This window comes from Platalea leucorodia, assembly GCF_965183815.1.
Source record: "Platalea leucorodia genome assembly, chromosome: 3".
Classification (NCBI taxonomy): domain Eukaryota; kingdom Metazoa; phylum Chordata; class Aves; order Pelecaniformes; family Threskiornithidae; genus Platalea; species Platalea leucorodia.
The window spans coordinates 39,442,548-39,586,726 of NC_138825.1; the positions used below are offsets into that span (position 1 = coordinate 39,442,548).

The 144,179-nt window shown below is 41.2% G+C and overlaps 6 protein-coding genes across 22 annotated transcripts in view; 2 read left to right on the forward strand and 4 right to left on the reverse strand.

The window, feature by feature from the left end:
• Positions 1-31,373: 31,373 nt before the first annotated feature.
• SULT6B1 (sulfotransferase family 6B member 1) lies at positions 31,374-39,402 on the reverse strand (the record flags this gene model as incomplete). The annotated part of the gene is made up of 7 exons (XM_082305600.1): positions 31,374-31,504; positions 32,986-33,142; positions 33,432-33,526; positions 34,158-34,284; positions 35,281-35,370; positions 35,622-35,734; positions 39,201-39,402. The coding sequence occupies 7 exons, from the start codon at positions 39,400-39,402 to the stop codon at positions 31,374-31,376; spliced, it is 915 nt and encodes a 304-aa protein (XP_082161726.1).
• A 2,752-nt stretch (positions 39,403-42,154) lies between these two features.
• On the reverse strand, positions 42,155-59,659 carry CEBPZ (CCAAT enhancer binding protein zeta). Its single transcript, XM_082307077.1, has 16 exons — positions 59,499-59,659; positions 57,791-59,313; positions 56,524-56,755; positions 55,786-55,960; positions 55,062-55,150; positions 54,485-54,538; positions 53,665-53,767; positions 52,441-52,509; positions 49,858-49,924; positions 48,374-48,474; positions 46,836-46,896; positions 45,512-45,720; positions 44,395-44,478; positions 43,849-43,910; positions 43,681-43,762; positions 42,155-42,872 (listed from the first exon to the last, which is right to left on the reverse strand). The coding sequence occupies exons 1-16, from the start codon at positions 59,643-59,645 to the stop codon at positions 42,733-42,735; spliced, it is 3,198 nt and encodes a 1,065-aa protein (XP_082163203.1). The 5' UTR covers positions 59,646-59,659; the 3' UTR covers positions 42,155-42,732.
• An 80-nt stretch (positions 59,660-59,739) lies between these two features.
• Positions 59,740-65,914, forward strand: NDUFAF7 (NADH:ubiquinone oxidoreductase complex assembly factor 7). Its single transcript, XM_082305431.1, has 9 exons — positions 59,740-60,177; positions 60,332-60,412; positions 61,065-61,175; positions 62,208-62,418; positions 62,914-62,972; positions 63,706-63,819; positions 64,645-64,788; positions 65,134-65,307; positions 65,688-65,914. The coding sequence occupies exons 1-9, from the start codon at positions 59,920-59,922 to the stop codon at positions 65,898-65,900; spliced, it is 1,365 nt and encodes a 454-aa protein (XP_082161557.1). The 5' UTR covers positions 59,740-59,919; the 3' UTR covers positions 65,901-65,914.
• A 222-nt stretch (positions 65,915-66,136) lies between these two features.
• PRKD3 (protein kinase D3) lies at positions 66,137-114,737 on the reverse strand. 9 transcript variants are annotated; one of them, XM_082306511.1, is made up of 20 exons: positions 114,627-114,737; positions 111,460-111,757; positions 110,732-110,986; positions 98,572-98,710; positions 96,712-96,843; positions 95,855-96,012; positions 94,000-94,189; positions 91,140-91,217; positions 88,966-89,149; positions 87,567-87,690; positions 84,156-84,233; positions 82,234-82,510; positions 79,115-79,167; positions 78,667-78,739; positions 75,044-75,150; positions 74,286-74,447; positions 73,711-73,809; positions 71,791-72,058; positions 70,799-70,884; positions 66,138-69,886 (listed from the first exon to the last, which is right to left on the reverse strand). In XM_082306511.1, exons 2-20 carry the CDS (start codon positions 111,460-111,462, stop codon positions 69,713-69,715), a joined length of 2,640 nt encoding a protein of 879 aa, XP_082162637.1. In that variant the 5' UTR covers positions 111,463-111,757; positions 114,627-114,737; the 3' UTR covers positions 66,138-69,712. The 9 variants fall into 9 exon arrangements, 7 of the variants coding, with proteins under 7 accessions (XP_082162639.1, XP_082162640.1, XP_082162638.1 ...); XR_014227625.1 differs by having other exon boundaries at positions 66,139-68,465; positions 69,501-69,886; positions 110,732-111,757; XR_014227626.1 differs by having other exon boundaries at positions 66,139-68,715; positions 69,403-69,886; positions 110,732-111,757.
• A 5,820-nt stretch (positions 114,738-120,557) lies between these two features.
• QPCT (glutaminyl-peptide cyclotransferase) lies at positions 120,558-134,933 on the forward strand (the record flags this gene model as incomplete). The annotated part of the gene is made up of 7 exons (XM_082307345.1): positions 120,558-121,061; positions 125,492-125,638; positions 128,032-128,313; positions 130,863-131,039; positions 131,911-132,010; positions 132,501-132,617; positions 134,721-134,933. 7 exons carry the CDS (start codon positions 120,558-120,560, stop codon positions 134,864-134,866), a joined length of 1,473 nt encoding a protein of 490 aa, XP_082163471.1. The 3' UTR covers positions 134,867-134,933.
• Positions 134,934-140,533: 5,600 nt separating this feature from the next.
• The window catches only part of SLC30A6 (solute carrier family 30 member 6), a 17,026-nt gene continuing 13,380 nt past the window's right edge, over positions 140,534-144,179 (reverse strand). For all 9 annotated transcript variants that reach the window (XM_082307503.1, XM_082307505.1, XM_082307506.1 and 6 more), the window contains 5 exons: positions 143,958-144,077; positions 143,566-143,668; positions 143,211-143,258; positions 142,554-142,622; positions 140,534-141,052 (listed from right to left, as the gene is read on the reverse strand). In XM_082307503.1, the coding sequence (XP_082163629.1) occupies positions 140,555-141,052; positions 142,554-142,622; positions 143,211-143,258; positions 143,566-143,668; positions 143,958-144,077 (838 nt within the window). In that variant the 3' untranslated portion in view covers positions 140,534-140,554. The remainder of the gene's footprint in view (positions 141,053-142,553; positions 142,623-143,210; positions 143,259-143,565; positions 143,669-143,957; positions 144,078-144,179) is intronic.

Consider the following 144,179-nt stretch of genomic DNA (forward strand, 5'->3'; position numbering starts at 1 on the left):
TTGAAAATGAAAATTTTCAGGTTATTGCTGATATACTAAAGCACTTTGCACAGGTTTCGGGTGCTGTACGTATTTTATAAGGCAACAAAGCAAGATAAGCAGCTAGTGATACAATGACTATCAAAAATGGAAATATCTGGAAATGCAAAAAATTTTCCTTCCATCAGGTACATCTTTTCACCTTTAAAGTATGCATACAAACTACTCGAATTAGTAGGGCTGAGAAGGAGGTAATGAGATTAAAATAGATTAGAAGAAAAATACTCAGGGTAAGGTAGCAAGACTTGGAGCTTGCCTCTAATTTTCTGCTGAAGTTAAAATACCACAGAACACAACTTTCCCTGAAAATATTTTGGCATTCAAACTGTGCTAAAAGTCCTGACGTTTGCATACATAGCAACTGGATTTTTCAGTCTACTTGCTTAGGCAATGAGAAGAGCACATCTATTTCACACACCTCCTTATACATTTCTTTTCAGCAGCAAAAATGCCTTATTTCCCTACAACCATAGTTTTGTACTTCAAGCTAAAACCTGTTGTAAACAGCTCAAACCCAGAGGCAAAAAATTGATACTAAATTTGAAATCTGGTAGCTAAGCTCTTGCCATGGGCCCATCCATCTTCCATGATCAAGAGACACTTCCTACCAGTTTCTCTGTGGGTGGCTGTGAGACAGTATAGGATAGTGAAAAGACATGCTATTCTTTTTCCTCAGGCTTATTTCTGCCATGGTTTCAAAAGCAGAAAGCAATCATCCTGTAGGACTCTTCATTAGAAGAAAGCTGACATTTATGTCACATTGCAAATGCTACAGGGCTTTCCCGTCCCCCTACAATAAAAATAAGAAGAATCCCATGAAATTCTATAAAATTAATATAGAACTTTTTTCCTCCCCATGGCAATTTTAGATTAGTAAATTGCCTTTAATGAAAAAAATGTGTGAGCTATGCACATGTTCCTTTGCAGTTTAACTCCTTCAGGCTCCCTGTATCGCATGGGAAGGCCAGGTTAAAAACTCAGGGCTGAGGATACTATTAAGTGTCTGAGAGACTAGAAGTGACGACAAGCCATTCAGTGAAGTCCCTGGGAACTTCGGCGCTGTTTGCTCCATAAGAAACATCACTTGCTACAGTGATACCACACCAGGAAAATCCCAGGACTCTGAGAAAACCCAGTTACTACCCTAAACAGTGACAAGCCCCATGGTCCTTCTCCTGCATCTCTGAGGGAGCAGCAACTAATTCCAAAACCCAAGTACCACGCTTAGACACAGCACAGGCAAATGTTTCATCAGTACCAGGCTCAATTTGGAGGGAGAGGTTCTAAAGAGACACTCTTCCCCAGCAACACCATAACACATGCCTCAGCTGACATTTAAAATATGTCTGTTAAATCCCTATCCAAACCAGACACATGCCCAAACACCTCCCCAGTGAGGCTGCTTTCTCCCTTGCAGTGCCCACTGCTGGAGGTGGGAACACAAAGTTGGAATTGCTGCTGAGCGGCGAGGTAGCCAGAACTGCTCCCTACCCCAGCGGGGTCTGGGCTTCACTTGCAGCCTTCTCACAGCCCTGTGCACACACACCCCCACACCCCCGCCCCGACTTGCTCCCTCACCACCGCACCAGGCTTGTGCTGCTCGAGACACCCACCCAGCTTTTGCTCATGTCTGTGATACTCCACAGGTGTGGAAAGTCACATTGCTTTATTCAATGGTGTTATTACAGAGCTAGAAGCCTTACCTGGCCAAACCATTCTACACGGTATCTTTAGAAGCCGAAATAACCACTTGTACACATTAACTTTGTAGCACTAAGCTGATTCCAGGCTTAGGCTCAGCATTTAAAAAACTTAAAGCTTAAAAAAATTAGCAGTCCTCTGTCACTTTATAACTCCAGAACCAGCTTAACAGATCAGAATCATTTTATATTAAAAAAAGATCATGCATTTAGCCTGACAACCTGGATATTAAGTTTCATCACTGTGGAATTTCAAATGACTGAATGTAAATCTCCCAAATCAGGCAACGTAGAAGCTGATGGGCCCCATCACAGCCCATTAGCAGCTCCAATTCCTCACTGAAGCACCAAAAGGGCACTGGGAGATGGCATGCTTATTGAACAATGCATTTTCTTACACAGCATGCAAGGTTATTTGTAACAGGTAAAAAATGAAGCAGAACGAACATGATCAGAACAGCATCTTGCCTTTTAAAATATGTGAAATTATAACAGCACTGGAAGACCAGAGTGTGGCAAATCTTTAAAGCCATTAATTGAACTTCAGTACTAGGCAGCCACCTCACCTAATGATCTGATTAATACAAACTATATTTCTTGTCAAGAACATTCTATTTTCTTTATTTGTTTAAATCACACATCAGACAAAGAGTGACTGCGGTGATGGTAGCTCAGCAGATAACGTTTTGGCCTCTTGCTCCAGCTTCTCTCCCATCTCCTGCCTTAGAATACAAAAACTCACAAGAGTAGCTTGTGTTTTAGTTAAATATCAACTGTAATTAGTCAAGACTATGTTCTGGGAGGTTGACACAAGACAACTGAAAAAGTTACCTCTTTTTTATTTATTTCCTCCTTGTGGTTCCTGGATAAGAGTCATGCATGAACAGATGGGCTGCTGACCTCCTGGATGGATTTTACCAACTTGAAAGATACAGGGTTTTAAATTATTTCCCAGTCCCAAACTTCCTTACAGCTGAGCTGGTGTTAACACATTTAGTGAGTAGGTATCTCTTATTTAGAAAAGACTACATGCAAACAAAACGTACACAGATATGCAGATACACACAAGACCATCCTACATGTTTGGGAACAAAATTCCAGAATAGTAACACCAAGGCTAAATTTGGCCCGGAGCCTCCACATAGAGTGCTGAATCTTTCCTCCACTAGTAGTTCATTCAAATGTTTCAAGGCTTTATTTTATTGCTGGTATTCAGGGTTTTAAATCAGTCCAGAATAAGTCTTGTGGGTGGGGAGAAGTGATCAACACAAGCAAAATGCTGATCTTGTCTTCAGAGCTACCTGTAGAGGGAATGGGTTGTTGCTGGCCATGCAGGTATTTCACTGAGCTGAAGAAATCCTCTGTGAGCTTCTGACTTAACAACCTTTCTCACCTTGCAGTTTCAAAGGAACTAATTTGGCACACCATAAAATGTTAATTTTCCAGGTGTTTCCTTAGAGGGAGGACATGACTCTTCTCTTAATTAAAAAAAAAAAAAATCTCAGGCTCCAAATTGTAACCTTTCTTTTTTGTTTTTAAAGCAAGCCAGGGGGGAAGGTGGTGTCACTTACAATTAGGCAGCAAAGCCAAAGTCACAGATGGGTGACCTCCACTGTACTAAAACCCTAACATTCACACCAAGCAATAAATGATAGGAGCCTTATGAACTCAGGAAACAGTAATGAAACTGAAGCACAACACCGTTTTTTCTCATAGCCTCAAGGGCGAGCGGATTCCTCACAAATCTGGTATTACACTCTCAGTTGTGCTTCCTTGTTCTCCCGCGATGGCACGACAGGCTCAAGAAAGGCACAGATGCATAGCGAGCCTTCCCTGTACAACCCTGCTCAGCAGCAAAGGACAATTTATGCCCCTGCTTCCTCCTGAGCACGTGGCAGCTGCAGGCTGGCAGGGGTGAGCTGGCCGTAGGACAGCCTGAGCCTCAGCCATCTGACCCATGTCCCTGCCCCAGCTGGAAAAATGCACACACTTTAAAAGGTCCTTCAAAATAAACACAGGCTTCAAACAAACCTCTCCCAAGTGCACTTTAGTTGCCACAATCTCCCATCCCACTAACATGCTTCACGTCAAATGCCTCCCAAGGGAGAAATGTCTGCAGAAGTAGCCTGAGTACACTCAAAAACTGGAGATGGGACTTTCAGCAGCAGGTCCTTGGCAGGTGTAAGTCAGTATGGCTCCTTTGGGTTTGTGCCATTTGCCTCAGAAAACAATAAGCTATGTCCAATTTCTAGTGTTATTCCTTCTTTTTAAAGAAATAATCCCCCCTCAAAAGGCTAGTCTTTAGATTTCAAGGCTGATGTGGCAGGAGGAAGCATGCACAAAAATTAAGTTGGAGAGAAGACAGAAAAATAGGCAGGAGGGAGGGAAAGAAGAGTGAAAGAGCATGAGAATCAGCTAGTTGATTATGCTTCTGGAGAAACTGCCCTAGTAAGCACAACAACTCAATGTTACCTATTTGTATCTTATCACATCCACGTCAGCATTGCCTAATTTATTATATACTTGAATAGCCATATTTGTATTAGTCTCTGCTCCACACTATCAACATCACTTGCAAAACACAGGCTACAGCGTTTCTCCCATGCATCAGCACCACCAATAGCCAGAAAAGAGATAACAAATTCTGGTTCTGGAGCACACGGTAGGGCTAACAATTTATACACAGCAGAACAAAGGCAGCTGGAGTTCATTTTTATTACCTTTCAAGACAAAACTGCAGACCTGGCTTTGTTATTCATCTGGACAAGATGGCAGGGACGTCGCTAAGGAAACATAACGAGAACTCTACAAGATGCTATCTTACCCCGTTGAGTTTTTCCAGGAGGAAACAAAATGAATTGTACTTGCAAAGAGCACAAGCACTTCAATTTGTGCAAAAATCTTCAGAGCCAGAGGACCGGCTCCCGTGCTCTCTGCGCAGCACAGCCGACAGGCGCTGCAGACGCCACAGCAAAGCAGAATCAGGCCTTGAAAGAAATACAAGCACTGCTGAAAGCAAGAGACTGGTAAGGGGGAAGGGAAGAGGGAAGTTAAACTCATTGCCACAACAGGCTTCCTGGTACTAAACCATGACCCAAATACTATGCTGAACATAACCACTCAGCTGGTTGCACCCCATAGAGGGGGCTGGGGGGATCCCTGCCCTCACAAGCTGACAGTCTCCCATCAAAAACTGACACCAGTGAAAAACACCACAACTGAAGTCCTTTATTTATCCTTAAAAGAGCTGGAGTAGGCTCCAGGTCATTCCTTTTCTGTTCCACTTAGTTACTAGACAGGGATCCTTGAATTACTAATACAACAGTCAATCTTAATGGTTAATTTTAAATGCTTCAATTATGGATGTGAGCCACTCCCGCAGCCTCTACACAGGAACAGTCTCTGGTTTTATACAGCACTGCCAGAATGAGGATCCAAGAGGCACTTGAATTCTAACATTGCCTTTGCGGCAGGAAAGGGTGCAAGTGCCCGGGGTTTGGAGACCTTTCCCAGCAGGGCAAGCAATTTCAGAGAGAACTAAATTTTGTAAGTGAGCAAGACTACACCAAGAAGAAACAGGGATGTAAAGTCCTTCCCCTAAATTCAATAGAAATGCACAGTAAGCTGCTCTCTCACTCAGAGAAATCCCAGGCCAGACATTTCTGTAAACTCTTGACCCAAAAATCAGTCATCTTGCTTCCTCTCAATGCCTTACAGAAGTGCCCATGCTGCCTCTAGCTCCTGGGCTTCCAAGCACTCTTCACTTCTAGATGTGCAAAGGGGGAGAGCCTTCCAACCCGCCCTGCATTTCTTAGACACACACAAGTCTCCATAGCCCTGAGGCACTAGCTCCACAACTCCTACCTGTCTTGAAGAACATAAAGGGATTGTTTTTTTTCTACTGAGCTGAAAAAACCATTTGGTATAATCCCACTCCAGAGGCTCACTTGCTGGTGGTCATTATCAGCTTTTAACATTGAGCCTCTTGATGTCCCCAGGCAACTGCAGAATCACATTAGCTTCATTTTATAGATGGATAGCAGAGGCAAAGATGCTTACCTCAACACGAGCAGGGAGTCTGACCGAAACAGCCAAGGCACAATACAAATCTCTTGACACCTACCCACACGCTGTGCTCCTTTCCATGACCACAACCTAATCCCTCTTCATTACAGAGCCATGGAGGAAACAAAATACCACAACATTTAAGCCTCTATAGAGGTAAAGGACAAAGACCCCTATGGCTTACTGTGCAATAGTAATCAGTACTACTTTCCATGGTCCACTTGCAAGAAACCACTTCTGCAACTAATTTAACATCTCAAATTTGCCTCTGCATTTAATCAATCACAGAAGCCCAGTTCATGCTGGGACAATCAGATGATGTTATCAATTTCACTGCTAATGAGCACTGCGGAACAGAACAGAGTTTTCAGTAGGTACAAATGAAAGTGTTAGGTACTGTTTGTGTTCACTTAACAGTGAAGAACAGTTGCATATCCTTCCCTCAAAGGCTGGCAGCTGTGTCCAGCAATGACAACACAGGTACCAGCAGGTCTTCTGAATGTTATGATTTCCTGGAGCCAGTTCAGCCATCCCTCCAAATCAGAAGCACCACTGTTGCCAGGGCAGGTACACTGTTGTAAAAACTACATAGGCAAGATCCAAATGTGGGTACTAGGGCTGCCCCAGAATAAAAGTTTTCTGAAGTGAGATGAGAATTAGGCTTCTAAGTGAAGTCAACTACCTTGGGGTATTTGATTCAGCAATGTGCAACAGCAAGATAAAAGTAAGACTTTAAGAACGTGTTGGTTTCCTGCTTTTGAAGTGTATTTGTGCATTCAGCTGGCAAAGGTAATGGTAGGTGATTTTAGAAGGCGGCACTTTAATTCCTACTCACGTTTCAAATGCAATTCATTCTAAAAAAATTTTTTTTTTTAAATTTTAACAGGTTCAAAAGCCTTGATCCTAGTCCCGTTGATGTCTGGGGAAATTTTGCCAATCACGTCACAAGAACAGATTAACTGGAGAGGGGAAGGCAGGAATTTAGATGTCTGTAATCCTGCCACCTTCCCATGCAACACTGCTCAAGGAAGCACATGCTCTGCAACATGTAACAGGACAGAGTGACACAGCATCCCCTTCACTAGGAGGGGGGCTGCATCCATCAGAGTCAGTGGCAGGTAGCCCCAAAGCCATCAGCGATCTGCCTTCACTAGTAGGTTCATGGCTATAATCTAAATGGAGTCACTCTCCAAATAGAAAATTCAAAAAAGATTAATGCATCCTGGGATATTCTCCTGGACAGCCCCTATGTAACCATGCCCTCTCGTGTGAGACAGTATGTAAGAGACCTTCCCACAGAAAGGGGTCACCTTCGGAACAGAAAGCAAGAACTATGGTCCTTCTTCTACCAAAAGGAAACCAAGACGCAGAGATGAAGCAATCCATCCAGTCACGCAGCAAGCCTGTGGAAGATCACAGAGCTGAAAACACGTTTCTTTTGTCCCTTCTAATACCTTAACTTAAAAGCAGCTGAGTGGCAGTTTTCAGGAAAAAAAAAAAAAGTCAGACCTGATGTCTGTGTCAATTAACGCCCATTACTTTTCTTTCTGAAGCTACCAGAAGGAATATCTAAAACGTACACTGTCTACAACCTTCCCAGTGTAAAAGGTTATGCACTTTCTTACTCAAAATATGAAAGTGTTCTCTATCCTCATACAATCCCACAGACTGAGGGGAAATGCACCACTTGATGTAAATCTTCAGAAGGAAACACAAATGATCCTTGTGGAGAGATAACCCCTTCTCCTATTTGCATCTGTCAAGTTTGACTCGTGACAGAATTATGACCCCAAAATAACATTTTAATAAGTGCTTACATGTTACCGCTCCCCAAAGACTAGGCTGATAAAATTCTTCCTCAGAACTAATTACGCTTCAAGACAAGGCTACCCTCGGCGGATGAAGCAGTGAAAAACAGGACGGGGCTAGACCCTTTTTCAGCAAGCGTGGGGCTCCTCCTCGTGGATGTCTTAGCAAAATTGCGCGCATTGCACGTATTCCCATGAAAAGACGAAAGAAACTGAAGTCATGTGTCAACATGCCTGGAATTTCCACTACCTACGTTAGTTACATTAAAAATATGTGAACATATTAGCATGTTTCCCCTGCTTCTCCCACCCTTCTCCCTAATGGAACAAGGCAGGCCAGATCAGCTGGCTGATCTTAGCGGAATTTTTCGTTACTATGGGGTTCAGGACCAGGGAGCATTGGAAAGGTAATGCCACAGCAGCCGTTTGGTATTATCGTCTTGTGCTATACAGACCATGAAGTGGACAAGACCAGACATTGCCTTTTCAAGTGTAAAGAGAAAACACATGGAGACACATACCTGAAGATCTGAGGGAGATACAACGTCTGGGCATACTACATTCCATCCTACACGTTTCAGAACAGTTTCTATCTGCCCCAGACCATAGGAGCAGCAATGAAACAGCATGAAAATGAATGGAGATTTAAAATCTTGTCCTTTTCATCTTAAGGTCCAAAAAAAAGAAGGCTTCTACTGCTGACAGAAGCTCTTCAGCTTGGCAAAGATCAGAGGAAAAATTAAGTCTACACCAGTATCAGTAGAGGTGCAGTTCAGCATTTGAAATGCCTGTATCAAGACTCAGACTACAGCTACTAGTAAATATTCCCCCAGCAATCCTGAAAACAGTGGGCGTCTCAAGCACATTTCTTTGAGCTATCCAGCATACAATCCTTCCCAAAGCAGTCTGGTTTTGACCCACAGTACAGTCCACTGTTGCATGATTATTCACTGGAGCATCAAACACTTTAGTTGTATATGTGTTTAAGGAATGAAAAGAGCTGAAGAGATCAGTTCTCCCACAGTCAACCAAGCCACATAATTCATGCAAGAAAAGCATCAGTTAGGTTTGTCTTGCCTACACCGTGCCTATCAGAAGTTCACGTAGACCTCCCTGTTCTGCTGGCAAGACATACTTAGCCAGAATGTATGCCCACTTGGTCTTTTGCTACCATGGTTCTTTAGCTTCTCCCTCCCCTTCTCCCCCTGTCATCGTCACCCCTAAACGCTCAACCTCTCAGCCTTCATTTTGCTGGTTAAACAAGAAAAGCTGTTGTCTCTTCTTGTACCTTATGGCTCAATAGACCTGGGGCTGTGCTAACACTTGTCCTAGTCTGAATTTATCTTCCTTGAACATGGAGTAACCAGAACTATCAGAGAGATATATATATCAGGATCAGAGATTAACTTCTCCAGAGCATTCATTCTTCCCTGTCTTCAGTGGGAATACCTTATCAGAAACATCCCACACTTACTTTTGATACCAGGATGTCATGGTTACACATATACTGATGTATACATGTAGTCTTTACCCAGTCTGCAATTTCCAATTTGCAAAAGAAATTCTTCTGCAATACGGTGAATCTGGAAGAAACAGCTTCATGTCTCTGGAGTCACTGTCCTCATGAAAGTTATTGAAATCACTGTTTTACAATGTTCACCTGCTACTGTATCTGCAGAAAATTGTTTCTCTTCTGCCACAGGTGAGGCTTGTTATTCTGGTTAGCCTTCAATGTTCATATGGTAATTAAAGGAATATATTTCTTTAACCCACAAATGATCAATCTCATTTTGATCGGTTATAATTAAGAAATAATATTCCCAGACTTCACTAGTGATTTTTGAAAGCTACCCCTCTAATAGTATATTTAGGCACTCCAAAGAGATTCTGTGTCCTCACCTCTGGAAACTGCCTTGGTAGGAGCTGAAGAAACCTCAGGGACAGACTTTTGGCCCCAGCAAACTTCCTTTTGGTACAACCTGTGATGTTCACCAGAACCTCTGACCAAAAGCACCCAGAACTCCATGGCAGAGAGATCTCGGTGCACACCTGGCCTCTAATCCCTCCAGCTCACACCTTCCAGGAAATCCACACTGATTGCTTTCAGGACAAGGCCTGTGCTGTAAGATAATGTTTACTCTTTCTGGCACATACAATACATCGCATTATCATGTCAGAGTTTGAGTATCAGTCTGAAGTGCATGCTGTTCATGTTTAATTTATTTACTTGTACAGAACCTAGACAGCGCTTTGCTCTAAAAAAGTAATATGAAAAATTATATGTCAACCACAGAATGAGCAAAACTGCATCAGTGCACAAGGTCACTATCTCAAACTAAGCTTAGGGTTGTCAGAGATCATTATGCCTTCAAAAGCATATTTTCATTAAGAAAAAAGCAGTAACAGTCCTTCTTTTTACGTTTTTTAAAGGATCTTTATCTAAAATGCAAGCCATTACCCTAAGGAACAGTAAGTATAGCAGCTCTTCACTGGTGCAGAATGGCCTGTCCTTTGACTACCTGAGAATGATTAACAAGAGCTCTCTAAATAGTTATTTAATTTCCAAAATGGCTGTGTAATCTGCAGTGATAACTTACTTCTTCATCCTACAGGCTCATAGAAATCTTCCACCCTGGCTAAATAACCTGAGTGAAAAAGACCGTTTCATCTGCTGATTATAAGAAATAAATAAAAAGCTTGCAATAGGAAGACAAGATCGGCCCTTTCAGCTATGTAACGTTGCCATCTAGTGATCATCTCTAGACGTTACGCACAAGAGGGCCCACCTGCTTGTGTTTCAACCTCCCGGCCTTATCCTGAATCACCAGGGAACTTCACACCTACAGCTCCGTCCTGGCTGACAAAAGTCAGTCAAACCAATTTGTAACAGTGTTGGAGAGACATCTTTTCTGTATATGCAGCATAAATATATCTTCAGAGCAAATTAGTACAGACTGAATGTTGGCTCCTAATCCATTGACCAAACCAGATTTTTACCCTGCTTAAGGCTCTAAGTTAACGGTGATCTATAAAGAGGGATAATAGAAGAAATTGTCTGCAAGTCAACAGCGAGGGTAACTACTGGAAAACAGAAAATTTTCAACAAACACTTATTCCATATTCAGATTTGAAAACTCAGCAGATAATCAATCACTATGATTAACCTTGGCTAAAGAGCAGTTTCCCACAACAGGAATAATACAGATATCCAAAACATTAAAAAGGGAAGTGGGGGAGAGAACAATGGGCAACAATCAAAAAAAAACAAATCACCAAGTAGAAAAAAACAACCAGGGAAAAGCCTTTAAGGATCAAAGCACACCAGTATCCACTCAATGTGGAGAGCTTTAACGTATCTGGCAGTGCCAGCATTGGGCAGTCTGAGAGCCAGTATTTGTGTGGTACTAGCTGTGTACCTGCATTGCAGAATATTTTGAGAGGGAGCTGATAATGATGATTTTTACCCTTCGGTCTGCCTGTCTGACTCAGATGGTGGCCAATGGAGAAGATCACTGGAGTCTGGGAGACTCCAGATAGGCCACTCAAAAAATTTACTGCTAATGTAAAATTCTGCCATGCCTGGGCAAACAGCAGGTCTAAATAGCTTCACAGGGAGAAAACAAAAGGAATCACTGACTTATGTACTGCCCCCTGCCAAACCCTGTGCTGCTGGCACACAGCACTTTCTTTCAATTAAAAAAAAAAAAATTAAAAACAGTAATTCAAAAACTGGAGTGAAACAAAGTTGGGCAGTAAGGTTTTACTTTTGACCATTAGACATGGTTTAAATATGCTGAATGGAGTCAGAACTAGAAAGGCCAAATCATCAAAAGAACAAAATTAGTGGCAAGTCTGAGGCACCAAGATGAAAAGACTCAGAGAAAAAGGCAGCAAGTGAGCACGATAGTACAATGATAAGTACAATGAAAAGTTGTTCACCTGATGTCTTGTTATTCTCGACTATTTGACAAGGCAATTACTGTCAACATTTAGCACTTTCCTATGTCTTCCAGGAGACAAGGTCTAATTTTTCATTCATTTGAGGAAGCTCATCACACCAAAATGTCAAGAATAACTAATGAGCTTTTTGTACACACTTGGCAGAAAATCCATTTATAGGGTCAGTTGTGTGTGCATACAGATACTTCTATGCAGGCTTCTAATTTGCTATCCTCCCCATAATTTAAGCACTTATCGTGAAAGCATAAGTATTCTTCAGAAATAAATAAATACAAACCAAAAGCAAAATAACCTGTGGAAGAAAAATTATCATCTGTCTGCCTTTTTAACAACGATGTACTGAAAAGAGTTATAATTATCACCTGAGAAGATGCACACTGCCCACAAAAGCTGAGTACTCTGAAGAAGACAGCAGAGCAACAGCTGCAGATATTTATGTTTCTCTCTCCCTTCATTCTAAGTATAAATTTCTCATGAAAAATTTTACCCAAACACAGATCATGAGCTGATGAAAGCGTATTGTCTATTTCCCTGACCTGGGGAAAGAAGTTAATTTAGGACAGACTTAATGAGTTATCCTCCCTTCATGCTTTTTTCTGCTCCTATGAATACTGTTCTGTTGCTAGCATTTTGAGTTCAACTTTTTGACGCATTTTAGTGCTCTAAGAGAAGGATTCAGAAAACTAGCAAGCACTGAGGGCCTAATCCAAAATATACAACAAAGATTGACTATATTGTTTCTTATGGCTTACTGTTTCTGAGCACAAAACACAGTAGAACTGTTTTTCAACTACACTTTAATCATTATATACTTCCTTTTTAATTCTTACAGCTGAGTGGGCTCTTTCTGAGCCCAATGAGTTTTCAGACAAACCAAGTCCATATTTTGGATACAGCACTGACTAAAATACAACCAGAAAATAACAACCCAGCCACATATCTTAACCACCTAACCACAAACACACACTCTTGGGACAGAACTTTAAAGCTAACATACCATGTTAGGCAGCAACATTGCCTGTGTGATTAGAAAGAAATCAGTCACGTGAAACTGTATTTTGTAGGAAGTCTCCTACCACAGACCCACTTCCATGAGCACTTGCAGAATCAAGCAGCCCACGAGCCAGACGCAGAACAATTTCACTTCTGTGCCTGCAGAGGGTTCAGACATCATTTAATACCAGAGCTCCTTCAATTGTCAAGACAAGGATGATCCCTAACGTGTACGGAGGGACAGTGCAGACACTTGGGGAACTTCAGTCAAGCAAAGATACACCTGTGTAAGTCAGAAACCTCCACAGTTTAAAGAGTAGCTATACAAAGCTCTCTGGGTGATAATTTAGGGTTCAAGGACCTGAATTTATCCTAAATCCAATCTCAAGCACATAAATTCCAACTTGCACTTGGGCTTGTCCCTACCATCTCTCCATACAATGAGCCTTGAGCTATAAGGGAGGTTCCTAAACTCTGTGGGACCATGAACACAGTAACCACAGTCAAGAGTTGCGGTAGGATCACTCAGAGGGAGATGAAACTGGAACAACCCTGCAGCAACAGGAAAACAAAACCATTCGCATGCAAAAGGTATTAATCTACAGCCAAGTCTGCAAAACTGCGTGCCTCAAAATTGCTTCTCTTGTCCTAACAAGCCTGCTATGGAGATAGATTGATGGAGAACCTCTGAGCCATCTTATTCTGTATCTGTGGTAGTGCTTTGCAGATTTCATGGCCATCGAACAATACCCCTTTTCTTTCTCTAATTGGCTCTGCTCAATACTTCACAACCATTTTTGTTCTCTGTCTCTCTGGAGAGTTAAAAGGATTTAGACTTTAACTCAGGAGAGAAATTAAACCTCTAATTAGACCAGGTGTGTCTAGGATTGCATTCCCCAGGAAGCCTAAATAATTCTACTTTCATTTTACAAATTTATAAACCATTAGAATGCAAAACCTGTAAATAGGAATTAGTCAGAAGCTTAAAACTGTACTGAAACACCAGGAATGAGTGCATGCTTCCCACGCTGAAAACATCCCACGAAGCATTAAATTCTTGATCCAAAGCTCAGTGGAATTAGTGAAAAGAGACCCATAGGGGTTTGGATCAAACCTGAAACCCTGCAGGCATACAGTGTTTAACCACATAGAGCTGCCCTAGCTTGACAGAAACAGCTCAGGAGCTGCAGATTAGCTTACCCAATGAGTTATATGAGCTTCCCAAGGCCCATGTAGAGGCTTTGCCTAAGGAATGAGAGCATGAATAAAGCTGGACCTGTGGTGCTAAGTGCCTCTGAACAAGAAACAGTCTGCCTGCAGCTCAGAGAAAATTAAAGTGCAAAAGAAGAAACAATTTGCTTAAGGTCACATAGCAGAATCAGAATTACTATACATGTCGTCTGAATCCAGTTCTTGTGGCTCATCTCCTGACCCCAAGCTCTGCCTGCTGCATTGGAACGTTTTATGCTTCATCCAGCCTCTCTGGCTAACACTACTGGTGCAGGGAAAAGCAGGTCTTCCTGAGATAAACAGACATCAAACTCACTCTTTGCAAGGAAGAAAAGGTTATCCTGACAGCTCTTCTGAGCAGATAGAACTGTGGAGAAAGGTTACCCACGTGCAAATGAAAAAGCCCTCAAAGGACAGCGCCGCTTATATCTTAAAGGGTATTTCTGTGCTATTAGTTGGATTGCTTGACTGTTCAAGACAAAACACCTGTGGAAATCAAGCAAATGGCATTTATGGTATATCCATGCTAATCTATGAGGATGAAACCTGCTCACGTTGGCCAGTTAAGCATCCACTGATTTTCCCAATCATGGAACAAATTGCTGGCATGTCAGTAATTTAAAAAAAAAAAAAAAAAAAAAAGCCTTTTAAGGCATTCATCAACCTGAACATCTGTCAGGGAATTCAGAAAAGTAATGGCCCATATTAAGGCTATTATACAAAAGGTTTAAAAGGGATGTTGTGTCTGCCTTATACTAGATCTACTATAAAGTTACACATGGAAAATAATTACATACAACATACATCTCAAAAAGACACGGTTCAGAGTGTATACAATTTTCCCTAGGACCTGTCTCTGCTCAACTTAGTCACAAATCTTCTCCATGGACAAAGCAGCCATAACAGCTAGCAGGCATCACAAAACATCAAAGCAAAGAAATACTAAAGACAGGTAACTTTGAGAATCACATGGCAGCTAAGCAAATATGACTTACATTAACCAAAGGAATACAGTTGAGTAAAATGAGACTTGGATCCTAGTATTTTAGACAGATTTTGACATACACAAGAAAGAAAATACGGTTAAAAGCCAGTTTTCAGAGTAACTTAAAGAGGAAAACAAATCTCTCATTAAAGACAGATTCCACATTTCAAGTCTGTAGTAGCCCTTAGCTCGTCTTTATGCAGTAGCTTTAGCTAATGATACTACATTTCCTAAATGTACCTAGTTTTTATTAAATGATACTCAGCACGGAGTCCAAGGTTGCAGCCATGATACAATTCTCAAATTTCTTTCTTAGCAAAGAGTAATGACTGGAAATTGATGAAGGGTTGTTCATCTGGTTCAATTTTAAAAACAACTCAAAGCAGATATTTTCATTACTATCCATCACCTTCTGTATTAGCCACCGAGATTAGTGCAGATGAAGTATAGCCTCTAGTCCACCTTTCTAGTTTATTACTCACAGGAGGGAACCTATTTATCTGAAAATAACAAATTTTTAATCTTTTCATAAGAATAGGACACTAGTCTAGTTGTATCTAATGATTTTTTTTCCTCTCCAGCTTACAATTTAAGATTCTGTAATTCAATTCTATCAAATAGGTGGGGGTTTGAGGGTGGTTCTATAACACCACATAAGCCTTTGTATGATCCTTTTACACATAAAAATCAGATTTTCCACAGAAGGGGTTCTCAGGACATTTTTATAGTGGTGGGGAAATGCTGCCAACAGGCAGGGACTAGCAGGGGAAATTATAAAAATATATCTCTTTTATATATATATATATATATAAAAAATATCTCTCTTTTATGTGTGTGTGTGTGTATATATATATATATATATGAAGCTTTTGCTTTCTAGCAAGAATCTAGTTAGAATATTCCACTGCAATTCCAGGTACACACATTTGGAAAGTTAAGATGGCTGCAACACAGGTGTATAATTTTTATTTACAAAATAAATCAATCAGGATCTCAATGCAAGCCTGAGATTGCCTTCTACTGTTTTGTCTCCAAAGTTATGTGGTGGGGGGTTATGGAACTGGCCCTGTATCTGCTGAGCTCCACCCCAGTGGCCTGCTGAAGTTCCAGTGCAGGCCAGTCTGGTGAATAAGTATCACCAAAAACTTGGTGTGATCTAAACTGAAAGTGTTTCAAATACCAGCATTACTTAAAGTTTCTAAATAAAATCATGTAGCTATGAAAAAAAAATAGATGAGGGGGAAAGGAGAGAAGGTCTGCAGTGCCTTTTCTGGTGTGGACATGTACGATGTTATTATTGAAGCTCAAACCCATTTGAAGGTTTCCATCAACATTTAAGATAGTTATCTCATTCCATGACAGGCAACATCAAAGTCACAATAAAGCTGTGGGGACACAAATACAAGAATTGACTAGGCGTAACTTACAACTGCTCGTGTAGCATACGTGCTGTTCTTGCATACCACATACAGCCTTTGAAGAGTACTGCGAACACAGCACAACAGTGAAGAACTTCATACAGAAAAATGCACAAAGGTTGCCTGGGTGCACACCTCTCCAGTGCCAACCAAGAATATTTTGTGTTAGCATGTAACACACTGCCTACTTTCTCTGCTGTGGGCTCATAAGCAGTGATCCGCTCTTGTTCGGAGAAGCCACATGGCAGAGCTGTAAGCACTGTCCATAAACCAGCAACGCAGCTGAGGACAGTCACTGGTTTTAAGACCTCTGGCAGCATGCAATATGGTGTTTTTTCCACAAAAGGCTGGCAGAGAGTGAATGTGTCCTCAAGATACGTTCAACAAAACATACAGAAAAAGTGTTACATCCTACTTGGATCAGGAACACAGCTTGACAAAGTCATGAGGCCAACAACTTAATGAGGGCCCACTGGTGGTTCTGTGGCTCTTCATGTCTGGGTACCTTTAAAAAAAACAAAACCCTCCTTTTACTTTTATAGGCCATCGCGAACTGCCTAGAAATACTGGACTTTAATATGAATCCCTAATCCTTGAATAACTCTGAGTGTTTAAGAAAAATATTCCAAATTCAACCTCCTACACCTTTGCACTGTACCACAATAGAGGTGTCACTTATTTTTTTTAAGGGTCGGACATCTCTGAGAGCTCAGTAATGTAATGCACTGATGTAGAAGACACACCACCCACTTCATCTTGCTCAGCACACCACATACAGGGAAATAATTCTGAATTTGACAGCCTTCTACTGGCAGCCCCATACTGCCCTGTCTTCAAATTACAGTCCACACTGGAGTTAAACAGAGGGGAGGAAGGCAAGGACCGACCCTGCAATCAAAATGAAGTCTGCAGCCTGGCATTAGCATTCTCAGAGAGTTCATTATGTCCCACAGAATCCATAGAAACATATATTCATACATTCCCCATTCTGTCACAGATATTTTTAAATGCATAACCAAAATACTTTCTAGTGCTTAATATTTCACATGATGCCAGAAGGCAGGAGTACTTCACAAAGCACTCTGAGGTATTTAGAAGCTTTTCGTGCAGTTCAATAAACACTGGAGTTCAGTTACACTTAATTTCAAAGGTCACCAAGGCTTTTACACTGCTCCAGCAAATGAATTGTTCTTGGGATCTTTATCTTGTCCAAAAAAACCATACATCATTCTACACATGTGATAAAACAAGGTTTTTGTAATCCTTGACCTTTAGCAGTACACACAAAGGCTATGTCAAAACTACATTTGAGCCCCAAGCAATATCTGACCCTTTAAGCCACAGGAACAGCAAATACTTTTACAAACTTACAAAGCAATTGCATAAGCAATCTGAAGAGAAGAACCACCTGTACTTGACTTAAGGAAGGACAATTAGAATTATATAAACTACAGAAACAAATGTAACTATATCTGAATTGGCTTAGTACCATGTAACCGATCTTTAGCTCAGTAAACTGTTAGGGGTTAGACTGAAGCTTTTATCAGCCTGTGAAATGGGGGGTTTTTCCCCTCCATTCACTCTCATTAATGTTCTGTGATGCTCCATATGAAAGATGCTTATATAAAAATACACACTCTTTTACCAAACGTCTCCGTGTCTATCAGGTAAGAGAAATTATCAGCCTAGCAATACCTTGCACTGGCAGAGTAGCTCTTGATGAACTGGGGCCCAAACCTGAATTCTAACTACAAACACACTTTGTTAGAATGAGCATGGTTAAAATTCTGGATCTACATTTCTCAGCTGGTGACATCTAAAACAGGACAGACCATTCCCAGATACAAATATACTCACATTTTAAGAAATTCAACATTTGGACTCTTTTCCTAATTAGGGATCCAGGGCATTATAATTCAGGTAACAAAATAAATCATGGGCAGACTATGCTTTTGAAAACTAATGGTATGACTTTGTTTTGATAGCTCAGCAATGCCTTGTATGCAGAACATACAATATTTTAACGCAATATTGCGAGGAACAAGAGGCATTCCTTGGCAACACACCTGTGGCCTTCATTCTGCTGTGGAAGGCCATCACTAGACCAGGAGCAGCAGTGACCACTTCCATCCTGAACCCACCAGAACAGCTGTAGCCCTGTGGGATGAAGGAGCCCAGAGCAAAGGTGAGAAGAAAAGGCAGTCTCAGCTTTAAAGAGGGCAGTCTCTGCAACAATCTCCTGGAGGACTTTGGGTTTAACCCACCTTAGAACCACTCGCTTATCTGGAGTGGTGGATGAAGGGTGAGTGAGACGATGACCAATGGACTTAACTCAAACAGTCTCATAATACAAACACTCTTACAATGCAGGGAGAACTCCCATGTGGTCTACAGAGGACCTTAAACCAAGCCTGTTCTTATATGTTTTTCTGAATAGGGATTGATTTAAACAAGTGCTTTGTCTTAAAGCAAGGCCTTAAGTCATAGAGAAATCAATAGAAGTATTTATCAGGAAAAGGTAAAAATCATTTACTTTTGATTCAGTATGAACACTGTGGGCAAGCTAGGTTCAGAGTCCATCTTTCTATGCAAGCAGAATTAGAATTTGTAGTGGAAAGTGTAATATAATTAGTTAATTCTTAGCACCAATCTTTCAACATCAGTATAAATCCTAAAATCCCCTTACAACTAAAATGCTGTCAAATTTCATTAGCAGTAAAACCCCAAAAAATCAGTAAACTCAGTGCTAGAGATAGACTTATTTAGCTGGTCAATAAATAGTAACTACAGCAGCTTCAGCTTTTGTTTGGGGATTAGTAGGACTGATAATGAGAAGTTTACAAGAGTAATAATCCTGCACAAATTGTTTCTTAATGTACTTTTGTGTAAAAATAGCAGTAACTACACTAGTACAGAGATATGCCTTGAATACACATGCAGTGTTGGAACAACATGTAGCTTAGGGTGAGAGGAAGTCTTCTGTGGTGTAAATAAATTGGTTATAAAGTGCTGATACCCCTGACTTTTTTTGCTACATTTTTAACTCACAGCCACCAACACACACCCACCCATTTTGTTCTCTTACCTGCTGTCTCCTTTTCCTCTTCTTCATCTTGCTGCTCCCTTTAGTTATCCCTTCTGAAGCAGCTGGCTTAAGGTGATTAACAAATCTTTGACACCTGCAGAGTGCAACATTAGCCTCACCTCTTCAGCAGGCCTTCCCTACAAGATCAGAGGCAGTGGGGCTTGTGCCATACATTCCCTGGAAACAACAGTGGGAACAAAAAGACACTTTAGAAGCCGAGAACTGTGATACTGATGTTCTCAGGGCTCTTGCATACCAAGATTTCCATGTAATGCTAGCACATCTTGAAGCTCTTTAATCTCTTCTCTCCAGAAGAGCTGCAGAGACAGCACAGGCTAGAAATGACACTGCAAACTAGAGATTACCCACTCATTCTCCTTCTAGGCACCAGTGGCAAAGTGCCATCAAAAGCAAACAAACCACCTCTTTTCCTGTCTTTTCTGTGCTGCTTTAGGTGTGTCCATGCTGACATGGAGCAGATGAGACAAGGCAGCAGTAAAGCCATACTGTGCTGTCTTACACGTGCCAGAACGGGTATCTTCAGACAAGGGTTAAGATACAGCATCGGCAAGTCACACTGGAGGCTGAAAACTACAGGAGGACAGTTCGACAAAAAGGTACAAGCAGAAGAGTGGGTTGTACAGAATTTTTTAGCAACCCTCAGCTACCTTTTCCCACCATTCATCTGTCAGAAACTTCTCTTTTTCAAACTGCTCCAGCCTCCCTTCTTTGCCCTTTATTTCCCAGCAGTCCTGTTGCTTGTCCTGAGAGACATGGAGGTGATGGAGACAGGGTATTGCTCTCATATCCAGCGAGCACAGGACAGACAGGCAGAGGAGTTTGCCCAGATGAGTGTTACTCTGAGAGCAGGAATTTCCATTTGACCTGGGGATCATATTGTTTTCATGCCCGTATGTCCACATATTTTCATTCTCCCATGTCTAAATCTGCCAGAAGCAGCAGACGGATATTCCCCAGCCTCCCTGAGGACCTCTGACCTCGCATGCCTGCCTGACGCGCACCCATAGGATTGCTCTCCGCACCAGGCACAGCAGCAGCCATTTCCATTTGAGAAATACAGCACAATGCAGAGTTCAGTGATTAATGGACTATTGCAGAATACAAGAGACTAGTAATTTCCCTCCCTTCTCAAGTTTCAGCCCCTCACCTCCCATCTCTCAACAGTGTGTACGTTGGCCCAGTCAATGTTATGCTCCCTCTGTCTTGCCCAATTTTGATTGTTTTAAGCTAAGGGCAACAGCTTCAACAGGAGAGTGGCTGAAGTCCCCTTATATCACAGGAGCCTACAACTTGGCACTTTCGTTCTGTCTTGGGAGACGCAGGTTTGATCCCTCTGGTTGCAGAAGGAATTAAACTTAGGAGTATGATCTCACCATAAGGTTGTCCCATAAAGACAAGAAGGGGACACTGGCATCATCACTCCAGTTAGAAAAGCAGAGACGGCCAGTCCCTGCTGCTTTTTTGTTTTGTGGGGTGGGGAGGAATCAATGTCTGACCTCAGGGCACTGAGACATCGAAAACCCCTGAGGATCCACCTGAAGGAACCCAAGACAATGTTTTAGGGAAAGCAGTGTAAAGAACAAATTAGAAGTCCAGTACGGTCCTCGTATCCTGTAACCACTGACAGTACCTAGATGCAGCAGATGGCTTCATTCCCAGGACTATTGCCTTGAGAGGAGAAGTGACAAAATTACATACGACTAATGAGACTTTACTGTCCCTCGGGATTTTCCCTGTAATTCGGCATCTCTCTCCTGTAATGGTGCAAAAATATATTGGGCTTTTTGTTTTTACTCTGCATAGAGAAATGGGTTCTCACAATACAAACAGTAATCTGACATTTACAGGGCAGAATCATGCCATGTTTTGCTGAAGGGCATTTTGATAGGTCTTTTCATATATTACTTTTGACTGAACCTGGTAATCAAACAGATAGATAGAATGAAACTAATACTTACTGCCTAAACCAGTGCCAACCCCTCAGCAACCCGACTGTGTTCCCATGGCACAAAACAAGAGCACACTATGAATTCCCTCCTGTTGCCCTCAATAGAAAGGGACTTGGAGCATTTTCCAGTACATATGTGAGAGCACTTAAAAGGTCAAACTCATCCCCAACAGACTGATGCCAATGCCACGACAGCAGCTGTTTCTAAGGAGAGCATTTATCCAAGAGAAGAATGTGGAACTGCTCTTCTCTTATATTTAATTTCAGATAACATCTATGGTCCAAAGAAGGAAAAAATACGGTGGGTTTTGCTGTAATAATCCCCACCATCCAGCTACACTGCTCCAAAGGTAAATATAGGTCTAAACTTTCTCCCCCTCCCCAAATTAGGTCCTAATTAGAGAATTAATTGTATGACACTCTTATGCAAAACCTTTATAGGATAAACCAGGAAAAGATGGCTACAAAACCATGTATCCCTGTAAGATGGTTCACTCATATTTAAGGGGCCAAAATAATCCAAATTCATTTTACTGAATAGATGGCCAATTATTCACAGCATCAGAATTAACTTGGTTCAAATTATAATGGATTTCTTCAAAAGGAGACTGCTGTAGTAATTACATAAGGCATTCTAAACAAGAAACAAAGCCAAGTGCAAATTTCAGGTGTTATTTTATGCAAATACTGTAGCTGTAGTGTTCTGAAGAATTCCATTGTGAGCTGAATTGTCCATTTCTGATGCTATGAATAATTGCATACTCATTTATTTCTAATAACCTATTATTCATGTGCAATTTCTTTTGTCCTTCTAAATGCTATGAAGCCATTTAGAGCAACCACCTACGTGACAACTTACCAATTATCCTTATAAAACCTTGTATTGCTTTGGATTAGTTACACACATAATTAAATGCAACTAACTATTATGTTCATATAAGTTAGCAAAAGTCTGTGAACCCCAACAATATAATATTTCATTTAATTCTACACAACCATTTCTAAAAAGAAGTGATTTATATATAATCATCCCAGAATACAATCAAATTACACTCAGTTTTACCATTAAAAAGATTAGTGAGTGCATGTATCAATATTTAAATATGCAAATAATAGCCACCATTTTCCAGACCATCCCTAAAACAAACTCATTCACTGCTTTACTCTTCCAGTGCACTGATATTGCAACCACTTACGCACGTGCCCAGCAGTACGCCCACGAGAAGCGCCATGGCACCACGCATTTACCCCCCATGTTCACCTCGGGATACACTGACATTGCATCTGGCCACTGGGCCACAATTTGGCTCAAGGCTGGCAAGCTGGATTACTCAAGCCTGTGTCATCCATGCTGCAGGCTTTGGCTTTCCTCTGGGTCACACTGCTGAGCACCGGTGTCGCTCACAGGGGCTGCGCTCGGGCTCTCGGCCAGCACACAGGTCTGGGTCCCACCACGTTCAGCAGCAGTAGGAGAATGGCCATTCCTCCCGGCACAGTCACACAGGGCAAGAGGCTGCCACTATGCAACTTATACTTACTGCCATATCCCTACTGCCTGGGCAGAGCAAGGCAGCCCACCGTTGCTAGCAGCATAGCAGAAGAGTACGATACCATCTGGTATCTCTACCACCTTTATACTATAGACACCAAGGATGCTCAGACTTCACTAACCATAGAAGGGGCACCTGGCAGCACCCATCTTCAATCCACCGCTTGCCTAAAGGCAGCTCTGGCTACACAGATAAAAAGTACTACCAGACTGGAGACCCGTTATGTCCATTAGAGTGCACAATTTCTATACCTTCAGAAAGTCAAGCCCTGTGCTTCTTGGCCAGGCACGTCCTGCCTGTCCCCAGACAGAGATGACGGCATCGTCAGGATACCAGCCTGCAACACCACATACCCCTTGCCAGACAGCATGAAGAGCCCAAATGCTTATTCTTTCACAGGCACTGAGAAATTCAGTCAATCTGGGCTTTCGGTGAAAACAGAAACAATATGGAAATACTGTGACAGCACTGAAAACTGGTAAGAAGATGGAGCTGGCATACGCCCTCCAGAGCCCAGAGAATAACGCACAAGCTTGTCAGTGCAAGCCAATACACTCTCCCTGTCCCACAACGAGTCAGTCAGGGCAGCTTCCTTGGGGAGGACCATAACTGCAGCACCCCAGAGTAAACGCACAAGAGCTACTGGCTATGGAGAGCCACTTGTCCTAACCAAAGACCTAAACAAAGCATGCACGTGCTCTGACAGCCCCCTTGAGGACAGCAACTTGAGAGCAGCCGATCTACAAACCAAGCAGCTCAGCTTGGCAAGCTGACGTTCCCCGTACAGTGAATGAGGAGAAGTAAAGCACGCAAGAAGGTTCACGGTGCCTGGCACGCTGAATGGGAGCAGCAGAGGGAGGGCAGACATCACTGCAGCTAACTGCTAGAAAAAACTGCAAACCCACCTGCATCTGAAAACCCACCTTCCCCATCCCCAGTGGCAGGCAGAGAAGGGGAACTGGAACGCAGAGCTTGCAGGCACTTCTTGGGCTTCAGCGTCTCCCTCTCCCTTTAGCCTCCAGCAATTAATACGTACTTTCCCTTCAAAACAGCCCCTTTGGTAGATGCTTTGTGGCACTATTTTAAATAAACACATCTCATTTTATGTATGCAAACCCTTTCTTAGATCCCTTTTTGTCAATGTCTACACCACCTTTTGGAGGCACAGTGCGCAAGTAGCCCAATGACTGTGTTAGCCAATAAACTTGGCCTGTGGCCCTTGCTAACGTGAGTCCTTGGGACTGCAGTAATCATGGCTACGCAGCTCCCAGGCTAGCGATGACTCCTGCCTGGCCATCATGTCTATGGGCAAACCACACAAAAAAACATTCAATGCATTTCTTTTCAAGCTCCTTTCCTCTCTTTAAGCTCACCATAAAATTGCTGTAGCATCTCCGTAGCTCCCATGCCCGGGACAACACACCTGGTGTGTCAGGGGACAGCGGGGCGGCCATGGGGTGCAGCAGGACCCGCAGGATGTGTCAGCATCCACCTCCACTTCTGTGCCGCTGAAAGGCTGCAGCATTGCTGTACCCGAGCTAATCCTGTCTCATCTCTTCCTTTTACCCTCAGGGATTTTGACTTAATTCTGGACTTTGAGCAGTTTTCCTTCTGAAGCAAACTCAGGCTACTTCTGTTATTGTTATTCTGGAGGGTCTGTTATGCCAGCAAACAGCTTTGTATTTACAGCAGTTAATAATGATACTTATTCTACTGCATTACATAGTTGTCTTTCTATATTAATGCATTTTTCATCTCTTTCAGTGCCCTTGGACTTTCAGCACACAATTCATTTGTGGACAAAGCACTTGTATGGCCCTATATCATAAACCATTCAAAACACTGGCAGTGAAAAATGCAACACAAGAGAGCCCTAGAGGGCCTGTCTTCTGCTGCACAGAAACTTTGAAATCACCCACGTATAAAACACACACTCTGTCTCTTTGTGCTTCAGATTGCTTATTTAAAATGGCAACAGTCAGGGCACAGGGGCCAGAGAGGCATAAAACGGCCTGCAAAAGCAATTAAGTGCCACAGAGACATTCACATTTGATAACAGCAGAAGATTGTTTATTGCCCTGTTTACACCTCCACCATGAATTCTGTGCTCCACGGTACGACAACAGGAGCCCTGAGCAAACCCCAACGCTCGGACACATTTGTTGCTCTGCTGAGGGTCTGCAGCGCACGCACGCTTCCCACCAGCATCACCATGCAGGTGGCTTTCCCAAGGCTTTTTGCCCCAAATTATAATATCCAGCCATATGGGGAACACACTCATCAAACACATACAGCCTTCAGAGCTGCTCTCTTTTCCATGCCTGCTTGTTTTGCGTGCTCCCATTCCTCCACATCCTCCCACACCATGTTTTTTCTCTCTGGTAAGACCACAGCCCCTTCGGCTGGGGCTGCACGGCTAGAAGGTGCGTCCCCTGGGTGGTGGATAGGGGATCCCTCTCTGGAGGGTTCACCGGATAAAATTGAAGAAGCTGCCGCGAACCAACGCAGCCTAAGGGAAGGCCACCCTGACAGAAAAACCACTGGCCCTCCAAGTCATGGGGGTTGGGCAGGAGGCCAACTACCTCCTCCCGGAAAAAAAAATAAAAAGTTGCAGAAATGACGAGCATCAACTTTCAAAAAAAACGAAATGGCGGAGATGGAGAAAATCAGTAATGAAGTGAGGAGGAGGAGATGGAACTGGATCGGTCATGTCCTGAGGAGAAAACCAACAGAAGACTGCGCTGTGGCCCTCGGGACTCCAGAGCACGCAGCCGCAGACCGATCGAAGTGGAAGAACGATGTTCGCGCCCTGTGTGCCTCCTGGCACTGAGAGAATTCAGATTCAGATCAGAAGACCACAGCCAGGCTTTACTGCTAGAAAATCCTCAGGAGGTCAGGATTTAGACAGCATGGGGGACCGTGTTTACCAGCACCTTGCAACCGCTGCTCACCCCAGGCAGGCTGGCACAAGAGGTCTGTCAGTCACCAGGAGGGGAACCGACTCCCCCACGTATCTGCCCCAGCCCGGTCTGAGAGCTGAACCATATTTTTCAGTCACAGGAGAACAACTCTCTCACCTTTAAAAGTAGACCGTGTAGCACTGGACAGCCCAAGAGAGAAAACTCCTGTGGCTGGACAGCCCCAGGCCGGTGGGCTGTGGCAGCCCTGGGAGATCCCGCTTTCCCACTGCTCCTGAGGCGAGGCAAGAGGGGTTTTCCCTCCACAGCCTCCCCTCAGCACGGCAAAGGCCCCGGGCTCACGTCTAACGTGATGCCGCCAGGCATCCCCACCCGATTTCGGAGGGACTGAGGTGCAGGGAAGCCCAGCCTCCACTGCTGCTCCTTGTCCTGCTCCACTTAACATCTCATCCTCTTGAGGCAGGGCCGCCCTGTTTAACGGGGAGATTACTTAATGGCGCCTTGACGGACACAGCTTCCACCAGGCCATGCCCCAGCTCCCCTGGGCAGGGCAGAGAGGCCCCTCAGGGCCCCCCTTGCCCGCTGTCATAAGGCCTCACCACCTTACGGCCTCGGTACATAAAGCTTCTATTTATATTTTGTCAGCACAACAACATTAAGGTAACTTTTCTATGTATAAATGGCTGACCGTGCCTCTGGTACCACAGCAGCAAGAAAGGCGGGTGTCCAGAAGCTTACACGTTGCAAGTGAGGACAAACACAGTGGCTTGCCAGGGGAAAAAAAAAAAAAAAAAAAAAAAAAAAAAACAAACAAACAAAAAGAAGACAAATGAACAGTTTCCTAAATAAATAACAGTCAGGGGAAAAAAATTCCATGCCATCAGGAAAAAACAGGGTGGATTGTGCTGGGAGAGCAGAAAAAAAACCTGAAAACTGTGGACAGCATAAATAGTCGCCCACAGAATGAAAGAAGATACTGGCCCCGTCATCTGCAGAAGTTATTCCAATCACACTCTGTGCCTGCAGAAAACAAATGAAGAAGAGGGAAGAATATAAGCGCTCCATTTTAATTTTTTTTTTTTGTTGGTCTTTTTTTATATTTTTGGGGGCATGGCTAATGCCTACGATTATCTTGTATTTAATTTTTTCCTCTGAATATAAATACATTGCCTATGGATATATCAGAAATACACAATAATGAAACTATGACTTATTTACCTGCTGGGGGAACACTAATGAGTGTTGTTGTAATGAAAACGGCTTCACTGGTTTGTAAAATGCAAAACAGCAGGGAACTCGCTGGAGACCCCACAAGCATATGTCAACAAGCTTATATTACTCACAAGTACACAAGCCTCCCAAGACACCAGTTTCCCAGCCTCCTTTCATTTCCTGACTGCTCCCAACTCCCTCACGTTTTGAGCAAAGTCAAGACTAATTTTCTCTCTTCCTCAAGCCTCTAAAGTTTTTGCAGAAGCCAAATGATCATACAAAAAACTTCCCATTCAGATACAAACAATATTTTATCAGCTAATACTTCATATTATCCAACATACAAGCATTACAAAGTGCAATAGCAATACAGGACAATTGTATACATGACCATAAACATCTGAACGTAAATAACGTTTTAGCAGAGCACTCTAGCAACGCACTCAGACACAGCACTGACACAGTATGCTCTCATTCATAATGTTGTTGTTCTGTTTCTCTCCTTTGCATCAATCCCGACAACATTAACATCTGTAACTATCACTGACCAGTCTCATTTCAACACTCCCAGTGTACATAGCCAAGCTCTGCAGTGTGTTTAGAGTAAAACAGAAGGTGCTAATCCCCATCAAAGGTGATTGTTCAGCCAAAATTCAGATCAAAGTGTTAGGACTTTAACAAAAAAAACCCATTAGCATACAAGTCCAGGCATTTGCTGTCATAACAAGATTGAGATAACTGTATTTCATGTCTCCCTTCATTATAAATCCATTTGGCATCCTTTCTAATAGCCAGCCTAACCTCAGAAAAAATTATTTGATGTTCCTGTGGATGTCATATGTGCCCTGATAGCACTTCTATTGTAATTCAACATTAATTATCTTTCCAATTAATGTACTGCATAATGCTGCAATATGAAATGTTCGCATTTTGTAAATGAGAAAATTGAGCTCAGTTGTGTCTGCTTTGATCCTATTTTACTTTTATGGTAATTCAGTACCAGAATTCTTTTCCTTTTTGGTTAGGTTATTGACACCCTGAACACACACAAGAGAGCCCTCTCTCGCATACTAAAGATATATTTATGCTTCTCTTTTCCGAGACGACCTCCAATTTCTCTTTTTCAATATCATTTTAACATATTTTCCTGCCATGTGGTTGCTACTGAACAGCTCATAAGGGAAATGGAGGTGACAAAAGCACTAATAGAGCAGCATTTACCAGTTACGATAAGCGTAGACATCATAAATACCTACAACTGCTGGAAAATGCTAAGGGTGAAGTAGGTCACAGATACAGAAAAAATAAAACCAAACTGTGGCCAGGGACTGAAAAAAACTCTTCTTTAGAAGCTGAATGATCCAACATATTCCTTAAATGCTGTGTGTCAAAAATACCATCTAAAGTTTTACTGCTGAGTACCGTAATAAAAAGAAAAGTATAAAGGGGAAAACATATAAAGTATAAAACATAGAAATGGAAAATATATACCCAAAATTGCTCCCTATATGTATGGCTGAAAGAATATATGACTGGTGATTTTCCACAAAAAGGAGTTTTAATTTTTCTGTTGCGTTTGAATCTTTTGTTTAGTTTAGCTGCTGTCGATAGCTGCAATTGTTGTGGGCTACTGGATTTGACCTTCTATGTCACCATCTCAAAGCACTTGACAGTGCTTTTCCACCCCGAGTGTGCTTAAGTGCTTGAGAAAGGTACAAATTCTCCCTTTCTCTGGTGGTGTTATGTCTAGCTTTCTTCCCTGTTACCCCACCACACTATTTTTAACAGAACCAAACCCGCAACACACAGAAAGCTGCAAAAAAATCAATTGCCCCTCACACTCACTAGTCTTTTATTTTATGTTCTTTAATGCTCATCATGAGCTAGCAATTACTAAGTATGTGACTATGTGCTGAGAAGAATGTGCAGATCAGACTGAAGGAATTAAAGAATGTCACCTACAAAATATTCCCTCGGATAGCTAAACAACCTCAGCTTAAAAAACCTTGCTGGTCGAAAGGTGTAAAAATTTAAGAGTAGCCTATTTAGCATCTTGAAATAGGATTTCCTCTTGAACTGCCCTAAAATACTTCACTGTAATCTTAAACTGAGAAACACAGTGGTTTAAGTGGACAGGCTGGCTATTACAGATCTATCAGTAATTCAGGCAACATACTTTAATAGGAAGTAGTGCTCCTGTTTCAACATTATCCTCAACTAAAGTCTTTTGAACTTCCTTTTATTAATTGCTTAGCAATGATCTTGACCTACTGCTGCAGCAGCTACAGCTGAGGCGAATACCCAAGGAACGCTGCTGCTTTTTCCTGTGCCTATGTAAAGCTTATAGGGAACCTCGGATGTGTTTGAGATAGCTAGCTTTAGTGACCTGAAATTTTCATTTGTTTGGTATTAACCGACTTCATTCTGACAGTTTGGTTTTGTGTGTTCTATTTTGCTCTTCAATCCTCACCGGTACCCCACTTTTGGTTTACCTATTTTAAATGGCCATTACTACAGCTGTTACTTTTGAAAGCAAATTCACATCTGCATTGATCCTTTCTTCCCATCACGTGAATGCCAGTCTTTGGGGCATTGGCATCTTAGCCAGTCAACCTAAAGGACCAACAGCTGGAGGTTTTTTGTGCTGTCAGTGAGCTGTTTTCATTGTTACAGCAAACACAGCTAGAACAGGAGAAGAGAATTCAAGGGGAATATGCCAGGAAAGACAAACAAACAAGATTTTGTGGAGACCTGATTACGAAATGACAAGACGTTCCTAACTATGCATTGAAGTTAACCTGTCTTAATCATTCCCCTGCCACTGGCAGACTTTTAGAAAGGGATTCTCATTAGCACTGAATGACTGGGAGTTTGTTGTGTTTAACATTGGCTAACAAAGTCTGCACCAGAAGGTCTCACAGAGTCTGTCTGTGCCAACACCTCAAGTACCCAATACTTGAGTTTTCAGCCTGGCTAAGGTACACTCTTTACCCAACATATCTGTAACCAACGCTCCTGCCAAGTCATTTACCACACTTAAGACAATTATTTCTCAGACAGAAGCTGACAAACTATGAGGAGGAAGACTTTAACCTCCCCTACTAGCTAAATTAGCAGCTCTGTGCCCATTACCCGCATATTCCTTCTCCAAGCACTTTTTCCTTTGTATTCCTTCTCTTCAAAGATAAAGAAATGCCTCTGGTGGGGAAAACAACCAGCTATCAAAGACTGGTGTTTAATCAGTCTCCCAAGGGAAAAGTGCACCTAAAAAGTCAGCCCTTTATGAGACCGTTCAAGTTCAACCATCTTGTGCACCCCAGTCTGCTGGCACCACCAAAGGAAAGTCATTCTGTTCTTGACAGTGGCACTTCAAAGCTCCCAGACATCCAGAAAATAAAATACATCCTGGCTCTGAAACCGTATGTCCTACTGTTAGGGATAAAGTAACCCAGGCAAACCCAGACAACCCAGGCAAAGGCTCCATTTCCAGAGTTATGCAAGTAGCACACCTCCTTCTCTCATGTCTAAAAAGTCCCTTCTTCCAAACAAGTCAACCAGATGGTTACCAACCCCCCTGCCTTGATACCATGAAGAACTGACTTCCTCCCAGTCCTGCCCAGGCAGCAGCTTCTGCATGTGCTTCCTCAACATCCAAAGCAGAGTGGGTGCTCAGGAGCCCTGACAATCATGTGGACAAAACCTGGTATTCTCAACATGTGGTCCTCATTTCCCCCATGGGTAACCCTGTGTTGAAGTTAAGCAACAAAGCAAGCCACCACCAGGAGGGGGACTTCAACCTCCATCAGCAAGTTATGTCCAAGGCAATTCCTTCAATTGCTCAGGACGAGATCTCAAACTACCAAAGGAAAGAAAAATATTATTGCCGAAAAGGGGGGAAAATTTCCACCACTGAGTTCCTTTACTTTTTCACACATTTAACAGCACACAGAAAGTGACAAATGACAACTACAAGACCTTTTGAAATTTCGTTTTACACTATGAACTTAGAAATTAAAATTATATATGAATACTACAAACTTAGAAATTAAGAATCAAAGTGACACTTCATGATTGTTTTAAAAAATCTCTTGGAAAATCAGTTCCAACGTACTGGATACATTTCCAGAGATTTCAGCAGCTTTAACTACTGTGTATATATTCCATACAGAATTGTACCAGGTAACATGAAATCATAGCTAAAAATCAGTGTTAAAAAACAAATGAGGCCATAGAACTACAGGTCATTTAAGAGAATACAGTGAAGTCAATGATACTAACTGCGTGAGGAAGGACTGCTTGTGGAAGTTAAGACAGCAGAAACAGGTTTGCAAATTGCATGGATTTTCAAAATTTTTAAATCAGATATTGTCCTGGTTTCTGTTCTATTTCATAAAACTGAATGAAAAGCATCCTGGACATTAATTTTTTCTCTAAAAGAGGTTCAGGCCTTGCAGTACACATCATATTTTAACTTTGCCCCCAGCTTAGTTCCTTCTAAGCACACTTTGAATTTGGCATCCATTTCCTGGTTCTGAGCTTCAGTGAAAAGACTTTTCCAGTCTCCAACAACACCTGGAATATAAAGAAAAGTGAAATATTATCCTTGACTGTAAGGACCAAGGAGTATGATTTAAAACAAAACATTACCTTGTCTCTCTTATTATCATATCTCAGGATAATCCATTTTTTCTTTTTTTTTTCCCCCTGCAAGAAAAGAATCTCTGACCCAAGAATACACTCTTATTTTGCCTTATATTTGGTGTCCTCAATAGAATGTGAACATAAAGTGAACATAGGAAGCCACTGGTCTGCCTTCATAGCTTTGGTATGTGTCTTGTACAGCTGCAGAAGACTATAAAAGATGACCAGCAGTTGTGAAACCAACCCAGAAGGTTCAAAGATATGGCTTTTAACTGCAAGAGCTTTGTACACTGTGTTGTGGTTTAACCCCGGCTGGCAACTAAGCACCACACAGCTGCTCACTCACTCCCCCCCGCTGGGATGGGGGAGAGAATCAGAAGGGTAAAAGTGAGAAAACTCATGGGTTGAGATAAAGACAGTTTAATAGGTAAAGCAAAAGCCGTGCACGCAAGCAAAGCAAAGCAAGGAATTCATTCGCTACTTCCCATGGGCAGGCAGGTGTTCAGCCATCCCCAGGAAAGCAGGGCTCCATCACACGTAACGGTTACTTGGGAAGACAAACGCCATCACTCCGAACGTCCCCCCCTTCCTTCTTCTTCCCCCGGCTTATATACTGAGCATGACGCCATAAGGTACGGCATAGCCCTGTGGCCAGTCGGGGTCAGCTGTCCTGGCTGTGCCCCCTCCCAGCTTCTTGTGCACCGGGCAGAGCACGGGAAGCTGAAAAGTCCTTGACTGGTGTGAGCACTACTTAGCAACAACCAAAACATCAGTGTGTTATCAACATTATTCTCATCCTAAATCCAAAACACAGCACTATACCAGCTACTAGGAAGAAAAATCAACTCTATTCCAGCTGAAACCAGGACACACTGCAACCAGACACTGCCCTAAACTGTAGTCTACCTTTAATCTAGATTTTGGAGAGCTCACAGTCTGAGTCTGCAGCTCTAGCTTGATCCATGGCTAAAAGACACAGCTGAATCTGTGGAGTGTCTGGATTCCAGGTGTTGACTGAGGTTCTTAGGCAATCACAAGGGTTAATCAGAAAACCCAAAAAGAAAAATCTGTGGAGGCACTCTGTAGACCGGGTGCCAGGCTATCCTCACTACTCACAGAAGCCAAGATAAAACTCTTCTTTGTTTGAATTGGTGCTGACTGCATACCGTGACTGAAGGGTGGGCTACTTGTAGGGCATTTCTGCTAATCACATTATACAGGGCTTTACCAAATGGTACTGGCCCTTGTGATGAAATCAAGTGACAGCATCCTGAATCACAATCGGTGTTTCTTAAACAGCTCCCAACCTTGAAAACTATACAGAAAGATTAACCATCTACCGATCCAAATTCCTGTCTGCCCAAGATGCAGTGCTACCATTCACCACCCCAACAAAATACAAACAAATTTACCTTTGCGGAAAAGAAATGAGCCAACAGCGCCATGAGTCTCCTGCGCCTTATCCTTCACTGCCTGGAAAGTGGCCCTGTCTGCAATGGACTGGATCTGCTCTGCCGTTGGGGAGAATCCAAAGAATTCAGCTATGTGCTCTACACTGGCAGTCAGGTTCTGAAAGCAATACAGCGAAAGGGAGACTTGCAATATGTGTCCTCTGAAAAAGGAGTTACCCACTTGTGATGTGCATTGCCATCATCTATTAACAATATGTATTTTCCTTCACAGTATGTTTTCTGCATTACATTGGAGCTCAGCTTTTGTATAGCCAGACCCAACTTGTCGCTAAAATCAACTTGATTTTGCTCTTTCAGAAACCTGTGCCTTTTGCTGTTAATTTCAGCAGATTTCAAGGAATGGGCTCAGAAGCGTTTTGTCTGTCAATACACAGTATCTGCTTTACCTCTTTCAGGTCTTCATATATTATGATCATAGTATTCTCATCATCAATGTGTTTGTTCCAGGTCACTGCGTGATCAAAATAGGACCCCCAGCTGACTGTAAAGAAGACAAAAAAGCATCAGTGTGACCTTTTCTTACTGGGTACTTATTTCTCTCTGACTGAAGAATTACCTTCTGTTGCCTATCGGTTACATCAATGCAAACAAATGGAACAGCCTGTCCTTTCCGTGGTACCGTACTGTACAACAGAATGACAGAGGCTTCCTCTGGACTTTGGCAGGTAAATGGTTTCCACATATGTTACTATACTGTCATTTAAACATCTCTTAAAAGCCAAAGCCAGACATCAGTCTAAATCTAAAATTTGGGTTGCTAATGAGGTGTTTGGCCTCATGTGCAGACACAGTAAAGACAACAAACTGTCATTCCATTACCACTTCAGATCTGTAGCATTTCCTCCATCACTAAGTGGCAGAATTTTGACCCAATGCCATTGTCAAGCTGCCATGCAACTCCTTCACCCTTGCCTGGCAGAACAGAATACCCAGAAGCAAAGCACCTTTTGGACATTCTCCCCATTCTGGCATTCAGCTGCCTCCTTCATCATGACGTATGGCCATCAGTAAACTAATTATGACACAGCTGTTTTCCCACTGGGCCCATTTAGTTGTTTTTAAATATTTTTTTCTGTTGCTTCTTCAGCTACATTGAGTAACTATAACAATACCTTTCCCATTCATGAACTCTGAGAAGAACTCATCCCAGGAGCTGTAACTGGGGACGCTTGGCACATTGTTGTGGAAATGGAAAAATGAAACAGCTGTATCTTTAGGGTTTCGAAACAGCACTAGTATCTAGAGTGGGAGAAAGAGGTCAACAATTTTAGATCACTTATTTCCCCTGGCAACCAAAAAGAGAGTATAACCAAACATTCTGCAACCAGTAACATACTGGGGGCTATAAAATATTTTATTAGTTAAGGCATGGAGAACAAATTTATAATGTGATCATAATAAAGACCTTGTTACCACTTCTAAGATTTGCTTATGTCATGAAGCAACTGTAGAAAGAAGCAACTGGAAAGACTGTAATATTGTCATTGAACACTATCCCATAACTACCTAAGACCCATGAAATTGTAAGGAACCATTTGCCAGCCCCGGGCTAGGAAAAGCTCTGTTCGATTCTCCTTCAGGAAACCGCAGCTGTTACAATCATCTCCCATTTTTCAAAGCATGGCAATGTTCTTGAAATCCTAAAAGACTGTAATCTTCAGAGAAACGTAAACACTTCTGGAAACACGTTATACACATTAATTTTTTTTGTTATACATGATGTATTTTTTCCTGTCTCATACAGGAAAAAATACCAATGAAACATGGAAAAAATCCCCAACCCTTAACGAATTATTTCCTTCACCTGTGGTACATTTCCTAAGTGCTGTGTATCCGCCATTGTTCAGTGACCAAGTACCATAAATATTAAAGTTTTAACAGTGTGACTCTTTGCAAGGAGACAGCCAGTGTCCCAGGAATACTGCTGCCACATTCATTCCCACCACGGTCATGCACAGAAAAGAGCAGCATAAAAAATGAAAGTGTGACACTCCAGCCATCTGTGAGCACTGCAACAGCCTCTAGATCTGTTCTTGTCTATGTCAACTACAGCACCCCTAAGGCTACTGTAAATTGTAGGGGGTGCTAAGCCAGCCCAGGCATCCCACTGTCTCGAAGTTGCTTCCCCCAGTACCACCTGCCTGGGCACAAGAAAACGATGTGGCCCCAAAATTACTCTGCATGCTGGTACCGTCAGAGAGACGAGGCTTGTTCTTGGAAAAAGAAAAAACCCACCTTGGCTTTGTTCTTGACAATAGACTTGGGGAGGCAATCATAATTCAGATGTGTTGCCAAAATCCTTGGAGATGGAATCTGCTTCATCCTCTTTAGAAATAAACAGAATTATAAGTGAGAACAGGTTTATTACATGGGTGCAGCAATGATCTGCGAGAGTCACCTGTGTGAAACAGCCCCTAATCAAAAGGCATTAGTCATCCAAGATTGTCTTTTCTCCCCTCTCAGGAGAAATATCTTTACTTGCTGCATGACTTCATTTTAATAAGTTGGCGGGGGGGGGGCGGCAGGAGAGAGAAAACAACAGAATTTAAGTGGTTCAATAGTTTCTTTTCACTAACCTGATATTTATCTGGATCTCCACATTCAATAAACGGTAGTTCTGTGCTTACAGGTTTACTCTGGATAGTTGTAAATATCAAATCACTTAAAATCTGGATAAGCCAGTTCACACCTGCACCAAGAAACCCAGAGAACAAAATAAAACATACCAAAGATATATAAGATCTCAGAGCCTTCTCGCTACATGGCTTAATTCAGCATAATAGACAGTCATCAAATGACAAATAACACTAAAGCTCTCAAATGATTATAAACAAAATAATGTTTTCCGTTAATGAGATCCTCAACAGCTTCTTAACTGTGACCTTCTTGGCTCACTTATGACTGGTATGTGGAAAGCACCGGGGGCAGAACTGACTCAACGATGCACTTTTAACATCTTTTTCATATATTCATAAAACAGTCCATGACGGACAACAATGGGAGCTGTCCTGTCTTTTGCAGAGAAACACCTGCGAAGGGTCTGGACAGGAGAACGAAGGAATGAGCAAGGAGCTTCGCTCATTCTGCAGAGGAAAGCATCTGCCTCTCTCTACTGCCCTGGGTCAAGAATGAAATGGAGTCATCTATTCAATGTCGCTGTCAGCGCTTGTCCTCAGTTGTGCCTGTTGCTGTCTCCGTAAAGCACATGCCAGAACAAGTGCTAGAAGAGCTGTTACCCACTGGACACCTGCATCCCTCCCCACCCCTCACCCTTCGGAAGGGATCTTGCAGCAAACCTCCCCCACACGGCATCCCGTTCCAGCGCGAGCCTGTGGCCAGCTCCTGGAGCTGCGCCCTGGTGCCTGCTTCCCCAAGGTTTCCAGGAATCACATTTGCTCCACTGATGCTCTCCCGATTGCCGGCAGGACAGAGCAAGGGAACAGCGTGTTCACCTTGGCCCGCAGCACCCTCCCCGTGTCCGTGGGGGAAGGCGTTTGGAATGCTTCCCACCGGGCCCACGGAGATGGAGCTGCCGCCGCCTCCTGCATGCTGCGAGTCCCCTGTGAACGCAGCTGCCAGAGGCACTAACAGGGAACACACAATGCGAACAGCTTTAACCTCATGCTTTCAGTGGAAAGTTACTCCCAGAAAGGAATAACTTCCACCCTAAGTTATATAAAGTGTCTCAGGATGCTTGGCTGGAAGCAGCTGATACATGTCATTTATACAGTAATATGTATACAACGTGTGCACATCATGCAATGTCTTCTAATACATATATTACAATTATATACCACCCAGTATCATATTTATAGGTAAGACATTGTACGATGTATATCATTTATATCACTCTCCCATTTACATACAGTCCAGAGCCAAAAGCATTAAGAGTCTCCAAATCTATGTCCTCATCTGCCTAATATTAACTGTATGTGCACAAATACAAATTTCATTTTAATGAAAAGCTACAATTGATAAATCTAAAATTCCTAGTCTCTAAATGCCCTACTGGCTTCTCAACCATGCGACCCATCCCTGGGAAGTGCTGCATCTGGGAGCTCCATCGTGCCTTGCACCGACCTCATCAATAGTTCTCTGCATCAGAGTTTTCCTCTCCACTGCGCACACCTGAGTTGGGGGAAACCTGTTACACAGTGAGACTTCACTGTAACTTAATCTTCATAATACTTAATAAGTAAAAGGAATGAGGACAATATTAAAGCTTTGAGAGACAAAGCTTTTGAAGGGCCTCAATGTGAGTCCTTCCTCAGGCATGTTCATGACCATTTAAGCCTGGCAAATGCCAGAGTTTGAGCCCTGCATGGAAAACACCTGAGAAGCTGGCAGAGAAAGCCAGCCAGGCACCAGGCTCCCTCGGTTCAAGAGGGAGAGAGGCCTGCAGAGAGATTTTTATCACTACCTGGTGACATTCTGGCTTGGTGGGTCCAAGTGTCACATCAAGGGGCAAGACAAAGCGCAGCACTTTCTGGTTTCAAAGTGGGGCAGATAATCTTCCCATATTTTATCCTCCTCTCTTGCCTTTTTTCCCCCCACTTTGCACGCTATAGGAAATTAGGACAAGAAGTCTATTTAGCACTGTTTAAGAGCGTAAGAGCAAATATCCAACTGGGAGGAAATTCCAGGAGACTTACCTGCAGATTGTAACTACACTGCACTGCGCAAATGCAGCGTTTTCACTCCCTCCTGCTTTCCCATTTCTTCTGTGCAGCCTCCCATACCTATGCCTTTCCAGCAGTGCCTGCCGGGTAACAGGGTGCTGCACTCCCCGGCAAACCACAGGGAGCTGCGTACTCCCTCTCCTACTGAACAACTGGCAGGGGTCTTTGGTAAAATTTCCCCCTGCTGACCTACCACGAACTGCCCAATACTAACAGCGTGAGATCTCTTTCTTTATCGACTGATCCCTCACCCTGAGCAGGAGAGGTTTACTGAGTTACTAAACCTCAGAGGCAATCAGCATCACGACTCCGTGTCTGAACTCTTCCAAACTCTGTGAGAAATCAAAGCCAGTGCCTAGTTATGACAATGATCTTTTGGGACTTTACAGGGTCCAGCAGAACTCTGGACCCAAACCCAACAGAATTACAGGCTCCTCAAAATAAAGATGCACGTTTCATATTTCGTATTTTGTGCCAGCTCCCTCCTTTTGTACTTGCCCTCTCTTTCTCTTGGTTCAGTGTCCTATCTCATAGCTGTTATAATTTCACCCTAACACTACAGGCATATTTCTCAAGCCCCTAAATACACCACGGTTTCTTTCCAGACCAGAACTCGCCAACCAATGGGAATTCTGCGTGCTGAGGGCGACCTTGACCTAGGACTCTCTGGTTAGAGGCCAACTTGGCCGCATCCACTACCATGCTAGTGCGATGAAATCCTTCCCTGGACCCACATTTTCTCCGCTAGCCCTAAGCTGCTGCTGCTTGGGTCTCAGAGAAGAAACACATGCTTGGATAGGATTTCCTAGATTAGCAAAACCCATCCCTTCCTTGTAAGCAACCCATGTCACAGCTGACATTTAACAAAACTGATCAAAATCAACTAGTTGGTTGGTTGGGCTTTTTTCACTGCTCCTGTTGCACCTGTCCTCCTTTCTGCAAACCTCTGAATAAAAGATTTAGACTTCCAGTATGTCTTAGTCAATTTTGCAGTAACAAAACAAAAAACAATGCTGATACTGAATATTCCCAAGAAACAGCTTATAATTTTGCAAGTAAAGATGCTGTGCCACATCACTTCCTACACCTTAAAGAGTCTAATGCATAACTTTATTGCTTTTGTACACTACACTACATTACCAACATGCTTTTCAGAACACAGTTTATCATACTGGCAAAGTTGTCTTGTCCCACCGATATATAAAAACCTATGTACTTACTTCTCATTTCTTCAGCCAAAAATATCTTTGAACACTAAAAGCTCTTTTCCTTTCAGAAAAACGATATAAAAAAGCAGTGCAACAGGCTGCTTAATTAAGATAAAGCAGGACAAAAACCTGCTGCCTCTGCTTGTAGCAGAAATGCCCCATATCCTCACACAACGTACAACCACAACCGGTTGGTTTTCCTTCTCATTGTGTCAGCTAATTAGTTACAGTATCGTAGACTACAGCAAGCAAGTTATGATGTATTCACCGCATTTGGGGTAGGACACCAGCACCATATCATCTCTTCTGGCTTCCAGGTTCTCCAGGGCTTGGAACGTTTCCGCACTGCACACTGTGACGGGATACGGGGTCCCCCGGTAGGAGAAGAGCATATCCTTCAAGGTAAGCCCTTCAGACTTCGCCAACACTTTATCTATCTCATCAACAAAGGTTTTTTTATCCTCGGCCATGTTTGCCACCTTTGGGGTGTGAAACTGTTAGTCTAATGCAGTAAGTGCCTTTAAACAGACATTTTTAAGTGGTGGAGTAAAAATCCTTGGCATTACTTCTGCCCTCCCCCGAATTTGATACGTTTCTTTCTCTCCTCCCTTCCCACCTTTCTGGAAATGGAAGCTGGGTTGATCCTGTCCACTTATAATCTACAGAGCAGGATTTACTTTAGTAAGAAATCCCACTGAGAGCAAGTAATACTTGCAAGCTCAGCCACCAGGGAAAACAGAATTGGGAAATGAATCACCCTGTAAGAATGAGCAGCAAAATATTACATCTAATCTTACATAACATTAATAAGAAAAAAGCACACAGAAAAGAAAGTCCCTAGTAAGAAAAATCCCAAGAGGGTTTATATTGGCAATGAAGTCAGCCCCATATTATGAGTTAAGAGAAACAGATAGTGAATAATAGAAAACAATGAAATCAAAACCATAAACCAGAAAGAACAATACTGAGAGGAAGGGATGCTGCCATTTTAGGTTCTCAACACCCCCTTAGGGAGCTAGTCTGCATTAATGCCCTTTTTCATGTTAAAAAGACAATTAAATACTGAGATCTCGCACGGCACAGGTTTTTCAACATCCTCATGATAGAGCTAGGATGCCCTTTAACGGCCATGAGCCTTATGCATCCAGCTGTCTTCCCCTAGCAGGACACAGGCCGGCCGGTGCCAGCTCGCAGGAGGAGCAGGGGGCTCCTCCACCAGCCGCAGCAGCAGCACTGCAGCGCACGCTGCTCCCCCGCTCCGGAGCCTCAGCACGGCCCGGCCCGGCCCGGCCTCCGAGCTGCCGTGGGCACCCATGCTGCCAGCTGCCCGCTCACACAGCGGGTCCCCCTGGGCAGCAAGGAAAGGCGGTGGCGAGTCGGACCTGCTGCCAGCAGCCAGAGGGGACCGCCGAGGGCGAGCGGCAGCGGCCGAGGACTGCCACCTGCGCCCGAAGCCATCGCTGTGCGAGCACCGGCCCCGCCCGGGCCTGCCCAGGCAGCAGCGGAGCCGGGAGGGGAGCCGCGGGTTGCCGAGGCGCGCCTCTGCCTCCGCCTGCCTGCGACCGGGCCGCAGGCTAGCGCCGCGGCAGGAGCCGCGACCCCCGAGGCCGCCATTACGGGGCCGGGCGGAGGCGAGCGGAAGGAGCGCGCCTGCGCGCCCGCCCGTGCGGGAAAGGGGCGGAAGCCGCCGGCGGCGCGGGCGCGCTGCGCATGCGCAGCCGTTGCCGGCGGTAAGGGAAGGGCGCCGGGCCCCGGCGGCGGCGATGGCGCGGCGCGTCGTGACGGGGCTGCTGCTGCTGGAGGCGGCGGGGCTGCTCGGCGCCCTCCTGCTCTACCGCGCCATGGATCGCAGCCAAGGTGCGGCGGGGCGGCTGCCGGCGCGGGGGAGCGCCGCCAGGCGGGGGCCGCCGCAGCTGGCCGGAGCCCCCGCACCGCCGCGGCGCGTACGCTGCGGGCGCGGGGTTTTTAACACAACCTGCCGCCTCGGGGCCGGTGGTTTGGCTCGCCCTGGTGCGGGCACGCGGGAGTCGCTGGTTAGGCGGATCGTCGAGGACAAGCGGCTGTTTTAGTTTGGGAAAAGCAAATCCGTGGGGAAACGTTTGAAAGGCGGCACGTGACCACCGGGAACAGAGCTGAACGCTGTGGGTTTAATAGCAACAGCGTTGGCTCAAGCTGGGGCTTAGAGCAGGAGAGGCTGTCTGCAAATGAGGCAGGAATTGATCAACCCTTTTTCAGGCATCTCGTGTTCAGCCCTTGAAGCGACCCCCTGGCTCGCGTCTGGGCCTCGCTGGCTCTCTGATTTGACATCTCCCAGGTAGATAACAGACCTGGCTGGCACGAGGCAGCCAGCACCGTTTTCCAGATGATTTAGCTTCTATCTTTCAAGTCTCTCAGACTTATGACTCAGTGCCTAGGTAACACAAAAGCCAAGCCCCAGCTTAGTTACCACAAGGAGATTTGCCCTGCGCAGCAGTGCCCTTACTTTGCATTCAGGGCTCTGCAGGGTGCAGCACTGGTTGGACAGAGCTGTGCCCCGGCAGGAAAAGGCCGTCAGTCCCGCTACCCGCAGGGGCGCTGCGAGCCACGGGGCAGCTGCTGCTGTGGCTGGGAGAGCGCGAGCCCACCCGTTTCAGCAGCAGCGTGGTCTTACACCTCGTTCAAGCTGAACTTCGCCTACGCTACATCCGTTTGCATCTGTTATCCCAGATTGAGAAGCTGGCAGGCTGTTAGATTTAAGCTATCTTTCTTTGCATTTGTGTTACAAAATATATCACCAAAATGTGGAGATGTATCGGCCTATCTTGGTAACTAGGTGCTGGGCATTCATGGTTTCTCATTTCTCCCCCTTTTCAGTTCTAGGTCCTAGTTCTTGTATGCCTTTGCAGAAGATTTTCTTAAGCTGTAGTTCTGTAAGGTGCAGTGAACTCACCTAACACTCAGTTCGCTCAGAATGAGGCTTTTACTGCTTTCAGTGAACACCTAAAGCTGCGTAAGGAAACCAAGTAGTTTTCCCAATTTTCATTTGCGTGTCAGTCTATGAGAGGCATTCAGCCTCCTGTGAATCTGTAGCTTGTATTTGGTTATTACAATTCTGAGGAAGCTCAGAAAACACTGTGATGATAGGGCCGCACATATGAGTAACCTGAATACAGTCTGTGAAACAATTTAAAAAAAAAAAAAAAGTAAATTCAGATCACATTATTTAATGGTGGCTGTAACTAAGGAGCTCAGACAAATTTAGGTAAAACTAATTAGTTAGAAAAATAGTGCATTTAATTATTTGTCTTAAATACGTTGGGTAAAGTAACTGATTTATCTTTCTTGTCAGATTTCAGATATACAATGCAGAAGAGGTTTCCATCAATTCTGGAAGGTAGGTTTGTAGTTGTTGGCTTCAGAAAGGATGGCTGAAGCTTCTGTTTCATCTTATGTATAAAACCCATTTTGTTATTGCTTAAAACTTACCCCAGGAGACACCGCAGAAGTGTTTATTGTTACGCAGAGGTGTGGCAGGAGTGTCAGACTGTTGGACAGAGTCCTCAGAACTGGAGGACTATACATCCCACAAAACGAGCCACAAAGTGGCTCACCTTCAGACATGCCTAACTTACAGCTGACATGGATTTTCCTGTTTTTCAGTGTATTACAAATCCAATGAGTGGTCAGGAATTCACGGCATAAGGGAGAATGACCAAATGACATGGTTAAGCAACAAGAACTGAAGTAAGAAAGATGTGTGATTAATTAAAAAATTGTTTTAGAATAATAATTGTAAAAACGTCCACATTAAAATGTCCAGTTCATCTTTTTGATTTCTTGCCTTTGTACTTGTTTTTCAGCCCTCTGTGCCTGAACTGTTTCTTCTTTTTGATGATGCTTTTCACATCCCTATTGTGAAGCCACTTGTCACGCTCTATTTCCCACTGGATCTGTTTGACATCTGTAAGGAAAGGTGAGAAATACGGAGACGATGGATACCTCTGACCATGATGTGGAATACAGATGAATCATGTAAAAGTTAAAACTTGGCTACTGTATTTATAAATGTTAATAAAGTGCAAGCTGCCAATTTTTTTGACACCAGAGAAAGTTTTGGTTTGTTCGTTTCGCAAAACATACCCTACCATCTCAGAGTTTAAGACTGCTCTTGCCATTGCTTTGTATTTTACTAATGCTAGACAGGCTTGTTTTAGGAATACACAGTGTTTGAGTGCTGCTGTTAACATTTTTCAGGTGACACCAGCAAGACTTGTAAAAGCTCTACAAAGGACTAATTAGTCAACCAGGATATACACATTTAAGTCATTAGAATTATTTCTGGGAAACTGCTTTTGCTTCAGCGATACTGCAAGGAAATACTCGGGTAGGCAGGTAAAGACAGCCATGCCTCATGCCTTCCCTTCCCCAGAATACAGGACACTCCTTATCAGAGCAACATTCACACGAACGCTTGACAAACAGCATACTGCCCGTCCTTGGTTACAGTGTGAAAGGGCCACGTGATAGCCTCTTCCTCTTTTCTGAAGCCTTATTCACTCCTGTAGTCACAGTTACTATTAGCACTGGGCATCTCTCATAACTGAAGAAAACGAAGTCATGTCTTACTGACATTGAGCTACTGTCCCTACTGTGTGATTTCTGACTGTGTGTATTTCAGTTAAAGAAGGTACATCTTTTTACATACAGAATCTGAAGAGAAAGAAGTAAAACAGCATTACAACTATCTGCCATTTGTAGCGTGTACTTACTTGCATTATCTCTGTTGGCCATGGCGTTCATTCCAATATTGTCAAACTTAGACCCAGCATTTTCATCCAGCAGATAGCCAAACTTTAAAGAGAGAAATTTTAGTATTTTATTACAAAGAAACAGGTAAAATGCTTGAGCACTTTTTGCTAAATGCTGATCAAACTCACCTCTTCTGCAGATGCCAGTATATCGGCATCTTTGAGTTTTCTCTTCTTTCCTCGGTTGGATCCTTCAAACAAGAAATATTATTCTTATGAGACACAATGTCAAGTTCACAGTGACACTAAAACAAAGTGTTACTATGTTTTTTATTTTTTTTATTTAATGAGACCATCTAAAACAGCTGTGTTAGAAACCTTTATTCTCCATCTCCCCTAAAAAAAAGAAAAAAAAAGTTTCCAACCAAAAACTAAATAGCACCAACCTGTGCATCAAGTGTTAGTAACAGATGCACAAACGGCCAGTACAACTCCATCCATCCTTCGAAAGTGCCTCCTTTGATTCGCAGTCCTTCAACAGCAGATTGTCACTCTGAATTAGGCCACACTGGTTGGAGGACAACCTCCTTTTCATTTATGGTTTATTCAAACCTGAACCCAAATCTAAAAGTGTAGATAATCTACTGTACTAAAACCCTCTGATTCCAAAGTTTTCCAAGACTCTGTATTTGTATTAAGCCTTCTCAAATGGAAATCATGGCAGTGTTTCCTTACCTTCAAGCGATCCCACAAAATCCATATCTTTCTTTCTCTTGCCCTTTTTACCGACAGACTTCAATTGCTTCTCATTGTTCGGGTCTGACAGAAAAAAAAAAAAGATACATGAACCCCTCATTCTCACTCCTTGTACATGTATTTAAAGCACAGCAGAGACTAAAATTTCTTTTTAGGCATATTTGTTATGACGGTCCGAGTCTTTACATTAAAAAAGTTTAAAACGCAGTGCACACAACCAAATCTGGGATTTCTTCAACCCAAACAATTAAAAATTGGTCAGTGGTGTGCCATTCTTTATGCTTTTTTTCCATAGCACCAAAAAGGAATGAAATATGAAACTAAGGTACATAAAATACAAAGGCTAAAAGCAGGTGTTAAGTAAACCTTGAATGTCCGCTTGCTAAGTTTGGTAAAATAATAATCTCATGAAAGATTAATGTGTTAACAGCTGTATGAAGAGCTTACCTCCCCTACCCTCAATCATCTCCCTGTGACCCTATTAGTTGAAACACTCCATTAATCTGTGCTTTTCCAGCCACATAAAGCGTATACTGTGTAAACTGTGCTTTTCAGTTGAAAAAAATCATACAACCATGCAGGTGCAATGATCAGTTATTGTTACAGTGGTAATAAAAATTTGGGTGCATAGCCGTATTAGAAGAGTAAGTTGTTACTTATGAGACAGCAATTTAAATATAAGTTACCTCATCTAAAAAAATGAACATTAACTAGGTCTAAAGAAATAAAAAAATTACCAAGTACCACTTTTTTTTTTCTGTTTGAGATCTTTTAATATTTCTGCCTACTGTAGCCAGTTATTTGCGTATTAAGCTACTTTTACTACTGCCAATGTTTTCAGAATGAAAGAAACATGTCGTCTTTGCAAGTTTTTATACCCAGATGCCTAATTCCCACTCCCATCTGGGAGACTGTGCCAGGAAATGTTTCTCTTAAGACTTCATTGTCCAGAGAAGGACGTGTTGTCACTTCTTTACTTAAAAGCCAAACCTCCCACCTAGGTAACTATATCTGAATTTATATACGTAATTACATATTAGATAACCTATTTTTAAAGCTTTTTCTTCTTGGTTTTTGATAATAAATGGTACTTTACCTAGGGTGTTATCGTCATCGGACACATCCATAAATACACCTCCCTCTTCATCCATATCCTCTCCAAAGTCTTCCTCCATACTTCCTAAGGAGACTTCCTCATCATCCAGATCACTGAATTCACCATCATCATCAGAATCCTCCCAGTCAGCACTGGAATCCTCACTTCTTTGGCCTTTCTTACCATCTTTGGTTTTCTTTTTTATATTACTAAAAAAACATGTAACAAAGCTTAGCACTTCATCTGGCAAAATATTGTTTGCATCCAGATAGCATCTATTTACCGGCAAACACTATGTTAGAAAAGTTCAACATCCTTTCAAACTACTGTAAATGTAGGCCGAGACCAAAGAAACACGTATTATGCACTCAGGTATGTTTTCAACATCAGTATATGGAACTGTATTATGAAAGTCAACCACTTTAAGAAGTTCTGGAGAGAATCCTGTTCTGAAATTAACAGAAATGTCAGCTTCAGTATTTTATCTCCTACGTACCTTTGCTCCTTTTCAGAAAATCTTTTCTGTAAAACACACAAACTGCTGGTATCCCTAGCAACTCTACTAAATCAAGAAATAAGACTTCATTTTTTTTTTTTTCTTCAGAAAGGAAACATGGTTCTTCATGTACTAGATGGTTACTTGTTTTTTTGTCTCCTCTCTGCTATTTTTTACTCACACCAGTCTGGATCACAAAAATGTTCAGGTTTCACTAGAAGTTTAAGCTTTATTTCTCCTTTCACCTCAAGAAAAGAAGTTTCCGTGCTGATTTGAAAGCTGTATTGCAGATAGTTTAAGTAAAAAAGAGGCTACTTAATCATTCACACTTGGACTCAATGATCTTAAAGGTCTTTTCCAACCTAAATAATTATATGATTAATGAAACTGCTGACTTCCCAAGAACTGAGCTCTGTGATTCTGGATTCCACAAAGTTTATTTACTGCATTAGGTCCAGTTACAACCCGTCCTTACGGCAGCAGCACCATTATGCCTCATTCTGCTTACTTTTGTACTGGGTAATGCTCAAACAGAAACCTGAGACAATGAAAAACACGTAAGATTTTACCTTGCTCACTGGGTCAGTGCATTGTATAAATGAAATACTACAAGTCTCACGTGTCAAGCCAGCAGACTGTAAGCACCACAGGATCATGATGCTCCATTATGGGACATGCAGAAAAGCAGCATTACCCAGCGTTCACCTGCTATTGCCTTTTTCAAGGTGATATTCTGAGTCTTTTTGAAAAAGGTCTATCTGATTTTGCAGAACAGAACTCCACATAGGTATCAAAACAAGAGATGAAAGAACCAATTTAAAGTCTTACCTAGCAAAATCAAGGTCATCCTGGCCAACATCAATGGCATTATCAGCAGACTCAAACGTATCTAGGGGGAAAAAAATTGTTTATTACTACAAAACAAAGTCAAACAAAGAAATATAAAGTCATTGCAAAACATATTATTTTTCGGTATCATTGTCCTGAACAGTTGATATGATCTGCATCAGTAACAAAGGGTCCTGATACCAAAAGGTTCATACTCCTATAGAAAAATACTCCACAGTTACCTAAACCTAACTGGACTTTTTCTAAAAAATATATTTATCTTTGAAAAATAATGAAAGTTTTCTTTTATCCAGGATGTAATTTCTGGCCAGAACTAGATGATATGGGAAGCAGACAGACACAAATGGACACGCAATTGCCCAGTGATTCAGACTTCGTTGCCAGGTGGGATATCACAAGTCTCAAACACTTGCTCCAAGTCAGATAGAACAAAGACTCAAGATACCCCAAGCAAGTATCCTGCCAGCTAATCTGTATGTTAATTTTCAGATTAGAAGTATTCACTATAATTTTTGACAGAAAAGCAAGCGAACTAGAGGATGAAAGCTCCTATCATCGGATTCACTTAGCAACAAATTGCTATATAAAACAGCAGGTAAAAACAAAATCCAAAAAATTACAACTGTTCTGTTTCAAAGAGTAAATGCTAACATCAGAGGGTCCTTAATTTAAGTTTCTGAACTGATGAAGCAAATTCTCAGAGACAGTCAACTTATTAGAGATAACTAACAATAAGATGACAAACAGAATTAGTAATGGATTCTTGTCATAACTAAGATGATACTAATTGTGTCACTAAGGAAGAATCCTGCTATGGGAGTTCAGAATTGTCTAAAAATATTGTACAAAACAGTTATGGAGAGCTAACTGGATTTCTTTCCAAATACATATATTACTGTATAAGTAAAATATGAAATCATAAAATAATGGACATTTTATGGTACACTAACAAATTTAGATTCTGGTACAAATCATACACTAATTCCAAAGCAAACAAAGTACATGCTACAGGAAGAGCTAAGACTACTTAGTTTGCCAAGGATCTAACTGAACAAATAACCTCATGAAAGACGTTAGAAACGATGAGAGAAACTGTAAGGAAGAATGGAAAAGGCCAAGCAGTAAAGAAAGAATAGAAGCAAATGTTACATGCTGTTCAAAAAAGTTATTTAACTCTCAGACTACGTTAGGAAAAGAACAAACAGGCACGAACCACCACTCATGAGCTTATGTTCAAAATCAGACGATTTCCAACCATTCAAACAAGCTGAACACTACTGGAGTAGTGAGAGCAAGACCTCTTTTACAAGATGGCCATCCAGTTGGCTTACGTGACGGATAGCATGAACTGCTGGCCGTAGTAGCATAGAATGGGAATTGGAAAGCCAGTTTTCCTCCACTTCCATATTCCTGTATCTGGCTCTTTTATACAATACAAACTATAAAAAGGATGAATTAATAATTTGCAAAAGCAGGAAATATTGGCATAGTTACTGCAAGGAAAAACACCACCTTACCCAATGCTCTTTCAAATTCATCATCATCTACATCTTCCACACTTTCTTCATCATCCTGACGCTTTTGTTTCTCTCTCCTCTTATCGAACTTTGAATAAAATCTGAAATAATATATTGCTCTCAGACACAAAAGTACAGTTGATGATCTTTATGACAAGTTTTAAAAAAAACAAAAAACAAAAAAAAACCAAACCAACAACCTGCAGATTGTTTCACGTCTATGTTGCGAGTTGAAAATTTTAAGTAATGGTTTCAAACACAGATTTATATTTTCTTTGTTTTCCAAAGAGTAAGCCACTACTGTAAGATTTAAAACAAATACATTTCACAGCCAAAGGTGCCAGAAATTATTCTGAATACAGTGAATTTATAAAAGGGCACAAGAAAGATGTGAAAGTCTGCCTTATACTGATAAGGAAGAAAGAATCAAGTTCAACTTGCATCTAATTGGGGAGGGGAATATATAAAAGAGGTTTACCCATTAAGTTCCGTTAAATTTTCCCCCGTAGCCCTCTTCTTTTGTGTGCTTAGTTTTACCTTCTGTCAGCCATTATAAACCACTTTCTCTCCTTCATTTCATATTAAAGAACCACCAAACACAGAAGGTAATTTTGATCATACACAAGAGCAAAAGAGTACAGCACTTCATATGGAAGACTTCAGATGTGTAATCTCAGCTTCAGTCATCTTCAATGTAACAATATTGTTAACTTTTCAGACAGGGGCATGTTTTTAAGCTGCTTTCCTCAAAAATCTCAAAATTAATACCACTATTTTATTTATTTATTAATATTATATTCCTCAGTATTATAATAGCAGTTAATTAAAATTAGTAAGTTCCATTAACGTGATACTTCAAAAATTTTTAAAAGCCCCTACAGCAATGAATATACTAAACAAAAAAAAGAAAACCAAAGTGAATTAAACAAAATAAATGAAGTTAATTCAAGCACTGATTTCCTAAGGAGACACTCACAGGTAACCAGTGTTCTAATAATAACAAATCTTTGCCAAATGTGTCTCTTCAATTTTAGTGTTACAGCTGCATTTTTATATCATAATCTGAAAGCCAACTAAACAGAAAGAACTATGAATAATAAAAAAATAAATACACAGAAATCTAGCTCCTCTAACTTTTTTTGCATTGTTCCATTCTAATAAGCTTTGATGCTAATAACATAAACAAGGTATATTCCGGGTTTTTTTCAATATACTTCTAATGCGTAAGAATTACAACCCACAAGACATTCATCATTACCCATTGTTTAAGGCTTCTTTATTACAATGTCAAGTTACTCAATTTCAGACTACAAGCACTGATTGCCTTTGTTCATAAGGAAAGTACTATCATCAGAAGTCACTCAAATTAATCACATTTTGCAAACACTTGGAATACCAGAGAATACTTATGAAACGTAATGGGGTTTGATGGCATCGCATTAAAAAACAGCACTTAAAATGAATGTTCACAAGTATTTCATTACCTGTGAAAAAACACTTCATCCGCTGGGATTTTGCTTTCATCTTTGGCACGGAATTCCTTACTGTTGACTGCAAAAACAAAAAAAGAACTGATTTTACCTGAAATTGAAATGATTGTTTTTCTTTTAAAAGGTTAAACTGCATGCACAGAAAGAAGTACGCCGATACCCAGAGCCATCCATTAAATAAAGTGGAGCTCATCTCAAAACCTCTTCAAACTAACAGTTCTCAGTGTATATACTCATGCTTAGATGTGAACAGACCCTATGGCAAAACTCAAGAGGCACAGTCCCAACCAGATTCTAATTTATTTATTAGCAAGGGAGGTTTTTCAATCACCTGCAGCAGGAATGCATTTTAAAAAAAAATAAAAAAAAAAAAAAAGTAGGAAATAAGATAAACTCGCTGTCACGCACTAAAATACTGGAACTGCTTCTGCCCAGCGCTCCTGGCCGTAGAAATGCTCGTCAGCAGCTGCAAGGTAGGACCATACACCAGCTGAGCATGTTGAAGAAGGGATCGAGCCTCACCCTGCCTCCATTCCTGAGGAACTGAGGCAAAATACGACACTGCAACAGCAGTTCAACAGGGAATTGATCAGGTCCCCTGTGGAGAAGCTTTTTACCCTCACACATTCCCCTTCCCTCCTCCACCTCAGAAGTAAATCAAAGGAGAAAGAGCTACTGATTATCTCAGTGGGCACAGTTTATAATATTTTCTAAGTGACAAGGGTCAAAGTTTCTGAAACCAGATCAGCACGCTCACAGAAGGACTCTTCAAATGAACAGCAGAAGGTATCAGAGAATTCGCAATCGCAGTTCTCTAAGCCTCAGCAGAGACCGGCTACATGAAGCAAGTGCAGATTTTTGTACCCATATTAATATATCCGTATTTTTGTATCAGATGTTTCATTCATAGAACACTTAAATTCCTCAAATCCAGTTCTAAATGCTCAGTCTGCTCCTTCAACTCAGAATAAACTAAAGAACGTGATAAACAAACTGTACCTTCAAATGCATTCTAGGTGAAAATTCCTACTTTAAGCTTTAATACCCATAAAACCATGCATCTGTAAAGGTACATCAGCTAATCCATATAACTAAAACCTCTGTGCAACACAACAGACCGAAAGTTAGAGGAAAGCACATCCCTGGGAACGTTACAGAGATTCTACCACAGAAGACGGTACCTCTTCTGTCCTCAAGCAGCATGTTTTACTGATGGTTTACCCTGATTTTTTAACTGCTGGCTCTTACCACCGAATACTGGCCTTAATCATCGGAAACAGTGGGACTAGACAAAAGGCAGCCTCTTTCTGGAGGCAGGAAGACTCCCGTGAGCAAAATAACAGTGCCAAAGATACCTTACACTAATCCTAAACACAGCTGCAGCTGTGGCGTTGTATGGAACAATCCATATCATTTAATGAAAGAGCTTAATGTGATTTAAATCATTACATAAATCCACTTGCTGAGATTTTTAATTCATTTTTCAATCATAATAAGCAGAATGAAAGTGGTTATATGATAACTTGGAAACAAATAAAAACATTAACTACACAATACTACTATATTAACTAATGCTAGACCAGCTTATGTTTTAAAGATTTTTATGTAATTTTAGGTGTTTTTAAGAACTTTAAAAACCATTACTCGCAAAACTAGGATGCCAGACATAAGAATGGCATGTTTCTGAGATGAAAATTTAGCTAGTATTTTATAAATTCATGTCCCTCTGAGGTTAGCACCCTAACAGATTGCTCTTCTAACTGGAAATATCATTAACTGGAATAAATTCTAAGGCTTTTTTTTAGCCTTTTTCCCCCCTCCCAAGGGGTCGCATCGCCAGCTACACGCAAATTTGTGACAATGTTCCAAACTTTTTTATACAAGACTGCAAATCTACTCTTTACCCAGGGGGTGTATTTCCTTTTAGGGGGATGCAAGAAAAAGACAACTTGGCGTAAGAGAAGGTATAGGAAGCATATGCAGATCATAGCAAAAATAGCACAGAAAACAAGGCATGCAGTTTTCAGTAGCTCTGTCCTTTGCTGTTATACATTTCTTAATGCGATGGCTAGACAGAAGGTATAATCTTCATCATAGAATAGAATCACAGAATCATTAAGGTTGGAAAGGACCTCTGAAATCATCAAGTCCAACCTCTTACCATGCATTGCCTAAGAAAAAGGAATTACTACAATAGATAGTAACTGACAATTAGGGGGGAAAAACAGAGAGAAAAGAAAGGTCTTAAAAAAATTTGGTGTGTAGCCAAGTGCTACAGTAGAAGACAAAGTGTTTTCCTACTCAAGAGGCTAGCAGTTGAGGTAACTGACCTTCTCTACGTCATTTATTCTTAAAATGATTTAATGTATCCAAAGTTTCAGCTGTGGAGATTCCATACATCCTTACAAGATTAGACCTGATCCTGAACATCAGGCACCACCACTGCACTCCTGATGGACAGGACTTTCTTTTATTGCTAACAGAAATAGCGTAGACAGCGCAGATCACACATGTCTACAACAATCAGCCAAGAATTCTTTAGCCATCATAATCTTAACTGAAAAGGGGCTGGCTTACCTGCAAGATTCTGCATATCTTTCATAAACTGCTTCTTCTTGGGCTGCATTACCACACTGCTGGTGTTTTCTGTAGAAGAACATAAATCAGAAACAAAATACTTTATTACTATTGATACAAAACTGTGAGGAGTGGCTGATACACCAGAGGGTTTTGCTGCCATCCATAAGGACCTGAAGAGGCTGGAGAAATGGGCTGCCGGGAACGTCATGCAGTTCAACAAGGGGAGGTGCAAAGCCCTGCAGCTGGGGAAGAACAACCCCGTGCACCAGTATACGTCGGGGGCTGCCCAGCTGGAAAGCAGCTTGGCAGCAGAAAAGGCACAGGGCGTCCTGGTGGACACCAAGCTGACCGTGAGGCAACAATGTGCCCCTGCAGCAAAGGCAGCTGCCGGTATCCTGGGCTGCATTAGGGGGAGTGTTGCCAGCAGGTGGAGGGAGGTGACCCTTCCGCTCTAGTCAGCACTTCTGAGACCACACCTGGAGTGCTGTGTCCAGGTCTGGGCTCCCCACTACAAGGCAGATGTGGGCATACTGGAGAGAGTCCAGCGAAGGGCCACTAAGATGATGAAGGGACTGGAGCATCTCTCCTATGAGGAAAGGTTGAGAGAGCTATGATTGTTCAGCTTGGAGAAGAGGAGGCTCAGGGGGATCTCATCAATGTATATAAACACCTGAAGGAAAGGTGTAAAGAAGACAGAGCCAGGCGCTTTTCAATGGTGCAAGAGGTGATGGGCACAACCTGAAACACAGGAGGCTCCATCTGAACATCAGGAAACACTTTTTCACTGTGAGGGCAACTGCACGCTGGCACAGGTTGCCCAGAGAGGCAGTGGAGTCTCCATTCTTGGAGACATTCAAAAGCCATCTGGGCAGCCTGGGCAGCCTGCTCTAGGTGGCCCTGTTTGACCAGATGACCTCCAAAGGTCTCTTCCAACCTCAACCATTCTGTAGTCTTTACATTCCCCTATCACTTTGCTTATTCCTGCTAGGTTAGCAATTTCTGCACTGTGGATGTGAGAGGCAGCAGAATGTGATTGTCAGCTGGTTCTGAGTCGCCAAAATCCCTCTTGCAGCCCTGAAGACTGATCCCGCTCCTCTGTTGCACCACACCCCCCCGAATACTTGACAAGCACAAAGGGTTACTTGGCAATCTAAGAGAAAAAGAGTTTGGTCACCATCAATAATCAAGATCATATGCTAATATGTACAGAGAAGTTCATACCTTTGCCTTTATGGAGTTTGGGATTTCTGTACACAAAGCGATCCAAAAATCTCATTAATGTGAAATCCTGCAAAGGGTCCCCAGAGTACTGAATGTGATTTCCCTGAAAGAAGAAAAAAGCCAAAAATCATTAAGGTCCTCATTTTAGAAAGACAGCAACTAAACACAGAGGACTCACACAGTCCAAGAACAACATTAAACCCCACTTTGAAAAGACAAAGACTTGGGGATACTTTATCACATAAGCCTGACTAGTTAAGACACTCCTCTACAGGTTCTTATTTTTTGGAATGTCAATGTTTTCTCAACTAAAAAAAACACTTCCTTCACTTTGTTTCAGTGATGAACTGCCTTGCAATGTACTGTGCTAATACCACTTAATACTTGGCACTATTTGGATACCATATATTCAAATAAAAATAAATATTTTAAATATACATTTGTGTAGGTTTGAGTATTTTTGGCATGATACCACAACAGTATTAAAAAAGGATTTGTTCCAACAGCAGGGTTCCCCACATAAAAAAACCCACATTAAATAAAAAGATAGACCAAAACTCTAAAAAAGCTTTAAGAATCATGTAACACCAACATTTCTAACAAGTTAATTACTTCTGTGAGCAGTCTCCTTTATATGAAACGCTTTAATTCCATGAAAAGCTAATTTTAATTCCGTACATTTGAGTGTATGTTACAGCGCTGCAGAGCTGCTAGTTACCTGCAGAGTGCAAGGAGGCTTTATAATGTATTTTTTCAAATAGGAAAAGACAGCTAACAAAGAAGTCAAACTTCAAAGCTACAGACTAGTAAAAGCACTTACTTCTAGAATTGTTTTTGCGAATAGGGCCACAGACGGATGAAAATGTTCAGAAAGCTGAAAAACATGAATCACTTACTTATTTCTACTTTAAAAATAAATGCAATCATTACTCGTGTTGATGTATCAGGCTCCTGACAACACCACTATATCATAAGACCACTCTGTAACTCACCAAATAACACGCAGATGCATGTAGTAGGGGAAGGCTGATGTGCTCTGCCCTTGAACAGCTGAAGAACTTCAAGTTCTAATCTTCTGTTTGTGTTAACTAAATACATTCTCATTTACAATTTTGTTTAATTCAACACTAAAAAGCTTTAGTGATACAAAGCTAAGATCCAAAAGTTAAAAAATATTATTATTGTCCAAATCTCCACTTAAAAATTCCTATTCCCTACTCCGGAATATCAGCATTGTTTGTAACATATACAAGTTTAAAGCTGAACAATGTGACAGCTTTAACCTTTCTGTTACGTTACCCAGGTAGCTACTCCAAGAACAAAAAAGTTCATTTTCTTCTCTCAATACAAGGGCCACACTAAGAAACACAGTACTTGGCAACATAAGAATGCCTTACCTTCTTCAGTTCCCACAGGCTTGTACTTTCAGCACCACAGTATAAAGGACTTCTGTGCATAGGATCATACAAAGCTCCGCTCTTCCTGCCTGAGGGGTGGAGGAGATGAAAACAACTTAAATTTCCTCGGGCAACTTTATGAGTGTATTATTTTCATTTCACCATGACAGTAATGCTGCCTATCATTCTTTGCTGGACAGGCCACAGATTCATGCAGTAGCAAGGGTTATACGCAGCCGCCCTACCCAGTGTATGATCAGGTGCACAGGTGAGTTCCTATGTGCTTCCAAGGAAGCTCCTGAAAACCCCTGCTCTGTTCCAAAAGGTCCTCAGGAAAGCGTGAGACTAGAAGCAGGCTCAAAGCCAGACGAATTGTTCTAGCAAGCTTCACAAGCGAATGAGCAGTTACACATCCTAACCTTGGCTGCATTGCTCTGAAGGTGTTTGAACACAGAAGCAAAAAATCCCAAGCCTGTTTATTGCTTAGGCACAAATGCAATAAACTGCACAAAGTGAAATACACTAGAAGATTCATACAGTCTCTTCATCACTGCTGAGCTAACAGATTAAAAAAAATTATTCTGATTGATTGCTTTGAATCAAACTTCAATTTGAAAAACTAAAATAATGTTTTAATCACTTAATTTTACAACAACTCTTGATGAACACGACACTGTTAGGGAATGTTAGAAGCTAAATAAATTATATTTTCTTGCTAATTTACCTCCCATATTCAGATGATGCACCCACGAGGCTGTTGAATTTGAATCGTTTGTTTTAGCAGAATTTTCCGTTGTGCTCCTCTCTTCACCTTCTACTTCTTTGTCTGCATCCACAAATTTTTCCTCATCCTCTTCAGCCTCTTCCTGATCCTTAAAGCACTCTTCATCATCCGACTCCTAAACAACAAAAAATGTTAGCAAACAACTTTTCCTTTCCAGTTTTATTCTCATGTATTAGAAAAATGCACATATAGTTCTTAAGATGCTACTTACAAAAATATAAACAAATGATGGCCCATGTTTAAACAATACAGATTTTTGGCCTTGATACAGGACTTAAAATTGAACTTTACATCTTACATCACACAACTGTAATGGTCCCTCCTCTGAAGAAGAAAGAAAGAAAAAATCCAGTCCTGCCTAGCTATGCTTCAGAGACTGCAGACAGAAGAAACAAACAGGCCATGTTTTGACAAAGCTTTTGGGTGAAGAACGGTCACATGCTTACTTATACAGCATTTAGCAAAATTATCCTCTCTCCATGAATGAAGTCCATAGGATCTGCTAGATGCTTAAAACACCTTCATCTATGCAGATTTTAATGTAGTTATAATTGTTCAAGTGCTTTCTCCCATAACGTACTAGCAAACCCTCAGCTTACTAATAAACAGGTTAGGGAAAGGTGCTTACGAAAATAGTTCTTATTGAAAAAACAATGAGGTAAAGAAATCATCTTATACCACATGATCCTGTAACTGGACCCTTAACTCCGGTTTTACTTTCAGAAGTTCAGACAGAAGGTACAGGGTTCCACAGATGAAGGGTGGCAGTTGTCCACAAGTGACTTGAAGTAACCTCTTTACAAAGGCCTTCACGCGCCGTAACACTACATCTGCCTTCAGAGATTTATAGACAAGATTAAGAAACATGGATGGCTTTGAGCAGGTTGCTAAAGCAGGGTCTAGAAGCTTCCTGTAGAAAACACAGGAGAAAATATTGCTGATTATCATAACGCACATAGGAGAATAATTGCTATTAACAACAATCATCTACATTTTTCACAGTGCCGTCTAAAATACCAGTGACAGCTTGTTCCCCCATACTGAAAACCATTACGATCAACCCTGAACTGTCAACAGCTGTGTAGTATTTCTAGATATATAGAAGAGACTGAAGATTAAAGAAAAACCTGTATCAGTAAACAAAAAAACCTGTAAGTAAATATAAAGAAACTGAGTTCAACTGAAAACAGTTTCGAAATTTGAGATATTCAAAGTGAAAAACTAATCCGACGTATTCAGATGTTCAAAAAAATAGAAAGAAAATGGTTAGCAATCGGCCTGCTTCACCATCAGACCAGACATATGTGTTGGCAAGTTCATTTTCTACTCCACTTTTTTTCGAGGCTGCCAGGTACAGGAAGGCACCGAAATACATTGCACATTCTGGGGGAACCTGAGTTCTCTCTTTAAAAAATCAGCAACTTCCCTTTGGTCTACTAAACAGAAGCCTGTAAGGATCCTACAAAGAGTCTAAACAACCAGCTGGGACAAAAAAGAGATACTTTTGTAATACAAGGCTTTCCAACTACACAAATTAAATCATCTAAAGAATTTGTTAACATAATATTCTCCCACACCCCCACAAAAAAAGCAAATGAGATTTTAGGCTATTACGTGACTAAACCACAGTACCTGTAAAAGTGATTTCAGAAGAAGTAGTTATCTATTAGTTGCAAATAATATCTGGAATTAAAACACGCCACCAGAAAGCAGTGCAAAGGATGAAATGCATATGTTGTGCTCTCAGGACCTATCGCTACCATTTGTTTTATCCCCACATAAAGTCAAAGAAATCACATGCTTTTTCTTCTAGCTCATATAAAATATCAGAAATTTTTAACCAATGAGACGCAAAACTTGCAAGATCCTAAAAGCAAAATGTTTCTACAACTTTAAATTAATGGTGACTACCTCATAAAGTGAAATTTGCAAACCTGACACTTACTTGTATAGTGCTGCATAGTACCTATCCGATACAGTCTGCTGAGAGTCCATCACTTGAAACAGTAACATCAGCGCCTGGACACTGGTACCGAAGTTCACAAGATGCAGAACTTTAAACAAGGTCTCCATTTGTTCTTTCACTTTCTCATCACCAGTGTCAGCATAAGGGTAAGCTCTGTTTACCCCGCAAAGAAGAGCACTGAGCATTTTGGATTCAACGTCTTTTTTCTTAATGCAGTTCCGAAAAAAGCTAAAGTACAAAGTTATCAGTTTGTTAGCCAACGCACTTTCTTCGTGACTGAGGACTATCTGATTTAGAAAGCAAATGGCGTAATACTGAGTTTTCACATTAATGTTTGACCGGTACAAAAGCCTCTCCACCTCACTGCACACTACTCCCTTCATATTTGGATGCTTGTGAAGTAACGTCTCTAAAAGATAAGAGGCTTTGGTGGCGATTTTGTTTTGAGGGTCTCCCAGTTTATTTACCAGCTGAACAAGCAGAACTTTCTCCTGCTCAGGCTTGTTACAGAGAAGCTCGTGAGCAACGGCCAGCGCTCGGGATTTTGTTGCCGTCAGAGAATCATGACTCAGTGTTTCTAACGTTTGCACAAACTCTGCCACCTGCAGTTTCAGGTGATGCTCAAAGTACCACAGTATCAACCGTCTGTCTCTTGAATCCCTGTTGCCACTCGACATCTTCTCTATGTTGTTAAATGGTCGCTGCGAGAAAGACCACAATTTTCGATTGTCTGGTAAGAGATCTGAAATGAGAAGCTCCTTGAATGTATCCAAAGCCATAAGGCTCTGATGCCTGCTGCCCTTCTTCTTTATGAGGTTTACCAAGTTCTCAACAAACTGGAGACTGTGGACAGCGCTGTCCTGAATGAGAAGGGTCATCGCTGCCATCCTGTCGGCCAAGGTACCCGACGACACAACAGTTTTCATCCACGCCGAAGAGGCCCCCTTCTGATAATCTGTCTTGTTCTTATACAGATCTGTCTCATGATGGTACAGCTTTTGTGCCAAGGCCTTGTACTTGGACAGAAGTGTCTGATTCTGTGGCTCTGAAGAGAACTCGTTGGTGTATTCTAGCTCATACCATTTGCCCCCTGGTTTGATCAGTATCACTTGCCTCGCATGAAATTCAAAGTCTTCTTCCAGCTTCTCTTTCTTTGCTGAAACGTGCTGGTCCTGATCGGCACCAGCTTGCTTTTTCTTGCTGTCTTTCACACTGCTTGCCTTTTCCTTGCCTTTTTTTTCTTTTTTCCCTTCTAACGAAGGAGAGTTAGTTTCTTTCTTGCCCTTCTCTTTCTTTGGGGGCTTCTCTTTCTCCTTGCTGCCGCTGCCATCATCCTCCTCCTCCTCCTCCACCACCAGGCAACTTTTGGCGTACTTGCTGAGCCCCAGGGAGCTGACGAACGCCTCCAGTTCCCCTTCCTTCAGGTCGTCGATCGCGTTCTTCTTCCCGCCGTCCACCATCTCCTCCGCCTCGTCCACGGCGCACAGCATCAGGTAGTCTTGCTGCGGGCGGCACCGCGAGGCCGTTACAGGCGGATCCGGCGCCGGGCCGCGCGCTCCCAACGGCACCAACGGCTCCCCCCGCCGCCCCCCACACCCCGCGCCCCACAAGGACCCGACCAGGGCGGGGGGGGGGGGGGGGGGGGCCGGCCGCCACGTGCTCCCGCTCCCTGCCGCCCCCCCTTTACCTTGGTGCCACCGAGGCGCAGCACCTCGTCCAGCGTGAAGCCTCCGGCATCTCCATCTTCTCCTTCTTCATCGTCCTCCTCCTCCTCGCCGCTGTCACCGCCCGCCCGCTTCGGGTCCCTCACGCCGAAGTCCCACAACGCCGCCATTGCCGCCCGCCGGAAGCTCCTGCGCGCATGCGCGATGCGCGCTTCCGGCCCCGCGGGACGGCGGGAGCGCAGGTCCTGCAAGGGCGGCGGGAGGCAGCGCCCGCGGGCCTCGCCGGTCTGCGGCGGAGCGGGCAGGCGTCGCCTCGGCCGCGCCTCAGCCGGCCTCCGCCGCCCCAGCGGCCTTCAGCCGGTGGCCCGTCCTCACGTAGGCGGCGGGACGCAGCGCGGCTACCGAGCGGCCAGGACCCGCGAAGGAGGAGCGGGCGCCGCTGCCATGGTGCCGCTGGCCGCTCGCCGTGCGCTCCTCGCCGCCCTCCTGGGCCCCGCCGGCCCCCGCCGCCTTCCCCCCTCTCCTCTCCCCACAGCTCCGGCGGCGGCGGCGCGGCCCTCCTCGGGCGCGGGGGGGCAGCCGGAGGCCGAGGGGCCCGGCCGGGCCACCGCCATGCTGCGGCACCTGCTGCTGAAGCTGCGGGCCACCGGGCCGGTGACGGTGGCCGAGTACATGCGGGAGGCGCTCACCAACCCCGGCCAGGTGCGGGCGGCGCCGGGCCGGGGGCTGCTGGCCGCCGCGGCCTGCGGGCCGGGGGTGCTGTGCCGCAGCGCCCGGGGCCCCTGGTGCGGCAGGAAAGCGGCCCCGCCGTGCGGCTCACCGGGCCCCCGGCCCCTCTGCCCTCTCCCCCCCGCAGGGCTACTACGCGCGCCGCGCCGGCATCGGCGAAAGCGGGGATTTCGTCACCTCGCCCGAAATAAGTCAGGTGTTTGGAGAGGTAACGCAGAGTTCCTTATGTCCTCAGTAACTCTTTTCGTTCTTACCTTACAGTTAAGTTGTTCCAGGAGGAGGAAGGGGTGTTCTGTTTTTCTGGAAGATCGGGGAGTCCTTTCTTGTGTTATAATTTGGGACACCATCTGTGCTTAGTAACACTTATTTCCATATAGAACTTGTTTATAAATAAAGAGAGTTACAGTAGTTTCCCAGTGTGAAAACTCTACTCAAAAATCATTTGCAGGTTTTGGTCTGGCTCAGTCTGGTTCGTGCATCATTTCCAGTAGCGCGGGTTGGCTAAACGCTGTTCTCGATGACACTTTGGTAAATGCGTTGTCATAAAGAACAGCTCTTCAGAGGCAGTCGGGCAGCCACCTGCCTTGGGCCTTAAGTAAAAGTTCAGATGCCAACTAGAAAAGAGTCCCACCCGTTCGCTGATGGAGAGAGAGTTGCTTCTGCTGGGCTGACAGCAAACAATCACTGATTTTAATACTTCAAGGGAAGAGGGCAAAGTTATGTATGCTTTTTCTTACCTTTAAAATACAGAGAGAGAATATTGTATAGTATCTTAGCTATTATCGGACAAAAGGCAGGTGTCGCTTTCCACAAGTTCTGAAGTTATTACTGTAACTGTTTGTGTTTTTTCTCACTGCCAGTTAATAGGAATATGGTGCATTAGCGAATGGATAGCCATGGGCAAACCTAAAGCGTTCCAGCTGGTGGAGCTGGGCCCAGGGAGAGGCACTCTTACCGATGATATACTACGGGTAGGTGAAAACTAATATTAATATTCTGTATTTCTGGCTTTATTCTCTGGCTATGCTGGAATCTGAAGGAATGAGGTTTTGCTGTCGGGGTTTAACCTTCCCTAGTAACCAAATTATTTCAGTCAGGAGATTTGCAGCTTAGAATCTAATTAGAATATATGCAAATTTCTGCTATTCAGCAAAGAGCCCAGGTCTCTGAGTTGAAAGCAGAACACGGGCCAGTGTGTGCACACTGCACAGACACGCATGTCATCTTTCAAACACTACTTGATAGTAGGGGACGGCAGGAATATTCCAGCACAAAATATTTCTGTATAGGAAAGCATCATCCAAACTGGCAACCATTTAGGAGGGTGCTGCTCTATGTAACTGGGAAGGAGGCCTCAGCAGAAGCAATAGGAGGAAGGGGAGGAGGACAATAATACAGCAGTGAAGTTGTGTCGGTCCCTTTCGGGGATTTCAGGAGCTTCTTTCTTTTGAGTTAACCCTTTCTGTTCTGTCATGCTTGCATGGCTGTCTGTTAATTAAAATCTACTGATTCAAAACCAAATCACTAATGGGATTTAGTACCTCAGAAGAACTTTTATTCTATTTACATATGTTAATGAAAAAGAACTCTAATAACCGCAGTGAAATGGAGGATATTGAGCACTTTTTGTTTATGGTGTCTGGGAAAACTGAACCATTTTTCTCCTAATGCTAAACCCGCTGTAGGTATTAGAGGAGCTACTCACTTTCAGCCTATTACTATTCTAAATGAGCATTTCACGTTGCCGTCCTTACAACTATATAATGTGTGCTGTACTTTGCCAACTGTATTAGAAGCATAGCAGCTTTTATTAAAATTTATGAGGAAATTCCGATTTCCTTCTGGAGGAGCAAAACACAGTCTGTTTCACTGAGACTATTTGGTTAAATGAAAGCCAGCTAAATCTTAGCTTGAATATAAGTAATGAGATTAAAGATTAATTCTTAAACCTTTAATGTGTACAGCATGTGACTGTGCCTAATAGAATTCATCTGCCTTTATAGGTCTTCAACCAGCTCGCCTCTTTACTAAGTAAATGTGATGTCTCTCTTCATCTGGTAGAAGTGAGTCCCAAACTCAGCGAGGTCCAGGCGCTGATGCTGACAGGAGGGAAGGTGCAGTCAAACCCCGAGGACGAGTCTGCTTACATGAAAGGCGTTAGCAAGACTGGAATTCCCATTTTCTGGTACAGAGACATTCAAGATGTGCCGCCAGGTAGGGAGCTTGAACATCTTGTTACAGGGGTGGCATCCTTCCTCCATTTGCAGCTTTTGCTAACTGAGGATGTATCTGCTAACCTTCATAATGGGTAGAGAAGTAGTTAGTATGCGTATTAGCTCCTAATTCTTGTATGAGTCTGAGGCAGGATCTTGATTCATTCTCATAACTGCTACCTATTCTGACTACCTTCATTTTGGGATAGCTACCCAATTTCATGTATTTTGAGTTTTTCTTTTCATGGGAAACCATTTGCTGGCTTTGCCTGAATCTCCTTTCCTGAGATACCGATCTAAAATTCGTGGACTGGAAGCTACAGCTAGCTGTAGAAATGTTCTCTTTGATGTATCCAAGCTGGAAGTAATGATAATTATTTCACAACCACATTAACTAGCTTAATTCATAAAAATTCATAAAAACATTGTAATTTTCAACTGGAAGCTGCTATGGAAGCATTAATAATTGAATGCATTCTTTTTTACCTTCCCACAGGTTACAGCTTTTACCTAGCACATGAGTTTTTTGATGCCCTGCCAATACATAAGTTTCAGGTATAGCAAGAAGATTACTGTAATTGTGACCATCTGCTTAAAAGCCTTTTCTCTTTGAGGAAGAATAAAACTAGGGTGCCAAACTAGACACATTCATTGTCTCTGGTGATAAAACATTTCTAACTGAATTTGGACAAATAAGGCTTAATTCAGCTGAAAACTGTAAAATTAGTAATTGTTCTTGAATGGAAAAACTTATAGAAAGCTAAAGATTTTGTTCTGCTGAGATAAGTCTCAAGTTTTTTTACTTCTTATGCTACATTAATGAAGTTTTTAATTTCCACATTATTTTATGGACCACTACTAACAAAGACCAATTAAAGGCTTTCCTTTAATGGTAATGAGAATAGCAGAAGAGGCTAGTTAGGATTCAGAAGAAACTTTCAACTTCAATTTGATAATTAGCTTATGAAAATCACTGGTAGAATAAAATATTTTATTTTGATAAGTTAAACATTGCACTGTCAATAGAAGAGGCAGCGTTTTTCTTAACAGCATCATTCATTCCTTTTAAGTATAAGTAAACCTCTATTTGTTGACTCTGCAGATGAGTCTCTACCACGAGCTTTTTCCAAGGCAGCTACTGGAATTAAATAGGAATGAATAATTGTTGTTAATAGCATATTATGTTCTTAAAATGTTTGTGAAAATGCTTGACATGTTAGTTCAATCAAATAAGATACTGTTGTACCCGTTAAGAGTGTAAAATAAGTACTTTGGGCTCATTAAACAGAGAACAGAGAAAGGCTGGCGTGAAGTCTTGGTTGATATAGATCCAGAAGTTCCCGACCAACTGCGGTTTGTCCTGTCCCCGTCAAGTACCCCTGCAACAGAAAACTTCATTCAGGTAAGGTTATGCCTACCAGAGTTCGTACTTACACCTTTACTGTCTCTTTCAAGTACATTTACTGATTCTCAGGTACTTTGACAGCAGGGGAGGCCTCTCAATCTATAAATGAGTAAATACAGCTTGCCATTTCCATTCTACGGAACTTCCACAAGCATTTAACTTTGTATGCTGTGAAAATATAGCACAAAAATAAACACGTACATCAAACTTTGCAAAATCAGAGCTTAGACAAAACACTTCAGAGAGCAGACAGAGGCAGCAAGTGACAGGGAGAGTTCTGCGTTGCATGTGTCCCATCACCATCTCGGCAGCGGCCCTACCCAAGCCAGGCTCTCAGCCTGCCGCGTACGTACTCGGTGCAGCTGGGTACTCCTGTGCTATACTGACTGTTAATGGGAAGTCTCTAAGATAATTTTTTTTTTCCGAAGTTACAAATTGAAGTAGTTGAGATTAAAACCAACCACAAAGTTTCACCCAGAAAGGCCTTTTTGAAGGGTGAACACAGCTGAGGAGCTGTTTTCATTCTTTCAGTACCACAGTAATGCCGTTTTACCTGATGCAGGTATTTGTACTTGTTAGAAAAGTTTTCATTTCAGTTAACTATAGGCTATAGAAGAGATGACTGAAATCCAGCACTCAGAAAACACGAATTGAAAATGACTGTTAGCAAAAACTAGCTTAAGTTCTCGATAGCCTGGAATACACCCCTGGACCTCTCTGCCCCAGTGAAGTGATGACGATCCCAAGACTTCAAGCGTGAAGAACTCCTGCCCTGTACTTGTTTGCTAATACAGGTGTTTTGATTTTTGAACTCTGCGCTAGCCTGAAGAAACAAGAGACCATGTGGAAGTGTGTCCTGAGGCTGGTGTCATCATTCAGAGGCTTGCCTGTCGTATAGAAAAGGATGGCGGGGCTGCACTGGTTGCTGATTATGGTCATGACGGAACCAAAACTGACACTTTCCGGGTAAGTCATTTAGCCTGAAATAATAAGCCAAAATACTCTGTTATCTTTCATTTGTCACTTGGATCATTAGGTTCTTGTAAGAGAAAGATCTTGGGTGGACATAATAGCAAAAACTGCATTATACTGTAATCATAAACTGAGTAATTGAGTTCTTATTTAATCAGTACCCATAAGGGTTTCTGCCAGACAGAAAGGATAATCTGAGCCCTTGCTACATTTATCTCAAATTTTCAAAGTATAATTTGCTATTCTCACCCCTCAAACATGCACAACTTGGTCTTTGCTAGCCCCAGCTGCGGTAGCGAGGAGTACAGCTGAGTATAATCTTCCAATCTAATTTTTCAGGGCTTCCAGAATCACAAACTTCATGATGTGCTGAGCGCGCCAGGTACAGCAGACCTGACAGCAGATGTTGATTTCAGCTATCTTCGAAAGATGGCGCAGGGAAGAACAGCCACATTAGGCCCCATAAAACAGCGGGAGTTCTTAAAAAACATGGGCATTGACCTCCGATTGCAGGTAGGATAGTGTTTACAGGTACATAAACTCTCCTAATCCACAAGCAATACTCGTTTAGCAGCAAGAGAGCTTTTATAAAAATCTGATTTTAAAAGAAAGTTGTTCAAAACAACATGTAGGTGTGAGATCAAAGAGTTGCTTCTCCTAGACATAAGTTACTCTGGACCCCTCAAAGTAAACCGATCGTATTATGAGTATTTAATGCAAAACTTTGCTACATACATCAATGTATGAGCTCCACCAGGGATCTCGCCACTTCTACTGAACATTACAGCACTGTTACATTAGTATAAGTGAAAAGGATGCAACAAGAGATTGCAGGTATTAGAGAATTTATAGGAAAGCAGGAAGGGCTATAACCTACTTTTTTTTTTTTTTAGGTGCTCTTGCAGAATTCACGTGACCCAGCAACTCATGAGCAGTTACTTCACAGCTATGATATGCTGATGAATCCCAAGAAGATGGGGGACTGTTTTAACTTTTTTGCCCTGCTGCCTCACCACAGACTTGCACATCCTGACACGAAACAAAAGCCAGAATCAAAGTCTCCCTTACCGCCTGTTGCTGGATTTGGTGAACTCTTACTGAAGTAATTTCAAATACTATAGCAAAATGTCTGATAATAGTAGCTTTCAATAGCAACTTATTAAATAAAAAAAAAAAAAAAACAAGTAAAAGGAATAGAGTCCTGCATTTTATGGTTTCATATACTAAATGTTTTGCAATAATCAGCATATAGCTACATACGCAGTAAGGTAAGAACTAAATATTTTGATTTATCTTTGAACTGAAAGCCCAATGAAATGTCACGTTACCTTTCCAGGCAATTTTCTCACAGCAATCTACACTTCAGGGCCTAGCCACATTTTGGTAGGGAGTGCTATTTCAGAGTAAATCTAGTGCAGCACACTAAACCTATTGCCTGGCCTATGCAGTGTGTGTCAAAATCAAACACTGCGCAGACAGAAACCAGCGTACACAGAGCAGAGAATGAATGATGTTTCAGGGGTCTTACAATAGAGCTGAGCAAAGTATTTACTAGTGGAATCAAGCTAAAACTTGTCAGTAACAAACAGATGTGCTAAGGAGACTTTCAGGGTACTTAGCTTTGGTACTTGCTTAAAACACAAGATGCCTTGACATATTTGAAGATATTTTTATAAAGCGAATGGTGACAGGAACCATGCAAGAAGAGTTATTAGTTCCAAAGCACCTGCTAACAGAATTCCCACAGCCGGGCATATCTAATGACAGATCCACAATCAAGGAAGCATAAAGAAACATTTACTTCTAAGAACATGTGATAGGAGGGAGAATTCACGTGAATAAAAAGAACAAGTCTGATAGGGAAATAAATTTTATTTTCAAGCTTATCAGAGGATATTTACAAACAATGGGATGTATAAAAATATAAAAGTACTTGACAGTGTCCTTTCAAGGCTATAAATTTTACATGAGCTTTTTTCTAGCATCATCATAGCACTATTTCTTGAATGAACGCAACTTAATTCATCTAGGGGTAAGGATATGAAACACTGTAACCTACTGCTGTCAAAGTTTGCAGTAAAGGTAGAAAAAAGGGAATAAAAAACAGCTATTTTTACGACTCTGAAGAAAGTTTACTCCTAATATATGTCAGATTTTTTGGTTCCTCAACTATTAGCTGCTTGTGGCTTCTATTGTCTGGCCCCATAAGTCTGCATCTATGGTCAGGTAATCTCCTCCAAAGGCCAACAGCATGGTTGTTTTTTTTTTTAATACAACTTGAAGAATAAATAGCTCATATAATATTTTGGAGCACAGCAGACTTCATGGGGAGAGACATCAGCCAGGCCTTCTACTTCATTGTTGTCCCCTCCTTCCTCTGTTCCTGTTGTGCTTTTTCAAGTGACTGAGCTGGCTTTTTTCCTCCCTTAAAACAAAACAAACAAACCAACCAACCCACAGGAAAACCTGAAATGACAGCTCAAGTATAAAATCTGAAGTTTAAAACCAGACTATATCTACATTATTACAGTTAGGATGGAAGAAAGCAATGGCTTCACTGAAATTTGGTCAGTTGAGCAGTGGAAGTTGAAAAAAAAAAAAAAAAAAAGCACTGCCTCCCTTGCCAAGCCTGGGCAAATACTAGGCTACCAACCTCATAGGTGATTGTTCTGGTTCCAAAGATGAAAAATAGTGCCTCTCTGAAGAATCAGTCCTGAAACCCTGCCTTAACAGGATGGCGAGGTTAAGGGACAAATTCTGCCCCTTCTGAACTCCTTGGCACTGCCTTGACAGCACAGAAGGGGGAGGACGACCCCCGGCGTAGGAGGGCAGGGACGGCCATCGGGCAAGTCCCTCGCACAAACCTGAGAAAAACACCTGCCAGGAGAGAGGACGCGCGGTGGTGGGACAGGCTGAAACGCTCTGCCCGCTGCTGGCTGTAGGAAACTGCCACAGATTGCACCAACACCTTGTACAAAGTTTGGTATATCCTCACAGGGAAGCCAGCGTTCAGCCGTTACCAACTCAGACACCTACAAAATTCAGTGGTAGGTAGATTAAGGGCAATAGAAAAAGTAAGGTTTGGGTCTTTAACCCACATTATCTGTGGGTACATACTTCTGCAACTGCCACCGACTTTACTGCCAGGTCACTGTCATTACAAGCGGCTGCCAGTCCTGAAATAACCTTGTAAGATTTTATGTACGTCTAACAACTTAGAAAAAGTCTGCTCACCTGCTTCCTTACCTGAATAACAACAGTAAAAAAAAAAAAAAAATATTTATCTACACACACACACACACACAAAAATCTTTGTAGGAGAGAGGGGAGATACCCCAAAGCCTCTCACTGACTTTGCAGTTCAAGCCTGTATCAGTATTTTAAAAAGTATTTCAAACCAAGCTCCAGAGTTAAGCAGCTTGGCACATCAGGAATATGTACAGCCATCCAGCACCTTCCACCAGCAGCACAATGCTGTTATCCCACACAAAAGGAAAGATTTCACCTCCTCCATTTGCATTTAGCATTCATGGCCTCAAACTTCTTTGAAATACCATGAACTTTAACCGTTACGCTGTCCTCTGAGGGAATCGCTTCCAAAGAATATTGCTGCTTCCCCTCTATTGTGCCACAAGTCCAGCAAGTGGTTGGGAATCCATCAACTGAGGCATCTGCATAAAAACCTGAATCAGGAGTTGGTTTTGGACCCTTCATTCAGGTCAAACAACAATGCTGAGCACAGCAGAGAGGGCGGGAGAGGCTGCAGGTCAAGGCCAGGAGGCAAAGCCCTTTCTCCTACAATCCAGCTGCCCTGGCAGAAGCAACAGGTGATCTGATATCCACCGTTACTCCTAGGTTTTGGGCAGAGTTAAGATACAAGCTAGCAGGCTACAAACTACTCCTGATGTAAGTCCAGGGAACCTTAAAAAAAATTAGAAAAATATTAGAAAAATTTAAAAGTCTAATTACTCAAAACAACAGAAGAAAGCTGCATGTATTTTTCCCTATTCTTCCACATCCTTCTGCTAGAAGCTGTTTTTCCAGAGTGAAAGGATATGCTACATCAAGTCTCGTGTGCTCTCTTGTGCATTACTCGTGTAGTTTTAAGGCACAATGCCTTTGGTGTGTATCAATGATGTGTGTGCCGGCCTTGCACAGCAACACACTGTTGTGGTTTATTGCTCTGTTTCAACAGACAAAATAAAGGACTAGCATAGCTTTGATTGTCATCCCTTTAGATTGTCAGCCAGCATGTCAAGAGGAATGTAAGAAGTTACGGGGTTTTCTTTTTTTGGGGTATCTGAAAGAAGTTCAATTAGGGCAAAGACACACATATTTAACTGTCTTAACAGCAGCAAATTATTCCTTCATCTATGAAGCTGTATTCAACCTAAACCACCACGTTTTGGTATTAGCCAAGGTATTCTGCACTGATTTCTTTTTACAGTCTCTTTTCACCATGCACAGTTTAGGAAACGGGAGATGTATCTAACTAACAGAAAACAGTCCTCTATGGCCTAGTAAATAGGGATTAGAAAACCATTACAAAATTCTTATTGTGTAGGCTATGGAAAAAAAAAAAAAAAAAAACACAACCAAAAAACCAACCTTGAAAAACACACAAACCGTTCAATCTGTACACATTACACCTCAGCAATGGCTTTGGAGCCACACAGCTTGGTGAAACGTTATGCAACGGGGCTTACCCCACTGTCCAGTAACTACTCAGAGTTTAAGTCAGAGATGGAGAAAAGCTTGTCAGACGACAGTCTATTCTCACGTCAATGCAGGATCCTCTGGCGCTTTGTATACTCAACTATGTGCACAGCATTCAGAAAGAGCAACAGTTGTTCCAAAACTTAGCTTCTGTTTCTGTCTGGAGTGTCCTTCTGCGCTGCAATTTAGCATAAGGAATAAATCAAGGGTCTTCTTCCATGTCATCTGGATTAGGAGCCATAATAAAATGCTGGGGGTACTCAAGGTTGTGTTCATAAGCATGTTCTTTCCAGCGTGCATCATCACTCTCATGGGTAATGTAACGCTCTCCAATGCGTGTTTCAAATTCTCTGAGGTCAAGCCAAGTCTGATAATCCTAAGGAGTAAAAGAGATTTAAGGAAGTAGTTTAAGAAACAGCAGCACTACATTCCCACAGATAAATCCTGCAGTTTGTCTCTACTTTTAGTATAAATAGTCACATGATAAAATCAACCAGGTCTGTTTAAAAACAAAACAAAACAAACCCAAAAAAACCCCACCAAACACACACACACACAAAAAATACCCCAACAGAGCGTCCACAAGGAATGGTTCCAAATTAAATAGGCTAGTATCTAAGATCATAATACTGTAAATCATGAAAACTCTTTGTAACAAGACAGCTATGTTAGCTTTATTATAAAATTAATTGTATATATACACATACATGAAATTATACTCCTTCCAATATTGTTTGTACTCAAAATTAATTGGATTTTCCCCTTAACGTCTTTTAAGTTATTTGTGTGCGTGGATACGTGCATACAGGATTGTGAACCCATTGTGAAAGGAACCTGCGCCGAACAACCGGATAAATTCCATTCCAAACAATTCTCTTCTAAAATAACTACACGTTAGAGCACACACTAGCCTGTGCGTCCACTTCGGCACTGAACAATGTTTGTCTCGATACTGATCTCAGTGGGGCTCCAGGCACTCATCACTGCCCACATTCAGGAGAGGTGCCAGAAGAGTAAAACTCTATGTTGGTGTCAGACAGAAAGTAAGGGGCGGGAGAGACACTAAGACAAAATTTTCCTTGAGGAAAGAAGCCATTAATAGATGGGCAGAATCCTGGAGCACATAAAATGTAAAGCTAAAACCAGAAATACTCCAGCCTCCATGAATGGTTATTAACAGACTTTGACAGAAGCAGTTTCAAATAAGCCTCTGAAGGATTTAATAATTAAAAAAAAAAAATCATTATTCAGCCATTATAAACATAGTGAAAAAGGCAGATGGGTTTACCTGTAACCATGGGTGACTAAGGGATTTGTCAACACTGAAACGTTTTCTCATCTTCACTTGAAGCAAATTGTTTATTAAATCAATGGCTGACAAAGAAGAACAGAACAAAAATTATATTGTTTAAATACTAATCACCTCTATCATCATTCACATGCTGCAGTGAAAGTGAACTTTTTAATGTGTGTATCCTACTGAACTCTTTTAAACTTAATCAAGCTCTTGAATTTTATATTTAGCTTTGCTTACGTTAAATGAGGCTACAAAATAGGTATGGGTAAGCTTCCCCCCACTTTGATGTAAACACTATAAGCTTTACTATATTACTCGTTAATCTTTTTCCCTACTGATTTTAGTGATATTCAGAAGTGCCTAAATAACTTGAGCATAATCCTGTGTTCCAAAATTATGTAGGTACTTCCACTATTGTATACTTTTGTACACGTGCTTCCACATCTACCTGTGTATTAATCGTATATACGTTACTAATAACAAAGCTGGCATCGAAGAGCTCTCAGGATCAACCTCGTAAACTTCTAGATTGTTCAGACCTGATATTTAGATCCAGGGTTTGTTTCACTTTCTAATGTACAAAACTAAAATTCCAGACTCAACTTTGAACCATTTCTGTAATTATAGTTTAGATAAAGTTTGTTTTGAGATCAGCGTTCAGCAAATACTCATACACGATTTAACTTTTCATTGGGAATTTGGGGAAGTTTCAGGTTATTCATCCCACTCCTCATCCATGCAATTAATTTTTCTTGCTAAATCTATTGGCTCCTCCTGCCCTGAAAATGATCTAAAACATTATATTTGACAATTTATCTTTCACAAACATATGCCAGCTCATGTTTATCCATTTTGGCATAGTCTACTAAACTCAAACCATCAATAATTCTCACACTCTTGTCTGAATGAACCCTGAGGTTTAAGCATTTGAATGCGTTATCTACATATAAAGACATTCTAAGAGAGAAAATTCATTTCTTTACCTTCACTAGAAATTTCCTTCCAAGGATTTGGTGGGTACATAAATGCTGCATTTTGAATCTGATCATTTATATCCTCATCTTCATTAAACGGGAATGTACCACTAAGGCTCACATAGACAATAACTCCTACGGACCACATGTCTAGAGAGCGGTTGTAACCTTTACTCCTGAGCACTTCAGGGGCAAGATAAGCAGGTGTCCCCACCACAGAGCGCCTGAAAGATTTTTCACCAATGATACGTGCAAAGCCAAAATCACACAGCTTCACCTGCAAAAAGAACATATTTTAAACTGAGAAATCTCTGCTCGATCTCCAAAGCATGCTACTGCCCAAGACCAGAGTGGTACTTGATACAGGTTTTGCCACCATTTAAACATTGTATGCACTAAAACAGAGACAAAACATTACCTAAGCCAGTCAGTTAAGGTTTTAGGTTGCTGGTTTTGCAGACTGTGGATCAACCATGCTTCAGACTGAGCCCTGACTGGCCTTGCACAGACTCAGGTCTGAGGCAGTCTCTGTAGTACATGGCCACAAGTGTGCAAATAAAGACAAAAAACTTTATTCCAAACTCAGCTCATTTTCAGAGACAAATCCACACCCCCACAAGGCGCAGAGCCAACCTTAAAAAAGCACACGAATCCCAGCCAGACCACATTATTCTTAATCATATTCCTGAAGCTGGAGGTTTCAGCTACACAGAAAATTTAGGGACATGGTTTAGAGGTGGACCTGGCAGCTGGGTTAACAGTTGGACTCGATGGTCTCAGAGGTCCTTTCCTTAATGATTCTACGATTCTATGATAAATCAAACGATGAGTTTTAGCTAGAACTCAGACCCAGCCAGCTCTGGGCAGAACAGTCCAATAACCGTCCAGGTAAAAAGCATCAACAGCTGGTGCCTGCACTGATGCTCAGATCTTCATGGTTCTGGGACGGCTTCTTAACTTGAACACAGCAGACACTTGTACAGAAAAAAGGATCCAGATCAAGTCCAACACTAACCCCAAGGTAGTAAGCACTCCTCAGGTTATAAGAAAGAGCAGTGCACTAAAGGCATACAAGTGACCAAGTGACTCTCCAAAAGTCCATCCCACTTTGCATTAATGGCACAGGACTGGAAGCAATTCCCTGATGGTGCCTAGCAGATTTTAATTTCTGTATATCTCCACAAAATCCATACTATCCAAGGTATCTAAGGTAATAGCTGACTGGGGTAAGTGTTGACAGTACACAAATACTAGTATCACTGAACAGCGTTTCTCTTACAGAGATTAGCTATTTAGTTTATATTACAGTGTAATATCACACATACTGATGATTAAGATCCCTGAGCAAGACCAGTGACAAATGAGCCAGTCCCTTTTCACAACAGTTTATAAGCAAGACAGACAAGAGCAAGTAGGAGAAGGAGATGTACAACAGGGAAGAAATTGTTTCCCAGGGTCAAACAGCACTGGAACAGGAATGAGGACTGGTATTGAAGCTCCTGGTCTTGTGCCATTTCCACTGGACTATTCTCACTAATCCAGAATACCAATTTCCATGCACTCTTCACAAGCATAAAAATAGATGCAGTCTGCACAGCCTTTTGCTAAGTGCTGGCAGTAGTTGTACTTCTCAGGCTCCTTGGAATAAAGAATGCTGTTGCACAGCATTGTTGTGAGACATGATCCATGTCTGAGGGGAAAGAAACTGAAACACACCATTGAACATAAAGCTAGGCTAAGAGTTGGAAGGGGGGAAAAAAAAAAAAAAAAAAAAAAAGAGACAACCGTAATACATGTAGTTCAACTAATTCTAGACTAAGTCAATTGAACAATCCCACAAGAGGTTACCTTTTAAGCTGCAATGCCTATATTTCTTTAAAAAAAGAACAATGAAAGTGATGAAAGAAGTATTTTTTAATCTCTACTCACTTGAGGGAATGGCTCTGCTGATGCTAGTAGTACATTTTCTGGTTTTAAATCACAGTGCACAATATTCTTGAAGTGTAAATTCCTCAAAGCAACAAGTATCTAGAGAAAGGAAAGAACATTTTCAGAAGTATTCAAGTGGATCAAAAGCGTCAAAAGCCACACACACTAAGCAATACAGTAATTTGTATCAACACAGCCTTCAAGAATTAACCTGTATATACTCTGCAAGTACTATTTTTTCCCAGCTTATCAAGACTTGGAACTGATGAGTTTGATTTTCCTTTTTTTATTTCCCCCCCCCCCTCCTCCCTCTCTGTCTTTCCAATGTTTACTGTTTTGACATGCATCTTTGGATGGCCATAATATTATGTCTTGGGAAAGAAGGGCAAAAAAATTAACATAATTAACATTCAAAATTATTTCCATGTTTATTCAACTTTCATTAGATGTGCACGCCTCTGTGCTGTGTCTTTTAAATAACAATATAGAAAACACTTTCTCCAAACTCCATTCTCACACAATTACAAAAGACAAATCTAGCCTTTCCTCTCAAAGAGGAGAGGCCAAATGCCAACCTGAGTGACCATGAACTTAGTTATTCGTTCTGGAAGTCGACTTTTCTCGCTGGAAAGAATCATCTCTAGCATATCCCCATGCAGCTTTTCCATCACAACGAAGACCCGTTCCGGGGTTTCAAACATACATTCCAGGTTCACAATCCCAGGGTGGTGCAAATTCTAAAATAAAGTAGTACAGGTACATCACTAAAATAAAACAGTATGAAATATCCTGAATTACACAAAAATGTTGTACCTCAAATCAAAAAGCAGTTAAGTGGAGAGTTAGAGATGAAAAAACAGAATGTCTGAGGCAAGAAACTAGCCTGAAACATAAAACATCAAGCCATGAAACATACCCATTATCAGTACTAAGACTAATTTGTTTTAACACAAATTATCCATAATGATTAATTTTACAGTTGATACACTCAATAGCTTGAGTACAGAACATGCAAGAATAACACTCAGACTGAGGAGCCAGTAGTGGAAGACAGCCGAAAATAATACAGAGTTTCCTGCTACCTGCAGGCGACAACATGGAACCAAAGTACCTGTCTTCAGTGGATCCCCTATATGGGGTAGATACCACTCCCAAGTTACCAATTCTACCAAATACTCAGAAATTCCCGCTCTTCTAAGATTCCCTCTTACAAAAAGACTCAGAAATCACATACACAGATTTAGAAATCAATTCACAGCACTTACACACATTGCAAAAATCTTATTAATGGCTTGAGACAAACTCCAATTGTGATCCAAAAATACTTTTGTACCTGGAGAATGGCTACTTCATTACGAAGCTGACTTTCCTGTTTAGTTGGAAACCTCATCTTGTCAATGACTTTGATAGCCACATCTCTTCCAGTCTTCCTATGTTTTCCTAAACAGAAAGTCAATGTCAGCCATCGAGAAGCAGAAGCAATTCATAGCTATAAAACATTACATCAGGAATTCCTTTTTAGGGAAACAAGTATATTTTGTACAAATGTACAATATTACTATATTTATATTTAAAATTGCAAATGGTATATGAGTAACAAGAGTGATCAGCCTCAACAGGAGGGTTGTAGATGAATTTAAACTGGTTATACTCTGCTGTCAGGTATGCACATTGACATTAGATGTATTAGGTGAAGTTTTTGTTTGTGCAAGGGACTTGCACATTAGCAAGTAACACCTACTCCCACAGAATATTGCCTCTCCTGTTAAAAAAAAACAAAAACAAAAAAACCAACAAAACTATGCAAGACAAACGTGAAGAAAGATTTACAAGTCTTCTCCAGTGGTTTCATACTTTTATGGGCTCCACATACACAGGAAATTATATCTAATACTCTTCGGGAATATAAGCGTAATTATGTGCCATGAAGAACAACATATTAACACCCACGAGGCAGTCTGTTGTGATCAAAAAGCTCTAAAAGGTTGTGGTAAGAAAAAAAAAAAATGTGCTGATAGCACCAAGTACTATTCCTTGCAGCAACCTGCCTCAGCTAAATGAGAAGCATTCTGCAACACACAGATAGGATGTTTCAAGGGGTAAGTGAGCAGCTGTAAATGCTTACCCAGCTTCTCCACAACCCCTAAACTGACTTCCATCACATTCACCTCAGAAAGGTTAATGGGATCACACACTGCAAGGCCTTGATAATCTAAGACATTTAATACTAAACTAATATAGAACAATAAGTCTGCACCAAAGGAAAAGAAGTCATTACCTGCTCAGTGAAGGATTTGGAAGCCATTTTAGGAAAAGGGACGACACACAGAGCTACAGTGCAAGCGGCACAGAGGACTCTATGGGCACTGCTACGGGGAGCCCAGCTACGGGGAGCCCAGCTACGGGGAGCCCAGCTACGGGGAGCCCAGCTTCGCCTCGCTAACCACGCAGCAAGGCCTCACCTGCGGCTCTGCAGCCGGTACTGGTGGCCAGGGCTTAGGCAGGGCATTGGAATTGCTCCAAAAGCTGCTGTGCCAAGCAGCTAATGCACCTGCCTTAAACATCATCGTGAATAAAGAGTCAAAAACAGGCTTATCTCCATGGGACAAAGTAAAGCAGTTAATGGAGACATTACTCAAGGTCCAAAAGGGTTTACAAGGTTACCAAATAGAACTAACAGTGGGAGAGCAAAAAATAAATTTTAAAAAGATTACATCAGTCCTAAGGAAAGCATACACTGTAAAACGGACTGTCACAGACAACAGCATAAAGCCAGAAGTCTTGAAAGAGAGATCCGGGGAGTTTTGTCATTTTGTCTGTAACAAATCAGCAATTTTTAGGCAAAATATTAGAAATCACAGCACCCAGCTATCGTTTAAATAAAACCCTAGATTCAGGGACAGTGACTCTGGTGCCACTAGACATCAAATTATATTGAAACGTAGCAGAAATACCATCAATTACAAACTAGACGCAAAACCCAGAAGACAAATGCTAGGTTGCAAGAAAATGTAAAGCAAAACCACCAAACTAACAAAACACTTAACTACAGAAGCTAGACTAGAGCTAAATGTTGAACATGAAGAAAGATTAAGAGAAAAGCAGCTTGAAAATTCCTTTTCCTAAGCGAAACACAACGAACTAGGTTTCAGGGCAAGTTTTACATCAGTAAGAAACTGTCAAGAATCTTTTTTTTCCCTGTCTCCATTTTTCACACCCTTCAAAACTAAACAAAATAGGAAAAGCAGAGAGAAACTGTTCTCACTGAAAGAAACAGGAGTTGGATATCAATATCCTATAACTTCTTGATTTACAATTTGTAAATGTTTGTCCAGAATAGAGGACATGAAAAACTAAAAAAAACCCCACCCCAACAGAAAAAAAACCCCAAACACCAAACTCCACAACAAAGCAAGCAATGGTTTTGTTACCATTATTTCAGCCAGCTTACACAGGTGGAGAGAAACCAATATTAGAAGTTACCAGATCTACTCTCCCCAAGCACCAGCAACAATTAAGCAGTGTGCAGAGCCAGCAAAAGAATATTCTTTCATATTTTCTTTATACTTGCTCTTTCAGCTTGTGATTTTATCTTAAGAAACTGAGTATGCATACCCCATATATTTTAAGGAATCTTTAAGTGAAAAGATTGAATAAAATAAAAAGCCTTTTATAGGCATTTATTATAAGCATTTATAAGCATTGAATCATGAAAAATACCAAGCTGAGATTTATCTAAAAGGCAATTTAGGAGACTATATATAGAAGTAAAATCAAAACATTAAACTACTGTCTGCATTTGTGCACGTTCTATTCATAAGAGAGGGAGCATACTTTGATTCACACTATGCTTTAAGAAATACAGAGGGAAAAAAATAGGCCTCTCTCAAGAGTGATGTAAAACCAGACCATCAAACTGCATTTCCATCAAGCAGTTCAGAAGTAACAGAGAAGAGTATTTGAATACACAATTGGCACACAGAAAAGTCATAGCCACAATAATTCCTGACTAGAAAGACATGACAGAAGCAGAAAGATTACCACTTTTAAATCATTAGTTATCACTTTTTCTTTCTTTCCAGATTTATGTCTGTGGTTTTCTCAACACTTGAGATACAACACATGGGATTTTAAAAAAAAAAAAAAAAAAAAAAAAAAGAGAGAGAGAGAGAGAAATAGACTTCATATGATGCATTTCTGGTATTTCTTCTTTTTGTGATTACAACACATGGGATTTAAAAAAAAAGAGAGAGAGAGAAATAGACTTCACATGATGCATTTCTAGTATTTCTTCTTTTTGTGATTACAAGCTATAAACTAGTTATATGTTGCAATAGAAGTTTTTAAAAACTAAAAGTGATAAAGCTCCATTTGCAACCTAAAACTGGGACCTCTTGACAAAGAATTTCTCCCTCTACTTTAACTGGCTGACAGAAATTTGTAGCAAAACTGTTTGCATAAAATACATCAATAATATATTTGCATAAATACTGTCAAAGCATAAACTAAAATATGTATTTTTCTAATTGCTTTTGGCCACATTTCTCAGATATCATTAAAAGCAGGTATAACTGACAGCCTTCTTAAATACATGACTTCTAATACTGTATAATGCAGACAACAGTGTTAGAATTTTCAATTAAAAAAAAAAAAAAAAACATTAACCAAGGCCAAATTCAGACTAGAGATTGCTTTGTATTTAACTGTGGTCAAAATCCAATGCATATTCTAAACTGATTTTGATGCCAATGCAAAACTCTAAATGCAAAATTGTAAGAAATACCGTACATAAAACTGCAGAGAGAGACAATAGAGTAATCAAAAAAAAAACCTTTAACAAGATAAACTTCACCTAGACATTCTACATACAGCTAAGCAAATATGAAAAGGCTAATTATATCAAGCAGACAGGCATTCTACCTTAATAAATGCATAATGAGATCTAATGTAATTTACCTCCATATACAATACCAAACTGACCAGAACCCAGCACTTCATCAGCAAATATTTGGTACACAGAGCTGATATCCTAATGCATGAAAAAAAGAAATCACAAATATCAGAAGTAATCAAAACATTCACGAGCATATTAGTACTGGCTAACCTGCATTTACATTTGACATTAATCAAACTCTGTAAAGGGTGCCATCACTGCCCTGAGTGGAGTGGAAAAACACAACAAACTTTTCCTGAAAAGGATCCAGTTAGCTGCGCTGTCAGCAGGGATAAACATTCACACAAACAAACAGCTGTGCCGGGTAAGTAGATGACTTCCTGTATACGGCACAGACTTCTTTAGCTACGATACCCTGCTGTCGCTTTCTCATCCAGACACTGTTACTACCAATCGCTTTGTAATACCCAGGTAAATAAACACCGTTATTATACAATGCATATGACTCACCACATTCTCCTGCACCTGGCAATTTGAAACAGAGATGCTTAGAGATAACTCTTCTGCAATAAAGAATATACAACTGAGTAAGTAAATAGAAAGGGCAGGCTTTTTCTAGTAAAAAAGCAGAAAACAAAACAAAACAAAAAAAACCTTTACTGACTTCTAACCCAGTCACGGTGAAACAATTTTTATTGATGTTCTGCAGAAACATCATACCCTGGCACTCAAATTTCATAGATTGATTAGATAAACAACCCTGGGAGTTTTGCTGGGATTATTTGTCTATTTTTGTCATATCGCTGATTACGAAACTAGTAGAACAGTATGAGTGTGTACACAATAGAGAGCTGGAAACCCAAAAGCAATAGCAATGTGGCAATTGTATCAGAGTTCATTAAACTACTAAGAATTTCTGGTAGTAATATAGAAAAATACAGGGAAGAGGACCAGGTAGATCCCTTACAGTCAAATGAATGCGATTGCTAATTTTCTGTGGCATCAAGATATACAGAATTAATGCCTAAGAAAAGGAAACAAATCAAGCAAAGCAAGTAACAGAAGACCTGATAATTAAAAAAAAGCAATAAAACCCATAATATAAACAATCTTTGTTTCACGGACAAACTGCAGAAGCATATTTAATCTTTGGAATATAAGAGCACATCTAGGAAGTCTAATTTGCATGTAAAAGCACCAGATAAAGATACAGAATTTTTCAGCCTGCAGCAAATGTTGACACAAAGTTTTCATTACAGGAATAACATTATGATGCACGGACAAGAAGAGATACATCAAGGAAGGCAGAAAACACCCCTTTCCTTTGACTTCCTACAAGGTGGACAGAAGATACACTATAGATTTACTAGCACTTTGAAAAAAGAGCCTTTATCACCCTAAGAAGAGTATTGAGATTTCAGAGAACAAATAAAATGTCTGTATCTGATTTTTGCTACTTGTGTTTTATCTCAAAAAAGGCATTTAGACTTAAGATAGCAGCAAATACTAGTTCTCAAAGACACACTGAATACTGCATATGAAATATGAACTGGAATTACAGCCTTGCATATGTCTACTGATTATTGACTATAGTCAAGTCTATATTGGAATAACAGTACAGAACACAAGGAAGAACAACAACGAAGGCAGGCAACAAAGTCATAAGGTCAACATAAACTGCAGCAAGGTTGAAACAAGGTAACTAGAAAGTGAAGATACAGTTTCTGAAACTGTGTAAAGAGAACACACTGAACCCTTCTCCACAGATGGCTACAGAATACAAAATATCTGGTAAGTAGCGATTGAGTTGCTCCTTCCAAATAAACCCATTTTTCTAGTGTCTGAAATGCATACGAATAAGGGCTGAAAAATTGTCACTTCTGAAGAAATCAGTAATGCCAGGATTCAATATGCAGTCTATACTGGGTAATAGCTTACTAAGATTCTCTTTCTCATTTCAGCTCAGAAACATCCCACAAAGAAACATCCCACCCCAACCACGAGGTACGAGGTGAGAAAGGCCTCTTTCCCACGCCTCAGACTGGAAGAGCACCCTCATTTCTAGCTACTTTCTGGCTAGAACGTGGTATAAACTGACTAGCTAGTGTCATTTTGACACTACAAATTCCCTGCTGCTGCAAGTATTTCAAGCACTAGCAATGTCTCCCTCCTCTTTTGGTCTTTTCATTTAAAGGAACATATTTGAGGCTCTTGGTTTTGGTTTGTTTTTGTTTGGTTTTTTTTTTTTTTTTTAAACTAAAAGTCTAATTTTCTTAAAGGCTATATTTCATGGCTCACAGTGTGTAGGAAGGAGAGGGATGAACAGACATTTTGTAGGCTTTTTAGAGTTTAAAAAACCAACCTGAGTTGTCTATGAACATGTGAACACCACTCCACAACTCATGGTAGTTTCTGATACTCCTACAATCCGAAACATGCTAAAATACTTCCTCTCTGTATCTACCCCTGCAGCTCTATTCCCTACCACTGTCAAGTTCTAAAACGTTATTATATCCGAAAAAAATATTGATTTTGGAAAAAAACAACTGTCTTTGCAAGTTTCTCAGCAACAGTAAGCCTTAGGTTCTAGAAAACAAAGAGAGCTTTGGTGTATATATGCATGGAATTAAGAATTTCACACTGAAAGTGGCATTTTACATATGTATAAGGCCAGTTACGAGGTACCATCTTGCCAGTATGTTTCTTCACTGTAATTAAATATAGATACCAGTCCTGGCATTTTGTAGTTTACCATTTCAGACCATGGTTGCATTTTCAGAAAGTGCTTTTATCTCAGACTAGTATTTACATGTTCTTAACTGTTGCTGATGCAGAGTAGCCAGATATCAGACAGAGAAACTAATCTCAGAATCTCCTGCAAAAGAAAATTTTGCTAAAAGAAGATTAAGGAGTAGCTGGAAGATGAGAGGGAACTAAAGAATGAAAGCAAAAATCTCAGTACAGAATCTGAATGAATGTCATTGCAAGAAACAAGAAGAGAAAGAACACACTACACAGTTTAACGGAGCCTTGGTAATGAACGTGATCTTACGCCAGAGAAAGAAAGGGAGGACAGGTGCATAAAAAGAATAGGGCACTTTTTATTACTACCCACAGCTCAGCAAAAGTTCTTTCCATCACTGGCAGTATTTACATTGCATCACTAACTCCTTTTCTTCTTCTTAGCTACTGATATCTCACAAATTAAAAAAAAAAAAAAAATATAGGGGATAACATCAAAAAGCATCCAAATTTAGTTCTTTCAGAGCATATGTATATAATCTGATTTTTTTTTTTTTAAATATATTAGAAATATCTAAACTATAGTCCTTTTTTACATCCAGCAACTATGCAGGAGTTCTTAATGCTCCTACAATAAAGCTCTGCAATATACATTCATATTGTAAATCTGATTCTTAACTACTACTTCCTGCCACAACAGATGAAAGGATTTCCCCACCCTCCACAAACCTGAGTGTCACTTTTTAGAGACTTGTGCAAAATTATGGACCCAATTCAGCAGAGACTAGACAGACAATACTTCACTCTAAATATGCACTTTTCTGAAAGGAATCTCTACCATTAACAGCTTCAGAATATGAATAATAGTGCCTTGTCTGCCTGCTTACTGTGATCTTTTCCTTGTCCTGCAGCAGTGCAAACGCTAGCTTGAGGAGTGACTGGCATCAAAGCCTGACGAATGGCTTTCTCCCAGCCCTGAGCTACGTCAAGTCCAACTCCGGTGGCAGCAAGAACAGGACTGTGATGACTGCTGCCATTGTTTTCGCCAACAAAGTACACCATCGTGTCAGTGATGATCTCAAAACAGTATGGGTTGCTGCCCTGCACCACATTTGAAAAATCTCGAGGCTGAGTCACCTGGAGAATTTCTGAAAGTGGAATCTCCTGAAGAAAAATATTAAAGATTAAAAAATGAAAACGCACATAATATTTTCATATACTGATATTCAAAACTTAAAGTGTTTGTAAAGAAATCAAAGTAAATATATCACAATACCAAAACCAAAATATCAAGCTTCATAACTAATGTCAAACTGTGCATGACCATTGCCCACCCACAGCTTTCTGAATTCCTCTGTACAGGCCTAGACAGACTTCCAGCCCCACCACGGTTCTCTCTATACAGCTACTATTCTCTACTCAGACAAACTGCATTTATATTCAGCATGAGACATGATGCACAAATGATGCACAACTATAGAATGACCATTTTCCCCCTGTAGTTTATACTAGAGAAGAGCATGACAGGGGGAAAAAGTGAAACAGGACAAGAGGAGGATAAGAAGAGGATGTCGTTATAGAAGCTAGTCAATAAGCACTGCTTCACCTATCATCTGAATCGTTTTGGGTAAAGATTCTCTTTCATACAAATATTAACCATTTCTACTGACTCCTCTACCTCATCAGTTTAAGATCATGGTACAAGCAGTACTAGAGAACAGATCTGAAGGAAGAAATGGTTGCAAGTTCACACTAGCTGGAGGAGGACATTCCACATACATGGGAAGGTACACAGGTGCACGTCACTTGCAAGAGTAGTGAACAAGCAGGTGAACACCAGGCTGGCATTAGGGGGATAAGAGACAGTAGCTGATAAAGATGAAGAGCAAATAAATGTAAAGGCAACAACTGTGAATGATTCTAACAGCAAAGACAAATAACCTGAGATTTAAGCAGTTAAAAACAGGGGGGCAAAGGGGCAAGCCAAAGGACTAAAAGCAGTGACATAACGGAGCAACAAGCAAGGAACATATTTTACCAGCTGTGTTTTGAATGCACAGGGCAATACAAGTATCAGGGAGGTCTGAGAAGAGACTGCATTGGTCAAGATAGGGATGAAAAGGATCTGGGCAAGTTTAGCTGGGTGTACAGAGAAAAGGCTTGATCTTAGAGATGTAATAAAGGAAGAAGCTGCAAGATTTGGACCCCCACCTAAAGGTGTAAGACAAGAAAGGGAAAAATCCTGTTTATACATTCAAACACATTTTCTGAATATTCCACCATTGAACACATTACTTTATTAACAATATACTAAACTTATTACAAAGTTTCATTTATATAACACAGGCTGCAGAGTAAATTTTCCTCTAAATCTTGCTTGCAAGTTTCAGTTGTACAGTTGGAAATATTTTAATTTCAGGAACCTCAAAAAAAAATACATAAGCATGCAAACTTTCAGTCACTACTTTTATAACACAAAAATCCTAGCCTTCATTAGACTGGCAGCCAAACAGATTCTCTGGTAATTGCGAAGAAAGCTTAGTACGCTAGGCAATTCAGGAGAACAGTACATTTAAAATGTAAGGAGAGACATACTCAAGAGGATTAGAACAGGAGCTGCAAGCAACTTCTCAGAGTTAGTCTTGGTCCTTCTCACTTACAAGCTTTGGCCAACAACTAACCTGTCACAGTTTTGATTAAAAAAGATGGGGAAATGGAGATAATGCTTATACTGCTCACAAATAGATTTCGGATCTATAAAGCACTGAGTACATCAAGTGCAACATAATTATTACTCATCATTAATTACCTTGTAATATTTTGTTCCAGATTCATTTTGAAATAGCGTGAGGCATTTGCTGTCCAGTCTCCAATAATGTCTTTTTCTCTAGAAAATGCACAGTACAATAACGTAAGGAATACATCACTGGTATGGCTTTTGTTATCTCATTATTTAAATGAGAAATGCTTTAAATGACTAAGAAAATCAACTAACGGTAATCTATAGCTGCATCTTAGACTAGATACATGAAAATATACACTTTGGGAATAAATATTTTTTTAAATTCAAGAGGCTCATAAATTTATTTCCACAAGCCAGAACAAAATATCACTTACCTTACAGTAACAGCAGTGACAAAAGCAGTTATCTTGTACAGGAAAACCACTTACCTACACAGGTTTCACTCCAGGTGCATGTGCTCACAAAACCTGAATTATTTCAATTTAGTACCAATTGTGGGAGTCATGCTTTCTCCCTCTGTGCCCTCACACCAACATTGCAAGGGTTCAAGTACTGAGCAAGCCTAACAAGTCCTTAATTCTTTTGTCAACACAGAATTCTAGAAGGTCAAAAGCACACAGTGGCAAGACAGACAGATTATGAGATTCAAGTCGACAAAATATCTTGGGGAAAAAAATAAAATAAAAATCAAGACAAGACTAAATAGCCATTTCCTGGAAGTTTCCAGCAATGAAAAATACCATCTCCACCAAAAAGTAATATGAATAAGCTCTTGCACATAACTGTCTTGTAATTTTAAGCAGAGGAACATTTCTCAAAACAAAGAAGCTTTTAGAAAGCTAATATGGCTGTATGAATCTAACTCACTTTGCTTGCACCATGCTCATATAGTTAGAAACCCATTTTCATTTTTCTGTGACAAAAATCCAAGACCCTTAACTCTGGCCTAGGATGACACTAGTTTGAAACATAATACAGCAGAGCTTAAATCACTTCAATCATGGGGAAGCTAAGACTCCCTGTAGGAGTTGTTAGACAGAGAAAGCTAAGACACAAATGGATTTAACTAAATGGAATTCCCAGTCAGCACTGAATGGAAACTGCGTGAAAGCATAGGGGTGAACCTGTCCTTTGGACACATATGCTCAGGTTGGTAACTGACTCAGGGATTCAAAATCTGCCCACACCATATTCTGAGAAAGGATGGTCTCAGAGTGAGAAAAAGAACACAGACAATGATAGAGAAACTTCTCATTATAAAGGGTGAAATAGCTTGTTATCCAGGGTCAGCAAGAAGTATACAGATATTGCTGTTAAAATGAACCCCTTTGGAACTGATAGAAAGCACAAGTTGTTTCAGGAATAGGAAATCGTCTGACATTGCTGAGAACAGAGCGGTCAAGGGAAATAGCCGATGGTCTCCTCCCATTAGGAAACCCTATGAGATCTTGCTTGGCTGAAGGTATCTTGCTTTGGGGCAGAATATTCCACTTCACTTGAATGGCCTTTTCAGGTAGATGTCATCTAGGTAGCAGTGAGACTGACAGATGAAAAAAAAAAAGATCAAACTAAGGTGTACAATCTGACCACTCTTCTATGAGGGGGTCTGTCCTGGTTTCAGCTGGGATAGAGTTGATTTTTTCTTCCTAGTAGCTGGTATAGTGCTGTGTTTTGGTTTTAGTATGAGAATACTGTTGATAACACACTGATGTTTTAGTTGTTGCTAAGTAGTGCTTACACCAGTCAAGGACTTTTCAGCTTCCCATGCTCTGCTCAGTGCACAAGAAGCTGGGAGGGGGCACAGCCAGGACAGCTGACCCCGACTGGCCAAAGGGCTATGCCGTACCGTATGGCGTCATGCTCTGTATATAAACTGGGGTGAGCTGGCCGGGGGGCAGCGATCGCTGCTCGGGGACAGGCTGGGCATCAGTCAGCAGGTGGTAAGCAATTGTATCGTGTATCACTTGCTTTGTGTATTATTATTGTATTTTATTATTATTATTACTACTACTATTACTATTCTATTTCATTTTCCTTCAATTATTAAATTGTTCTTATCTCAACCCACGAGTTTTCTGACTTTCACCCTTCCAATTCTCTCCCCCATCCCACTGGGGTGGGGGGAGTGAGCAAGCAGCTGTGTGGTGCTTAGTTGCCAGCTGGGGTTAAACCACAACAGGGTCCAAAAAAGTCCATGGAAAAATGTACTGGCTGTACTGAAAGATTAAATTGGAGCCAAATACCAGGTCTGCCCTGAACACTGCTAGAACTATTCATCTTCATCTACTACCTGGCCTTAGTTTTTCCATAGCCAGCTGATGATAATTGTGTCTGTTAAGTAGCCTTGGCTGGAATCTCATTTGAAATATGCTGGATACTTATTTTGGTTTGTGATAAATACATCTAGATAAAAGAAATGTTTTGTAAGGCAGTTTCTGACAGACCACTTACAGTTGACAATCACAAAAAGTAAAAATACTACAGTAACCTGAGCTGACTAGTATCACCCCTCAGCTTGATTTCAACAGAACTTAAATAACTTTGCTTCTCTAAATTCCTGAAGTCCCCTTCAATCAGGCTGCTGTGTAGAGACAAAGAATGCAAAAGCATTTATGCTGCCTTTCACAAACAGTCTCAATATGACACACTGGGCTTAATAAGATCTGGGAACTTCTTGACTTCATCCTTTTCATTCATCTGTCAAAAAGACAAGAGGATTCACTCCTTCCCATCAGACAACTCTAAGGATCACGGTTATTCTTCCTTATCTTCCTCTTCCATACACAAAACCAAGGAGCTTGCCTAAGAAGGTTCACTTAAGAGATCACTATTGGTAGCACTGGAAACAAACAACGTAGTCTTTTTGGAGGATGCTTGCACACCCAAGGACATGTAGTCAAGGCATAACTCTTTATTCCACTGACATCAAGAGGAATCGTGAGTTTGGGGGGTGATGGTGTTCAATAATGCTTACTTTTAGATGGAGTTAACTGCTAGAGGAATGAAGGGCTCCCGTATCTACACATAAATATTTACAAACACCTAGATCATTAGAATAATAGTGTCAGCCATTTCAATACTCATCATTTTATAATGATTTCCACCTTTTCATGTAGTTGAATAAAAACACTGATACAAATATTTAGTTCAACTGCTAAACAGAAAGACAACATAAGCAAATTATTCCAAATTATTATCTCAGGAAAGCTGAAATCTTAAACACACAATTCATTTGAGACAATTTAGAGATGCTTCTCCTTCTTAAAAGGGAGAAGGAAAAGTACTGTTGAATCACCACATGAAGAATTTTGAATGAACTACAGTTTCTCCTTTGCACCAGATTTCTTTATAATGAACATGAGTGGTTCAGTTCTTTCAAAGGATACTGTAAATCAGAATATCTAAATAAGAGAAATAAAACACACTGGTTTAGAGAAATAGTTTAACTTAATGTAGGAAGAAACTAAAGTTACTGACCAGATTGTCTCTACTAGTATAGTGGACCATCCATCCTTCCTTCACCATTGTACTGCTCTTCCTCTTTGTGTGCTTGATCGACTGTACAACTCTCATGAGAGGAATGTTATTGCTTGTTGAAGGACTAAAAAAAGATAGAACAGTTAATAAATATGTAACAAGTTAAAATACAACAGTACTGCAATTATACTGGTACTACACATTTAGCTCATGATTTTTAGGAACGGGCACCTTTTTTTCCCATACAAATTATTACATTGATAGATTAAATCGATAAGGCATCTGAGCTCCCCCTAGCTCTCCTAGTGCAAGTATCACAGTACTTAAATTACTCTATAGATCAGAGAAGAAACACATTGGAATGAGGACACCTACAGAAATCATCCTCTCTCAAAACAATTAGCTGAAACTAATTAATCCAGCATAAAAATATAATTAACATCAGCATTGCTATTATTTTCTCTTTTCTGTGTAAGTTGACTACGCTATTTCTTCAGACACACGAAATCACATGGCAGATTCAAAACCAAAAATGCAAGGATGCTTTAACACAGCACACAGTTACACTGTAGAATTGGCTGCCACAGGATGCTGTACATGCCAAAAAAAGCTTTAATTGCTTCAAAAGCAATTAGAAATAAATGGAAAAATCCTACCTAGAGGTGGAACACAAAAAAAATGCTACTTCCAACACAGAAGTCCTTGAGCTATAAATCACTGAAAGTTGAGAAGGTATCACTATATGCTCTTCCTCACATATTTGCTATTAAGCACTGTGCTAAAATGACCTTTGGTTTGACTTAATGCAACTGCTCTTACATTATTAAGAATGACTTAAGAAAATCAGGATGACACTATTCAGAATAACAGAGAAAGTAAAAAGTCCAAACTTGATTAAAGGAACTATGTAACAGTTATCGGATAGAAGACTTCAGAAAAATCACATTCAAGTTACACAAATCTAACTTCTGCCTAAAATGCATATAAAGTGCGATGTGAACATTAAAATATCTTGAGTAATTCCTTTTAAATCAACACATGTATAACAGTAACCAAATTAGACTAAAGTCACAAAGATCTTAGTCATGTCTTAGCCATGTTAAGTTAAGCCATAAATTTTATCATGTTTTGATAATCTGGCTTTATTTCTTTGACAACAGTCATAGCACAGCACTTCTTCTAATTAGAAGAGACTATATTATTTTAACTTATTTACGTTTCAGATTTGCTCGGGACAGGATAACTTTGCAAAGCAGTTTCAAGTTAAAAAAAACACAAATGAAAAAAATTACACTTCAAGCAGTAAAACTGGGCTAATCAGAATGGTTTTACTCAATGTTTTACTTCAAAATTTTGAGGAAAGTACATCCAGAGCAAAGAAATCCACCTTATGACTTACCTGATGGTTTTGACAGCTTCCTCATCTTTGTCTGCATCAAGGTCAGATGGATCCATAAAGAAGATTTTATCCTCTGGAGGAGAGGGCTCTTCAGCGTCATCTAGACCCCGACTACCATCACTGTTCATTTCACTGCTATCAACTTCCATTGGCATGTCCAAGTCCTGGCCTGGGCTAGCAGGTTCTGGAAACACAGGATTCAGATATTATTTCAAATACACAATTAAAAAAAAAAAAAAACCCACACAAAAAACCCCCCAAAAACCTCCACAAAATTTCTTATTCAGTTCACATTTATGCAAGTAAACATAAAAGTACAGTGAGAATATATAAAATTCTCAAGTTGTTGCCAAATGATGCAGAGTGTGCTGATGAACATTATCAATTTGTTTTTGCTAAATGTCAAGGCAAGAGAGACCCAACCAAAACAAGAATCATATTGAAAGAAACAGGGTGAAAAGCTTAAGGTCTAAACCTAAATCTCATTAAGTAATTCTGTTCCACAAGTAATAAGTACAAAGTAACCTTCTGATAGCTAGAGATGACCCAGACAATTATTCCTGTGCAGATGAAATTCTCTGTCAACAGAAACCCAACTCTGTTCTCACTGCCCTTGTAGCCCATAATAGCAAAAGTAAGAGAGAAAAAGGGGGCTGTGGTATTGCAGGAAAAGAGAAAAGCAGAACAGATCTTATTCACATCTGACTCCCTGTTGGCAGAAGGTTAAAGTTTCCAAAAGCCGTACAACTTGCCCTCTGGAAAACTAAGAATTAAGACATACAAATACCTTCATTGGTAGCCTTTTTTTTCTTTTTTTGGTCTGAGAAGGGTTCAATTTAAGGGTGGGAGAAAGAACAAAAAAATAAACGACTCCTTATATCCACGGAAGAATTGTATGAAGCTGCAGTTCCCAAACTATGTGCTCTAGCACCTTAGCATCACAAGGGTGATGAAAGCAGGCTGCAGCAACAACATGTTGCACATTATTGTTCATGGCCACCAATCTCAAAACCCAGGCAAGAGCCCTGGAGCTGTAGAAGGCAGGCATGAACAGATGGGATACATTGTGTAATGGTAGTAGACCCACTGGCTAACAGGGCTGCTGCCCAGGCCTCTGAATCAGGTTGTACAGTTTGATGTCACCTGCTGCATGTCATCAATTTTATTCCCCTCAAAAATATGCATGCCAAGGATCAAGATTTTGGGCAACACAATCACAGAATGGTTGAAGTTGGAGGGGACCTCTGGAGGTCATCTGGTCCAACAATCCCCGTAAGCCCATTTCTCCAGCCTGTCGAGATGCCTCTGGATGGCAGCATAACCCCCTGGCGTATCAGCCATTCCTCCCAGTCACCGGTAAACTTGCTGAGGGTACACTCTGCCCCATCATCCAAATCATTAATGAAGATGTTGAACTGGATTGGACCCAGTATTGGCCCCTGGGGTACACCACTAGTTACTAGCCTCCAACTAGACTTCACGCCACTGATCACCACGCTCTAGGCCCATCCATTCAACCAGCTTTCAATCCACCTCACTGTCTCCTCATCCATCCCATATTTCATCAGCTTAACACTGGCCTAAAACTTCCAAGAGTAAGACTCTAAACTATCTGCCACATACTGTTCCTCACCTTCGCCTTTCAACTCTGTAAGGTCTATTCAGAAAATAGTCCTACTTAACTGAGGTTTCAAAAAATTAGAGTGGGATTTTTGTTTTCGTTTGGCTTGGTTTTTTCCTTTCTCTTTTACCTCACAAACTGCTGGGCTAGCTCCGGCTGCTAAAAATCATGGATATGAGAAAGGCACAAAAAATAGTACTTGTCTTCAGTTAGTAAAATTTTAAAATACATATTTCATGGTGAACAATGAGCAGACTGATCACAACAGATGTTTAGTTTCTGTACATTGAGAAGGCTTCTTGATTTTTTATTTTCCTTGAGCAGTCTCAAGCAAAGCATACTGTACTTGCCAAGACTGATTAAATAAAATTGAAGTCACTAGAGTATAAGTTTTATAGTGAATCTTTTTAATTGTCAGTGATCTCAGGTGAAAAAACTGGGAAGATGAAACAGAAAGATGTAAAATATTCAAAGATGAGGGAATCAAAAGCTAATGCATCTTGTTAAGCCTCCAAAGATCTGTCAGTATTTGAAAGCACGTTTCTCATCTTACCTCCATTGAAAATCACCTCTCCAAGACAGTCTCTAGGTACTTTAGGCGCACAGCGTTTGTGACAGTTGAATCTGCAATCTAAAATAGAAGATACATAAGCCCATGATACCAGAATCTTACTCCTACTCAGACACTAATGTTCTACCACTCACTACTTCCATCACAAGCTTCAGTTCAGAATCACATGTTTGCATGTAGCTGAAGACACCACCAATGAGGCCACCTCCAGAAAGAAATTAACAATCTTGTCCTGATGTCATATGTTGATCTGCCCCACCACTATTTATTATGTCAGTGTCAGCACTTCCTCTTCCACTACAAAACAGTTTTCTACTTCTCTAGCTTTCTCTGTAGTTATTTTTTCCACTATGATGTAATTTTTCCCATCCTCTCATCTGTTCCACACCCTTTTTTCCATTGTTATATGATTTAAATGTCTCATCTCTATCATTTTGCCTCACCTGCTGCCTAAGACTTGCAGCCATCAGAGCCTGTAGGATCACACACCTATATCACAGACCAAATATGCTCTGCAGTAAATCCCAAAGTCCAGTTCCCCTATCATTCAGATTACAGATTTGGCTGAACGCTGAAGCATCTTGGCTGACTGCTGACACAGGGCAGACAGAACAATGTTATGTTCAGATCTGACCTGACGTGGAGATGGAATCTAACCTGGATATCTGCCATTTCTGCATCTGAGGTATCGGATGCAGCCTACTGAACAAAGTCCAGCATACAACACTGGTGGTATTAACAGGAATTTCCTTTATTAGCACCATCGCTGTAATTTTCAACTCTGTATCAACATGATGAATTTCAAAACTCCCTACTGCACCCACAACTGTTTTCAAACTGATAATTTAGCCCCTTTCTGCTCTCCAAAGAAAGCTCACTGTGCTTTCCTTTTACGCCCAGCCAAGAGAAAAATCATTATCTCTCCATTTTTAGTAGCAGAGAAGCCAAACCCTGAAGCACAATACAATACTGTTCAGTTTCTGAGTGCCTACAAGGAAGCATCCTAGGAGACCAATGGATTGTCCCTTCTACAGCACTGTTTTCAGTCCATATTACAGAATGTGGTTACTTCACTGGTTTGAAAGGGGGTGGAAGAAACAGAGACATTTCAAATCCTACCAGGGAACTAGAAAGACCAAGAGCAAGCCAATCCTAATAAATTAAACTACTTCCAGAAACATTCTTGCATACTGCAATGCAACCTTCTAGTCTAGTAAACAGTTAGAGCATGCCCTAGCATGCTTTTGGCCCACAGCACTAGCACAATTCCAAACAGTTCCCAGGTCTAGTTCATAAATCGGAGCATCCCATGAAATTGTTCCCAACAGGCAGTCTACATACAGCCACCCAGGCTGGGATGCTAAGAAAACTTGTTCATGAGCACTGGTGATTTCATCCCAGCTGACCTCAGTGTCCAGGAATGTTCCTGGGCACATGTAGTTTGTTACCACAAATAGAGCCTTAGCATCCCAAAGATCATCCTCAGAGTCCAAGTAGAAGCCTGGATGAATTCAAGAAATCCAGGGCTCTTACAGGTACTTAGGAACATGGGACTGCTGAAAGACCCCGAGCTTTGGGAATGTGCACAAGGAAGTCGGTGGGAAACCTTAAGAATCTGTAGGAGAAAGCCGTATGAAAATATTTTGATTGTTTGATATCAATTGCTGATATATTAAAAATATGTATAAGATCATACTGCATAAATGGAGGCCTATTAATATACTTATTTCTGTCCTGCACATATACATAACATTTGTCTAGGCTTGTTTTCCATACAAAAATGCTATTTTTATCCAGTGTCATTCATTGTCCTGAAACTGATGTGGTAGCCCCATTTGTTCAGCTGGATATACAGTCACAACTGTATATGGTCAGTAGCATCTATATGTTAAAACTGCAAAGCATCTTTTTCAGGCTTCATTATTTATGTATTACATGTATCCAAGAGACACACTGACTGAAAAAAAAAAAGAATCAAAAACAGTTCAGGATGCAGACTTCAAACAGACTACAAAGACTGCAAATTAATAAAAAAAGAAATGAAAGATAAAACTACTTCCTTACTTACATGAGACAGCAGTATTTTTAGTCAAAAGAAATAACACAGCTATAAGCTTACAATTTTTGCTGTCTTCTACTAAAGGAAATTGAGAAATCTATTAAGCGACCTCTGGTACTCACATTTGACAAACTCACATGAGAGCAATGGAAAATCCTTTCCATATTAATGTTTAGGATTCATCACTACAGCTTTCTTTCCTGCAACAAAGCTGACAGATCTGCACTATTTCAGCAATAAAGAGCCAGAAGATGATCACACTGTCATAGTTATGCCCTGGGAATTGCATAAAAGAGTCTGAGAACTGAAGTCATGTGTCTTAACATATGCTAAATAAAAACCATGTCGCTGATGAAGCCTAAGCTAGTTCAGGAAAGGCACCTACCTGTATAAAATTTTTCCAAAAGATAATAACCAGTATTCTGAACTGGAATAACAAAGTGAAAACTTACAAATTCTTTAGTGATGAGTCTAGAAGACAGACATTGAACAAAGGGAAGTATTTCCTGTTTTTATTAATTTAGAATTATCCTTCTAGAACCAAGGTGTTCCCCATCTACATGTGATTAAATCTTATTTTTCAGAAAAATGTACAATGCACAATGTACTAAAATGAAGATGAGGGCTGCTGTAATCCTCTGAAAAATATGCAGTTTTTCAAAAATTATACTGCCCCATTTCGCAGTATACAACCTTCTGGCAATCAAAACATAAGTTCAAATCAGTTTTAAATACAAGACCTTTACTGAAATTTATCACTGCAGCAGAAAATTAAATGTTTACCTTTACACTGCATTCCTTGGCGAAAAAGGCCCTTGAGCAGCCGTTTGCAATACTGGCATATGGTGGGACGAGTGTAAGAGTGAACAGCAAAGGTGTGCGGAACCTTCACTCTGCAAAGCACCATCTTTTCCATCCAGATGGGACGGCCACTCCAGGAGGGAATCCTCTTACTAGGTTCTGGGCAGCAGCGCTGGAATAAAGAAGGTATACACGATTTGCACCAGAACAGTTCTACTTTAGGGAAGGACACACAAAAAAAAAAAAAAAAAAAAAAATTTCAGTGGAACTGTAAGGGAGGTTTTGGCTCAGGAAGTGACCGGATAAGAAAGCAACCTGGCCAAGAAGCTTTAAGAGGACATTTTGATATCGTAAAACTAAACCAAGAAAACACCAGACGGAAAATCCTTGCAGAGAGCAGGAAAGTATGTATGAATCTTTATTTCCACAGAAGCTAAAATGCTAAAAATTCACTTTTATGACTTTTTTTTAAAGCAACCTGGCAAAGTTCACAGACAACACATACAGACCCCCATGTAGGGGATAAAATGGAAAACACTGGAGGTAGGCAAACCAAAATCCAATCACTACCTCAAGCCTGGAGAGCTTACTAAGTTAGGCAACAATATTCAGAAAATTTAAAAGTAACTTTGGAAATTAACCCCCCCCAAGAAGTCTTTGAAATTAAGTTAAAAAAAAAAACATTGTCAAGTAAAACAAAAAAGCCATGAAGTATCACACTGAACATTCAGCAGGATAAATTTACAGTTACCCACATCCACAGTAGAATGTAAAGGAACATGGCGTTGTACATCTGACCTAGAGCATTTTAAGACTGCTGAAAGATGAACGGCAAATATGGTAATCTATTACTGATCATCTAAGCCAAGTATCCGAAATTGGATAGCAAAGAGGAGGTGTCAAACAGGTACTAAACATGCATGTAGAAATTAAAGTTGAATTCCTTGAGAGGAGAAACGCTTACAATTCTATGTTCACTGAATAAATCTTACCAATAGTTATAAACATCAGAACAAATATTTTGTTATGACTCAAGAGTAGGCTTTGTAGCCCCTAGCTAAAAAAATTATGTTCTTGAACTAGAAAAATCTATACAATTTATAGTTTAAACTATGGTAAGAATGTAAGAATTGTTGTACTGTAAAGTAATAGAATTAGATAAGTAGGAAAGACCACGTGTCAAAAGCACTGCTTTTATCCCATGGTGAAAGCAGCAATGAAACAAATGGATCTAATCACTGCCTGTCCTGTCTTAAGATCACAGTATATTTGCTGTATAATCAATAACCTCTCAGCAATCATCATAACCATTATAACAAAAAACTACTATGGATGACAGTTTTTACTGTAAGCCCTTCATCCCCTGCACCTTCCCTGACAGGGCTTGGGATTTTTTAGATTAACTCTGTGAAAAGCTTAACAGCATATCAGGAACACTCCCTCCTCTCCCAGCATAAAAGCTTATGATTTGTACTGCTTTAGCCAAGTAACTATTCTATACTGATACCATAATTACAGAATGAATCTGTACAAAGAAGGCAAGGTGTTTTACCATTCCTGAAACCAAAGCTCTCAGAGTTCATATAACATGAGTGACAGGCCAATAACAAAATTATACATAAAAGTTATAATTTACTTCCTGTTTCATTTCTCACCGTAATAATAGTTATCAGTGTCACAGTCTAAAATTTACCAGATTTAAAAATGAACTAAAACCAATCATAATGGTTAAGCTCAACTCCCTCGTACTCATTATGAGCCACTTGCAACACTAGCTAGTTCCTCAGAGGTTAAAGGATTTAAAAGCAGAAATTGTTTCCGCTTTCACATTACATACTTCTTCAGAGGCAGAGGATGTGTATTCAGCTTGTGCTGGTCTTGGAACTGAAAGCCCTGCTCCCGGTAAAGACACATTAGACAGACGCCTCTTTCTCACTCCACTGCAGTTATTTGGAATCTTGAAGGCACATCGCTTATGGTAGTTTAACCCACAACCTGAAAGAGAAGGTTTTTTTTAGACCAAAAAAACCCTCCCAACATTCTAAGTAACAAAAATCGTACTAATATTTTGATAAAGTAGTTAAAAAGATGATCCAGAAAAATGGTAAAGGCAGAAATGGATTGTTCTGTTAAATTATTTTTTTATAGTGTTCTTGATGCGACTCACAGGAACAGCTTTTTTTGCACTACTTGCTATAATACTGGTCTCTAGTAAGCCCAGCTCTAGAAACAAGGTCTAAGACTCCAAAGCAGCTGATCTCCCCCCGCCAGGCGGCTTTCATCACTCCCTCACTTGGGAGCACAAGAGCCAAGGAGAAGCCAGTGAGCAGGCAGCGTCAGTACCTGACAGCAGGCTGCAGAGTGCTCTGCAGCCAGCTGGATGAGCGCCATAAGGAAAGGGATTCCCCTCCGGGAGTCTCTCCAAAGTATGTGCTCCTTGTGCAAAGAACACACACTTGTAAGCTAGCTATTTTTTTCAAAGTGAGAAACAAGAACACTTCTTAAGTCATTTGCCCAAGGTGACACACAGTTTGCGTTAAAGCCAGGATCAGAACTCAGGTTTCCTGATGCACAACCCCTCCCAACTCTGTGAAATACTACATTTATCACGTGCTAACCTATCGAACAAGATACAATTTCTTCATCTTATATAGATATACACACACAAAAATACACTAAAAATCACAGACTTACCTTCACATTTTAATCCTTGTCGTACCAAACCCCAAAGCATCTCTCCACAGTAGTCACAAAAAGTAGGAGCCTTGTAGGAATGCACATAAAGTGCATGAGGACGAATCTGGAAATCTTCAACTGTAGCCAAAGCTTTTAAAAAATTGCAGTAAGTTATGGTTCTTGCCACAGGATCAACAAGGATTTATGGAAAGAATATGTTGTTTTAAAAATGGCAGATTCAAAGAACACTAATGCGCTGTTTAAACATCAGCATTTTACTGCATACCATTTAAACACGCTTTTAGAAGATTACATAGTTTTCAGAAAGCTTTTTTTATTGAGGAGAAAAACCGTTGGATTCTGTAGGCTAATAGTCACAACTAATCAACAGTATGAGTCACAATGTCGAAAACTTCACTAAGCTGAGAAGGCAAATACAACAAGCTTTGTTAAAATCAACTTAACAGTAAACATTTGAAAGAGCAACTTAATTTTCAAGCTGTTTTGTAACCTACGAAATTTTCAAACGAAGGACAGCTCTATAGGGTAGATTTTCCTCTTCTAAATGACTTTTTCAGTAAAAGCTTATTAGGTTGAATTCTGTGTGTATTAAAACAGAACTGTGGATAGAGTTTCCGTGGAACACTGGACACTTCACTAGTGATGTTCTTTTTCTTAAACAAGGATAGATACATTTAAATGAATTTTTTGTTCTTTGGAATGTAAAAAAAAAAAAAAAAAAAAAAGAGTGTTTTACACCAACATTGCCTTGCCCTGATGGCTACTATTCTTTGATCAAATATGTACTAACACTTCATAGTCGGATTCTCGTGTCTCCGTTTTAAAACCCTACTGAAAGAGATTTATGTGTCTTCAAAATGCCTCAGTTTATGGTGGTCTGTCTCTTTATAAGGAAACTGTCAGAGCCTGTCAAGAAGAGGCACACAAGACATATTTTTTAAATATGCCATTCACCAGAAACAATGAAGAGCTCAAACCAAGATGATCAATTACTGAACACCCTAGACATGCTTAGAACAGTAGGTCCTGAAATGCAGCCAAGGAACTCAGCCTTATGACTCCGGAAATCATACTTTATTGATCCCATTTACAAATCTAATCCCATGACAGCCAAGAGATCTCTCTTTCTAGAACACAACCTCAGTTGGGCACTTAGCCCTCAAAGTCTGAAAGAACTGCTTGATATTAGTCCAGCTTTTATTTGTAGTTTAACTGCAGCTGGCTTTTGGTTGAATTCTACAGGGTACTGATGAAACACACACAGTTCAAATCAGGATTTGGGTTGGTTTTTTTTGTCCTCGTTATTGAAGAGTACTACAGGTTAAAAACCACCACTCTAAGTACTTTATCATTTAAAAGAAATTGTTATCAAACACTACAATAACCCTTAAGACTCTGTCCTTATAGGTATGATTCAGCAACTACGTTTATATGAAGCCTTTTAGCAGTAAGAACCATCAATGGCAAAAGCTACAGAATAAAAAGACAGATGTAAGCAAAAGAAAGCCAATAACATGGTTGGAAGAGCAAGTCCTGAATCCTACCTGCATGTCAGCTTCAATAATTATAATAAACTTACATTATTACAATTATAAATCCATATTCTTATAATTCAGATTTATTTATAATAATAAACCTGAAGAAGATTAAAATATGACAAGGAAACAATAACAGAACTCAGTACTGAAGTATCAGTACCACTTGGATTTTCTTGGAAGCCTCTACCCAAAACCACTGACCCAGTGTGAGACTTAAGTCAAAGAGCTCAAGGCAAGCGTGATAATAATGTTCCATGAAGTCCTATTTTCTTTTAATCTACTGTATAAAGTGCTGTTCCACTGTTACAACAATACCTACCAGAAAGTACAACCTCAACAAGATCTCCCTCATGTATCTCTTCTGCAGATGTAATCCGTTGCAAAATATTATCCGAGTTCAGGTCATGACGAAAGAGAAGAATTTTGTCATACATGCCAAAGAAACCACACTCTGGGAACTGCAATAGAAAGCAAACTCTAAATTAACGCATGCTCTTTGATAATCTTATCCATAAATGTTTTTAATAACAGCTACAGAACTTGACTGTTTAAGTGTTCCATGGAAACAAAATTGATCTGCTTATTTTTGAGGAACCGAAGCATTTTCTGAACTGAAATGTAGCACAAAAAGGTAAAAAAAAAAAACCAAACAAACACATAAAACCACCAAAAACCCCACAAATAAAACCCATAAATACCAACTTTTTCCCTGTTCCCCCCCCAACAGTGACACTTTTTTCCAAACCTGAAAAGAAAAAAATGTTAGGGTTTTTGTTTCTTTGGGTTTTTAATCTCTCAGACCTGCATAATCAGTCTGGCACCTGAAAGTCAATCTTTCTAACTTGGATACCACCACCTGTAACCCTTATTTCACAGACGTTCTGGTCAGGCAGCTATTCAGCTCGAAACACTCCAGCAGCACCTGCCACGCTTTTCTGGAGGGGCAAGCCAAGAGAGGCTCCATGGCGTTGTTCTACAACAGCTTAGATCTGCAGAGGCAAGAAAAGGAAAACTCGATTCCTGCCAAGGACAGACGATAATATTGCAAATCCATATAGGGAATAGATACACTAAGTAACATGCCATTTTTCCATGACACTTCACTGAAAATAGCTTTCTTATTCTGTATTTTCCCCACTCTTCAAGATATTGTCAAGTGTGAGTAAAACTTCTTAAAATGAAAAGCTTAAAAGTAAACAGACAGTTCACAGAGAAAAAGAGCAGGATAGACCATGGAGAGGAATGAGTACCAATCAACCAGCTCCTTTGGCCTTTTTGTTTAAACCAGAACTCAAACTCGAGGTAGGAGCACACACACAGAAGTGCTCCACAGAAGAAAACAGGAAGAATGTGGGAAAAAATATGGAAAAGCACACGACAAACTTTCAATTAATTAGGTAACAGACTACAGTTTGGTAATTTAGATCTTGCACAGTCAATAACTAACAGGGTCTAAACTGCACGAAGCTTGTGGTATATTAATTGTCCCTAACTAAAGTAGTCAAAGACTTGTTTCTACCAAAATCAAAGACATAATTAAGGTATCCGTCATGTTCATTGTTTTCACACTCCCTTCCCATTCAGAGAGAAAACAATTTCCTCTTTCCGGTAGCAATTTTATCCAAAATATTAACGTGGCCTTCTCTGTTTTGGTGTGCACATCCTACACATTTGCATTACACATAATACTGAAGAATCCCCATGCTCTGGAAAGCATATTATCTACTTGGACAGTCACAAAGAGAGGCAGAATTTGTGCCATTTAACCCATGCAAAAGATGGACCTGACAAAATCGTACAGACACCAGTAGATATTTAATCTGCAGCACCAAGAAACTGATTTACTGGGCCGATGCCAACCCGGCAGGCTACTTCCTCCGTCTCCCAACTCACTCTTAGGTTCTCTACATAAATTTGATACTCTCTTGTACTCTGTACAGTAGCCATGACAGTACAGATATGACAGTAGCATTCTATTCCCCTAGAACAGATGCTTTTTAAACCTTTAAACAACAGAATGCTATTGCTTAAAATCCTTTAGGTCATCTGGAATTACCTGTAAGAACTCCTCTCTTGTCATACTATATTTCAGTATACTCATCCGCTGATTCATCTTGATAAATTGCAAATATCCACGAATATTCTGAAAATTACATTTTTCCAATCTCCCAAAGATTATTTGTATTAGGAAAGCAAATAAAAAGCTTGAGAATTAGCTGTGCTGCCCAAATATGTCTCTCAGTATCTCTGCAAGTATGCACAGGACTCAACTTTATATTCAGAGCATGCATAGATACAGCACACTAGCAATTCTTCCAAGGGAACTGACAGCTCTTCACGCCTGAAACAGTGCATAAACCTGCTTTAAGCTCTAACTCAAAATTCCACTGTGCCTCAATTGACAAGAAAACAAGTTATATTTACGTTCTTTGAATAAGCGCTGTAAGGTTTTATTCCTTGATACTATATACACTGTTTAGCCAGGTACCACATCGTAATGCTAGTATCAACAAGAGAAAGCTACCACATCAATGCTACGATCAGTTGTATCCTCAAGACAACTTGTATTTATAGCATATAAATTGCATCATGCTGCTGACAAACTTAATTCCAACAAAAGGGAGAGAAAATCGGCGTCAATATGGTATGTATCTGCCTGCAGATAAACGTGACACTTTTTATTAATGACGATATTAATTTCAGCTGCTGGGGGGACAACTGATGATTCAGAAAATCAGTGTGAACTATTGCCTCTTCGTATTAAGTTCACAAAACCACCTACAAACCACAAGTTTTAAGGAACCTCTAAGATACTTCACAGGCTTAAGTCTCCTTCTTTTTACAAAGATATGTCTTTGCTTCTCTTTTCTTCATTCTTTGAGACCATAAACCTACCATGCAGCTGCCAGAACATCCCTACACATAATCTCCCAGCCCAGTAACCAGAGGTCACTCAATCACATACCAAGAAGTACTTATTTTAAATGCTATGACCATATGTGTTATGCATGTGGCACCATTTACCCATTCTCATGTGCAAATCTTAAGAGTCATTAAAATGTTGTACACATACCACATTAATTTTGGTGACTAAAAAGCATTAGCTCACACAATAAACAGAAGTTACAGATGAATACTCAAATCTTCTTTGTGACAGCAAGTGTAATCATTAAAAATATGAGACATTACATTCCTTAGAAAGCAGCACCAACATTAATTCCAAAGTTTGTAAATAACAGTATTATGCCTATAATTACGATCTGGTTTTCAAATAAATTCCATAGTTAAAGGCTAAATTAATTTCTATGTAATAAAAGTATTGTAAAAAAAAAAAAAGGCAAAATTACCTATTATAGATTGTTAGAACTGTTGGCATCAACATCCTCGTTTGGTTCTATGTTAATTAAATTGACCTTTTAATCTGTGTATCGTGTATGTTTATGATACTGTAGTTACATGTTATACTGCCCTCTTCTCTCAAAACAAGTATACATACATATGGATGAAGTGACTGTGAAAGGTCGTCTCTTTTTGTAACTGTAATATCTAACCTCATAAAAGAGAATTCCCCTATTTACAAGCTTCAGCTTGATCAGTAGCTTCTTGACTAAGGTGCAGAATCACAAGCCCAGTCCTAACACCACTAACAATAACCTATGCTAGTATTTATTGCAAAAAAGTCTATCACTACATACAGACTCTGTATACAGTTTCCATAGATAAACATGACAGACTTCACCCAGGACACATTCTTCTATATATTGTGCATGCCTAATTTCCATTTCTAAGACAATCACTCCAAAAAATAAAAGTGTTGGAATAGAGATAACCTATTCATTGGTACTACACAGCTGCAATTGCTACAAGGTTTTCCTGAATCCACAACAGGAACGCACATAGCTGAGCAACCTTGCAACAGCTCCCTTACCTATCCTGCCTGTTAGGTTAGGTGCTTGTCTGCATGTCCACAAAGGAGCGCAGAGGAACAACACAGGTGGGGCAGCCCATATAACACCCTGCCCGGCTCCTCCCAGGCCCATCAGCCCACCAAAGGCCCATCTCCACATGCCAGAGGAGGACAGAGGCACAAGGCCAGGCAGGGAACCGAAATTAAGGACTCCAAGGAAAGGATACCCCATCCAGGCCCCTCCCAGGGCTGTCACAGGAGAGCCTCCGCCCCAGTTTGCAGCCATAAAACCCATCAAGATAAGTCACCACTAGAGCACCTTTTGAAATGAGAGGGGTTGCTGCCCAATGGTATGGGACACATTATAAGATGCCAGGGAATTATGATTGTACAAGACTTATTATGGGATGCTTATGGAAGGAACCAATGGCAAGGAAAGAGGTGATTCGGGGAGGAACAAACTTGGGGAAAAAATAGAGGGATAAGAAGATAAAAAAGGCTGGTCACCTGTAAACAGGGGCGGGTCAGAACAACTGTCTGGCCATGCCCTGTGCCTGATCAGCACCCTTTGTCCTATCTTTTCATTAAATTCCATTCCTAATTATTTTCCTGGATGATGGATTCTCATTCTGAGTGCACATGTGTGTATGGGGAGTGCCAGCAACTGGAGCCAGACCAAAGGTCGGAGCACCCACGTGTCTGTGGTGCCACAGACTGTAGAGATCAGCGTGAGCGAGCGAAATCAAGAGCTTGAACATCCAGGTGCCAGCAACTGGAAAGACGAAGTGTTACTGGGCAGAGAGTGCCTGAGCCCAGCTGCTGGAGACATCTACTTTTTTGTTGTTGGTGGTTTTCTGTTGGGGGTGGGGGGGGGTGGGGGGGGTGCGTGCGCCCACTAACAGACCTCCATCCTGAACCACCAGAGAAGGGTACAGTATGAGACCATTGGTGCTGTTTGTGTTCACGTGAGTGCTGTGTGTGTCTGCCTGTGTCTATCTGTGTGTACATGCATGTGTTGTACACTTGTGTCCAAGTGCCTGTGCCTACTGGGAATACGTGGTCAGTCCTGCTACTGGTTGGACATGGGGCACGGAGCTGCAGCAGCCTCGCCTCTGTGAGGAGGCTGTCGGATTCAACCATCCCTGACAAAACTTTTCAAGTTTGATGAACAAGTCCTGCCCTTTCCTTACACGCTGCCCCGCAAGATCCCCCTGTTCTAAAAGAACAGACCCCAAGACAAAGATGCCTCTCTGACCGCTCCTTTCCACACGCTTCAGCTCAGATTACTCTCCTCTGCCCCCACTACAGTCCTGTGCGCCCAAGCAATGGAAGCGCTGGCTGGCTGCCCTCTGCATGGCCGGCCCTGATGAGCTGCAGGTGGCCCGTCAGAGCCCGTGTCTAAGGCGCTTGGCCAGGCTTCGATGGGGGGAGCTGCACAAGCAGCTTGGCTCCTTACAGACGTGCAGCGCCCTGCTCCCTCTTCCACTCCCCAGTACATTCGGGAATACAGCATTCCTTGCTAGCACCTTAGCCAGAAGGCTATGTGCCGATTGCTGGCCAAGAACAACGCCATCGATTAACAAGGTTTTTATTTCAAGTGGTATCTTTTAACAGAATTTTTATGCGAAGCTTAAACTATGTTCAAGTTGTACACTACCAAATTTTTCTCTCTTGTACTGCAGCAACGTACAGCTTTTACAGCCTTCCTTATGCTCAGTTACGTGAAGCTGTTAAGGAAGAACACTATCCAGTTCCTTTGAAGTGTTAAGAGCTCATAATGTAAACTTGAAAACAAAACTCAAAGCAGAATGTTTTAAAGCCTGTTTTATCTTAGGGGATTATACAGCTATTACTTTTCTGCATAAAAGCCCAAAGTATCTGCACAGTGACTCAGAACATATAAACTGCTAATCCCAGTATTACTATGTTTCCTAAAAGCAAAAAGGAGACTGTTCCCAGTGTTAACAGTTCCAGAAGAGCATCTAACTACAGGAAATCACTTGCGGGAAGCCTACATATGCAATAGACTGTGCCAAAATTAATCTCTGGTACACCAGTATTATCAACTTACGTAAAGAATGTATGCAATCCTTTGTACTCGGGTGGTACTAGCACAAGTAATACTACTAGTGCATTATTGTGGTTACATGGAGAAAAACAATTGGTGTTATCTAGAATGCTTACACTTTAAGTATTGCAGAATGTCTAGTTTTAATTGATAGTGCATTACACCGTTCTTTTTACCCAGAAGAACGCAATATACAGCGGCCAGTATTGCTGGAGCGAAACACAACTGAGGCTTCTTTCTATCTTGGCAGCAACTGAAAAATCCCTCTACTTCAAGTTCCAGGACTTACTTTACAAAGTTCTGGACCAGTTGCCAAAAATTCACACTAGGGAAAAGTGTAGGCGGATATTGTTTCAAGGTCCAATATCTCATGACCCATCATAACTCAAAACAAATGCTTCAAACCACTGAAAGTTAATTCCAAAGTCTAATGGTGCAAAACACCCATTACCTTGGAAAGTCTCTTCGTTCGCTGAAATCACTCCAATCCATTATCCTGCATCCCTACCCAGCTATTCACTCCCACTCTTTAGAATCATGTGCCAAATCACATTATCACACAGACAATTAGCTTCAAACATGTTGCATGAGATCTTTCCCTCACCAGATGCCTCAGTACGGACATACTTGGACTACCGCTTGGCTTCCAGCATACAAACCTATTACTGTGCCGGAAATGCTAACCTGCCCTGCATATACCAGCTCCGTGCCCCCAGTACTCCTCAGCTCCCATCTTCTCACAGGCATGTTTGCTTCTCATGCCTCAACTCTGCTGCCATATTTAGCTCATACGAAGACAGCAGATGACAAGTCAAGAAGGCAGACCAACAGGGAGAAAAAAGATTTAAGAACAGCTGATGAATACAAAACATGATTTGCATTAATTTTAGAGCCATTCAAAAATAAGCACCATGAACTATTACAAGGTTAACATGGAGAAAAACCCAGAAGGATGGTTGTGGTACTGTTACCTATTCAGTACACCAAATTAAGTTGTTACTGCAAGAGTTGTAGAGACCCATTGGTAATATAGATGGATCGTAATATGATCCTTGCAATATGATTCTTTTACTTCTCAATATTTTATTAGTAAAACATCTGTTAACACTTTAGAAATCATATTAAGCTTCAAGTCAACACCTCTGCCACAATTTGATTAGATAGTTCCCCATTACCACGACAGTGTTCAAACCTTTGGAAGACAGCTCATATTCATTCCACATGTTTTGGTCTTTTCACAACATGACAATTCAAAGTATATTTTAAAATAAACACTTTTTTTTCCCCTTCAGCAGCCCTCTCTGAAGAGCTAGCTATCCAAACAGCCCCATTAAAACTCAAGTTCTTAGGCATACTAATAATACAGGTATACATTTAATTGTCACTCTGTTAGAAAATGCTACAGATATATTTGTACATTCTTCATGTTGGGCTTTTTTTCCCCTAATTGTCAAGGCAAAATACTTGAACACATCTCCTCATCTCCCTCCTCCCCACCCCCCAGTCTACTTCATCTTCAAAGGGAACTGGTTAGTTTTCCAAACAATCCAAGGACTTCGGTCATATTCCAATTATCGAAAATGAAATCCCGCCTAGTCTAATTAAAATAACAGGCCAGGCTATCAAAAAAGTGCATACATACTGATAGGATCACATTCAATTCAGATCATTCAACTTATTGACTGGGGAATACAATGTACCAGGACTACAACATAGAACATGTTTTTCATAAAAACAATGAAAGTACGAAACTACAGAAACAGTAGAAAGACTCACAAACAGGTGTAATATGCAAAATTTAGCTCCTTTTAAACACAGCTATACTTCCAGTGATTGTGTCCTCAACACCTTACCCAGTTCAGAGTCTTGAAGAAATAAATATGAGCGTGTACATGTTAAGTACCTGTGTAAGTGGCTATTGGCAGATCCAGGCAAGTCAAAACAGCATAATGTGGCAGGAAACAATCAGAGAATTAACACTAGTAAGAAAGCCTAAGTACTGCTGGGAGAGGAGACAACATTTAAGGTAAAAAATGACACCTTAAGGCCTCTGCCTATAGAGAGAAAGATGCCCAAAAAAACCAACATGGAAAAAATAGCCAAAAAATAAGATGAAAGAACAAAGAAGCACAAAGCCAGTAATCAAGTAGAAATTAGATTATACACAGTCATGAATTTGCTGTTGAGAGACAATTACAAGTGCAGTTGAAAGAGAGCGATCATGTTAAGATGAAAAAAAAAAATTAAGGCAACAAAAATATTATTGCTAGCAAAAGCAAAGACACCAAACACACAAGAGTTACAGGAATCAAGATGAAAGCAACAGGTGCTAGATAAGCATTTCAAGCTTATACATAAGCAAGACAATTTTGAGACTACTTTGAAGAAAGAAATGAAAAAACAACATACTACATATGGAAGAGTTCAGCAACAACAGAATTGTAAACACTGTTGGTAAAGAAGGTTTAAGAGCAAACCTGAAACAGGCAGGCCATGGAAGGAAAATTTACTTTTGGAGGTGAACTAAATAAGACACAAAATAGACCAAAAAAACACTAGACTGGATCAAGTTCGATAAAGAAAAGATAAATAGACAGGAAACAAGTGCAGCAAACATGATTGAAACACTAGAAATATATAAGGGCAGAGAAAGAAGAGGAGGAGAGTGAGAAAGTAAGTTAGGTTTGGCTTTCTTTTTTCTTTCTTTTTTAAATTTAAGATAAATGAGAACACCATTTTATGAAAATACAGAAGAAAAATCCGAGAGAGATTTATTAATCAGTAAGACATACTCCTTTGACATTGCTAAGTGGTGACCATTTGGGTGGGTTCAGTGTAGCAGAAAAACTAGTTTGGAAGATTAAGAAACAGATTGCATGGGTAAACAGTGTTTCAGTACTCAAGTCAAAGAGGGGGCAACGGTTAGAAAGGATCACGAGAATTTCAGGCAAACACCTAAGCTAGGAGGGCAACTGGCTTATTTCAGAGCAAAATGTAGCAAAGCCATTGGAGGAAAAGTATGTAAAGGAGGAGAAAGCTGAGTATAACTGAAAATGAAAAGGGTGAAGGACAGGTTTGTAGATGAAAAAGGTAGATAAGGGAAGTTTCAGAATCATGAAAGTAAAGATTTGTAAGTTTAAGAAAAAAGTTACAATAAATCTTGCAGGTACTAATGCTATACAAGTAATAGCACAGAACAATCAAATGTTTTTCATTTATAGCTATTAGTTTAACTAGGACAAAATAAATAAGCTAGAATAAAGCATTTATAGCATGCTGTCCTACATAATTTTCAGTCTGCAGGCAGTGGAGTATCACCACATGCGAGTTTCTAGTTTTAAGCTAGTAAGCCCTATGTTCTACTTCACGTCCTTTCACGTGAGGAAGGAAGAAACAGTATTTAAACACAAAACAGGATTAAGAACTTGCCTCTGTAATATCTGATCATTGTGCAAGGACACACACTGTCCATCTGCAACTTACGCTACACATTTTTCTGCTTCTAAACACACTCTCTCTAGTCCAGCAGTCATATCTGTTCATGCTTTGGTTCCTCTTCAGACTGCCCCCCGAGAACTGTATGTCTGGTACTTTAACATACAGCAATCTAGATAAGGGATGAACAGAGACGACAGATTGAGACCATAACCAAGAATCTTCTGAAGCATCCCTATAAAGTCTAAAGTTTGGTTTTTCTGAGGATTTCTACTAAGCATTCCAATACACAGTACCCCTAACACAGTGCTCCCCAAATTTAACTTTAAACTTGAAAAAAGTTTTTGCTCCTTTCCTGATGTTTAGAACATTTTTAACAGCACTAAGAGACACATCAAATATTTGCATTACTCATCTCACTCTCCTTGCAGACACATGCCTCTTCAGTTTCAGTTCTGCTGATGCTACTTTTAATTACCCTTCTGCAAAACCTGAATAAGCTACAAATAGCAGTGTCTGAAGCAGGAAGCACAGCTGACCATCAACAGTACAGCAAGACTGGCAATACAGAACGCTATGAAAATATATTAGGTACTAACACAGTACTTATTTTCTAACTAAACTGCTCTCCTACACAGGCTTTTGCAGGATTGTTTTCCCCCTAGTTGATTAATTTCCCCTGAAACAAATAAAGGTAAAGCATAAAGTTATTTTTCTGAAAACTTCTGAGGATGCTATAATTACTTTTACAAAGGTTAAAATCCAGCCTCCTCAGAGATCTCCTGTAAGTCCTAATCAACATTTTTGATACTGTAATTACAGCCTCAAATAGTTATGCAGGCAATTCAAGCTCCCAAGCAAATGCAGAAGGACACCTGAAACTTTTTTTTTGTTCCAGATACGTAGAGAAATACAAGTCTGAAATGTGATTTAAAAGCACTATTAAAAATAAGTACGGAAACTTCCATTTAATTCTAGTAAAGATAACACTCAAATAAGAAGAAAAGCTATAAATGATTCCAAGTAAAAAAAAAAAAAAAAGATATTTCTCCTTTTTCATTAAAAAAGTGCAACAGTGAATAGATACTGCTAACTACAGAACTATCACAAAAACAAACTAGACAGCACCCTGAAGTTGAGAGCCAGGAACGAGTCAAGAAAAGACGGTTTAAGCAGGCTGTGAAATACCAGAGGAAAGGGAATCTTTAACACTGTTGAATCTCACCAGCACACCCAGTAGCTTCAAATCTTTCAACTGGAAAGAACACGCAACCATATGCACGACAGTACACAGAAGAACACGGTTTACAATTTTTACATAAATACAAAATTATCTATTAATACTAGAATATTTAACATGCTTGCAAAAGTCACCAGATCTAAGATTAAAAGAGTCAAGGCAGGATGTATTGCTGTCAAACAGAGGGTGAAGGGAAGATATTGCCACTTGTGCACTGGCTGCAAAGCTACTTATGAAAGATGACTCCAACACACACACGGTTGTTTCCTGCTCAGTTTGCTGCCTGCAAACATGCTCTTATTGAGCAGTCATTTACTAGTAGCATCAGCTGCAGGAGAGCATAAACTGAATCAAAGACAGACAAAAGAGGAAAACTGGTCATCAAACCCTCATCAGTTTTGCAGCAGATTAAGCTCAGCACATAAGAAGTTTCTTGAGCTATAACAAGAACTTGAGCTGAACTTTTAGCTGAGCTTGCCAAAAGAACAGAAAGGAAAAAGAAAAGCAAGTGTGAATGTATTTGTTTTCATCTTTCTTTAAGATAGAAGGCAGGAAATATGCAGATGCAAAGAGAAGAGGAGTCGATACAGAACGAAAAAGCGGCCCCTAAAATGGCTGCGATAAAGTTCACCTAACAGGCATGGTACCAAAAAAAAAAAAAAAAAAAAAAAAAGTTGACCAAATAACTTGTCTCTTCAGAAAGAAACTAACATACTGAACTACATTTTGGTAACCCAATAAATTTATTATGAAATCAGCTTGCTTGCCAACTAGTTTGTAAAAATATGGAAGATGCAGTAAGTTATGAGATGGGAGGAAAAAAGATACACAAGCATACGCAAATGAGCGTTCATATAACGTTTGCATTTATGTTCTTTCAAGCTATTAAATGAAAAAGAAACATCTAATAAAACTAATCAATCATAAACACCAATCGCAACAATGAAAGACATGGAAAAAACAGTTCCCTACAAAATAATCTACCTTCAACTCCCTCCCTCTGGCCCACCCCTGCCCTTGAGGGAAAAGAGCAATTATTTCTTGATTATTTTATGAAACAATGTTAACTACTTTCCAGGTTGTTTAGTAGGATCTAACCTACCTAACCTAAAGAAAGATAAAACTTGGATGCAAAACCAACAAGATCAATGTTATTTCCTTCCTAGAGAGTTAGAACTTGCAACAGCTTAACTAAGACACATTCGCAAAGTACAATAAGATTTTTTTATTTCTTGGTCTACCCTCGCTTAATAGAAAATATGCTGACAATAGTCCTCTCATAAAAGAGTAACACGTGTATTCCTTATATAGAATAACAATACTAGTACAGCCTTAGCTGTTTGGTGGGGTTTTTAATTATTAACTAGAAACGAAAAGAACAGCTAGTATCACGGAAGTCTGCAGGCCTGTAGTGCATTTCTGTAGCCACAATTGGTCCTTTCATTACAGCTGGCTATACTGTTCCAAGAATATTCCTTAACAGTAGTAAGCATAAACTAGTCAAAACCTAAGATGTCAGTGACAGTCACTCAAAGGAAAAAACATATTCTCCATATTGTGGAAACTAATTCTTGCAGAAAATTTACTACTACATCTTCTTTCACTAGATTTCACAAACAAGAAAGTAACAGTAGGGTTTACTCCTAAATTAAAAGCTTCTACCTTGGGAGTTAATAAAATTTCTTTGTGCATAACTGCAAACATCTAACATGGATCTTTGTCACTGTACCAAAACTTCTCAGCATATTCCAGTCACACGTCGTTATGACTAGCCGTCTGTTACAAAACAACTGTTGCCATCAGCGGGACATGGTAGTGTTATACCATACCTTCTGGTAAACTATAGAGCACACGAGGTCTTTAACAGCAGAGAGGGACAGGTCCTGAGCTTCAATGGTGACAGTCTCCCGAGTGAGACCAATCTGCAGAAGGAAGGAGACGCCATGCATAGAGCCCCGGGAATTGGTGAGGCTCTGGGTACTGAAACTGCCATTGGAGAGTCGACTGGAGAGCCCCGACTGGGGACTTGAAGACAAAGTTGGGGTTTGCGGTGCAGCAGCATGACACGAAGGTGGGGAAAACTTCTGTAAGGATGGGGGAGAAGAGTTGTTTGCTGACATCTGACTTGCTTTACTCTGTCAAGATCCCCCTAGTAGTCAAATTCTAAGAAAAATATGTTGTCAGTTCTTGGTTTGAAATGAAAACAATAATGTAACTTTCCCTTTCTTAGTTCAGTAAAACGCCCCTGACCAGTAAAACTTTATTTTCCCTTTCATTCTGTGCAAGCCAAAGAGTAAAATAATTTCAGCTGTAAGTTACTTTAAATTAGAGGTTCTCTTCCCACAGTTACAATCAGCTGATCAAAAGCAGATTGCCTGTCCTTTAGCACCACGTCCAGACAACAGAGGCTTACATAAAGGCCTCACAGAAATACATCAGCTCTGCCGTTTTATACTTGTCCTTCATTTTTATGTATTAAAAAAAAAGCTGGAAACACAGATAGAAATAAATGTTGGTAACTCATTAAAAGTATCCTTGTTCACCTAATTCCACAGACCATATCTTAAATGCAGATTCATCTTCATGTAGATAGTCTTTTAGAATAAAAAAAAGTGTATCCTTGAGCAACAACAGAAGTCCACGTATGTGATGAATCTATTCCTCCTTCAGAAAGTCTTCTCTGAATTCACAGGACACGGTTAACTTGGAGAGCAGTGAAGGTATCTGATTTCATTTTTATAAAATGTTTTAGCCCATTAAATGCAGGAGCAGAATGTCTGAAGACACAATCACATTAAATGTAATCTCTAGCTTCACCCAGATAATCTCCAGCATTTTGAAACGTTGTACTCTGCCTGTAGGGGAAAAGATAAAGTTGTTATTTCACATGAAATGCATAAAATTGCATAGCAGTGTTATAACTACTCTACTTTGAAGCAGTAGGATCACCAATTCCTTGTACTCAAATATGTTATGTTAGTAACATTTTGTACTTATAACTTGAACTTAACTGTTTTCCTACTGTATGATACACAGGACAAATCAGACCTAACATGTTACCGCATCTTTTAATTAACGGTATTTTAGCAGAGCAGAGCACTTAACAGTTGGGGGGGGGGGGGGAGGGGGAAGAAAAAAAAAGGGTAGGGGGGAGTAGACCACAGCTCTGCTCTGTAGATGTATACTCAGAAGCTGGTGGGTACAGAAAAAAATTTATTAAATGCATTGAAATGTCCAAAAAACTATAATGTCAAAACTCAAAAAACCTCTATGTAGCATGTACTCAGGATACCATTTTAATACTTTTATTCAAGACAACTGAAGAACACCTTGCACAAACTCTAACTGTAGGAAGATATGCATAGCATACAATTGAGCATTGGTTCTTTTGGGGGGGGGGGAAATCATTTAATCCTTACATGTCTGATTAAAAAAGCAAGCCTGCTACAACCTTTTAAAATAAATCTTTTCAAGAGCACAGGCTCAAAATACTTGTTACAAGATGCTGTGCTACCTGATTCAATATTTCAAGCATTTCATGAGCAATTGAAATGCTTGAAAAGAATCATTTTTAAATTCCCCATGCAACTTCTCCCACAGAAAAGGTTAGCTGTGAATGCAAAAGTGGTTCAAGTACATAGATAATATGTATCAGTAACAGTTTTTAAAGCAGCATAGATCCATACAGGACACCAAAATCAACAAGCTCGTGTATTTTTTCCTTCTCTTAAAAAAAAATTCAGAAAGAATATTACTAAGATTAAATGAAATGAAATTTTATAAAATAAATGCCACAGTTTATCACACACAATATAAACTGTCCTCACTAGAAATAAGGCTGATAACTGGTAAAACAGTCCATTTACTAGATTATGCACTACTGGTATTACCAGTGTAATAACTCAGAAGCCCACTGCCATTGCGTTCTAAAAGGTAGATAAGGAAAGAAAGGTACATGAATTGCAGTACTGGAATGCAAATAAGCTCTTGGTTCTTTGATAAAAATTCCTAACAGGGGCTCCAGAAGAGAGAACAAAATGATACCTTCTGGATTTTCAGTACAGGTATCTACAAACTGTTGTCTTCAAATAGTCAAGAGCTGCTAGACATTTACCAACACCACCTGAAAAGGCCACTTCTGCCTTAAAGAACACACTAAACATGATTCAGATGAAGGTCATAAATAGGAAGAATAAGGGCAGCAACAATAACACTTAAGGACCTTTCTCAAGAAAGCAGCTTCACAGTGCCTTCAACTTTGCTTGAAGATGACTTATTTTTGTTTTCTACATATTGTTTTTCTCTCCCTCACTTCTGACAGATACCAGAGACAGCAAATACCAAGCCTTAGGGGTGGATCTGAACTAAAAAACAATAACGCCTAACCAACATAACAGAAAATGGAAAAGCCATATGATGTGAAAGAAGTAACGGGTCTACTAAGCAAGTTTAATTTAGACAGTGAAAACACGCTGTGAAAGCTACCTACAGCTGCCTAATTAGAATGGTAATTGTATTTACCAAAAGCGTGATCCATTTGCATTTACAAAGCCTTTTCATACCAAGTGTATTTGCATATAAGCCTTTAATGAAGTTTATTTTTGCTAACTTAATAGGAAAGAATGGATCTTTCTAAGAAAGGAAAACCATAGAAACTGCTCACTTTGTAGTCAGGATAAACTGATTCCGAAGATCAAATAAAATAAGTGCATATTGAAATTTGTATTCAATCCTACGATTCCGTATTTACATACATATGTGTATAATAAAAAACCCCTAAACCTCAAAAAGCAGAGAGGCACAAGGGCTGCGAAGGGAGCCCACCTGCCCCTGCTGCGCAGCCCGCAGCCCGCTCTCCAGCCGGCCCTCGCCGCGGCAGCCCGGACCCCCCCCTTCCTCTGGGGGCTGCTCCCGAGCCAAGCAGCTCTCGGCGGCTCCTCCAACACCTGGGCCCTCATTCGCCCCGCTCTCCCCCTGCCAGGCACGGCGCGGACTTCGAGCCCCGCTCCCAGCGGCTCTTCTCCCTCGCCTTACCCCCGCGGGAGCCGGTCGCTTTCCCGCTTCCCGCCGGGAGGGACCGCAGCCCCCGCCGCGCAGCAGCCGGGCTCCCGCCGCCGGACTCGGCGCCGTCCGCAGGTGCCAGGGCTGGGCTCGCGGGCGGGCAAGCGGCCTCCCCGCAGCCACGGGCCGGGCTGGGGCGGGGCGGGCGGGACCGGCGGAGGCGCCGCCGGCGGGGCGGCGGGATGCCTCCTGCCTGCCGCGGGTCACGCAGCCCCGTCCGGGCTGGCGCTGGCAGCCGCCCGTCCCGTCCTGCCCCGTCCCGTCCCTCCCCGGTTTAAATCCCCGCTGGGCGACCCGCCCCTGCCGGCACAGCTCCCCGCGGCGCCGCTCTCCGGAGATGATGTGGCCTCGGCCCCTCACCCCCACCCCGGGGCACCCCCGCGCCAGGGCGGAGCTGCCGCCGCCACGGCGCTTTCCCCGGCGGGGGGCGGCGGGGGCCCCCCACAGCCCGCCCCGCCGCCGCCGCCGCCGCCCCCCCCCGCGGGGCAGGGCCCTTTGCCGGGGTCGGCGGCGGCGGCGACGTCGCCGCTCCCGCCGCGGCAGGAACTTTCCGAGTCCGCCCCCGCCCTTCCCCGGCGCGGCGGGCCCGGCCCCCGCCCCCCCGCCCGCCGGCTCCCGGCCCCGCCGCCGCCGGCGCGCGCCCCCGCGTCCCGCCGCCCTCACCTGCGGCCCTGCCCGACGCCGGCTGCCCCCGCGCCGCGGCTGCCTCGCGCGCATCTCACCCGCCGCGCAGCCCCGCGGCTCCCCGCACACGCCAGAGCCGCCCGGGACGGGCTGCGGCGCGGGGGCTGCCGGGAGCTGTAGTCCCGCCGCCCCGCTCCGGCCCGGGGCGCCGCGCCCAGGCGAACTACAAGCCCCGGCGTGCCCCGCGCGAGAGGGGCTCAGCCCGTGAGGCGGCGCACGCGCAGGCCTCCCTCCAAGAGTTTCCGTTAGTTTTCTTGCCTGTGGCGGTTGCTGCCCTGAACCGCTAACGGGACGGCGGGGCGCGGCGGGGCGGCGCCCTCAGCGGTCGCTTGCGCTCCATCTTGCAGCCGGCGCCCCGCCGCCGCCGCCCTCGCCTCGCCTCTGCGGCCCCCGCCGCCTCCAGCCGTGCCAAAACTTGGGTCCGCGCCAGCTCGCAGCCGCTCGCTGTTGTGCCAGCCCCGGCCTCGAGTTTCGGCGGCTCCTCCGCCCTCCCCGCTGTACCTCCGGCAGCGCCCGCGGCCTTCCTGCTCCCGGGCCCAGCCGGGGCCGCCGCAGCCCTTCTCTCCATCTGCGCCGCTTTCGGTTCACCTTTCCGGGGCGTGGGTGGCGCGGCGCGGCCCCAAGGAGATCTCCCCAGGGCCTCGGACGAGGCCCTTCATCTCTGCACAGGAAATACTTGACCTAGTGTGTCACAGGATCGCGTTGGTCTTTTTCGTGGCCGCTCTGACCTGGTAGCTCGAAAGGGCTTTCTGTCAACAGCGTGCCCGCCGGTCCCCGTGCTCCTCTCGGTGGCCCCCGCTGATGAGCTCGTAGCTTACCGCAGAAGCTCTCCAGCCTCTTTTGGACATGGCTGTCCCTCTCTCCTACTATGCTTCAGCGGCCCCCCCCCCCTTCTAATACTCTGATTCACTCAAACCCTGTCTTTCTGCTCTGCATTAATGATGCCACTCTTGCATCATCAGCAAATCTCTGCACGCAAGATATTTAGCAAACATGCATTTAGCAAAAGTACTAAATAAAACTGGTCACGAGGCAAAACTGCATTTGTTAACCACTCTCCAGCCCAAAAGCTCCCTGTTAAAAGACAACCCGTAATCTTCCTTCTTGAATTTGGATTCAATTTCTGTGTACGAGTCTTAAAATAATATCCACTACCATAAGAAGCTGCTGAAGTTTAAATTATATACCAGACCAAAAACACTTGGAAAAGGCAAACTGTCAACAGAAATTCAAAGGCTTCTAATTCTCAGCTCAGCGAGACACAGATGGAGAAGCAGATTAGTGCTTTGTCATTTACAGCGCTGTTTGTAACGTACGTTTCTCATTTCCTTCATCTTATACTCCCGAGGCCTGGCCTAAAACCCACTGAAGCTGAGTGGAGTCTTTCCGCTTACTTCACCCTATTTTGCATCAAACCTTCACACAGTGCAGCTGATACAGAATGTAACCAGGTCCGTGTTCTGATTGGAGCCAGTTTATTTGATAAATAATTAGCCTGCAGCTTTTTCTTGAAATCTGGAACTACTTTAAACTAAAACTGTAGCAGTTAATGGTTGATTCTGCTTTTAACTGGTTTTGAATGCTAAAAAACACCCTGGGACTTTTTAATGAAGGCTATTCCATGAATAGAGGATGTTCTTGCCAAAGCTCTGCACCAGATAACTGAGCAGTCTTCGTTTCCTTTTTCCTCTAAAGTGGGACTCCCACACACCACCACTGTAAACATAGAGCTTGCCTCCATTAACATGATTTTTGATGTTTAGCACAGCAAGGAGTCATACTCTAAAGTATTTAAAGTGCAGCAAGCTTCTCACATTCTGAGTAACAGCCCTAAAAATAGCTGTTTATGGACGATACCAGATGGATATTAGGTATTACCACAGTCACTGGACAGCGATTATACTTCTTTGTAAAGAAGCTCAGCTTTACACCATCCAATAGGGTTGGTGCCATTTAATTTGCTGCCCTAAGCCATAATAGCTGCTTTTTCATAAATTAGAACCAAAGATGGATTAGTTAAAATCAATTTATTACAGAACACAGGAAAGCATCAGCCAAAACAAAGCAAACTGCTATAAGTATTTGTGCGGCGGTACTTTCTACTAAACAAAGCATCCAACAACTGTTCTGTTTGTAAAGACCTCTGGGTAAAATACATCTGAAAGCAGCTCTGCACTTCAGCACCTATGTATAGAGCAGCGCAGACAGCTGTACGTATGCGCAGCTTACTTTGTGTGACTGTATAGCGCAGCGTTATGACAGCATTAGCCCCCTGCACCAATTGACAGGGCGAGCAGTCTGGTTTGCTATTTTTGTGACCACCATAATTAGTGATTTCCTGTGGATTTCATCAAAGTTCTTCATCGTGTTTCTGAGCCCACATCATTCCCTCAGATGGTTAGCTTGCTTTCACAGCTCAGAGCTTTCCCTACTGAAGCCAGCTGTACTTTACAAATTGCTCTCTCTTACAGCTACACGATACCAGGAAATAGGGGTAGCTTTTACTGTATTTATTTGCTTTTTTAAAAGAACTCTTTTTTCATGCCCTATGGACCACTAGGTCTATATAGAGAAAGTGCATTTGGAACAACTGTTTTATAACTCTAGAAATAGGTCAAGGTTTTCCCATTTGAAATTAATGCTGACAGCATTTAGTTATTTTGTATCTGAAAATGAAAACATAATATATTCATTTCTATTCACCAATCTAATATTTGGAATATTTTCCTGTCATCTAACTGGGTTACAAAGAAGGCAATGTCCTGGGAGACTTGACCAGTGCATTTGTCTGAGAAATTCCATAAGCATGTGCTGCCATGATTACTTTCCACTGCTTTTGACACTGATCTTGCATAGCAAATGCTCCCATTGGGGATTTGCAAGATCTGCAAGAACTGCTTGCAAAAAGAGGAACTAATATCTCTATGGACAAAATGTCAAAATGCTTTGCTTCCCCCCCCCCCCTTTTTTTTTTTCCCAGTTCACGGTCTCCTTTCTCCCCCCCACCCCATAAGAGAACTGAAAAAGAGTTAGGAGTTCAGGTTTGGTTTGGATAAAATCCTGAAACGTGGATGTGTCTCTGAATTACCTCATCGTCTCGCTTTGAGCCCTTAGCTGAACTTTGTCCTAAAATCTACCTCCAACAAAACAGTGAAAAGTTTAGTATAGACTTAAAAAACATGGAATCAAAATTTACCTTGGTATAAATCCACTGAAAACAAAATTTATATTTATATTATTAATTACATGTAATTGACCTTTTGGAATTCACTTACCCTCCGCTAGTTTAAAGAACGATCTCCTTGCGCCTGCCGGGTGGGTGGCCTCATTCACATCACGGAATCCTACTGTACCAACTCTGAAATAAACATAAAGTTATTTCCCTAAATAAGTGTTTAGGGCTAGCCTGCACACTTCACTTCTTAAAACTTTCTCTGCGAGTGCATCAGCCCACGGAAACAGAATCTCTTAAACCTGAACCACCGAGCGCAGTACTTCCCCGGCCTGATAAAGGCTCCGTTCCAGACCCCGCAGAGATGGGCGGTAGATGAGTTGCCTGGGATGAACAGCAGCTCAAGCCCACAGAACGCCTGTGAGCACCCGGCGCCCGTGTGCGCCTTTGCGAACACCAGCCCCACTACCCTTTCTTGCCCTCTGGGCTGTCGGAGCTGCCGACGGACTGCTGAGTACGAGCAGCCCGGGCTGCCAGACGCTGGAAGTCTCAGACTGTGTGTTCTAGCTGCTGGCTTACCACCGCTGGTAAATCAGCCACGGCTCAGGCACAAAATTGCCTTGTATTAGGTGGATTCAAAACACAACAAACCACGCTTACTCTCCCATCCCTACCATGGGCCTGCCGGTTGAAAGAGCTGAGCCCCCAAACTGTATTTGAAACAGTGGAAGGTGCAGGAGTCCACTTCTTGAGAAAGCAGGCGCGCATTAAGCCCGCAGCATTTGACAGTGCATTTCTCCAGAGTCAATAACCAAGGTAATGACAGAGCACGCCGCCTCAGCTTCCGAGAGGCGGTTTGGGCTGAAACGCTTTGTATGCTGTAGTGCCAGCACAAGGAAAAGCTTTTGGCAAGGCTGCCTCTAACGTCTATCCTTCGGGACTTCAGTAGATGGCACTGTCACATCAGCTGGGTTACAGGAAAGGAACAATGTACAGATGATATTTTCACAGATAATGTATGCTTTTCTTCAAGTAATCTACCTTTTTTTTTCCCCTCTAGATGATATCTGGTTACATCTGTTTGATTTTTCAGGGTAATAAACCAACTATTTAAAAAGTATAAAATAGAAGAGCTGACCACTGAGACATCTGCTGACATCTTTTCAATTTGGTAGTATGGAGTAGGACTAAACAACATGTTTTTCCTTTATAAATCCCTGGAAAAACAAAACGTTCATCACCTTTGATTATTTTTTTTTAACTTAATGTATTATTTTTAAAAATAGTTACGTAATTCTCTTTTCAGCTGTGAACTGCTCTGATTTCTGTTACATTTCAATAGAGGTTTTTTTTTCTCTTCTCAGTCTTCTTTATATTATTAGACAAGGAACTTTCTGGGGTGCCTATGAGGGGGAGGGACGAAGTTCTCCCCTCCAAATTCTGAAAGTAGCACCTTCAAAAAATCCTGTTCAATCTCTCTACGCATCTGGTCGGACACTTACTTCTTTATCTGTCTTTCCCATGTAGGTGAGATCAACACTGCCTTAAGCTGACTTTACGCTCGCCAGATTCATAATCTATCAAAGAACTGTAGCCCTCGGTGGGACCACAGTCCCTCAGGGGAAAACAGTGTTAGCAAGTCCTGAATCAAGCTTATATTCTTGGCAAATTTCTCCTCTAGCTATTGTATTTTTTTTTCTGCTAAATTGTATGAGAACCCTGGCACACCAGCCAGAAATTTTGTCCAGCATCTGGATTATATGGTCAGCCACAGGAAATCTGATGGAGGGGCAACAGATTTTTGTTCTGTTGTGTAGTCCTGTTGGGATCACTGTCATCTTGGCAGGTGGGTTTAGACTGATTTCCTGTGACTTGATCTCTGCTGACATGCTGGGGCTTTTGCCTGAGAATCTGTAAATCAAGCAGATCTTTCTTGGTAATCAAGAGATTGCCCGTTTCTCCCTATTCCCCAGCGACTTGGCTTTGCATTTGGAACAATTTCCTAACAAAGCAACGTGTGGACTTTTGTGAGGGGGGAAAAAAAATGGCTTTGATTTAAATTAACTCTTTGTTTCCCCATACGTGAAAAATTTGGATACAGCTGCATTCTGAGTATCAGCTAGAAGGATGCTGAATCTGCAGTAAAACTATCACCACCAGCAATCCCATCTGTGTGCTGGGCGGCAGATCCACCAGCTTTTCTAGGAAATCTGTGGAATCTGGGTCAAGAATCTGCAAATCAACAAATTGCTCCATTTCTCTAATATTACCCTCGCAGACACTTTGAGCACTTGCAAAGCTGTAGTTTCCAGGACGTGGCTTCTCCAGTACTGAAGAGTAGCAAGATGATTACTCCTGCTCCCTCCCTCTCTCCTTTTTTCTTTCTTTCTTTCTTTCCTTCTTTCTTTCCTTTCTTTCTTTCCTTTCTTTCTTTCTTTTTCTTTTTTTTCTTTTTCTTTCTTTCTTTCTTTTTCTTTCAATTTGCTTTAGCATTAAGTTTGAACTTGAAGAATGATGTAAAAATTGGAGACTTTAGATGGAGTAGCTGTGATGCAGAGCAGTCAGTTTTCTACAACACTGCAGAGCAAGGATGGTGATGTCAAATGACCTAAAGGAGGGCTTATGTGCTCAGAAGCTTGTATCTTTGGTGTAATCATTTTAATTGGTCTGCTGCAAAATATCGCCTCGCCACAAATTTTGCTTCATTGGTAGTTAATGGTATCATTACAGAATTTAAAATGCCTGAAGACAGGATTGTCATTTTAGCAAGTATTGTCGGTTTAGGCCTCAAAAAGGCCGTAAGAAGAGCTTATAAAATCATAGATCAAACCGCTTTGCGACTCCGCAGCCCTTTGCCTTCCAAGACCCCCCGGAGGCGAGCGCTCGTGGCAGGCCGGCCATCGGCAGGGGCGGCGGCCGGGCCCCTGCCCAGCGGGAGCCTCACGCCGCCCCCAGAGCCCTCACGCAAGCGCCGGCAGCCGCCCCTCCGCGCTCGCAGGGAGGCCAGCGGGAGCCTCCGGGCCCCGGCTGCCGTCAGAGCCGCCCCTAGAAACGCAACGCGGGGGCTGGGGGGAAACCGCAGGCCCCGGCTTTGCTCACGGGAGAATCACGAGCCGCGGCCAGCCTCCTCCCGCAGCGCCGCCGTCCCGGGGGGCGGGGGGGCGGCGAGCGGCAGCCCTCCGGGCGCTGCTGACGTGGTGCCAGGGACCGGGCTCCTTTCGGAGGGGGCCGAGCTGGGAGAGGCCGGCAGAGCCGCGGCTGCCACCGCCAGCGCCCGCTGCTGCTGCAGACCCCCCCTCCCTCCCGCGCTGCCCCTTCTCCGCCTCCGCCGGCACCGGCCCTGCCTCTCCCCTTTCCACCCCCGGGCCTCGGAAAGGCGGAGGGGAGGGGGCCGGCGGGGAGAGCCGCCCGGCCCTGAGGGGAGAGGAGCGGGATGGCAGGGGCGGGCGGGGGCGAGGCGGCGGCGGCCGCTCCCCGCCTGCTCGGGGCGCTCTGCCTCTCGGCCGCCGCCTGCCTCCAGCTGGTGCGCGGCAGGGACGCCGGAGCAGCCTGGACGCTGGAGAAGGTGGGTGGCCCCGCGTGTCTCGGCTCTCCTCGCCTCTCCGCCGGGCTGCGGGGCGGGGGGCAGCACCTCCCCGCCAGGCAGCGACGGGCGGGACGCTCCCCGCCGCGCAGCCCGCGCCACCCCCGTTTCGGCCGGGGCCGGGAGCCGCGGGGCCGGGAGCCGCGGGGCCGGTCCCCGCTGCGGGGGGCGCAGGGGAGGGGGGATAACACGGCTCCCCTCGCACCCCGGGCTATCGGCTGCAGAGAACAAGTCGTCTTCCCGCGTTAGCCCTGCCTTTCACCCCGCCTGGGAACGGGGCAGTTGTTAGCGGATTTCAGAGGAAACCCAGGCAGGGTAAGAGGGGCCAAAATCCGAAATTATGTTCCATGTAACATTCTGTTACGCTCCGGTTTTCAACACGATTCCGGTGATTCGGAGCACAGCGTCTTAGTTTGAGAAAACAAATAGCTCTTCCAGCAGTGATGCACCTTTAGCTAGGAAAAACAAGTAGGAATGGTGTTGATAGCTACTGCATAATTGTTTTGAAAGGATATAATATTCTAATATGTCATAGAGCCATACTATGTTGTTTTTAATTCAAAATGTTGTGTGAACTAATGAAAAAAGCAGTCTCGAGATAATGGTTAGTGAAACAGTAATAAGCAGTAAACGCCTGATTTCTCTGTGTAACAGCTCTTAGTGGCTGACTATGAAACGTTAACATAGTTTCCTGATGAAGAACCAAACCACATGGAACACAGGAGAGCACACAACTGCAAATTTCATTTAATTAAAGGGTCCATGATTTTCCAAACGGAAAATACACTTTTAGGTCCCATCCCCAGGTGTTTGTAGAAGAGCCGAATTCAAAGTTCAGCCAGAACTGACTGAACTTCACTAATCCAGTGCACCGTTCTCATCACCGATAGATCAGAGTCCAGGACAAACTGGCAAAATGAAGCTGCCTTCATACGTTTCCGCTCACTTCCCCTTAAGTCATTCCCTTTCTCCTCGATTTTATTCACTCCCCATTCAAATAAGTGTTGGTTTGGGTTTTTTTAAGGAAAAAAAAAAAAAAGAAGAGAAACTTTGTCATTCTGTTCTATTAATTTTATCTTACTATATATGTATATGACATCTCTCATGTATAGACTACATATCTGCAACATAATACACCTATAATATGCATACATATATGTGTACATATATAATACATATATGAGAATACGTGAGGCTAAATCTTTAGTCACACTAGTCAACGTACAAGCGTGTAGCTCCAGTGCTCCTTTTTTCAGCCCCCTTGAGCCACACCAGTACGCTCTTTACCTCATTCCATTCCAGCTAGTCAACCTGCTTGCCAGTGATGTAAGTAGTGTCATCTCACCGCAGAGCCATAGCATCTGAACTCCTCTGCCCCTGCAGACACCAACCAACAACCACTTCCTCTTTCTCATCAAATTCTTGTCCCTTGACAACTTTTGTTCCTTCTCCCTAAAGGGATGTGTGAGCCAGGAGTTGAAAGTCTTACAGAGTAGAGACCTTCCCCTCCTTCTCTCACTGAGGGGGAGGAATCGATCGGGTCCTAAACTTAAGAGTTCTTAGAAGCTAACTTCCATTGGCACCGAGCTGAAATATACCAAAATCAGCAAGGTAAGCATGGGCTACTTGTACAAGTCAAAGCCTTGCAGTTTTATGCAGCTCAGTACAAAAGGTTTAGTGGTAGCCCTGGCGTAAATACCTTGTTCTGCCTCCCTGCTGTGGCCACGGAGGAAATAGAGATTGACCAACACCGTAAGGAACGAGCCACCTACAGATCTCATTCCACTTCTATTTCGTGACCAGTTTTGCAATTCCTTTCACTTCCCAAATTTGAAGATATCTCTATTATTAGAAATGGGAATTTATTCGTGTCTTCTGAAGTGTTTTCATACATTTGTACTTCAATAACAGTGTTTCTTTGCAAAGTGGTTCAATGACCACAATTACCAGGCATGCTCGACGTCAGAAGCAAGACAATTCCACATTCTCATTGAGCCCTTCACTTGTTGAACTGAAGGTGTATTTTCTGAACTTCCTTAATTAAATTGTCCTCCTACACTCCTCTGAAGTGTGTAGCTTTGGACTTTCTCTCTCCTCTTACACCCTGTTCATCCTAAACAGAACAGCTCCCTGACAACGTTTTCTCTTGTCTGTGCCTTTTCTACATTGGTGTAAATTCCACCGTATTAAGCATTTAGTCTTTCAAAAGACAGTTTATGCATCTTCTACAATACAATTTCCAAATTTGTAAAAGTTCCTCTTTATATCAGATGAAATGCAATTTTTTTTTAACCCACGTCTAAATTTGCTAGCATTAAAAATGTTAACTGCACATCCTAAACTTTGGTGTCCTTATAGTCTTAAAATTCAGCTTTAAACTTAAACACTATATTAAAATTTGCATCATAGGATTCAGTGTCTTTGTGTCTCCCCTCTACTTAATTTCACTAAGTAAACTGAAGTGGAATTAGAGGAAAGGTCCATACATAAACAGCTAGGAAAAGAGAGAAGGGCAGAATTAAATGCTTACAGTGAAGCCTAGAAAATATTTGTGCTTGTGCTTGCTTTGCTCAGTGCACATATAAATGAAGTAGAAAAGAAGACAAATAGTGAGGCAAATACCATTTTCTTAACAATATTTGTCAGTCAGGGTAATTAAGATAACAGGTCATTATACAGGACTGCAGAAGATCACAAGGTCAGTACACTTTCTGGCCAGGTAATGAGTTTCAGCCATCATTTCAGACAAAAGTGAAGTGACGCACATGAGCGAGTGGGAAAGGAACGGGAATGATATTTTCTGTTAAGATATACAGTGGTGGAGTTAGAGTAAATACATCTGTGAAAATGTCGGTTTAATGCAGCAGCAGCCCAAAAGCAAGTCAGTTGTTAAACTGTTTTAAGAAAGGAAAAGAATAAAATAGAAAATACCGTTATCCTATACTATAAGCTATGGTGCACTCACGTTCCGTTTCCCTCCCTTTCCTCGTCTCAAAAAGAATGAGGCAGATAGGGTACACTGAAGGACAGCAAGTCTGATCAATCATGTAAGGCAGTTCTGATCAAAGAACAAATAAACAGACCAGGATTTTTCAGCAGGAGAAAGAGAGGAGTAGAGGGAAGCCTCTATCATAGAAATAAGGAATGGATATGATAGGACCATCCTACGATAGTCCCTCAGGTAGGAATCTATACAAACAGGAGTGGCTCAGGAAGTTCCTGAGGAGACAATTGCTAGAGGCTGGGTAAGTTCAAAGCAGGTGCCCAAAGGGGCATTTGAGATGTCCTTGGGGATCCCACCTGGCATTCAGCTACCACTCCAGAACAGCACGGGGCTTGTGCACATCTTTGACGTCCATCTGCCATCCCCATGAGGATGTCTCAAGTATTCCAGGTCACCTGAAATAGCTCTAAGGGTCTGTGCTTAGGCAACAGAAAAGCAGCCACTTGGGAGGCAGCTAGCACTACTGGCTGTTCCCACAGGAGACAAGCTGCCAATTCTGAGGTTAACCCATGTGTCACAAAGCTGATGTATACCCCAAACGAGCTGCACTATGCTGTGTAGTCACACCAATACCGCTGCTGCGGGCGGAGGCCACAATGACGCAGCTTCGCTCTTCCTGGGACTGAGCAAGCCTTATGCATTTCTCTGCAGCGCTGCACCTCATAATGTAGACACAGCGCAAAGCTAAATTTTACTACTAAAAACAAAGCTTCTGGTGTTTGTCTCAATGGAAACCTCATTTGAAGGTGGCATAGTTCCAGACGTGACTGTGTATGTAGAATTAAGATATTAGGAAAGAGAGAACCCGATCATGGGTTGAGTTTTTACAGCTAGTAGGTAAAAATTTGTCCCATGTTTTTAATACTAGTATATTTTGCATGGAAATCAAAAATACAGAAGCCACAGAACTTAAAAATGTCAATAATTTTTGAGAGAAAAGCTTTTCTTAAGATTACTTTTTGTTGTTAGTAAACCAGAACAGCACAATGTATCACTTTTACTGTAATTCTGAAGAAAACTACGGTTAAAAAGGTCTAGCAATAGTTATAGCTATAGCAATCTTTCCCTTTTTCTGCTTTCTACAGTATTCTCACCAACCAAGAATTTTACATTCTGATGCTATTCAAAAAGTTGCAGCAAACACAGATGTTTCTGAAATGTGGGAGAACGATTTGCGCCCTATCCTGATAGAAAGATACTCAGGATCACCAGGAAATTACGTCGTACGACAGGTAAGACAGACAACATTTCCTGAAAACGTCTAAAAACATCTATTATTTATATTCTGGTAGTGCCTTTAGTGACCACTAAGGGGATGGACACATTCCTTTCATTCAGCAGGATGAACTCTATCATTGTTCAAGTCTAGACTGCATAGAGCCTGCGTGACACAGCTTGCACTTTAGCTGACAGTATTTCCCAGGGCTGCATAGCACAATGAAAACAAAAAAAAAATTTAAGTTAAAAAGAATGATTTTAAAATTTCTCTTTTAAATTAAAAAGCTCACCTCAGGTTTGGTACCCAAAGTACAACACAACAGTTGTCCTTTCCCTCACACGGGCAGGCTTTTGGTCACTAGTTCAAATCCCCTGGGACCCTACAGAGGAATGAAATGAATGACACCCCCCTGCCCTTTTCCTGGAGAGGTCCTGTGCCATTACACTCCCCTGTAGCATTGCCTCAGATGGGTGTATCAACATGAAAAGGGATCAGAGGGGCCCAAAGGGGCAGGCGGATGAAATGGTCAACATGATGAAGTACCACGCTAGCTCCACTGGCCCAAGAACAGCAGTGTGTTAATGCCGGGCTAACGTATCCAGATCGCACCGGGCCCCAAGCCAGTAAAAGCCCCAGCACCTTGTATCTGAGCCACAAGGAGTTACCACACGACCGGGTTGCTGCCCTGCCGGCACCTCTGCTCTGCGCTCACGGCGTGGGCACCTTCAGGACTGTGGGCCATGCTGGCTCTGGGTTACATGAGCCAAGCGGGAGACTAAAACAGTGGTATGGCTGAGTTTTCTAGAAGACATTCACAACATCTCACTAGCCTTCATCTACCCGTTAGGCAGTGACTCAACAGCTCCAGGATAGCCCTAACTACAATAAGTTTATTTGCCACTCTGCAATTGCTAGACTGGAAAAATGCAGCGGTTTCTATGCTTTGTCTGTGTGTGTCTGCGTGCGCATGTGTCTATAGATTTAGTTTTGTGGTTTCTTTAGTGATACCCTGGAAGGCAGCCAAATGAAAGGGGAAAAAGTAAGAAAAAACAAAAAAACAGCTGAGCCTAGGCTAGAAAACCACAAATCATGTTCAAAATAGGATCATCCTGTTACGAGGTAACAGCATGTACTAGACACCCACCAAAGGCAAAAAAAGAAGAGTCCTCCGTTGTCAAAGCACAATGGAGTTTGAAATGGATGACATTTCTTTGTTAAGACACAGAAAAAGCATCAGATTCCTTTAAGGGAGAAGGCTAGTGCCAGTCATGGCTAGTGCACACTGGGAACCCCATCCAGGCTTATATAGTCCCCTTAATCCGTAACAGACGTCCTTTGCTCTGCCTACAGATAGCAGACAGACCATACAACGCCATAAAAGCTTTCAGAGGGTGACCACAAACAAAATGGAAGTTTGTTCTAGCACTAAAATTTATGGCAATATTCCCACTGACTTCACTAAGAGCAGGACAAGTCTTCAAAGTCTATTTTCTTTTTTCCCCTTAGAGGCTTTTCCTAATGTTTATTTAAAGAGAGAGGAATCCGCCTTGAAGAAGCACTCTAGGGACCCATAAAAATAAGTTGCTCAACAGAGATGGCCCTCTAATAAGAGTAAGCCAGAACTCTGTACTAAGTATAACTGGGGTTGTTAGAGGTATTCTCTTTTAGGCAGGAAGATACCTAAAATGAATGATCTCTTTTATAGATTCACTCTCTTAATTTTTATCTTGACATGAGCTACACTTGCAGCATTTCATTTTTAAAACATTATTCTGAAATGTTTAATTCTTTCCTTAATTTACAGGAATTGGGCTGTTTCTTATAGCCTTTTAAACAACTTATATCACTTGAAAGGCAGATTTCTCATAGAAGCTAAAAAACCAAGAAAAACCCCCAAAAACCAAACCAACCACCCCCCAAACAAACAAAAAAAACCCACAGCATTTTTTTATAGTGCTGTGGCATCTAGGTGAGGTAATTGTCAAAACAGCTACACCAAGTTCTCTGCAGCCAGTTCTGACATTTAATTTAAGGGCACAACTGAGTTTAGATTTGAAGAGGTAAACATTTAATCTGTCCTGGTTACACCTGAAAAAACACTGGCCTGGAAACTTCAGAGATCAAGATCTTAATGTGTCATACGAATGGGCAATCATTCAAAGCACCTTCAGACTCCAAAGACAAGAGACAAAAGGGAGAAATGAAAAGCCAGTCAAAGTCTGACGTAGCAAAGATGTTGCTTATTTTATATAGTGACACTACATTTTTTGCTATAAAATTTATCTTTTAAAAATACCATGAACTTAGAGAAATAAGCTTAAGTGCCACTATTAATTAGCTAATGACAATTTGTCTGCTACATCTTTCTGAAGCAAGTAATATAAATCTGATTTTTTTTAATTGCAGCATATCAAACATCGTCTTCAAAGGTTACAGGCTGGTTGGGACATCAAAGAAGATACATTTCAGAGATACACACCGTATGGATATCAAACATTTTCAAATATTATCAGCACTCTCAACCCCTCTGCAAAACGCCAGCTAGTACTTGCTTGCCACTATGACTCAAAATTCTTCGGACAACAATGGCAGGAGAGAGCATTTGTAGGAGCAACTGATTCAGCCGTGCCTTGTGCTATGATACTGGAGCTGGCACGTGCCCTGGATAGCAAGCTTCAGTTAATCAAGGTAGCTTGCTTGTTTCCTTTTCATTTCTTTTTGCAATAGCAACAGGCCTTAGGGCACTTCCAAGTTCTCTCCCATAGCCTGCGTGCCCGATTCTCTGATCGCTGTGCCTAGAGTAAAACTCCCATTGACTTCAAGAAGAACGGAACGGAGATCTGTATCTACTACTTTAGAGTACATTATCACATTACAACTTCTTATGCAAAGGGTGGCTATCTAAAAATTATCTAATAAATATATACTATATAAAAATAACAATTTATACATGAATAATACATGTTTCATAGACTCAGCAAGATATAATCCTACTTTCTATCTAAAAGGCACAGAACCCTACTCAGAAGCTTCTATCGTATCCAGTAACATCTAAGGTCATTGACAAAGTTTTGTTGCTTTCTGAATCTTGCATTTTTAAAATCTCTCCGTTGTATTCTGTTTTGTGAGACAGATGAACTAATTGCTGTGCAGGAGAGTTACAGTCATGTCCCTCCATCCCATAACGATTTCAAGCTTTTCTTCTTGTTTTCCTTTATCAATTTTAATAGTTTATTTATGAAACAAGTGATGGCTAAGTATAGGAAAACAGTCAAGTAATAATATAATATTATCAGTCTGTTTTACCTATGCTATGAAAATCCACTTAAAAGTGCTGCCAAAGGTCGTAGGATTACAGATTCATGAGTGCCATCTACTGGTTCAGTATTTACTATTTACAGAGGAATACTTCTCGTACATTAACAGAGCTTTCACAGGAAAAGGTCTCAGGTGCTTTACAAAGTGTCAGGAATATACTCGGCTCAGGTATTAAGATTACTTGTCTGCAGCTGTTTCTAGAAACTGATTTGGTGCCTTCTGACATTAGAATATTTAAGAATTAGAAGATTAAGAATATGCTGATGTTTTTAGTCACAAAACAAAGCGCTCCTGTAATACATATGCTTTCATTTAGAAGTTTCATTTAGAATAAATTTGCCTGATGGTTATTTATGGTACAACCTGCACACCAACTTGAAGACTGGAATTCTTCGCAAGTAATACATCATTTTTTGATTAAATTGTTTTATCATGTAAGATGGCAGCATTTGACAAAAAGGCAATCTAATTACTTGCACAGGCTACCATTTGTACAATCTGTTAACAAAATATACTTTGGGATCCATCTGCTTAATACATTAGCTATGACCTTTTTGCTCTGCTCATAGTAGCATAACAGACTTTATGTTTTCAGCCAAATCTATTTATACTTTGACTTGAAGCTGTGATTTTTATCTTGATGTTTCTCCAGTTATATAGACTAAGTTTAACATTAAAGGGCAGATATCTCCCTACATTATTCAGACCTGGGAATGTGTTAAACAGTAATAATAATAATAAATACAAATACTACTTCCTAAAATTCAAATGGCATTAATACAGTTTCCTCCAGAATGTAATGCAAAATGACTGCTATCAAGAGAGCTCTGTCCTGTGCAAAGGACAAAGGGCAGCAAAGCATTGCCATTAGAGAAATCTATATATCACTGTGGGCATAATCAATATCATCTTGCCTACGTGAGCGACATTTTCTAGAAGTTTTCCACTACTGTTTATATTGGATCAGCTCCAGCTAGTTGGGAACTGTAGCCCATACAGGACATGACTGTTGCCAGTGACCCCACCTTTTTAACCACATCATGCAATTTCACTTGAAGTAACACTAATTCATAGAGGGGTTAAAATATTTATGGCAACTGCCAAGACTACAGTTCCCAAAACTGTGCATACAGCAGAACTGAACTGGGTTTAGCCATGTTGTAGATTATTAGGAAACGCTGCCAGTGCAAACAAGGTTTCAGTTAGTAAACAGAGAGAAAAAAGGCTCCTTCTACACTGGGAAGAAATTTCACACAGATGTCTCCTCTGTGACCTTAAAAACGGAGAATATATATGGTAAATGTATTTACTGCTGTGATATTTTTGGTTGTTGAAAGGGAAGGGTGTATGCACTCCACTCCCTGTGCTTTGGTTTCAGGGTAAAGTCGCCTGGGTGGTTGCGAGTCCCCCTGAAGGAAAAGAAACGGTCACTCTTCTCATGACTGACTGCTCTTTGTCCCTCAAAGAACCATCAACTTTAAAATACATAATTCACCTCCACCCATGCACAACTGTAGCGGAGATATTACTCCTTTGTGGTGCTATCAAATAATAATATTACCACTCACATCAGGTGTTGTTGCTAACTTGTCTCCCCATTATTTGAGAGGATGTTTCTGCTACCTGGTTTTGCAGACCTGTCTCAACATACTCACTCACACCCACTGAAGTCAGAAATGAAACTTTTAACCAGAACCAACATGACACCAGACTGGAGAACGCGTCACTGCTAGATAAATAATGGTGACTGATCACTACCACTGTGACACCGTAACATATGTTTAACAGCCATAGAAAGGTTTGCATAGGGTACCTTGAAACTGTACCCCTACTGATGTTGCTTATATGACTACAGTATTGGCCCTTTATTTAATGTTATGGCCAGAATCAGTTATGTTACTTTTAACTTTCTCCAACAGACCAGCTCAACGTCAAGACCAGACCTTTCACTTCAGCTCATTTTTTTTGATGGTGAAGAAGCCTTTGTCCGGTGGTCCCCTTCCGATTCCCTCTACGGATCTCAACACTTAGCTCAAAAAATGGTATCTACTCCACATCCACCTGGTTCAACAACCACAAATCAGCTGCAGGGCATAGTAAGTGGCTTTCACCTCCCTACTGAGTAATAGTAAATTGCATTTTTTTAATATTTAATCAGTAAGCAATTTGCCAAATTCCCAAGAAACCATGAACCCCACTGAAGTTAAAGGAAGCAGCAGACTTGTGGAAATTTTGAGATGTGATAAAATAAAGAGTTGGCAAGAGTTTTTCAGGTGAATCTGCTTAGACCTTCTCCATGCAAGTATAAGGAGGAGTCCTAGAAAAATCAAAATATACAAATTTATTAGAATATAAACTAGGATACCCACCTTCTTCAAAGGGATTAGGAAAGAGCACAGACATAGTATTGGTCTACGAACAAATCTCCCCTAGCTCAGCGCTAAGCTACAGCAAGCTCTCCGTTTCCGTTTGATTCCTACTAACATTCTTCTTGTCTGCTCCCTTCTCCCTACTGCCTTCTAGTTTCCCTACTCACTGCTGAGACACTTTTCTTCTTTTACTGTATCTTGTGACTCATAAAATGTCTTTCCCTTGACAGACTTTGTTGTTCTCGGGGGAAGAAGCAATTTCCTTTTCTTTCTCCCCACCTACCATAGTTTTTCTTTTAAAGGGATATAACACACAGACTGCAAACAAAGCGATGCAGTCTGCTTCAGCTTGAGGAACAGAGAAACAGCCTTTTTCCTCCTTGGGAAAACAGCAAAATGCATCAGATGATTGGAATTGCGCACTGCTAATGAGTTGTTCTCAGGCACCATGGTAGAAAAGCCAGATCTTTGGCCAGAGCTATCAAAGACTTAGTCATGACCTGTACCGGAACCAAGAGGTTTCATTGATGCTGCTGCTGGTGTTGATGGTGGTGTAGTAACATAAAGAATTCTGTATTAAAGATGCTTTCTTCTGTAGGACCTGCTAGTACTACTGGATTTAATTGGTGCACCAAACCCAGTCTTTCCCAATTATTTTCCAAACACTATTCGATGGTTTCAGAGGCTTCAAGCAATTGGTAAGGAGAAGGGTATGGGCTTTTGACAAATTTGAAAATTTAGTGTGTAGTTTCTGAATGTATTACATCCTGTAAATCAGATTTTTAGATTATTTTTCTGTTTTACAGTTATAATATTTAATAATGTAAATGTTAAGTTTGGTGCATCTTAAACCTATACGAAGATTTTAATCTTTAATTAATAATATAACTGAGGAAGATCCCCAGAGACTTGGAAGTCATGAAACAGATTCTATTACTGATTGTCACTCTGTGACTCTTGGGAACTGCTTCACTTCTGTATTTTAGTTCTCACTTCTGTAAAATGACAGTAATAGCACCAATCTTGAGGTCTTCTAAATACTAAACAAATGCAAAAGACAAGTCACCAACTCCATTTTCTTCTTTCACATGGGAAAAGCTTCCATGTGAGAGGAAAAATAATTCAAATGTGCTAACATGCCTCATATTGTCCAAAAGTTGTAATAATTACTTTCATTGTGAATTACAGAGCAAGAGCTACACAACATGAATCTGTTGAAGAATCACCTTGTTGAAAGGCGGTATTTCCAGACTACTTCACATCGAGGCTTAGTTGAAGATGACCACATTCCATTTTTATTAAGAGGTACCGGAAGCTCTTAAAGTATAAGTTCAGTAAAAAATGCACTTGCTCATTCACTAAATGAGGCATGTGATCCTGTTTTTCAAGCTTATTTGCCCAAACTTGAGGCTTCCAAATCCAACTTTACGCAGGTCAAGAGTCACAGCTTAGAAAAACGTACCCAAACAAAAGCAGCGATAAAACATGCCCATCATCATTTTGCATGAGCACAGCTCCAATGGCACAGAGATAATGGAAAATTCTGTCAGCAGTAGTGTCCTACAAAGATAAGCAACTCTGATCCAGTGCGATATCACTACATACCACGCTAGTCAGCTAGTTACCATTTCTAGGAGCAGTGAAGGACTCAAGGGTCATATCTGCAAAGACTACAAAAATCTCTAAAGATGTGTTGTCAAAGTTAGAGTAATGCTCACTGTTACCCGTTTTAAATTTGAAGGCACAGACTCCTGCAAAAACTCACGTACTCAAATTAGACATCCTCATTCCCTAAAGAGAATGGAGATTTCACAGCTGTCAGCTTGAGGGGTGGGCAAGGTGCACAGAGCAGCCAGCAGAAATAGCAAAGGACACAATATGCCTGAAATCCCTCCTGGAATTAGGCACATACCTGAAACTGGGATTCCCTACCTATGCATTTCTCCTGGCAGACACCTACGCCATGGCGTCTGACTCTGCATTCATTCTTTTCCTTTGGGATGCAATTAAAGAAAGGGAAAGCAGTTGTAGTACTGCTGCCACCTTGTCAAGCTGCAGGTCAGCGATTAAAGCACTTGTCCAAGTTCAAGATGCGGATTTGATGTCCTTCTTGCTTCAGGCACTCAGCAGAGCATCTTCAAAACTAAGGTGGGCCAAAGAAGGGTAAATTCTTCTGGTTGAAGTTTTCCACTGCACAGCAAAGACTACAAGAGTCATATCACTAGAGAAGGGTTAACCAAAAGGAATGTAACACTAGTTCAAGGAAGAGGGTATCTACCTAGGAAAGGAGGGAGGTATCTTCATATCCAGCCCCTACTTTTACCATTGCTTACGCTTTGTTAACTACTGAGTAATGTAAAGTGCACACAGAGCTCTGGAAGCAGGCACAAGAGCAGCTACACTTCTCCACTTGTAAGCGAGTGCTCTCTTCACTGAGCTATGGTTACTGTCTCCTGCTCAATCGCTCTTCAACTCTGAATCTTTCATTTTTCACACCAAGGCAGGGTCCAGGTCCAACGAAACCAACACAGCCATCATATGCATGTCCAGGGATATCAATAATCCTACATGGGAGAAGCTGATAGGAGAAAACAATGACTACACCTCAAAACCTTTTCTAATAACACGATTAACACCTAGTGAAGAAAACACGATTCCTTAGTTGTATGCAGCTGAAAAATGAGAGAGGAAAAGCAGTAAAACAGGAAAGAGGCTGGAGAGAAACAACGCTCCCCCAAAAAAGCAATCAGGAAGTAAAAGAGGAGTTAAATCAGTCTTCTGCCTAAAAGTTGTGGTATGTATAGGTGGCTTGATGTATACATATGCAGTGATACAGATCCTTCCAAGTGGAAGTTCTTTTATGTGAGGATAACTGGTTCTATTTTACAGAGTAAAAATACAGACACCCTATTTTACCACTTATGAAGAGGACTAAAAAATGCTTCAAAAAGTGCTCAATCTTAACACTGTCACAAGAACGTGGCAATCAGTTTTCAGTTTGGGGAGCTGCAGTGGTTCCTCTGCCCTTCCGTAGCTCCTAAACACAGTATCAACAACTACAATGCAAAAGGATCTCAAAAACAAAAAAGCAAGTATCACAGTAAAACTACTAAGTACAGTTGCCTTAAAAAAAAAAAAAAAAAAAAAAAAAAAAAGAAGAAAAGGGGGAAAAGTAGTCAAAGGAACAGAAGATGCCAGTTTTAGGAAACACACAATGAAATGGATGGGCTGCTGCAGTCACAGGCTTCAAAAAAGAGGAGGTAAAAGGAAGCTGCAGTCACACACACTCCTCTGTAAAGTAAGCTTATTGAGCAGTTACCTGACTCTATTGCTAAATGGTGACCTATCAGTTAGCTTACCAGAACTTGTCCAATATTTCTTCTCTAAATTTCACTTTCCTCCTTATAGGGGTTCCAGTCCTACATCTGATTCCATCCCCTTTTCCTGCAGTATGGCATACCATGGAGGACACAGAAGAAAACCTTGACAAAACCACTATCGACAACCTCAGCAAAATCCTGCAAGTGTTTGTACTGGAATATCTAAACCTGTGATTGATAGACAAAATGGCAACAAATCGTACTCCATTTTAAGTACTGTTTGTCCACCTTCACATTTGCTATTTAATTGCATTGGAGAGCACTAAAGCAAAGCAAAATATAATGATAGCTCTTGCTAGACTGATTATTGATTCAGCTGTTCCTGGCCCAATGTTCCATGTAGCCAAATAAGGTAGCATTAAATAAGAATTAGTTTCAGCCTGGAAAGAATTTGATCTTTCCATGTCTTACCTCTGAATAAAAAAACCCCAGAATTTTTCCACATTGTTATCACTGTTTTATGTCACATATTAAGATCCCAGGAGGGAATGGCTCCCGACTTCAGTGTTACCTACAGTTTTCACAAGGTGTTACACAGATTACATCAGAAATAATTATATTAGGAAAGCAATCACTTTAGAAACTATAGTTTTACATAAATGTAATTTTAAAAGCAAAGTGCTATCTATCAAAAGTAAAAGAAGTATGAGAATCAGAAGGAAGAAGACAGTTTAAGCAACAAAAAGTAAGGACAAGCCATAGCCTATATCAGGAAAAGATCCTCACCAGTTTAACAACCCTGTGCTTTTACATTCCTTACTGGGATTATGCAATACATTTAGTATAACACTCTAGCAAAAAACTAGCCTGGAATGAAATCAACAGGAGAAGCCAAAAGAACAATATTAAAAAGCTACCTACAGAATTATGGTTTCCACTGGTAAGAAAAAGAGGAGAGCATCTGAAGAAAATAAATAAAAAAATTTAAAAAATCAAGCTGGTAGAGGATGAACTAAGAAAAAAAACAGTCAGTATTTTACTGCTCTGAACTTCTTCCATTAGGAAGCTCTAGCCTGGGCAAAGAGATTTAAAAAGGAAATAAGCTATGGAGTTGTAGGCATGTCAGATTTGGCCCGTATTTTACCATTTTCCTAAAGCGAACATTTCTGAACCCAAGATGATATTTACATACATATTTTAAAGTCACAATAGAAATATGTATTTACAGCAATGCGAATTTGTAAAATTTTACTATTACAGGACAGCCTGAAAATGAAATTCAATCTGGTTTTGTTGCTCAAGATGAAACAAAAGCATTTTATGTTTTCCCATCACTAACATTTGTGAGAAATGTTTCCATTTTGCATGCAACTTCTGAAATAGAATACAACGAAAATTCTAAAAATTGGACAGGTGTTTATTTTCAGATATTACCGTACATCTGTGTAACTACATCAAAGCTATTTGAATTCTTTGCTATCATATTCTCCTCTACTTCAGCCCATGAGAAAACATTCTAAACTACTAAATGAAATCTTCTGAAGTTTGAATACTCTGAGCAGTACAAGGCACCTACTACACCCTCCTAAGCGGTGAAAAAAGGTAACAAAATGGCTATATGTAGAAATACTGAACATGAGTTTCTGTGGCTAATTTCGTTTTTACAGGTGAACTCTTGTGGTGCTTCATACTTTGCAGGGCCTCTCAAAAATGCTTTCTCCATTTGCAGTGTGCCACTCTGCTTCTTCAAGAATTTGAAAGTTAACTTAAAATAGGCTTCATTATGAAATGTGGCATCAGAGGGTTGTTATAACTGGGAAAAGCCTGATTTTTTTAAATCTCTCTTAGAGTTAGTTGAAATCATAATTTAACCATGTAGTTTACACCAAATCTCTGGCATGTCAATTTTGTCACCGATTTCTCACTGCCTGAGCATGCAGTTCTCTTGAGTTATGTTTACTCAGTTCAAAGAAATGAGATACAGGTTGGTGTAATATGATTCAATGGTTCTCAAAACATGAAGAAAACTTGAAGAGGCTTGCTTTCCCCTCCCGCCTTGTTTTTTTGTGAGTTTGGGGTTTTTTCCTGTTTTTGGTACAGGAAAAGAGGCCCATCTCTTAACTGGATGTGAGCCCTAGAAAGGGTTTACTTAGAGGGGAGAGTCATCATCTTAGCAATTTATATGATCCGTCATTCATTTAAAAATAACTGCTGGAAGGAAAACTTTTATCAGCCCAGTAACCACGTGAATCCAAGAACCTAAGCTCCCAAAAGCACAAGAACCTGAAGCAGTCAGGAAAGGAAAGACATGGTGCAAGGTGGGTTCTCACTGCTACTAAGGCAGAGGAGAACATGCAGGTAGGAGAAAGTCTAGCCATTTGATAAAATACCTAGAAAACAAAAAATACAAGTGAAAAGACCAGTACTGGTATCTCTTCCACTCTCAGTTTCAACATCGAACATCACCAAGTATCCCAATCCATAGGATCTGGATATGCACAGTACAGATAATCACTTCAGAATTCCGAGATGAGCTTTATGTTGAAGAACCTGTCCCTGGATAGTTTCTCTGTCCCTTTTGGATGCTGGCAGCAGGGGACAGAAATCAACTGAGGGACGTCAACTAATCTGGTAATTACACAAATCGGCAAAATTGCTGCACAGGTTCTCTCCTTGAATAGGATTTGTCACATCTCAGTCAAGGGAGGGGCAAAACCAAAATAAAAATCATCAAGCTACCACCCACGAGAGGCTGTCATTGGCTTGTCGGAGTCCTCCTAAAGGTGTACGTGGTTACTTCCTGGGTGAAGGGAACATAGAACAGAATGAACTCAAGAGCCATTATTCAATAGGTAAAGCTGCAACCCCCCCAAATATTACATTAGTTATCTGTATCGTAGTAGGCGGTCTAGCTCCTTTTATATCAGGACAATGCAGTTTTTCACAAGAATCTCAAGCCTAAGTAATGGTACATGCCCCTCACACTCTCCAAAGCTTGATGCATTTCCCTACAAGGAAAGTGATCCTATGCAATCACAGTTGGAACAAGTTAAGGGAGTAACAACGCCAAATCCTCTGGCAGACAGAAATGACAGCGAGTACCACTCCTCTTTTTCCTCTAGCTGGGGCAACATTCCCATCGTCAGGAATGAAGATGATATAAATTAGCAATTCTTATTCACCACACTTCACATAAACATTTAGATTGTGACCACCTAACAGCAAAATGCAATTAGAAAAGACAGAACACAGTAAAAATGCTTTCTGTAAAATTATTACAAAGACCCAGTCTACATTTGTAGCAGACCCAGCAAAACAGTTCTAGTTTCACACATCTGCTCATTGAGACTGAAGTATCACCTGAGAGCATCACTTAAACAATCAATATATATAAAAAGATAACTATAAAATCTTGCACACAAATTACCACTTTTTCTTTGTGATTTAAGGATGACACTGATTTTATTTTCCTCGTATAAAAGGAGACATTTTACTCTGTGCCGATTTAACAAATATTCTTAATATATTCATAACAATAAAGCAGCTAAAAAGCTGTTCTAATCTCTAAAAGAATCTTTATCATCTGCACATATGCTATATATTGTAAACAATCACTCCAAAAATAGTTTTGTTAAAGTGATTATATTGCACTCAGAATTCTGGGATTCTCATTCTCCCTTCTCATTTTAAATCAAAGATCAGCTTCATTTTTTAATAAAATGGAGCTTTAATTTTCTACTAAAAACAAGGAGGCATGCAATTAATATAATACAATGTATTTAAAATGTCAGAAAAAGGGCAAGTGTTTGGTTATGGAACTGGAGTAAGGAACAATTCCCAAATAGGCCACACGAGAGTAGTATATTGTAAACATTCTGCTGGCTCTAAGGTGTTGCAGACGCTGTAGCGAGCGCAGTCTAGTTCAGCACCCAGGAGGTACAGAGAATCTGTTCAAGTGTTTTGTACTTCAGTGACTTTCCATGTAGCAATGGCACGTGTAATAGACTACACAAAAAGACAGAGTGATGAAACAAAGGTGATCACTGAGCTAATACCGACCTCATAGAAACATAGCCAATCGTTACAAGTTCATTGTAATCTTTAAATGCAAGTTTTCCAGGTCATTACATTTTCTAACACAGCAATGAAACTGTTACTCTTGCTGCACATGAAGCACAGAACTAGATTCCCTACTTGCAGCTTACACGGACTGTATACCAGTGGCAGTCTGGACGCTACCCTCAGCCTAAAACTTCCCGGCAAGATACCACCGTGCAGAACGTCGTCTTGCTTTGTTTGCGAGAGCGACGCCCTCCTTCATGCGTCAGAGCGAGAAACACAGGTAGTGGAGGGGGGTAAAAAAAAATAAAAGAGGAAAGCAATGTCCTTTTGCAGAAAAAGAAATCCTCAGCCAGTGTGAAGAGGCCACAGATCTTGAAAATTCAAATGAAGGCTGTTTTTTCTCAACTCAGTTCTACAAGAGAAAGATTTCTCTATCAAACCCATTATCTTCAGGTAACATTAATATCTTTGGAGTCCCTGAGATACTACAGCTCCATATAACCACCTTGGACAAATGGAGAGACTGACTTAGTATACATATTAGCAAGGTGGAAGCCAACATATAGCACCCTGAGTTGCAAGTGAAACCGTAGGAATGGGCAACCCGTTCCTCAACAGCCAAGAGATGCAGAAGAAAGTGCAGAGCAGGTATTGGCTAGGGAATTAAAAGATACATACTGCACAGGAGAACAGAAAAAAATTGAAGTATTTCTAAAAGGCCTTTCCCTGTTATCAGAGCAGTGAAGAAAAAGACAGCAGTCAGAGGCAGTCAGAGGGAAGAGCTCTCTGAGAAAGGCCCTGAAGAAATATGGCCTTCTAGATGTACAGTAAAACAATAATGCAAAAGCAGAGACAAGTTAGGCAGTCTTGTTCCAAGTGTGCCCCAAAGGTTAGGCACTCTAGCAATGACTTTAAGAACTGTCAGTGATCACTGACCTGTACTCTGGATATAAACCAGGAATATAAATAGATTTTCCCCCCCCCCCCCCCTGGAACTACAGAAAAAATACAAAGAGGAAAAATACAAAGTCACAGTCAAATTTGAGAGAATACTTCCATAGTCAAAAATGAAATACTGGCTTCAGAAACAATACAGCCATCTGCTCGGATTCTTAAATAGGGTTAATTGTAAAAAAGAGGTGCTTGTAAAATCTTAAGTTTGAAATATTTTATTTCCCAGTATACTGCTAAATAATTTTGCAGTTAAACCAAAAAGGAAGAAATATCAGAGATGAATATGGAATACTTACAACTAGAAAATGGTTGCTGGACCATCTGAATTTCTATAAAAGCATCAATAAAAATGTAAAAACATGGTCTCACAAAATTAATTAGAATCTGAAATGCCAGATTGTCTTCACAATGGCCACAATATGAATATTGATGGATTTTTGCAACCAAAAACTAATTGTGACTTTGCCAAAAGATGGCTTAATACAGCAAAACATCTCTAAAAACTGGGACTTGTATTTCTGCAATTTCCTATTCTCTCAGCTATTCAGCAAGCAATTCTCATTAGAAAAAAAAAATGCTACCTGGTCACGATTTTACTCTCTTATGGAATTGTGCTATATCTCAATACATTCTTGGGAAAATAAAGAAACGTGAATAAAAAGCTGAATAGAAATAGACACTCTGTAAAAACTACCTGTAAAGTATCTTAAGTCTGGAAAATATTTGTCGGATTACACAGGCTACTGCTGATGCAAACAAAAAAATTGCAATTTAACCATTTCATGAATATGAACAATGCACTTGTTCCCAGCCATTTAGAATGATCTGACATTCCAAATGTTTATAAAAATTGGGTAATAAAAGAATTAAGTCAATACCCTTAAGTACAATAAATAATGGTGTTTATTATGGTCGGGGTTGCCCACGAGTGTTTGTTCCATATCTGCTTGGGACATTTGTAAAACCAGTTCTGAATCCTTGAGTTGCTCCCATTCCCGGTATTCCAAATCCTTGATTGAGTACACTGCTGTAGGGTGCGGATCCATGATTAAAGCCCAGTCCATAGGGCCTTGTCTGAGTGTTTAAAAGGATGACTGGACTCACATTTTTGCCTGGTGTATTAAAAGAAAATTCTGGCGGTGGGCTGCTGGGCTTAGCTGGAGTGGAAGTAACAGGGTTCAAATTATCAGCAGCTTTCAAAGATGGCATTGGAATAATATGATGATCCGAAAGGTTCAGAATATTGTTTGCAATAGGCACAGATGATAAGGTAGGTCTGATCCAGTCATCTTTGAAAATCTGAACAGTCAAGGTAGAGACCAATGTGTATAATCTGTTAGTGACATGGGCAAGTACCATTTGTTCATTTGCATCTCTCCGAATTCGGACATGTACTGATCCAGCCTAGAAAGTGATAAAAATAAGTTGGCTGTTAACTGTTACTTCAATAAAGGTTCTTCATATGCATTCAAGAAGAGGCAAGTTATCCTGCAGAGAATTACGCAAAGACCTTTTGCAGTGCAGACTACTGACTAAATTGAGAAACTCGTTAAATAATTCCATAATTGGGATACATTTTGGTCTTTCCTAACCCGTTGATCTCTTATGAACATACCAAGATCATCATTCAGGAAAAGCGAGTCTTAAAACCAAACTGTAAAATACAACATGTGATGGCAGGAAAGGAAAGGCAACAGCCGGGAGAAAAAGTGGCCCAAAAGAAGAACCAAGTGTAGACAAACTCCACACGCCAAATTTAGGAAAAAGTGTCATCACTGTGCTGTTGGAGCAGGCAAGAGGACAACACGCATGGCAGACACGCTCAAATTGGGACCTTTAGCAAGAACGGAGCCAATGCCCCTTGTGGGACTCAGACTAAGAGTTTCTCCTGGACATGCATATAACTGCGGGCTGCCCCTGCCTTCCTCTCAGTGGCACTGTCTCAGTTACCTTGAACTACTGCTGCAGAAGAGAACAGGACACAGAACAGAACCCCTCACATGCTTTTTCAGTTCATATTTAATAAAGAACGTGGTTCACAGCTTGTGCTATATAAGCCATTTTTACATCAGACGGTGCAGCTGAAAACATATCCAGGTCTCAAGAAGTTTCTACTACAATCTGGAAGACGCCAATAGGTAAATACGCATACAAAGGTTTTGCAAATATCTGTGATCAATCCAACAGTGCTGTGATCCAGTATTTTGGGTGGCAGAATAGGCAACTGGAAGCTATTTTCACATCAGCAAGTCAGAGCTGCTGCCTTTTTCTTTTATTAACAACGGTACCATACTAGAAGAATTCAGGAGTAGAGAAAAATTCTAAAAGTCTTAGTTTTCTGGCTGTCACAACATACCTGCATCAACTTAGGAATAACTGAGTTCTGTGTGATCATTCTGTATCACAAAACCCCCCTTCATTTCTTTCAGCTTACAGAATATCAGTACGCAAATGTAGTTGTTTTCTTCCACCCCCTCCCCCAGAAATGCTGAAAACAGACGATTCTACTGTAGACCTTCGGTACCTGAAGGTTTACAGTTTCCTTTTTCTCCCCTCTCAGACAATTTACACGAATATACCATTTGAAAAAATGTCTTTACTATTGTTTCGGGTTTTCTTCACTGCCGAAATACAAAAGAAATTCTACAATTGCAAAATGCATGCTTTAATCCAGAGCTGCAATATACACAAATAATACTAACCAATAACAAAGCTTTAAAAAATATAAAGGACAGGGGAAGAGAAGTTTTGCAGTAAATCACAAGGACTGAGTACTGACTCCATCAAATTTTTTTATATTTAACATTTCAGAAGAAATATCTTACTTTATTTAAATAAAAAAATAAAAGTAGTAACAGACACAGCCTTTTTTAAAGGCTAAAAAGACAATAAAGACATAACTTACCAAAGTGCCAAAACCTAGTGTCCAGAAATGCTCATTTCGAACTTCCAAGACACCATCCAACGTAGAAACCTAATTTTAAACCAACATCCAGAAATATGACAATAAATTAGAATGTTTCAAGTCCTTTTAGAAATGTACTTTTACACGTAGCTGAATAATACAGCATTTTCAGTAGTGAAATAAAAGCTTCCAGACACAGAACGGACGATGTCTGTTAATGATGCCACTAATGCTTATCTACTGTAGTTTTGCTACCCTTAAACATCCAAATCCATCAAAAAAGTGGATTTACATTTCAAGTAACTCTTGCTGCCAAACTGCAGTATTTTCTCAACTTGATATGCTGTAAGTCAACAGCTACCTGTACTCCTTTTCCTCCCCCCACGCACATTTGTAAACCACTTCACAACAGCAGCTTGAATTTAGTTAATAAAAACAACAGCCTGCATTATTTTAACAGATTTGTTCCAGATACCTGAATGACACTATTCATCTTAGATAGTAAGAGCCAAATTTTCTACACACAGCTAAAAAATAATATTAAAAAAATAATTCTTTAGCAATCTTCTTGGACTACTGACAAAAACTCTTCATATTCCTGAATGCTTATTTAACATTAGCTGTGCACACTGTGTTATGTATTATACACTTACTTACCTCTCTAAGAAGTTTATCTAACTGGCCAATCACATGAGGTGGGGTTGTCTTTAAGAAAAAGAAGGAAAAGAAAAAAAGAAGAAAAAACTTATAATAAAGATTAACTGGCCCTGTTTAAGTAACAGAATCTTTAAGTCTGGTCTACCTACACAAGAGGCCAATGGCATTAAACAATAAATTCTTAAGACTTCATGACGCATATTTCTACTGCCCTTAAAATTCTTCTAGCACATCACAAATTCCCCTTGGAACACTTCCTATTCAAATGCTTAAAACATATTTTATGTTTTTAAAGAATAAGAACATTTAACAAAACCAAAACCACAAAAAAAATGGTGTTGTGACATTGCCTTACCTGGAGTAGTACTTTCCCGCTGTAGACACTCATGGGATACATGGTACCAAATGTCATCAAAGCAATTGCTATAGCAGAGGCTGTGTCTACAGCGAAATAATTGCTAGAGAGAAAGGGCAATTTTAAAGAAAAACATGTTTTTGAAAGGCACAAGAATTTTCTTTTGATTATTTTTCATTCTTTTAAATTATATACACTTACAGAATATTACACTTACTAATCTCATCTGAACTATACATCTTTGAAAAAAGATTAATACATTAATGGAGTTGCAGTACCATTCATACAAAATACAGCTTTTGATGAGATCATTCCTTTCATGTAAAAAATGCAATTTCCCATAGACTGGACACAAGAAGAGTTACTTTTTTTTAAATAACAACTGTACGTACTTGATTTCAATGAGCATATATGTAATGCAAAGAGCTAGAGCTCCAGCAATATCAATCAAGACAAAAGGGTTCATTCGTGGAAGAAAGATGCTACTCAATCCTGGGATGATTCCACAAATACTGTAACAAAACAGAAAAAGCAGTTGTCAGCTCGCTGTTCATCATTACTTCAAAACTCAAGAGAGTTACACCCACTATTTCAGCATTTGACTTCAAATACAC

Excerpts from the sequence above, each read along its gene's own strand:
- CEBPZ (XM_082307077.1), bottom strand. The coding sequence starts at position 59,645 with ATGGCGGCGTTGTGGGACTTCGGCGTGAGGGACCCGAAGCGGGCGGGC. Across the intron at positions 54,539-55,061 it reads GCCTGTGGGAACTGAAGAAG|CTTTCTGAACATTTTCATCC; the intron begins GTAAGGCATTCT and ends CATGTTTTTCAG. Across the intron at positions 43,911-44,394 it reads TTTTGTGGGATCGCTTGAAG|GATCCAACCGAGGAAAGAAG; the intron begins GTAAGGAAACAC and ends TCTTGTTTGAAG.
- PRKD3 (XM_082306510.1), bottom strand. The coding sequence starts at position 111,022 with ATGTCAGCAAACAACTCTTCTCCCCCATCCTTACAGAAGTTTTCCCCA. Across the intron at positions 87,691-88,965 it reads GAAGCTGTCAAAACCATCAG|TCCTTCAACAAGCAATAACA; the intron begins GTAAGTCATAAG and ends ATCTTTTTTTAG. Across the intron at positions 74,448-75,043 it reads ATGAAGTAGCCATTCTCCAG|AATTTGCACCACCCTGGGAT; the intron begins GTACAAAAGTAT and ends ACTTTATTTTAG.
- NDUFAF7 (XM_082305431.1), top strand. The coding sequence starts at position 59,920 with ATGGTGCCGCTGGCCGCTCGCCGTGCGCTCCTCGCCGCCCTCCTGGGC. Across the intron at positions 62,973-63,705 it reads TGCCAATACATAAGTTTCAG|AGAACAGAGAAAGGCTGGCG; the intron begins GTATAGCAAGAA and ends CTCATTAAACAG. Across the intron at positions 65,308-65,687 it reads GCATTGACCTCCGATTGCAG|GTGCTCTTGCAGAATTCACG; the intron begins GTAGGATAGTGT and ends TTTTTTTTTTAG.